General features: G+C 41.4%; 1 pseudogene and 6 gene segments (V, D, J or C); all 7 read right to left on the bottom strand.

Moving 5' to 3' along the window:
- Positions 1 to 11,962: 11,962 nt before the first annotated feature.
- On the bottom strand, positions 11,963 to 12,511 carry LOC130022857 (immunoglobulin lambda variable 2-18-like; annotated as a pseudogene).
- Positions 12,512 to 31,323: 18,812 nt separating this feature from the next.
- On the bottom strand, positions 31,324 to 33,880 carry LOC130022858 (immunoglobulin lambda variable 2-18-like). The segment is given in 3 exon segments: positions 31,324 to 31,385; positions 33,442 to 33,720; positions 33,835 to 33,880. Coding segments are annotated over 3 exon segments (387 nt in total).
- A 7,590-nt stretch (positions 33,881 to 41,470) lies between these two features.
- LOC130022859 (immunoglobulin lambda variable 2-8-like) lies at positions 41,471 to 51,170 on the bottom strand. The segment is given in 3 exon segments: positions 41,471 to 41,587; positions 50,678 to 51,009; positions 51,125 to 51,170. Coding segments are annotated over 3 exon segments (495 nt in total).
- A 7,958-nt stretch (positions 51,171 to 59,128) lies between these two features.
- LOC130022861 (immunoglobulin lambda variable 2-11-like) lies at positions 59,129 to 59,715 on the bottom strand. The segment is given in 2 exon segments: positions 59,129 to 59,544; positions 59,670 to 59,715. Coding segments are annotated over 2 exon segments (462 nt in total).
- A 17,421-nt stretch (positions 59,716 to 77,136) lies between these two features.
- On the bottom strand, positions 77,137 to 93,576 carry LOC130022862 (immunoglobulin lambda variable 2-11-like). The segment is given in 4 exon segments: positions 77,137 to 77,267; positions 80,813 to 80,867; positions 93,085 to 93,416; positions 93,531 to 93,576. Coding segments are annotated over 4 exon segments (564 nt in total).
- A 5,640-nt stretch (positions 93,577 to 99,216) lies between these two features.
- LOC130022863 (immunoglobulin lambda variable 2-14-like) lies at positions 99,217 to 99,716 on the bottom strand. The segment is given in 2 exon segments: positions 99,217 to 99,557; positions 99,671 to 99,716. Coding segments are annotated over 2 exon segments (387 nt in total).
- Positions 99,717 to 110,667: 10,951 nt separating this feature from the next.
- Positions 110,668 to 112,084, bottom strand: LOC130022864 (immunoglobulin lambda variable 2-18-like). The segment is given in 2 exon segments: positions 110,668 to 111,089; positions 112,039 to 112,084. Coding segments are annotated over 2 exon segments (468 nt in total).
- Positions 112,085 to 129,545: the final 17,461 nt, after the last annotated feature.

A 129,545-nucleotide genomic window follows, 5' to 3' on the forward strand; every position in this document is an offset into this window, starting at 1 on the left:
GTAGGGTGTTTGCCTTGCAAGCCTCTGGCCTAGCGAGTCGGGTTCAATTCCTCTGGCCCTCTCTGAGAGCCCAGCAAACTACCAAGAGTATCTGACATCTGTTGTAGGGCAGATGGGGTTGTTTCCAGATTTTGGCTATTGTGAACAGTACTGCAATGAACATATAAGTACAGAAGTCATTTCTACTGTGCTTTTGCATCCTCGGGATATATTCTGAAAAGTAGTATTGTGGGGTCATATGGAAGCTCAATTTTGAGTTTTTGAAGAACTATCTATATTGTTTTCCAGAAAGGCAAAGTCTAGAGGGCAATTCCACCAGTAGTGAAAGAGTGTCCCTTTTTCCCAAATCCATACCAGCACTGGTTGCTTTTGTTCTTTTGAATATGTGCCAGTCTCGGTGGTGTGAGATGATATCTCATTGTTGTTTTGATTTGCATCTCCCTGAAGGCTAGCGATGTGGAGCATTTTTTCATGTACCTTTTGACCATTTGTATTTCATTTTTGAGGAAACTTCTGTTCATTTCTTCCCCCTATTTTTTTATGGGGTTGGAGGTTTTTTTTCTTGTACAATTCTACTAGTGTCTTGTATATCCTGGATATTAATCCCTTATCAGATGGGTATTGGGTAAATATTCGTTCCCATTCTGTGGACTCTTTCTGTATTTTGGTCACTGTTTCCTTTGAAGTACAGAAGCTTCTTAGTTTGATGTAGTCCCATTTGTTTATGTTTGCTTCCACTTGCATGGTCAGTGCCATTTCATCCTTAAAGATGCTTTTAGCTTTAATGTTGTAGAGAGCTCAGCCTACAGCCAGACTCTGCCGTGTGGGCAGGTTACATTCGGTAGCCTGCTATTTTGTCCAAAGTAAGGATGAGATAATAAGATGTCTGGGAATTGGGTTTTATAGTCTCTGGGTCTTGGCCGTTGATGGGATTACGCGGCACCAGGGGGCCAGTTGTTGGGTGTGACCCTTGCCTACTGGAATATGGAGGATCTGGGTGAAGGATACTTAGCCCCGATCCAAGCAGGCTTGTGGATCTCAGCCCCGAGACACGCATGCATTTGTTCCTCTGCCAGTACCATCATGCCTGTGGAGAGTGGTCTCAGCATGGTGGTGGCTGGTTCTGGAGGTCTTCGGTTGCCGAAACCCTGGTCAGGGCGGGGAGGGAAACTCAATCGCCCCCCTGCAAGGGGCCCCAGTGAGGACAGCCAGGCGTGGGGGCAGGAGACTCTGTGCTGTTCTCTATCAGGAGCTGGGTTTTATAGTCTCTGGGTCTTGGCTGTTGATGGGATTACACAGTGCCAGGGGGCCAGTTGGTGGGCGTGACCCCTGCCTACTGGAATATGGAGGATCTGGAATATGGCCTACTGGAATATGGAGGGTTTATTTTTCCATATGAATTTCAGTAGTTTTTTCTCTATTTCTTTGAAAAATGTCATGGGTATCCTGGTAGGGACCGTATTGAATTTATATAGTGCTTTGGGCACTATTGCCATTTTTATCATGTTTATCCTCCCTATCCATGAGCAGGGGTGTGTCTCCATTTCCTAGTGTCCTCTTTTATTTCTTGAATTAGTGTTTTGTAATTTTTCTTGTATAGATCCTTCACCTCTTTATTTAAGCTGGTTCCAAGGTACTTGATTTTCTGAGGTACTATTGTGAACTGGATTGTTTTTTATTGTCTCTTTCTTCTCTTTTGTTGTTTGTATATAAGAAAGCCATGGACTTTTGGGTGTTGATTTTGTAGCCTCCATTTTATTAAACCGATCTATTGTTTCTAAGAGCTTTTCTGTAGAGTCTTTAGGGTTTTCTAAATATAGTAAATTTATAGTATCATATTTGTAGTATCATATCATCTGCAAATACTAATAGCTTGGCCTCCTCCTTTCCTCTCTGTATTCCCTAATACCTTTCTCTTGCCTAACGGTAATGGCCAGGACTTATAGTACTGTATTGACTAGGAGTGGCAAAAGTGGGCAACCTTGTCTTGTGCCAGATCTTAGAGGGAAGGCTCTCATTTTCCCCATTGATAATGATACTTGCCGTGGGCTTGTGGTATATGGCAATGACTATATTGAGGAAAGTTCCTTCGATTCCTATTTTGCTGAGGGTTTTCATCATAAACGGGTGCTGAATCTTGTCAAATGCTTTCTCTGTGTCTATTGTTATGATCATATGGTTTTTATCTTTTATTTTGTTGATTTTTGAGGATTGTGTTGATCAATTTCTGAATGTTAAATCATCCTTGCATTCCTGGGGTGAACCCTACTTGGTAATGGTTTATAATCTTATTGATGAGTCATTGGATTCTATTTGCTAATGGTTTGTTGAGGATCTTTGCATCTGTGTTCATTAGGGATATCAGCCTGTAATTCTCTTTCTTTGTGGTATCTTTGTCTGCTTTTGGTATCAGGGTGATACTTGCTTCATAGAAACTGTTCGGAAGTGTTTTTGATACTTCAAGTTTGTGGAAAAGCTTAAAGAAGATTTGGAGTAAGTCCTCTTTAAAGATTTGGAAGAATTCACTAGTGAATACATCTGGGCCAGGATTTTTGTGTTTGCAGAGACTTTTTATTACCTTTTCAATTTTCTTGATGGTAATAGGTCTGTTCAGGTATTCCAGGTCTTCTTGTTTCAGTCTTTGGAGGCTATAGGAATCTAGGAATTTATCCCTTTCCTCGAGGTTTTAGTATTTCATGGCATAAAGTTTCTGTAAGTAATTTCTGAGGATCGTTTGAATGTCTGTAATTTCTGTCATAATGTCCCCCCTCTCATTTCTGATTCAGTTTATTAGGGTTTTCTCTCTCCCTTTTTTGGTGAGTCTTGGTAGAAGTTTTTCAATCTTTTTTATTTTCTCAAAGAAGCAGCTCTTGCTTTCATTGATCTTTCATATTGTTCTTTTGGGTTTCCATCTTGTTTATTTCTGCTCTGAGTATTATTATTTCCTTCCGCCTGCCCTGGTTGGGTCCCTTTTGTTGGTCCTTCTCAAGTTCTTGAGCTGTGAATTTAGGTTATTTATGTGGGCTCACTCTTTCTTTCTGAAGAATGCTTTTAGAGCTATAAACTTTCCTCTTAACACAGGTTTTGCCATGTCCCATAAGTTTTGGTAACAAGTGACCTCATTTTCATTTGTTTCCAGGAATCTAAAGCCCTCCCTTCTAGGAAGTTTCTTCTAAGACAAAGATCTCATTCTGCTAGACAATCTGCTGAAAGACAAAATACCATCTAAGAGTGTATTTCTCAACTTTCCTTAGTTCATGTTCATTTAAAAGTCATCTTAATTCTTTTTCTTAATAATCTTTCAGTATACATAAACATTGGGTTATTGTTTATAAACTATATAAATCTATTGCGTGCTAAATAAGTGTCTTCCTCTTTTTATAAATAAATTTTAAAAATTTAAATAAAAAAATAAACTTTCGAGGGGGTATGGTGCTGCCAGCAGGTAAATCTGTACCTGTGAGACGAGTGCATCAGCAGCCTCATGGAGCCTTCAGACTTCCAGATACCCCAAAATTGCTGCTGTGACTTTGGCCAGACCCCAAAAACTTGGGGCAAAGTTTACCAAGAAATTAAATGGCCAAAAGTTAGGTATTTGGGAAACACACCCACAAACCACCTCCAGCTCAGCTATATAATTGGAGGCAGGGGCTCTTTAGATCCTGATTGAACTGCTTAATGGTCATGATCCCAGAGACTCAGAAACGAATCTCGGAACCCAGTGGCTTAAGGTAGAAATGCATCCGGTCACTGCAGTAGGATATTAGTGCAGGGCCAATCCAGGTGGGAATAGGTTTCGTGCCTTGACCTGTTCCCCCTGGCGGCCCAGTGGCCGCCATCCTTCAGAGGCCACTGGATAGTCACATTTGGGCCCCCAGTGACGAGACAAACAGGGCCTCATGGGATGGGGGTGGAGCCGGGCTTGTCCTTTCCACCCCAATGAGACCCCAAGTCATCGCCCACAAACGGTCTCTCTGGCTCTTGATCAACCTACTTAACGGCCATGATCCCAGAGACTCAGAAACAAATCTCAAAACCCAGTGGCTTTTGGCAGTAATGCATCCGGACCCCACAGTACGTTACTGTTGCCTAGCCACCCCAGGGAGGAAAGGGTGTTGTCCCTCCACCTGCTCCCTCTTGGCGGCTTGGTGGCTATCATCCTCCAGAGGCCATTGGCAGTCAGGCTTGGGCTCGCAATGACGAAACTTGTTGGGTCTCACGGGATGAGAGAACGGGGGGGAGCCAGGCCTGTCCTCCCCACCCGAACGAGACCCCAAGTCATCGCCCACGAACCGCCTCTCTGGCTCCTGATCAAGCTGCTTAACGGCCATGATCCCAGAGACTCAGAGACAAATCTTGAAATCCAGCGGCTTTTGGCAGAAATGTGTCCGTACCATGCTGTAGGTTACTGGTGCAGGGCCATCCCAGGGGAAAAGGGTGCTGTCCCTCCGCCTGTTTCCTTCTGGCGGCTCTGTGGCCATCATCATCCAGAGACCACTGGACAGGCAGACTTGGGACCGCAGTGACAAAACATGTCGGACCTCACGGGATGGAGCAGAGCCGGTCCTGTCCTCCCCACCCCAATGAGACCCCAAGTCATCGCCCACGAACAGACTCTCTGGCTCCTCATCAAGCTGCTCAACGGCCGTGATCCCAGAGACTCAGGAGCAGATCTTGAAACCCAGTGGCTTTTGGCAGAAATTCCTCCAAATTTAAGTGTTAAAGTTTCAGAATTTCAAAATCCCGAGGCCACTACTGCAGCCACGTGACATCATATGTTATTCATAACCAGCAATAGAAAACAAATTGTCTACTGTTGCCTTTTCAGCAGATCTGAGTGTTGGGGTAAAATTCATCTTGAAATGAAAGAATTTTTTAAATTAAATTACAAAATGAAATGGCCAAATGCAGTTTAACAAGGAAGTCATACAAAGAGACAATTAGTACAGAATTCTTTAAATGAGTTTCCCCTTCTTAAAGTCAACGCAGAGAAACTGACACCAATATGAATAAAACATTCAATTGTTTCCTCATCTTCTATGAAAATAATCACCGTGCATTCTTTGTCCCAATATCTTTAGTAGCCTAGTGCCTGTGAATATTCAATGACATTTTCACAAAGATGTACTGGGCAATGTAACAGATGTGGAACATCATTACCCTCCCCACATCTAATGTAGAAGCATAACCTGTATAGGACTCAGCAAACCCAATAAGACTTAACATACAAAAATCCACCAAATCATGCCCTTACTCGCCCCTGCTAGTATCAGTGGCCACAAAAAATTATCTGCAAAAGTTTTAACTGTTTTCTCCTTTCTCCTGTCCTCTAACTCAGTAGCAAGTGACTAGATTCTTTTCAAATTCATCCAAGGTTTACTAAGGATTCCATCTGAATTATTATTCATCTGCACATCAGGAGGCATATGGCATCACGTGAGGTCAGTTTGATTTTCCCATGATTGTCTTGTCACAGGGTAAGTGTTCCCAGGAAGCCCTCATTTTGGCACTGAGAAAATGTAAGATGTTGCAATACATTTAGGAATATTGGAACCATTAATAAAATGGGAAGAAGAGCCTTTGACTTTCTAAAATATCAAAAGAAAATATACCCATGAAAGATAGAAAATGGAAAGAAGAACGCAATATTATCTCAGGTACAGAGGGAATTTCTCTGTTAGGGTCTTTAAGAAAAGGTGAGGAGGCTTGGGGTAAGAAATAGGGCACGGTTTCTAGGGAATTCTTTTGAGACCATGACTTCACATCACAAGAGACACCTGGATTTCATCACTGTGCCTCCTACATAGCGCCCTAAAGCAATTTCTCCTTAAAGCTGTCAGAGGCAAAATTTTTATGACCCACAGAAGTACTGTAGACCAGGTGTGGACTTTTTTAGAAAGAGAAGAGTTAGGGAGACAGATGAGTCATGATCCTTGTCAATCTTCATTTCATGAAGATTCAATGAAGTTGATGCCAATCATTGACTAGCCTACTAATGAACCAGTAAAATGAAATTCAGTCATAAACAGCAATATTATTTATTCATAGCAAGGAAAGTATGTAGCTTTCAAGATGTATAGAACCAAAAATATTGTGATAACAAAGAAAAACTAGATGTGCTGAAATATAAGTTATATGGCACCATTCATGTGAAATGACAAAAACAGACCATACTATGGACACAATGTAAAATTTTTGTGGTAAGACACTTCCAAATAGAAAATGAAAAGGGACTGCTGAAATATAAAGGTCTTTCCTTAGTTGGATATATGTATACGATGGATTAATAGTGGTATTGCATGCACAAATGTGGTTTAAAAGATGAAAATTAAGGAAACTGGTTTTAATCAAAATTGTTCCCAAACATAAGTGTAAATTTTCCTAAATATATTGTTTTATAAATTTATGCATTCCTATAAGATATATTTACATTCAATATAACAAGGTAAAAAATTTCAAATTATACAGAAAATTAATGTTGTGCTTACCTACATTTCTAATTTTTTCTAAAATTCAGAGAAAATTAGAAACAAATATAATAAAGAGCTAATGGGACAAATTACTTAAACTTGGTGAGTGGGAAAGGATATGGGTGGTATTGTTTCCTTTAAAATCTATATGTCTGTAAAAATTTCAATTTAAATCAATTCTAAAAAAAAAAATCTGAGTTCTTTAGGGGAGAGGCATGAGGAAAAAGAGTGGTTTTTGTCAATGAGCATGAACCACTGTGGAAACCTTCCACAGAGTGAACTGAGCAAAAGCCTCGTTCTCATACGTAAGACCAGAGACAGTCAGGAACATTATGTTGCCAGACATGGTGTAAGAGAAGTGATCAGGGATCCATGATGACCGGTTTTAGGCACCGTAAATCAGCATTTTGGGGGCTGTGCCCTCCAGCTGCTAGAACCAGGGCACTTATATATACCTCAATATACCTCAATTATATACCTCAATATCTTTGCTGGTTCCTGTACAGGAGATGGTGACTGTCTGTCCCTGAGTCCCAGACACTGAGGGAAGCTGAGTCAGACAGACTGGGGCTGGGTACCTGAATAAAGAGAAAATAAAACACTGATGAGTTCAGTCTGGTTCTGGATGAACCTGAGGTAGGGAGACAAATGGTAAACCCAGGGTCTCCTCCTTGAGCCTCACCTGGGCCCTGACTGAGGAGGCTGAGGAGGAGAAGAGCCCAGGTCATGATGGAGATGCCCAGAGTGCTGCCTGCTGACACCTCAACCCTGGGCCAGCTCTTATCCCTGCCCTGCCCCAGAGAAGGGAGGTTCCTGCTGTTAGGGCACAACTCTAGATCTCTGACTGCAAGCAAGGACCATGCAGGAATGCAATCAGCAAGAAGGTAGTTTATTGAGCTGGCTAGCCAGAGTCAAGCCGTCAGGCAAGACCCTGAACTTTTTCTAAGGGGATCTTATATAGGCCTTCACTGGCCATTACAGCAAAGCCCGCACATTTCATAGCCAATAGATTTGTAACCACATATGCTTTCTTAACCATTTCTTTTAAAAGTACATCACTCCTTAGCCTATAGATTCAAAGATCAGCATTTAGGTACATAGGTATTGTGGCTGTGGGTATCTGGTAACTCAGACATTTGGTTATCTTCTATGTTTACCTCGCTCCCTTTGATTCTCAGCTCATGGCTCCTGCATTCAGATGGAGGCAGATAAGGGAAAAGTTCCTAACAGAGGTAATGGATAAGGAAGGGCCAATAAATGGTTTCAGAATTTATATCCCAATTAGGAAGAGTCAACAAATGGAGACAGAATTTACATCTCAAGGCTTTACTAGGGAGGGGACCTGTAAGGAAGAATTAAGGAAGAGTTACAAATTAGCAGAGTTTAGCTCTGGAATTTTTCTCAGAGTCCCTAGGAACCTTATACTGCATGCAAAACTTCTTCATGCACCTGCCTCTGCTCATCCCTCTCTGGCCTGGCCATGGAATCCTGATGTCCCAGGATTTCTTGACAGCAGAGTGATCAGAAAATAATTTCTACTGATAACATTTTCTCAGAGCAAAGAATTATTTTACCTGATTTGCAGAGCAGAACATATATCCAGAAATTCCAATGCTCAGGACCTCCTGTGTCCTCTGGGTTTCTGTTGTAATGGAAATCTGCCTCTGTGGTAAATCTACTGTTGAAAGTGTCCTGATAGTAGAGACAGGGCCAAGAATATTGCTCCATGGTTGGTAGCCTGCCTGCCTCATGAGCTGGAGGAGGGGCAGCTGGAATAGACAAGGGCTCACTAAATCAATGATGGTTGGAGAGATTGCTTGAGATGGGAGATGTGTGCTGAAATTATATAAAGGACCAAACATGATAGCCATAATCTCCAAAAGTAGAGAGACAGTATGGGGCTAATTGTCTGCTATAGACACAGAGGGAGGGGTGAAATTGGAGAAGGATACTGGGGACATTGGTGGTGGAAAATGCACTGGTGCAAGGATGGGTGTTCTATCATTGTATGACTGAAACTCAAACATGAAAGCTTTCTAACTCTATCACACGATAATTCAATAAAAATAAAATAAAGAAAAAAGTGTCCTCTGCTGGGAACCTGCTCATATTTCAGGTTCTCTTTCCTGTTAAGTAATATTATTTATTCATTCATTAAATATTCTGCTCAAGGTATTTTGGTTGATGGTGGGGAATCTTCCTCAGGTATGCTCCATTCATTGCTTCTCACCCTTACTTGTTTCTACTGAAGTATCTGCTGTACGAAATTTTTGAAGCAGGTTGGTCACTCTTAGCTTACTCACCCACCTACCAAAGAGATGTTCAGGCATCAAGCAAACCTATCAATAAAAATGGAATAACAATTCTAGGTCTCTGTTTGTGTCTCCTTTTCTCTCCCCTTTGAATTTTCAGCTTTTATTTTTCTTCTCCCCAATTCTGATTCAAGGCTATACATGATATATTCTGTAATAGGCATTATATAAAGAGTAAAATGTGTACAAGATAAAAAGGAGATAGTGGAAGTTAATTAAGCATACTGTCATGTATACAAAGTGATATTTTATATGAATTTATATTACTCAATATTTATTCTATCTACAACTATAGATATTCTATCTATATTTCTATACATTTATTCAACCTTATATGAGCCAACATGGCCGACACGAGTTCGATTCCTCCGCCCCTCTCGGAGAGCCCGGCAAGCTACCGAGAGTATTCGATATGCCAGACACAGTAACAACAAAGTCTCCAATGGAGATGTTACTGGGCCCGCTCGAGCAAATATGAGTTTCTTAATGTTCTTGGGCTACTTTTAGGTCAGTGAAATCAAAGTTATGTGATACATAAATTCCTCAGTAGAAATAATATGGACTATAAACCCTTCTCTTCCACCCTGTGTACTGATGATCAACATAAAATCACACCCCTCTTTATTTCTTTCAAAAGCTTATAAAACTATCTTCCAGTTCTTGGGGCCAAAGCGAGAGCACAGCAGATAGGGCATTTGCTTTGCATGTGGCCGATCCGGGTTCTATCTCTGGCATCCCATATGGTCCATTGAGCACTTCCAGGAGTAATTCCTGAGTGCAAAGCCAGGAGTAAGACCTGAGCATTGCTGGGTGTGATGCACTGTCACTATCACTGTCACTGTCCTCCCGTTGTTTGTCGATTTTGCTCGAGCAGGCCCAGTAACATCTCCATTTTGAGACTTGTTACTGTGTCTGGCATATTAAGTACGTCACGGGTAGCTTGCCAGGCTTTGCCATGGAGGCAAGATATTCTCAGTAGCTTGCCGGGCTCTCTGACAAGGGCAGAAGAGCCGAACCCAGCTCGGTTGGGCTGGCTGCAGGCAAGGCAGCGCCTTACCGCTGTGCTATAGCTTCAGCCCCGGGTGTGACCCAAAAAGAAAAAAAAAAAGTATCTTCCAGTTCTCACTTTTTTCCTAACATGTGTGTCTAAACCTAAGGTATAGGTCTGTGGCCCAACTCACTGATTAAATGCCTGCCTTGCTTGAGTAAAATTTCAAGCTCGTTTCCTGGTCCCACCACATGCCCTGAACATGATTCTGGAAGCTTTGTCCATGTAAGCATTTACTTGTAATGCTCACTTGTGCCCCAGTGAGCATTACAAGTAAATGTGAAAACATCATGGTCCATGTGTCTACAACCCTTAAATATCACACAACCACAACTACAGCAACAAACAAGGAAAGGAAGGGGAAATATATATGGAAAATATAAAAAGAACTATACTAAAATTTCAATTTAACTAATATACACAGGATCAAATTCCACCTACTCCTAAATGTATACAATCTAACAACAATGTCAAAAGTTTTTAAAACAAAATCAACAAGGTGATATAAGACACAAAGGAACCAATATTGAAATATTTGGAGAGGGCCTAAGTATGTTAGACTGTCTACTCCTGGTAGTTCTGTGAAATTGCACAAGGGCATACAAATGCACGAAATAACAGAAGGAATTTCCCACTTTCACGGACATGACAGTTGTAGGACTCTGAACCAAACCTGCGCTTGATGTTCCAGTGTTAACTCTAAACTGTGTATCTTCTAATATAAGGCATTAAACTGGAAAAAAAATCTTAAAGTCTTGGTATTAAAGTCCCAATGTGTGATTCTGGATACTGAGAAGGCTGAGAACTTGTCATCTCTAATCTAAGTGATTAGGGAAGGAAAAGATATTAATAAAACTGAGAAAAGATCCAAGTGTTCCTTTCATGAACTTTCATGTCCATCAACAGACTAGGTGGGGGCAAATGTAAAGGGGAAGAAACTGAGAGGATTAATCTCTTTGACATACTTTTATTTTCTCAGTTACTTCACACTGACACATTTAGAGTTCCTAAAATGGGGCATCCTAGATGTACTTGTTTTCCAGTTGTGAAAGAGTAGGTGGCTGTGGTCTTGCCAGGGGACCCTGGATGAGAGAATTTAGTCAGAGAACCAAATTCTCATGTCCTCAGTGAAGAGAGTCCACTTGAGCCCAGTAGAATCTCTCATTTGCCTTCACATTATTCCTGATCTTCAGTAAAAGATGGTTCTCTTGAATCCCTTCTCTCAGAATCTTTACTAGTCTGCAGCATGCGCCATGCATGAGCAGTTTTAGAGTGATTGACATAATTTAAAAACAGAGGAGGAAACATATTCTCACCTTCCGTATCCCATTTAGGACTGTCTCAGAAGTTCCTATTAAGACATCAACCAACTAGAATAAACTTCAAAAATTCCCTCCAAATCAGGCCAACTCTACTCCTTGTCATCGATGGTAATGTGAACTTATGATATTCTTACTCAAGATTTGAAAGTGTCAGTTTTCTTCTGCATTGTGGAAGAGAACACCTAATTTTATTAATAAATCTCTCAAGTGATAAATAAGTAGGTAAAATTAATTATAGTCATAACAAGAATTATTACTTATCCACTACAAAGAGATTGATTTGACTTAGGAATGAATGCCCCAAGAAAATGTTGTGTAATTAAGAAAAATGAATACCATCATTTATGAAACTATTGATCGGAAATGAAAGAACAGATAAGTCTATTGACAGAATAAAAAACATTTTGTGGTAAATTCCAGATGAGGAGAAACTGATGATATATAAAGAGATTCTTTAGGAAGATAACTATAATATGGAGTAAAGGTTAATGAATTCTTCAAAGTGAAAATCATAGGAAAACAGTGAATTACATGTCATAAAGAATAAATTTATGAAATGCACATTCTATCAAAAAATTTTAAAATTTTGGGTAAATACGCAGATTGTACCAAGTAGTTCATAAATTTATTGGTGTGCATGACACATAGCCATACATAGTCAATGAGAATAATTAAAAATTCAAGAAACAGGAAATATAAAAATTGTTAAAAAATAAATAAATACAAAGACTATGGAAAATATTATGATTTTCAAAACTCAATAGTTTATAATTACTTAATTTAAAAATAATTATTGATAAAGTACAAATATTATATTTCAGAAGTAAAGGACCTTGGGAAACACTGAGCAGGTTTTTGTCTCATTTCTCTATGAGCATGAACCACTGTGCCTGTGCCACCTTTCCTGTGGGAGCAACAGTAATAATCAGCCTCGTTCTCAGACTTGAGCCCAGAGTTGGTCACGGTCTCTGTGTTGCCAGACTTGGAGCCAGAGAAGCGATAAGGGATCCCTGATGGCCGATTGTAGACATTATAAGTTAGCATTTTGGGGGCTGTGCCCTCCTGCTGCTGATAACAGGAGACGTAGCCTTATCTCCCAATGTCATTGCTGGTCCCGGTACAGGAGATGGTGATCTTCTGTCCTGGCGTTCCAGACACTGCAGGAGGCTGAGTCAGGACAGACTGGGCCAGAGTCCCTAAATAGAGAAAAAAAAAAACCCACTCTGGTAAGTTCAAGCTGGGCCCGGTTGAGCCTGAGGTACCGCGAAATGGTGAGCCCAGATATTCCCCGGGGTCCCTTTCCTAAACCTCACCTGGGCCCTGACTCAGGAGGCTGAGGAGGAGAAGAGCCCAGGTCATGATGGAGATGCCCAGAGTGCTGCCTGCTGACACCTCAACCCTGGACCTGGCTCTCTCCCAGGCTTATCCCTGCCCTGCCCCAGAGAAGGGAGGGGCCTGCATGCAAATTTGCTTCCTGCACCTGCTCCTGCTCACCCCTCTCTGGCCTGGCCTTTGTCTTCAGATGTCTCAGGATTTCTTGACATCATAGCTATCAAAAATAATTTCTCCTAATAATATTTTTCTCAGAACAAAAATTAATTTTCCCTGATTTGCAGAGGAGAATGAATGTGTGGAAATCCTCATGTTGAGGACTCCTTGACTTCCAGGTCTTTGTTGTAACAAAAATATGTCTGTTGATAACTCAGGACTCAGCTCCTCTTGAAGTGTCCTCTGCTGGGATCCTGCCCTTATTTCAGATTTTTTTTTCTGTTAAGTAATTTTATTTATCTATTGTTAAGAATTCTACTCTACGTTTTTGGGTGTTGGTGGGGACTGTTCCCTCCAGATTCACTCTGCCCCATACCATATTTGTTTGTGCTGAAGTACCTGCTCTGGGAATTTCTGAGGCAACTTTTCTCTCTTAGCGTACTCAATGGTACAGAGATGCTCAGACACGGGGGAATCCTAGTATAAACATAGATGATAATCCTAGGTCTGAGTTTGCATCCTCTCATCTCTCCCCATTGCATCTTCAACTTGTAATTATCTTCTCTACAACTTTGATTCAACTAGAGTCAAGACTATGAATGATATATCCTATAGTATGCATTATATAGAGAGAATAATGTGAAACAGAGACAAAGCGAAATGTGTGGGCACAGTTATATATCCTTTTCAGTAAACAATGTGATATAGATTTTTTTTTATAAATTTACATTACCCAGGACCTCTTTTCATATTATTCTATACATACCTATTAGACAATATATATGAATGTCTTGATGTTCTTGGGCTTCCTTTAGATCAGTGAATTCATAGAAATATGACACACAATTCTCTATAAGTGGAAGTTATATGAATACAAATACTTTCCCTCCATTCTGTACACTGAAAAACTGATAAGAAATTGTACTCCCTTGTTATTCCATTTAAAAGTTTATAAAATTGTCTTGCAATTCTTACTTTTTTCTAAAATATGTGTCTAATATTGATTTTGGGGTCTGTGCTCTACCTCACTGATAAAAATTCCTTCCTTACAGGAGTAAAGATTCAAGTTTGACCCAAGGTGCCACCATATGCCCTGACCACAGTTCTCGAAGCTCTAATGGGTGAACACATAACTCTGATGTGTGGTCCCAGTGAGCATCATGAGTAAATGGTAAAGCAACACAGTCAGTATGTCTACAATACTTAGGCATCACACAATCACAACAGCAACAAAGAAGTGAAAAAGGGTGAAATATAATTCAAAAATCTAACAAAAACCCTCACAAAAATGTCAATATAACTAAGATATTCAGTATCAAATTCCACTAATGCTATAACGAGCTCACCCCTCCATACTCAGTAAACCCTAAGAACATACAAAGAACAGTTTCTTAGTAACTGGAAAAAAAATGTGGATCATAGAAGACTCATGAGGGGAAGCTCTTGTTTTTAAAAACAATATTTAAAACAGTGAACTTCCTTTTTTCCAGCCTGTACTGTAAAATTGAAGAAAAACCACCAAATTTATGACCCTAACCTTATTTCTTTCTGTCAGAGGTTAAGAAGAAACAGCTCTTGGTACTTAGTACAATTTCAGGTAAACCACAGTAGTGAGGGCTGGAGCGATAGCACAGCAGTAGGGTGTTTGCCTTGAAAGCGCCAGCCTTGCGAGTAGAGTTCAATTCCTCTGGCCCTATCCGAGAGCCTGGCAAGCTACCGAGAGTATCTGGCCTGCTCTACAAAGACTGGCAAGCTACCCGTGATGTATTCAATATGCCAAACACAGTAACAAGTCTCGCAATGGAGACATTATTGGGCCTGCTAGAGGAAATCAATGAACAACAGGAGTACAGTGCTACGGTACTACAGATCTCAGAATTCCGGTCTTGACTTTCCCCGACAGCCACATATTGCAATACCTAAACCAGGGGAAAAGTACATTGAGCTGAAAGCCTGTGTCCTTCAAGCTACCGAGAGTATTCGATATGCCAGACACAGTAACAACAAAGTCTCCAATGGAGACGTTACTGGGCCCGCTCGAGAAAATTGATGATCAACGGGAGGGCCATTTATTTATTTATTTATTTATTTATTTATTTATAATTTTATTGAATCACTGTGAGATAGTGACAAGCTTTCATGTTTGGGTTACAATCACACAATGATCAAACATCCATCCCTCCACCAGTGCACATTCCCCACCACCGATATCCCTGGTATAGCACCCCTTTCCAACCCTCCCCCTGCCTCCATGGCAGACAATTTCCCCCATACTCTCTCTCTCCTTTTGGGCATTATTTTGCTATATAGCTACTGAGAGGCCATCAGGTTTGGTTCCTTATCTACTTTCTGCACACTCCTCCAGCCATCATTTTCTTAGTGATCCCTTCTGTATTCCAGCTGTCTTCTCCCCTTTGCTCATGAGGCAGGCTTCCAGCTATGGAGCAATCTACCTGTCCCATGTATCTACTATCCTTAAGTGTCAACCTCATGTTATGTTATTTTATACAAATGAGTTCAGTCCTTCTATGTCTGTCCCTCTCTTTCTGACTCATTTCACTTAGCATGATAGTCTCCATGTCTATCCATTTATAAGCAAAGTTCATGGCTTCATCTCTCCTGACAACTGCGTAGTATTCCTTTATGTAGATATACCAAAGATTCTTTAACCAGTCATCTGTTGTAGGGCAGATGGGGTTGTTTCCAGATTTTGGCTATTGTGAACAGTACTGCAATGAACATATAAGTACAGAAGTCATTTCTACTGTGCTTTTGCATCCTCGGGATATATTCTGAAAATTAGTATTGTGGGGTCACGTGGAAGCTCAATTTTGAGTTTTTGAAGGACTATCTATATTGTTTTCCAGAAAGGCTAAACTAGTGGGCAATTCCACCAATAGCAAAAGAGTGTCTCTTTTTCCCCACATCCATACCAGCACTGGTTGCTTTTGTTCTTTTGAATATGTGCCAGTCTCGGTGGTGTGAGATGATATCTTATTGTTGTTTTGATTTGCATCTCCCTGAAGGCTAGCTATGTGGAGCATTTTTTCATGTGCCTTTTGACCATTTGTATTTCTTTTTTGAGGAAACTTCTGTACATTTCTTCTCCCCATTTTTTATGGGGTTGGAGGTTTTTTTCTTGTACAATTCTACTAGTGTCTTGTATATCCTGGATATTAATCCCTTATCAGATGGGTATTGGGTAAATATTCTTTCCCATTCTGTGGGCTCTTTCTGTATTTTGGTCACTGTTTCCGTTGAAGTACAGAAGCTTCTTAGTTTGATGTAGTCCATTTGTTTATGTTTGCTTCCACTTGCAAGGTCAGTGCCGTTTCATCCTTAAAGATACTTTTAGTTTTAATGTCGTGGAGAGTTCAGCCTACATTTTCCTCTATGTACTGTATGGATTCATGTCTGATATTGAAGTCTTTAATCCACTTTGCTCTGACTTTTGTGCCTGGTATTAGACAGAGGCCAATGTTCATTTTTTTGGGGGGTGGGGGGAGATAGCTATCCAGTTTTCCCAGCACCACTTGTTGAAGATGCTTTCCTTGTTCCACTTCACATTTCTTGCTCCTTTGTCAAAGATTAAGTGGTCATATATTTGGCGGTCTGCGACAGAAAATTCAACTCTGTTCCATTGGTCTGCAGGTCTGTTTCAGGCCCAGTACCATGTTGTCTTAATTACTATTGCTTTGTAGTACAGTTTGAAGTTGGGGAGGATGATGCCACCCATCTTTTTTCCCAATGACTGTATTAGCTATTTGTGGGAGTTTCCTGTTGTTCATCAATTGCCTTGAGCAGGTCCCAGTAACGTCGCCTTCGTCCTAGCCCTGAGAGTTTTTAAAAAGTGCCATATTAAAAGCTCTTTCAGGGTTAGGAGAATGAGATCCATCATTGTTCCTGGTATTTGGCATATTGGGTATGCCACGGGGAGTTTGCCAGACTCGGCTGTGTGTGCAGGTTACATTCGGTAGCCTGCCATTTTGTACAAAGTAAGAATGAGATAATAAGATGTCCGGGAGTTGGGTTTTATAGTCTCTGGGTCTTGGCCGTTGATGGGATTACGTGGCACCAGGGGGCCAGTTGTTGGGTGTGACCTTTGCCTACTGGAATATGGAGGATCTGGGTGGAGGATGCTCAGCCCCAATCCAATCAGACTTGAGGATCTCAGCCCCGGAACCCGCATGCCTTTGTTCCTCTGCCAGTACCATCATGCCTGTGGAGAGTGGTCTCAGCATGGTGGTGGCTGGTTCTGGAGGTCTTCGGCTGCTGGAACCCTGGTCAGGGCGGGGAGGGAAACTCAACCCGCTCCCCTGCAAGGGGTGCCAGCAAGGACAGCCAGGCGTGGGGGCAGGAGACTCTGCGCTGTTCTCTTCCAGGAGCTGGGTTTTACAGTCTCTGGGTCTTGGCTGTTGATGAGATTACACAGCGCCAGGGGGCCAGTTTGTGGGTGTGACCCCTGCCCACTGGAATATGGAGGATCTGGAATATGGCCTACTGGACTATGGAGGGTTTATTTTTCCATATGAATTTCAGTAGTTTTTTGTCTATTTCTTTGAAAAATGTCATGGGTATCCTGGTAGGGACCCCATTGATTTTGTGTAGTGCTTTGGGCAATATTGCCATTTTTATCATGTTCATCCTCCCTATCCATGAGCAGGGGTGTGTCTCCATTTCCTAGTGTCCTCTTTTATTTCTTGAAGTAGTGTTTTGTAATTTTCCTTGTATAGATCCTTCACCTCTTTAGTTAAGTTGGTTCTGAGGTACTTGATTTTCTGAGGTACTATTGTGAACGGGATTGTTTTTTAATGTCTCTTTCTTCTCTTTTGTTATTTGTATGTAAGAAAACCATGGACTTTTGAGAGTTGATTTTGTAGCCTCCACTTTATTTTTTCATTTTTCATTTCATCATCCTGTTAATCGTCGATTGCTTCGAGCAGGCCCCAGTAACGTCTCTTTCATCCTAGCCCTGAGATTATATTCAAGGCTCTTTAGGAGAATGAGACCCATCATTGTTACTGGTATTTGGCATATTTGGTGCGCCACGGGGAGTTTGCCAGACTCTGCCCTGTGGGCAGGCTACATTCGATAGCCTGCAAGTTTGTCCAGATGTTCTAATAAGATGTCGCGCGGCCGCGAATGCGGCCGCGCGGTTCCGGGAGCTGCATTTTGTAGTCTCTGAGTCTTGGCCGCTGATGGGATTACACGGCGCCAGGGGGCCAGGTGGTGGGTGTTATCCACTTTATTAAACCGATCTATTGTTTCTAAGAACTTTTCTGTAGAGTCTTTAGGGTTTTCTAAATATAATAAATTTATAGTGTCATATTTGTACTATCATATCATCTGCAAATACTAATAGCTTGCCCTCTTCCTTTCCTATCTGTATTCCCTTAATATCTTTCTCTTGTGTAATGGCAATGGCCAGGACTTATAGTACTATATTGACCAGGAGTGGCAAAAGTGGGCAACCTTGTCTAGTGCCAGATCTTAGAAGGAAGGCTCTCAGTTTTTCCCCATTGATAATGATACTTGCCGTGGGCTTGTGGTATATGGCAATGACTATATTGAGGAAAGTTCCTTCGATTCCTATTTTGCTGAGTGTTTTCATCATAAACGGGTGCTGCATCTTGTCAAATGCTTTCTCTGTGTCTATTGTTATGATCATATGCCTTTTATTTTTTATTTTGTTGATTTTTAAGGATTATGCATTCCTGGGGTGAATCCTACTTGGTAATGGTGTAAAATTGTATTGATGAGTCATTGGATTCTATTTGCTAAAGGTTTGTTGAGGATCTTTGCATCTGTGTTCATTAAAATATCAACCCGTAATCCTCTTTCTTTGTGGTATCTGTGTCTGCTTTTGGTATCAGGGTGATACTTGCTTCATAGAAACTGTTCAAAAGTGTTTTTGAAACTTCAAGTTTGTGGAAAAGCTTAAAGAAGATTTGGAGCAATTCCTCTTTATATAAATTTATGCATTTTTATAAATTTATGCATTCCTATAAAATAAGTTTACATTCAAATATAATAATGTAAAATAATTTTCAAATTATACAGGAAAATAATGTTGTGCATACCTACATTTCTAATTTTTTCTAAAATTCAGAGAAAATTAGAAACAAATTGTCAATAAAATTTCAATTTCAATTTAAATCAATTCTTATAAAACAGCAAAAGATCTGAGTTCTTTAGGGCAGAGGCATAAGGAAAAAGAGTGGTTTTTGTCAATGCGCATGAACCACTGTGGAAAATGCCTACACCTTCCACAGAGTGAACTGAGCAACAGCCTTGTTCTCATACTTAACGCCAGAGACAGTCTGGGATACTATGTTGCCAAACATGGAGTCAGAGAAGTGATCAGGGATCCATGATGGCCGGTTTTAGAGACCATAAATCAGCATTTTGGGGGCTGTGGCCTCCTGCTTCTAGAACCAGGACACTTCATGATATACCTCAATGTCTTTGCTGGTTCCTGTACATGAGATGATGACTGTCTGTCCCTGAGTCCCAGACACTGAGGGAAGCTGAGTCAGACAGACTGGGGCTGGGTACCTGAATAAAGAGAAAATAAAACACTGGTGAGTTCAGTCTGGTTCTTGATGAACCTGAGGTAGGGAGATAAATGGTAAACCCAGGGTGTCCTCCTTGAGCCTCACCTGGGCCCTGACTGAGGAGGCTGAGGAGGAGAAGAGCCCAGGTCATGATGGAGATGCCCAGAGTGCTGCCTGCTGACAACCCAACCCTGGGCCAGCTCTTATCCCTCCCCTGTCCCAGAGAAGGGAGGTTCCTGCTGTTAGGGCACAACTCTGGATCTCTGACTGCAAGCAAGGACCATGCAGGAATGCAATCAGCAAGCAGGTAGTTTATTGAACTGGCTAGCCAGTATCAAGCCATCAGGCAAGACCCCGATCTTTTTCAAAGGGGATCTTATATAGGCCTTCACTGGCCATTACAGCAAAGCCTGCGCATTTCGTAGCCAATAGATTTTGTAACCACATATACTTTCTTAACCATTCCATTTAAAAGTACATCAATCCTTAGCCTATAGATTCAAAGATCAGCATTTAGGTACATAGGCATTGTGGCTGTGGGTATCTGGTAACTCAGACATTTGGTTTTCTTCTATGTTTACCTGGCTCTCTTTGATTCTCAGCTCATGGCTCCTGCATTCAGATGGAGTCAGATAAGGGAAAAGTTCCTAACAGAGGTAATGGATAAGGAAGGGCTAACACATGGTTTCAGAAACTACATCCCAATAAGGAAGGGCCAACAAATGGTTTCAGAATTTACATACCAATAAGGAAGGGTCAACAAATGGATACAGAATTTACAACTCAATTAGGAAGAGTCAACAAATGGAGACAGAATTTATATCTCAAGGTTTTACCAGGGAGGGGACCTGTAAGGAAGAATTAAGGAAGAGTTACTAATTAGCAGAGTTTAGCTCTGGAATTTTTCTCAGGGTCCCTAGGAACCTTATACTGCATGCAAAGCTGCTTCATGCACCTGCCTCTGCTCACCCCTCTCTGGTCTGGCCACGAACTCCTGATGTCCCAGTATTTCTTGAGAGCAGAGCTATCAGAAAATAATTTCTCCTGAATACACTTTCTCAGCGTAAAGACGGGAGATGTGTGCTGAAATTACGTAAAGGACCAAGCATGATAGCCATAATGTCCAAAAGTAGAGAGACAGTATGGGGCTAATTGTCTGCTACAGAGACAGAGGGAGGGGTGGAATTGGAGAGGGATACTGGGGACATTGGTGGTGGAAAATGCACTGTTGCAAGAATGGGTGTTCTATCATTGTATGACTGAAACTCAAACATGAAAGCTTTCTAACTCTATCTTATGATACTTCAATAAAAATAAAAGAAAGAAAGAAAGAAAGAAAGAAAGAAAGAAAGAAAGAAAGAAAGTGTTCTCTGCTGGGAAACTGCTCATATTTCAGGTTCTCTTTCCTATTAGGTAATATTATTTATTCATTCATTAAATATTCTGCTCAAGGTCTTTTCGTTGCTGGTGGGGAATCTTCCTCAGGTATGCTCCATTCATTGCTTCTCACCCATACTTGTTTCTACTGAAGTATCTGCTGTACGAAATTTTTGAAGCTGGTTGGTCACTCTTAGCTTACTCACCTACCTACCAAAGAGATGTTCAGGCATCTGGCAAACCTATCAATAAAAATGGAGTAACAATTCTAGGTCTCTGTTTGTGTCTCCTTTTCTCTCCCCTTTGAATTTTCAGCTTGTATTTTTCTTTTCTCCAATTCTGATTCAACCATAATTTCAAGGCTATACATGATATATTCTGTAATAGGCATTATATAAAGAGTAAAATGTGTACAAGATAAAAAGGAGATAGTGGAAGTTAATTAAGCATCCTGTCATGTATACAAAGTGATATTTTATATGAATTTATATTACTCAATATTTATTCTATCTACAAGTATAGATATTCTATCTATATTTCTATACATTTATTCAACCTTATATGAGTTTCTTAATGTTCTTGCACTTCTTTTAGGTCAGTGAAATCAAAGTTATGTGATATATAAATTCCTCAGTAGAAATAATATGTGACTATAAACCCTTCTCTTCCACCCTGTGTACTGACAATCTCAAAAGCTTATAAAACTATCTTCCAGTTCTTGGGGCCAGAGCGATAGCACAGCGGATAGGGCATTTGCTTTGCATGCAGCCGGTCCGGGTTCGATCTCCGGCATCCCATATGGTTCACTAAGCACTGCCAGGAGTAATTCCTGAGTGCAAAGCCAGGAGTAAGCCCTGAGCATTGCTGGGTGTGACGCACTGTCATTGTCACTGTCACTGTCCTCCCATTCTTCATCGATTTCGCTGGAGTGGGCCCAGTAACATCTCCATTTTGAGACTTGTTGTTACTGTGTCTGGCATATTAAGTACGTCACGGGTAGCTTGCCAGGCTTTGAAATGGGGGCGAGATACTCTCGGTGACTTGCCAGGCTCTCTGACAGGGGCGGAGGAACCGAACCCAGATCGGTCGGGCTGGCTGTGCACAAGGCAAACGCCTTACCACTGTGCTATCGCTTCAGCCCCGGGTGTGACCCAAAAAGAAAAGAAATACTATCTTCCAGTTCTCACTTATTTCCTAACGTGTGTCTAAACCTAAGTTATTGGTCTGTCTAACTGATTAAATTCCGGCCTTTCTTGAGTAAAATTTCAAGTTTGAATCCTGGTCCCACCACATGCCCTGAACATGATTCTGGAAGCTCTGTACCTCTGAGCATTTAAATACCACTTGTGCCCCAGTGAGCATTACAAGTAAATGTGAAAACACCATAGTCCATGTGTCTACAACCCTTAAATATCACACAACCACAACTACAGCAACAAACAAGGAAAGGAAGGGGAAATATATATGGAAAATATAAAAAGAACTATACTAAAATTTCAATTTAATTAATATACACGGGATTAAATTCCACCTACTCCTAAATGTATACAATCTAACAAAGTAATGTCAAAAGCTATTAAAATAAAATCAACAAGCTGATATAAGACATAAAGGAACCAATATTGAAATATTTGGAGAGGGTCTAACTGTGTAAGACTGTCTACTCATGGTAGTTCTGTGCAATTGTACAAGGGCATACAAATGCACGAAGCAACAGGAGGAATTTCCCACTAAGGAAGAAGAACTTTTCTCTTCACAGACATGACAGTTGTAGGACTCTGAACCATACCCTCGCGTGAGGTTTCAGCGTTAATTCTATACTGTGTATCTTCTAATATAAGGCATTAAACTGAAAAAAACATCCTAAAGCCTTGGTATTAAAGTCCCAATGTGTGATTTTGGAAACTGAGAAGACTGAGAACTTGTCATCTGTAATCTAAGTGATTAGGGAAGAAAAAGATTTTAATAAAAATGGATAAATATCCAAGAGTTCCTTTCATGAACTTTCATGTCCATCAATAGACTAAGTGGGGACAAATGTTAAGTGGAAGAAAATGAGAGGATTAATCTTTTTGACATACTTTTGTTTCCTCAGTTACTTCACACTGACACATTTAGAGTTCCAAATATGGGGCATCCTAGATGTACTTGTTTTCCAGTTGTGAAAGAGTAGGTGGCTATTATCTTGCCAGGGCACCCTGGATGGGTTGTCAGACAACCAAATTCTCATGTGCCCAGTGAAGAGTCCATTTGAGCCCAGTAGAATCTCTCATTTGCCTTCACATTTTTCCTGATCTTCAGTAAAAGATGGATCCCTTGAATCCCTTGTCTCAGAATCTTCAGTACTCTGCATCATGTGCCGTGCATTAACAGTTTTAGAGAGATTGAAAAAACTTAAAAACAGAGGAGGAAACATACTCTCACCTTCTGTATCCCATTTAGGACTGTCTCAGCAGTTCCTATTAAGACATCAAGCGACCAGAATAAACTTCAAAAATTCCATCCAAATCAGGACAACTCTACTCCTCGTGGTCAATGGTAATGTGAACTTATGAGATTCTTGCTCAAGATTTGAAAGTGTCAGTTTTCTTCTGCATTGTGGAAGAGAACACCATAAATCGATTCCTAATTTTATTAATTAATTTCTCAAGTGATAAATAAAATGGTAAAATTAATTATGGTCATAACAAGAAATATTACTTTTCCACTACAAAGAGATTGATTTGACTTAGGAATGAATACCCCAAGAAAATATTGTGATAAGGTAAAAGGTAAAGGTAAAGGCCCTCCCGTTGATCGTCGATTTGCTCGAGCAGGCCCAGTAACGTCTCCATTGGAGACTTTGTTGTTACTGTGTCTGGCATATCCAATACTCTTGGTAGCTTGCCAGGCTCTCCGAGAGGGGCGGAGGAATCGAACTCGGGTGGGCCATGTTGGCCGCTTGTAAGGCGAACGCCCTACCCGCTGTGCTATCGCTCCAGCCCATTGTGATAATTAAGAAAAATGAATACCATCACTTATGAAACTATTGACATGAAATGAAAGAACAGATAAGTCCATTGACACAGAATAAAAAACATTTTGTGGGAAATTCCAGATGAGGAGGAATATTGGGAGAAACTAGTGATACATAAATAGTTTCTTTAGGAAGATAACTACATTATGGAGTAAATGTTAATGAATTCTTCAAAATGAAAATTGCAGGAAAACAGTGAATTACATGTCTTAAAGAATAAATTTATGAAATACATATTCTATCAAAAAATTTCAAAATTTTGGATAAATATACAGATTATACCTTGTAGTTCATAAATTTATTGTTGTGCATGACTCCATATCCATACATATTCAATGAGAATAATTAAAAATATAAGAAGCAGTAAATATGAAAAATTGTTAAAAAAATAAAATCAAGTATATGGAGAATATTATGATTTTCAAAACTCAATAGTTTATAATTGCTTAATTTAAAAATGTTTATTGATAAGTAATAACATGAGTAGACCAGTCTTACTTGCTCCAGCAGAAGCCCCAGGAAATACTGGAACAGTTCAGGGACCAAGTTCTGGTAATATTTTGTCATGGAGTCACAGCAGCAAGTTTGGACAAACTTGCAGGCTATCGAATGTAGCCTGCCCACAGGGCAGAGTCTGGCAAACTCCCCGTGGCGTACCAAATATGCCAAATACCAGTAACAATGGTGGGTCTCACTCTCCTAAATAGCCTTGAATATAATCTCAGGGCTAGGATGAAAGAGACGTTACTGGGGCCTGCTCGAGGCAATCGACGAATAACAGGATGATGAAAAGAAAAAATGAAATGAATGGAGTCACAGCAAAGCCTCGAATGCTGCTATAAAATTTGCAGAAAGCAAAGTAAGTGTTACAGTGGAAGCCAGCACAGATAGCTCTAAGACAGACAAGGCAAGTTCAAGGTTAAGAATAAGCTTCATAATTCCATATACAATTAAGGTGAAAAACATTTTCTATTGTATAAGTGGTAAAGGGAATTTATTGTTGATAGTTTTTAAATTCCAGTGTTTGAAGGATTTATAGATATGTAAATACTCCCTGGAATCACTGGAAATATTATTGTAATGTTTTATATGTTAGTAAATAAATTGTATTTATGACACTGACGTTTGAATGGTTTCTTATAATAATTTAAACGTTCTGTATTTTTATAATAGTTTTGTTGAAATGTAATTTGCATCACGATCATGATCAAGACCATCCTGTTATTCGTCGATTGTGACGAGCAGGTCCCAGTAACATCTCCTTCATCCTAGCCCTGAGAATTTTTAAAAAGAGCCATATTCAAGGCTCTTTCAGAGTAAGGAGAAAGAGAACCATCATTGTTACTGGTATTTGGTATATTGGGTACGCCACTGGGGAGTTTGCCAGACTCTGCCATGTGGGCAGGTTACATTCAGTGGTCTGCCAGTTTGTTCAAAGTAGGAATGAGATAATAAGATGTCATGCGGCCACGAATGAGACCATGCGCTTCCGGAAGCTGGGTTTTATAGTCTCTGAGTCTTGGCCGTTGATGGGATTACACGGTGCCAGGGGGCCAGTTGGTGGGTGTGACCCCCACCTACTGGAATTTGGAGCATCTGGGTGGAGGATGCTCAGCCCCGATCCAAGTAGGCTTGGAGATCTCAGCCCCAGGACTCGCATGCCTTTGTCCCTCTGCCTGTACCTTCAAGTGTGCGGAGAGTGGTCTCAGCATGGTGGTGGCTGGTTATGGAGGTCTTCGACTGCCAGAGCCCTGGTCAGGGCGGGGAGGGAAACTCAACCCGCTCCCCTCCAAGGGGCCCCGGCGAGGACAGCCAGGCATGGAGGCAGGAGACTCTGTGCTGTTCTCTTCCGGGAGCTGGGTTTTATAATAATTTACATATCATAATATATTTTAAGTTATGTAGTTTAATATTTTGGTTTTGGTTTTTGGCTTATTTTGTTGGTTTTTAGTTTGGTTTGGGGCCATACCAGTGATGCTTAGGCAGGCATCCTGACTCCTGACTCTTTTTTCCTAAAGAGGTTCAGGTAATTTTAGTGCATTTTGCAGGCCATACCTGTTGGTACTCAGGGTTTATTCCTGGCTCTGTGCTCAGGGATCACTCCTGGCAGTGCAAAGAGGTTTATATGGGGTGCCAGGGGTTGAACTTGGGTTGACTGAGTGCAAGGCAAGCATCCGGCCCACTGTACTATTGCTCCTGCCTCTTTTGTTTGTGTTTTGGGCCGCACCTGGCAATGCTCACAGCTTACTCCGGATTTTGTGATCTGGGATCACTCCTGGTGGGCTTGAGGCACTATACAGGGTGCCAAGGATCAAATCCAGGTCAACCATATATAAGGCAAGCACTCTACCTGATGTTCTAATGCTCTGGTCCCTGAATTGTAGGGCATTTTTATCATGCCCATATCCCTTGCTTCCATCCCAACCAAACCCACTAACTACCCTTTAACTTACAATTACTCCTGTTCCGAGCAACAGCTGATCTTTCCTGTGGTCTTGCTTGTTTTGGACATTTCATATAATTTGTCATTATATGAGGTGGTGGTGGGGGAGAGAGAGAAAGAGAGAGAGAGAGAGAGAGAGAGAGAGAGAGAGAGAGATTGTATTGACTTCTTTTACTTAACCTAATGTCTTCAGAGTTTAAGAAGTAACATTGGAATTTTTAACCTGCTTTTGAGAACCAGAGATAACCAGACTTACTTTACCTACCACCCTCCTTTTGAGCACAGCGGGTAGGGCATTTGCCTTGCATGCAGCTGACGCGGGTTCGATTCCTCAGTCCATCTTGGAAAGCCGGGAAAGCTACTGAGAGTATCCTGCCTACACAGCAGAGCCTGGCAAGCTCCCCATGGCATATTCGACATGCCAAAAACAGTAACAACAAGTCTCACAATTTGTTGTGAGACATTGCTGGTGCCCGCTCAAGCAAAGTAAAAGTGTTATATTTCAGAAGTAAAGGAGCTTAGGGAACACTGAGTAGGTTTTTGTCTCACTTCCCAGTGAGTGTGAACCACTGTGTGTGTGCCACCACTTCTGTAAGAACCACAGTAGTAATCAGCCTCATCCTCAGGCTTGAGCCCAGAGATGGTCAGGGTCGCTGTGTTGCCAGACTTGGAGCCAGAGAAGCGATCAGGGATCCCTGATGGCCGCGTATTGACATTATAAATCAGCATTTTGGGGGATGTGCCCTCCTGCTGCTGGTACCAGGAGACAAGATTATATCCCCCAATGTCATCACTGGTCCCTGTACAGGAGATGGTGACTGTCTGTCCCTGAGTCCCAGATGTGGAGGGAAGCTGTGTCAGGATATTCTGAGTCCAGGTCCCTGAAGAAAGAGAAAATAAAACACTGGTGAGTTCAGTATGGTTCTGGATAGACATGTAGAAGGAAGACAATGGGTGAGCGCAGGTGTTCCCAGGGTCCTTTCTCTGAGCCTCACCTGAGCCCTGACTGAGGAGGCTGAGGAGGAGAAGAGCCCAGGTCATGATGGAGATGCCCAGAGTACTGCCTGCTGACTCCCCAATCCTGGGCCTGGCTTTCCCCAGGCTCTTATCCCTCCCCTGCCCCAGAGATGGGAGGGGCCTGCATGCAAAGCTGCTTCCTGCATCTGCTTCTGCTAAACCCCTCCCTGGCCTGGCCTTGGACTGATGTCTTAGGATTTCTTTACAGCACAGATATAAAATAAACAAATTTTTCTGACATTACTTTTCTCAAAATAAATATTTCTTTTTTTTAAAATTTTTATAAGTGAGACACCATGAGATACAGTTGTAGACTTACAAATTTTGTGCTTGGGTTTCAATTATACAATGATCAAATATCCATCCTTCCACCAGTGCCCATTTCCCACCACCAAGGATCCCAGTATCCCTCCCACACGCCAACCCCCCCATCCCACCCTGCCTCTGTGGCAGGGCATTCCCTTTTGTTCCCTCTCTCCTTTTGGGTGTTGTGGTTTGCAAAAGAGGCATTGAGTGGCAATCATGTTTGGTCTATAGTCTGCTTTCAGCATGCTTCTCCCATCCTGGGAGGATCCTCCCAACACTCAAAATAAATATTTCTTTATACTTGATTTACAGAGAATAATAAATATGCAACAGCGCAGAGTCTCCTGCCCCCACACCGGGCTGTTCTCGCTGGGGCCCCTTGAAGGGGAGCGGGTTGAGATTTCCTCCCCGCCCCGACCAGGGCTCCGGCAGCCGAAGACCTCCAGAACCAGCCACCACCATGCTGAGACCACTCTCCGCACACATGAAGGTACCAGCAGAGGAACAAAGGCATGCGGGTCCCGGGGCTGAGATCTCCAAGCCTACCTGATCAGGGCTGAGCATCCTCCTCCCAGATCCTCCAAGTTCCAGTAGGCGGGGGTCACACCCACCAACTGGCCCCCTGGCATCGTGTAATCCCATCAACGGCCAAGACTCAGAGACTATAAAATCCAGCTCCCAGAAGTGACATCTTATTATCTTATTATCTTATGCCCACATTGCAGCGTCTGGCAAACTCCCCGTGGCATACCCAATATGCCAAATACCATTAACAATGATGGGTCTCATTCTCCTAACTCTGAAAGAGCCTTGAATTTGGCACTTTTTTAAAAATCTCAGGGCTAGGACGAAGGAGACGTCACTGGGGCCTGCTCGAGGCAATAAATATGCTGAAATCCCTCGTGTTCATGATCACTTGTGTCTATGGGACCCTGCTGGGACACAACAATGTCTCTGTGAACACACAAGCTTGGGTCACCCATAGAGATACTCTCTATTGGGAGTCCATATTCTGGGTTATTTTCTAGCATTAGGAAATTTGGTTATATCTCTAAAGACTTGCTCATGGTGATCTCTTACTGTGGGTCTCCAAACTACACACTTTTCACTGGACCCTGCCACACTTGTTTGTGCTGAAATATCTGCAGCATGGAATTCCTCAGGCACTTGATCACTGGAATACTCACCTTTGCACCACAGGGATGCTTCGAATCAAGGAAGCCCAAGAATAAACAGCAAAATAGAAAAACACCACAAGTGATACTCCCATTTGTGTCTCCCAATGTTGCCTTTGCATTCTTGAACTTGTCAATTTAAATTTCCTCCCTCTTACTCTCATTCAACAAGCATAAGACAGTAAATTATGTACTCTATTCTAGCATTGAAAAAATAGTAGTGAGAGAAAAAAGAGAGAAGTACAATCTCAGCAAGGTATTTCTTATAATTTTGTATAATCCAATATTTTGTTCCCTTTTACGTCCCATTCTTATAATACTATATAAAATATATAATATGCATAATATTATATATTATATAATTAGTATCTTGTATAATATATAATGATATATAGTATATATAATACCATATATTATATACTATACATTATAATACAAATACAGTTTCAACATTCTTGGACTTCCTTTAAGTCAGTGAAACAATGAATTTAAAGCTATGTGATACGTCAATCTCTCTATACAGTTATGAAATACATGAATATCATTCCATCTCTCAACGTGTATTGTGAAGACTAACATAAAATTACATCTCATTGTTATTCCTTCCAAAAGCATGGAAAATATCCCAGTAGTGTTAAGGCAGATTGGATTGGAATATAATGCAAAAGTCAAGCAATCTCAATAAATATTACTAACATTTTCAACAACCAAAAATTGCACAGAAGGCTTAACTGTAACAACACCTTAGTAAGCCCTCAGATAAGGACTTAATCTAACAGTGGTGGTATACAATTTTTACAAATATTCTTCTAAAGAAAAATTGTTTAATCTTTCCATTGCCCTTTTAGTAGTAAAAAACAACATAAAATAATAATTGTGAGCCTGCTACGAAGGCAGGGGTTAAAGCTGGTTAGCAAAATAGAGTCAATTATAGTGGGAAGGTGAGAGGAGTGGTGGGATTGGTATTGGAATATTGGCTGCCTGTAAAAATCATCATGATCAACTTTATTAGCCTCAATATTTAAATAAAGTGGGTGGGAGAGGGATAGGGAAAGGCTTGGAAAATGACTTCTCATTTCTCACATTTTTTCTTTTTCTTTTTTTTTTTCTATTTTGACATTTTCCAATACACATTGCCTGCTGTGCATGAGTCAGGTTTCAAGTTCCAATCCTGGTGCCACCACATGTCATGGACATAATTCTGGAAGCTCTTTCAAATTGGCAGATTTGCTGTCTGGATCCCAGCACCAGAGGAGATTTTCTGCAATCCTACACCCATGTCGTATGAATAGTAAAATTAACAGAACATCCAATGATGAGCAGTAGTATAAGACATTAATATTTTCACCTGGAAAATAGAGTCCTAAGGAGCACCAATGCTGAATGTGTAGCCTTAATGAGCAACACAACTGAATGTGAAAGCACCATAGTGAGTGTGATATCAACCTACAACCACTGAAAAAACTAAGAAAGAGAGGAAGCCTTTGATATCAACTACAACCACTGAAAAAAACTAAGAAATAGAGGAAGCCTTTGATATCAACTACAACCACTGAAAAAACTAAGAAAGAGAGGAAGCCTTTGATATCAACTACAACCACTGAAAAAACTAAGAAAGAGAGGAAGCCTTTGATATCAACTACAACCACTGAAAAAACTAGGAAGGTGAGGAAGTGAGACATAAATTCACCAATTCTTAAAAGATACTCACTTTACTGTCAAGTCAAATAAATACTCAACCACAGATTACTCTTCAGTTCTAGTAAACTCAGACACCATTTCTCTACCATATGCATCTGAAAGCCATGAGAATCCTCAGAAGACAGCAATTTGAGAAATTGAAAATGTGAATCACAAAATATTCATGAGGGGAACTAGGGGAACATTTCTCCATCCTATGCAATGGAGAGCCCTGAGAATGCACAGAGAGAGGACAGTATTTGAGTAACTCAGTATGTGGATCAGAAAATGTGAATCAGGAGGGAAACTTCTGCATTTAAAGCAACATCAAGAGTCATGAACTTCCTGTTTCCCATTTTTATCTGGATTCAAGAATAGCCACAAAATTAGTACACCCACCCATTTTTCTTCTAGGAAGAGTGAAGGATAGGCAGCTGTGGTACACCACTCTTTTCAGAATAAACCGCAGCAATAAATTTTCCCTACTCAACTCTTTACCTCCACCAGGCGGCCACATGCTGCATTACAAAGACTGATAAAAAGCACAATTGGTAAAAGCTCAATTAAGCTGAAGATCCTCTCCTCCAATCCCTCTCTTTTCCTCTATGTTGAGTGTGAGATAACATTGGTTTTTCCCTTTCGCCTTGCCACAGGGAGCTTAGGTTTACTGGGTTACTTCCATTACAGTGCTCTCATTCCTCTGTGTTTATTTGTAACCTCTTTCTTTGTGCTCCGTTAACTTGTAAATTTTGCTTTTCTCTTCTCCTTCAGTCCTTTGCATAGATGATTCAGAGCAATGTCCTTTTTGTATAGACACAGGAAGATAATTAATGTTTTTATAACTTGGGAGTTAATTGACTCCAGATAATATTACCTCCTGGACATCTGTTCTCACGATTTAAGCCTCAGTTGCCCTTACTTCTTAGATCCCCCAAAGCAGGATCCCTACGAGGGACTGGATGGATCCAGGTCAAGCTATCAGCTATGAGCTACCCTGGCATTGAAATGGTTCTGGCCAAAGCCAGGCAGTCAGGAAGGGCTCTTAACTTATAGTTATAACTATAAGTTAAGAGCATGGATATGGACAAGTTCTGTAATGATCCAAAATGTAATAACTAGATCAGGACCCTGCTAGGTCTAGGAATGATAAATCCAGTCTGAGCACTGTAGACTGAGCCTATGGCGAGATGTTCCCAGAAGAGTCACCCTAGAAGCTCAATGTATCTCTTACTGTGTCCATACAAAATAACTAATATTAAGAAGTAGAATTAAGATGCTAATTAAGATATCAATTAAGTTATTGGACTAAGGAGAAGAGAAACATCCCTAGGTGGGATTTCTTCCCTTGGGCCTGATGGGCAGTCAGGAAGGGCTTTTGATATGTTGATTTTATTGCAGGACAGGGTAGCCATAGCTACCTCCAAGGATGGGTGTTGGAGAGAGACCAGAAAGAGACCAGGGCAGCATGATGAAGCGGAAAGAATAGCAAAGGGGATCGATGTAGAAGAACGTAGGGGAGGAATGCAGGAGCAGGCGCTTGGAGAAACAAGAGACCAGACTGTGAGAGGGAGCACAGAGAGATGAGCGGGAGAGACAGGAGGAGACAGGAATGAGGGGCAGTGTGAGAAGAGAACGGAGAGCTTAGAGAGATTGGAACAGACAAGTGGCGAGAATGGAATAAATGGCAACTGATCATCAACCAGCCTGGCCCTCATCTCCTCCTTCATCCACCCATGGCATGGGGCACCCTGGGTAGAGGAATGGCATCTCATGAGGGTGGTGAGAGGGAGAGCTGAGCTGCGGGGAGCTCCCTTAGCTGCCCGGAGATTACACAGATGGGAAACATCGAGACTTTGAGGGAAATGTAAGAATTGAAAACCACCTTGATTCTTTCTAGTCCTTTTCAATCTCTTTCCCTGGTCCTCAGAATAAAAAAAAAAGAAAGAAAAAGAAAACGTACATTAATAGAAAAGAAATACAGACGATTCCTACAGAGTCCCCATTTTATGGTTTTCTTTTTTATTTTTGTTTATTTTTAAAAGTTTTATTACAGCAAATGCCCTTTTTAAATATAAGCACACAGTGACAACCTCTTCATGTTGACTCATCCACCAGTTTTGCTCTTCAGATTCACAACCTAAATCTCGGAGGAGATGCAAGTCAAGCAACTGAAATTCACAGACACACTGGAATCCCATGGTTAAAACTGGGGCACCCTGAGAATGGGGGTAGTCCATGTTCCCCACTACAGAAGCTTCTGACGTCACACTGCTTGACACTGCTGCAGCTATGCCAACTGCTTATGACCTAACTTCATGGCTTCACTAAGGTTCCTGCAGGCTCATCCCACTTCTAAGGATCCTGAAGTACCTGGACCTCCAAATTCCACAGCACTTTATCAGGTTCACATTTCAATTTGTTTCAGTTTGCTTCTGGATAGTCCTATTTAAAAGATTTCAAGTATCTATTTGCTTGTGTGTTCTGAATGAAAACACCAGAAATTGGTGCTTAATTTTATTCATTTTTTAATTTATCAAGGGAAAATCATTTATAGTCATAAAAGAAATTATTATTTATCTGTAACAATTAATTTATGTAGGTTTCAGGAAGAACTAACCGAGAAAAAATTGAGATCAATAAGAAAAATTAAACAACTAATATGCTATATGAATCCTTAACAGGGATATGTAAACTCCTAGCAATACAAAAGTGTTGACATGGATTGTGAATTTTTTTATGTAGAGAGTTGAGGAGCAGAAATATTGGAAAGAACTGATGCTATATAGGACGTTTCTTTTAGAGGAAAATATGTTATGGAATAAAAATGTTAATGCATGTATTAACGTGAGACTAAAGAAAACATGTCTTAAAGGACTGAAATTATGGGATGCCAATTCTATCCAAAAACTCTCCAACTTTATAGGTGGATGTACAGACTAGCTCAAACAGTTTATGACTGTATTTTTGTGCATGCCTGAATACCATACAAATTCAGAGAGAATTAGAAACAAATAAAAAGAGCAGAAAAGAGAGTAAATAAGAAAGAATTTTGAGAATGTTGGAACTTAAAAATACCAAAAGCTTGTACTCATTCAATTTCAAAATAAATTTAAAAATAATGAAAATCTTAGTTTAGAAGGGAAAGAGAATAAGATGACTCGGAGCAGGTTTTTGTCTCACTTCCCTATGAACATGAACTACTATGCATGTTCCACCACGCCTGGTTGAGCCACAGTAGTAATCAGCCTCATCCTCAGGCATGAGCCCAGAGATGGTCAGGGTTGCTGTGTTGCCAGACTTGGAGCCAGAGAAGCGATCAGGGATCCCTGATGGCCGATGGTTGACCTCATAAATCAGCATTTTGGGGACCTTGCCCTCCTGTTGCTGGTACCAGGAGACAAGATTATATCTTCCAATGTCATCGCTGGTTCCTGTACAGGAGATGGTGACTGTCTGTCCCCGAGTCCCAGACACTGAGGGAAGCTGAATCAGGGCATTCTGGGCCCAGGTCCCTGAAGAAAGAGAAAATAAAACACTGATGAGTTCAGACTGGTTCTGCATGGACCTGAGGAAGGGAGACAATGAGTGAGCCCAGATGTGTCTAGGGTCCCTTTCCTGAGCCTTACCTGAGTCCTGACTGAGCAGACTGAGGAAGAGGAGTGCCCAGGTCATGATGGAGATGCCCAGAGTGCTGCCTGCTAACACCCCAACCCTGGGCCTGCCTTTCTCTCAGCTCTTATCCCTCCCCTGCTCAGAGAAGGGAGGGGCCTGCATGCAAAGCTGCTTCCTGCACCTGTCTCTGCTCACCCCTCTCTGGCCTGGTCTTGGACTCCAGATGATTCTGCATTACTTTAAAAAATCATTCTTATTGCTTTTTTTAATTTACTTTTTATCTAATTTTGGCATTCACGGGGTGCATGAAGGCCACTCCCTGTGATACTCTGCTAATGGGTCTGCCAGTTCAATGCCTGAAATGAGTAGCGTGCTGTGGACCAAATGTACTGCATGGTACTGTGAACCACCAGGGTCACGGTGCTCTGTGAGTCCAAAGCCAAACCCAGGAGAGTAATCTGGCGCCAGAGATTGAACCAGCAATAGACTACCTCTGGCACTTCTGTATTTCTGTATAGCACAGCTATCAAGAAAACTAATTCTCCTTGATATAAATTTTACTCAAACATTTTGATTCCTGCTTTGAAGAGGAAAATAAATGTGATGACATCGCATGCAGTTATGACCTTCCTATTCTGGGTCTTTGTTTGTAATGTGACTGCTTCAATGATCACTCGGTACAGTGCTACTCCAGGAAATGCCCTCTTGTGGGTGCCCATGCTTCAGTGTCTCTCTAACACTGGCAAAGTTAACCTGCCTTTTTGTGTAAACATCTCCTCTTGATGGTTGGTTGCTGGTGGTGAGACATTCAGGTAAGATCTTGTCATTACCCCAGCCACACTTATTTGTGCTGAGGCATTTGTTGTCCTGGACTCAGAAGCAGATTGTGACTCCCAGTTCAACCCCCCCCCCCCCCATACACACCCCAGGGAGGAAGCCCTTTCAACAAACAAGGGCACCTGTCAGCTACAATAGGTTTTTGTGTCTGTTTCTTTTCAGATCTCCTTCACATTATTCATCTTGCAACTTTATTTTATCCTGCTTTGATATTTAGGGAGAGTTAAAAATAAATTGTGTATCCCACAGTAGGTGTTACATGGAGGTAGTACTCTGAGAGACATAGAAAATCAGGTTTGATTTTTCTTCATTCCTATCTGTACAATGCGGTATTTATGAACAGTCATATTATCCAAGGACCTTAGTTCCAGTTTGTCTTTAATTTGTGACAGACTACAGGCAGTTTTTTCACCCTTCTAAGGTGGTTTTCTTCTAGATCACTACATTCATAGATATGTGATCAAGTTTCTTTATGTAAATACTATATGCTTCTAAGTCCTCTTTCTGTAAATATGGATACTAAATATAAAAACCAACATAATACTACATCCTTCTCTTTATTTCACCTAAAAGCTTCTAAAAATAATGTTAGATTCTCATCTTTTTCTGCAACTTATGATTAAATCTTGGGTTCCTTCTTTTTGAATGAACTACAATTCTTAATTGTTCAACCCTACCAAGATGCCAAAATGTCTGCTCCATCTTTAAGTCTCTTAGTCACTGAGTTTGCTCATTTATATAGTATTTGCCTGCGCCACCTGTCAGTTAGAAATAGACTGTAGATAAAAGTTCCACAAAAATGGATGGCTCAATGCAATGCACTTACCTGCTTTCTAGAATCATTCTTCGCCTCTCCAAGTGACGGTTACTTTGGGAGTTCTACTCTACCTTCAATCAACATTTTTAAGGTTGGCAACCCATTTGGATTATTAACATGTAAGTAGAAACTTACGTGGTGGCGGCCCCGGGTGATGTCAAGGTGGCTCTGTAGCGAATTCTCTCCAGCCCAGAGGCCTTGGGGGAAGGGGGATGACCTGGTCTCGGGGAGCCCTTGATTCGGTCTTCTCGCCTCCCTCTGGGTCTCCGGGCAGGTGGCAGCAGACATTCTTCCCTTGAACATCAGCCACGTCCCTGAAGAAGCCCCTGCTGCAAGGCCTGCAGCGCTGGGCCCTTCTCCCGCTCGGGTGGCAGTGTACCCAATGACCTTGTGAGCTACGGGGCAGGGGATCTAGTATCCAACTGTGTCAGGTCATCCTTTGCCCACTGGTTCTCAACTCCCCTTTCACGTTTACAGCGTCCCAGTGACATTCCAAATTGTAGACAGGCCTCATGATGCTGGCTGGGGTCAACCGATGGTCCATTCCTATCTAAATTAGGAACCCCCCCCCCCCACACACACACTCATACATGCCTCCCCCTAGTCTGCATCTTCGTCTGATAACTCACATCAGCCCACTGTGCTTTCCACCACCTGCTCTATGATGGCTGGGTCTGGAGAGGAGTTTCGGCTGCCAAACTGGACATCTGGGAGTGGGCTCAGCCGCTCGAGAGAGAGAGTTCTGCCACCGGCTGTCTTAAAAACCTTTGCTGGTGTAAGCACAAAAGTGATTTTGTTGTTGTTATTCTTTGAAACTTAACCTGCAGTGTCTCAGCTTCCCAGTAATAGGTGTTTAGTTATGGGTACTTGATTGGAAGAGGAGCAGGTATGTGGTGAACATTTTAATATGTACATCCTTGGAGGGGCTGGAGCGATAGCACAGCGGGTAGGGCATTTGCCTTGCACACAGCCAACATGGCCAACCGAGTTCGATTCCTCCACCCCTCTTAGAGAGCCTGGCAAGCTACCCATGAGGTATTCGATATGCCAAACACAGTAACAAGTCTCACAATGTTACTGGGCCCGCTCGAGCAAATCAATGAACAACGGGAGGACCATGACCATGACATACTTGGAAAGAAGCCTCTGGGCAGTTGTGAAGCCATTTTGTGTTTAATTTTGTCTGTGGAAAAAGTCACCAGCATTCAGGGAGTGCACTTGGTGTAGGAGAGTGAAGCGAGAGGGTTATCAGAGTGCTGGTGATGAGTTTGAAGGGACCGGCAGCCTTCAGTTCGGCCAGTATGGAGGCCCTCAACAGGCTCTTCATCTTTTGACTGTAACCATGAGCTCTAGGGGTGAATGTTTGAAAAGCTGTAAGCCTTAGGTAAGATTTACATTCATTTTCACACAGTCCATTTTCCTCTCTCATTAGCCTGCTGTCACATTTCCAGCCTTGCCTTTTCTTAAGTGGTGCTGTGGAGAGAGAACTGTTAACAGGGTCAGCTGGCCTATTTCTCTGTGCATAATACTTAGGTTACTGAATCAACACCATTCACAGAGAACTGCTATTGCTGCTATGTTGACACTGAGGATGTGGAAGATCAAAGACTGGAGATGGCCCCTGAGGTTGCAAGTTCAGTGAAAGGTGACTGGAATCCTGATTCCACCACTACTTTGCTAAGTAACCTTGAGCAAATTATTTCTCTAAAATTCCTATTTTGGGAGCTCAGAGAGAGAGAGAGTACAGAGTGAGTAAGGCTCCTTTTTTGTGCCAGTGATTGACCCAGCTTTGATCTTAAGCACCCAGTATGGTCCCTGAACCCCTTGTCAGGAGTGATTCCTGAGAAAAGAGCCAGAAGTAAGGCCAGAGCACAGCCAGTTATCCACCCTCCCCCCAATCCTGTTTTCTTGGAATATCAACTGCTTTTCAGGATTTCTATGAGGATGAAGCAGTCCATGGTAGCACTCTAGTTCCTGACTATTGGTAAATTCAATCTATTTATTAGGAATTATTATGTGAAGGGCTGGAATGATTGCACAGCGGGTCGGACATTTGCCTTGCACACAACTGATCTAGGTTCGATTCCTCTGTCCCTGATGGAGAGCCCGGCAAGCTACAGAGAGTATCCCGCCCTCACTGCAGAGCCTGGCAAGCTCCCCTGGCATATTCGATATACCAAAATCTGTAACAAGAAGTCTCACAATGGAGATGTTACTTGTGCCGGCTCAAGCAAATTGATGAACAATGGGAGGACAGTACTAAGTACAAACTTAATGAACTATTAAATAAGCTATCTTCATCACCATTACTGCCACCTCACCATCCAAATCCTATGAGGCAATTCAAAGCTTGGAATGCCTGCCTTTCCAGTTCAATCCCTGGTAACTCCACATGTGCTGAGTACAATCTAGGAAGCTTTGTTATTTCATATTGGCAGCTGTGTGAATTCCCAATTTCACGAGCAACTCCCAGTGTGTGTGTGTGTGTGTGTGTGTGTGTGTGTGTGTGTGAACTCTAAACTTAATGGTGTACAATCCCAATAAACAGATAAGATGTGTGGCACCAGGTCAGGAAGGGCAGCCTTGAGGAACACTTGGTGTTGAGTGGGGAAGCTCTGCCAACTGATGTGCAGCTCTAGCAAGCACCAGAACTCAATGGAAAAGTATCACAGTCAGTCTATCTAGACCCCCTGCTCTCCATCATTGTACAACCACCTCTGCAACATTGAATAAGGGAGAGGAGAGGAAGATATACTTTACAGCTTTCAAGAAAAAGAATATAATGCAAAGGTAAAAGGGTCAGTGAGATCACAACACCATTTGCCTCCCCCCTCCCCCCAAACATACACACTCTTTAATTTAGTTATAAATTATGAGAGTTTAGAAACAACAACTATTTGAATCCCCGATATGTGGGTCACAGAATGTAAAAAGGAGAGGCAGCCACATTTGAACTAATAGAGAACAATAGTGAACTTCCGGTTTTCCCTTCTGTGTTGCTGCACTCAATGAAACAGCACATTTGGGATAGTGCACCCTTATTTTTCTTTTAGATAAACTTAGTGAGAGGCAGTTTTGAGACGTTTGAGTTTATTTCCGGTAAACTAAGTAAAGATAGTACCAGAATACAGGTCATCACTGCCCCCTGGAGTCATCTAGTGGCATAACCAAAATTTATAGAAGCAGCACAATGAAGTTGATTTCTACCACTCGTTTCAATTTCTAGCATCCTCCAAACTTCTTGTTCTTTTCCTCCTTGTTTTCTCCTAACGCCTTGATTTTGGGTTTTCTATTTGTTTTGTTTTGTCTTGGGATCACACCTAGTGGTGCTCAGTATTTTATTTTAACTTCATTTAGTTTATAAAAATTTAAAAAAATTAATTGAGAAACAATGAGATATACATATAAGTTGTTCATGATTGGGTTTCAGTGATATAATGTTGCAGCACCTGTACATTCATCAGTATATGTTTTCCACCACCAATATCTCCTCCTCTTCCTCTTCCTCCTCCTCCTCCTCCTCCTCCTCCTTTTTATTCTACTCCTCCTGTTCCGGTAATTGGTATCACATCTGTGTAGAATGGTGAGATCCTGGTAGGGAATCCGTAATACAGCTCAGGGAGGATCCTAATGTATTGAGTTTGAATGCCGTGATTTGCTAGGACTTTGATGACTGCTTCCATCTCAACAGAATCAAAGGCCTTCTTTAAATCAATGAACGTTAGACAGAGCAGCATCTTGAACTCATGAGAAACCTCAATGAACATGGTTATTATGCGGATAGGGTCGATCTTGCTGAATCCTTTGCAGAACTTGGCTTGCTCGCATGGTTGTCCTTCATCTAGTCTTCTGCTAATACTACTCAGGATGACTCGAGTGAACAGCTTGTAGATGACAGACAATAGGCAGATCCAGTGATAGTTGCCAATGTCGTGGATGTCTCTCTTCTTGTACAGTAGTATAATCCTGCTGGTTTTCCATTGGGATGGAATCTTGCATTCAGACAGGTAGCGTGAAAAGAAAAAGCCAAACCGGTGTATTGATGAGTAACAATGGCAGAGTCTTAAGTTGTTTGCGTCTGACCTTGTCTTGGCCAGGTGCTGTTCACTTCTTTACTGATAAAATGGTGTGTTGGATTTCGAAAGAGAGAACGTTGGGAACGATGTATCCATCCTGTAGAATTTGGTGTGTGGGAAGGTGGACGTAGCTATCAAAGAGACCCAAGTAGAAGACATGGATAATCTTCTCCATTGCCCTTCTAGGAGATGTGATAGATCCATAAGAATGTCAGTGGGCGAGGTGAATGATTTTCCCGCTTCTGCCCCATGTACCAGCACTGCTGCTCTTCTCTCTTTGAGGTCTTCATTTATCACTTCTCTGCACTGCTTTTTGAGCGCGGATGTTCACTTGCGGTTGCCTGAGGCTTGCACCAAGCCACATTGGCGAATAAGCTCAAGAGTTTTCTAAGATAGGCATTTATTTGTGGTTATCTCTCTCGGCATTCCTTGCACAATCATGGAGGTGCTGAACCAGTTGATCGTATTCCTCGTCAATGTTATCAATGATGGCATCTTCCCATGTTGCTGCAACAGAGCCAAAGAGCTCCCAGTTGGTGGTCGTCTGGGAGTTCTCTTCTTAAACTTTTCAGCCCTTTCTCCTGACTCTGTGAAGTAGAATTTTGCATGAAGGAGAAGGTAGTCTGATACTGCTTGAAATTTTGGGAAGACAGCGACATCAGTCAGGCAAAACCGTCGATTGAATATGATGTGGTCAATTTTGTTGTGGAACCGTCCACCAGGAGACTCCCATGTCCAACGTTTAGATTCAGCCTTCTGGAACTGTGAGTTACCATGGATTGTCTAGGTATACATGAGAAACTCAAGAGAGACTCTCACCCTGTTTGTTCCACTCTAGGCCATGGGTCCCGATGTGGAGTTCTTCAGCTTATGTTCTCGGTATTATCTTGGCATTAAAATCACCAACAATAATCTTGTAGAAGGTGTGGTCTTCTTTATAGAACTTCTCCAGCTCCATGTAGAACTTCTCAATTTCTCCTTCATCATAATTGGATGTTGCTGCATAGACAACCAAGATAGAAACTGCCAGAATGAGCCACATCTATTCAAGTGTAATCATCAATTCGGGTTGTTTGGCATTGGAATGAATCAATGATCATGGCCAAGTTCGTGTTGACAAGGACCACCGACACCTCCGACACCTGTTTTGTTGCATATTCCGAGGAAGAGTTCTTCTCCAGTGTCAAAAACAGCGTAATGTGATTGATGCCTTCTGGTCTCAGTCAGACCAATGATGTCGTACTTGATCTTTCGAGCTTGTACCATCAAGTCCTCGATGGATGCATCTGATGCCAGCGTACGTGCATTGAAAGTACAGTCATTTTTGTCTTCTTCATTTTGGCAGCCTAGTTTGGCCTTGAGATTTTCTCAGCATTTTAAGAACTCCAAGCTCTTAGAGAATGTTCCATGTTTATTGGAGAAGAATATTTACACCAAATTTGGGGTTTCGGAGAGGGGTGAAGATATCTAGGAAGGTCTGCTGGAACCAACTCCTCAATTTCTTACTTTAGGACCAGTGTTTTCTTTTTGAGTATCTTTCTGGTTTATCTATCAGGCAGTGAGAGAGAGTGGTGTTAAAATCTACTACTACTATTTTATTGCTCTCAGAAACTTTTTTCAGATCTATACAGGTTGTTCTATATATCTTGATGATTCAACATTAGGTAAGTGTATGTTTAGGAGTGTAAGTTCTTTTTGATGTACAGATCATTTGCTCGATAATTTGATTATTACATGATGACCATCTGTCACCTTTCCTCATAGAATTTTTGTTTTGAAATCTATTTTGATAAAAGTATGGTTACTCCAGCTATTTTTGGTTATTTAATTTGATCTTGGGGCCACATCTGGAAATGCTCAGGGATTATTTCTGGCCGAGAGGTTATAGAAACAGTTGGTACTGGTACAGACATTTAGACATCACCAACCTAGTTCATTAATCTTGCTGGACTTGTACACCGCATCCTCATTGTGTCTGTCTGCTCTACTCTGGTAGCTATGAATGCAGTTCTGAATTTGTAGTACAGAGTTCTTAAACTGTAGTGAGAAAAAGACTTAAGTATTTTTTTAACATAGGAGTACTGCTATTTATTCAGCCACTGATTAGCTGATTGAATGGGCATGAACTCCATCTTACTTTTTTCATAATTTTATTATTTTTTCTTCTTAGATTTACTTATTGAATCACTGTGGGAAAAGTTACCAAGTTTTCAGGTTTAAGTCTTGATCACACAATGATCAAACAGCTCTCCCTCACCAGTACTCAATTTTCACCACCAAGAACCCCAATATACCCCCCTCGCACCCCTCCCAATGCCTGTGAGACAGATGATTTCCACTTTACTATTCTCTTCATTGATTACGTTCATTATTTCGACAAAAGATGGCACCATTATTGTTTAGAATCCCCCCCCCCAACCATCAGAATTGCTGAAAAGGCATTGTGAAATGTTTTTTATAGCTGGTTATGAGAATCATATAACCTCACGTGGCCACAATAGTGGCCTCACGATTTTGGATTTCTGCAAAGAGCCAGATAATTACTAGATTGGTTTCTGTGCATCTGGTGTTATGGCTGTGCTCGAGGGGGGGGCAACTCATCACCTCGGTAAGGCGCAACGGATGAGCCGGTACGTCTCCTTTTCCCATGAGACTTCAGTTGCCCCGTCACCACCAGCTCATACCTGGCTTTCTTATAAGCTCTGAGGTGGTTGCCACCTTGCCGCTGAGGGGGGCAAAGGCAGAAGGGAGCAACAACCTTTCCCTCCTGGGGAGGCATGGCGCCATAGTTTAACTCATGGTCCATTCACTTTTCTGACGCAAGCTGCTGGGCTGTGGACTCAGTCCTTTTGCCTCTGGAGCCATGGCCGTGCCAGAGAACTGCTCTTGGGGGGCAACTCGTGACCTCGGTAGGGCGTGAAGGATGAGTCGGTACCGTCCCCCTTCCCATGAGACTGCAGTTGCCCTGTCAAAACTGGTTCATACCTGGCTATCCAAGAAGCTCTGAGGCTGCAGCCACCTTATATGCAGTCCAGATGCATTCCTGCTAAAAGCTGCTGGGTTTTGAGATTTGTTTCTGAGTCTCTGGGATCATGGACATTAATTAGCTTGCTCAGGAGCCAGAGAGGCCGTTTATAGGTAGCGACTTGGGGTTTCGCTGGGATAGGGAGGAAAGGGCTGGTTCCACCCCCATCTGATGAGGTCCCGCATGTCTTGTCACTGCAGACCCAAAACTGATTGTCCAGTGGTCTCTGGAGGATGGTGGTCACCAGGCCGCCCAGGGGAATAGGCCAAGGCACAAAACCAATTCCCAGCTGGAGTGGCCTGGCGCCAGTAACCTGCTGCAGGAACAGGATGCATTTCTGCCAAAAGCCTTTGGGTTCGGAGATTCCTTTCTGAGTCTCTGGGCTCATGGACGTTTAGCAGTTCGATAAGGAACCAGAGAAGCCATGCCTTCAATTATATAGCTGAGCTGGAGGTGGTTTGTGTGTGTCTCCCACATACCTAAATTTTGGCCATTTGTTTTCTTGGTAAACTTTGCCACAAGTTTTTGGGGTCTGGCCAAAGGCACAGCAGCAATTTGTGGATATCTGAATGCCTAACGGTGCCATCAGGCTGCTGATGCACTCACCTCACAGGTACAAATTGACCTACTGGCTGCACCATACCCCCGAGAAAAAGACTTTAGTGCAGGTGAATTTAGCAATTCATCGGGGATCAGGAGGAATGAAATAAGGAGTAGGAATTTCTGTGTAAGTTCTCAGCTAAATGTTATGTGCATGCTCCAGGAATTTCAATACGATGTAAAAACTCTGGGCTGGTTCATGATCCCTGTATGCATGTGCTCACCCATGGCTTCCAGGGGCCCTTCTACCCTGAGCTCCCTGGGCCCACCCAACACTGTTCCTCTTTATTTTGAAACTTGGTCTGGACACAGAACCTGTCACTAAGAAAGTCATACTTTTATTTTTTAATTTATTTTTATAAAGGTGTTCACAATAATTTATTACATTCAATATTTCAACATCAATCTCACCACCATTACACCTTTTCATCACCATATTTTGAATTATTATACCCAACCCCCCAAGTCTGCACAAAAACCACGATAGTACTTTGTATTTCTTCTTATGAAGAATTTGCCAGATATTATCCCCATAACTTTTCTTACAGGAAAGTGTGTAAAGATTGTTATATAACCCTGGAGTTATTAAGCCCTTTATAGACTTTTAGAAGTTGTGTTACAGTATTTGCAGACATGAACTCCAGTCATTCTAATATTTCAATAGGGTGATGCTGGTAGAATTGAATTTTTAATTGGATGGTGACATTGGGATCTGAAGACATCTCTGTGACTTGCTGCTCTCTTTCTCTTTCAAGGTTTATATTTGAGTCTCTGGATCATGGCTGTTAATGAGCTTATATGGCCCCTGAGGCAGTCCGTGGCTGTGACTGCCAGACTACCAGAAGCAAAGGGAGATGGGGGAGGTTACCCATTACCTACATCATGTGAATCTGGAGACTTTGGCCACAAAACCCTCATTTATGGGTTTTTCAGCAAATTCACTCAAGGATGAGGCTCATCTGAGCCTGTGACGATCATCTATGAGCATGGTGCAACTGAGTTCTGGAGGTTTTCAGCTGTTGGGACTGTTCGGACTGGTCGTGGAACTCACCCATCTCCTTCTGGAGGCATTTCTGCAACACATTCCTCTCATTCGCTCCCAAGGTTTATTTAAGTGATAATTTTCTTATCTAGAAAGTGAAAAGTGCAGGGGAGGAAGGCAGTTGGGATAGAGAAGGAACCACTATGACAAAGATAGTTGGAAATGAACACTCTGTATAAGAGCTATGTAATGAAAATAGGTAAAGGAGAGAGAGAGAGAGAGAGAGAGAGAGAGAGAGAGAGAGAGAGAGAGAGAGAGAGAGAGAGACCTACCCACCATAGGGATGCTCCAAATCGAGGAAGTCCAAGCAATAAAGAGCAATACAGAAAAACACAAGGAATGATAATCCCCTTTGTGTCTCCCAATGTTGCCTTTGCATTCTGGAACTTGTCAACATCAATTTCCTCTCTCCAATTCTCATTCAACAAGAATCAAGACAGTAAATTATGGACTGTATTTTAAAAGAGTAGTATGAGAAAAAGAGAAGTATAAGCTCAGTTTTGTACCTTTGTATATACACAGTGAGGTACTTCTTATGAATTTGAACATTTGCATTTGAATTCCAACATTTTATTCTATTTTACCTTATATAGTGATTATAATCCTATGTGAAATATAGTATATATGATATGCATAATAATGTATATTATATAATATATAATGCTATGTATAATACTAAATATTGTAATACTAATATAGTTTCAACATTCTTAGACTTCCTTTAAGTCAGTGAACCAATAAATATATAGGTGAATGATACAACAATCTCTATTTAAATGATATGTGAATAAAATTCCACCTCTCCAGACTGTATTGTAAAGACCAACTTAAAATTACATCTCATTGTTATTTCTTCCAAAAGCTTGGAAAACATACCAATAGTAGCACACCTGACTTTTCGGTAATGTAATGTCAAAGACAACCAATCTCAAACAAACATTACTAACAATCTCAACTAATAAAAATTATACAGCAGGATTAACTGCAACAACTGCTAAGTAAAACCTCAGACAAGGACTTAATATACCCATGTAGATATACAATTTTTGCAAATTTCCTTATACTGAAATAATTTTTGATCTTTCCATTATCCATTTAGTAGTGAAAAGCAACAAAAAACAAATTATTGTGTGCTTGCTATTGGGGTATGATTGAAGACTGGTTGGGAAAATGAAGTGAATTGTAGAGGAAAGGTGACAGTGGTGGTGAAATTGGTGTTGGAATTTTGGCTCCCTATAACAACAAATATTTGCTGCCTTGTTATCAACTTTGTTAACCACAATATTTAAATAAAATGGGTGGAATAGGGATGGGGAAAGACTTGAAAAACTTCCTTTCCATTTCTCACATTTTGTCAATTTTTTTTTAATTTCTTTTTCAGTTCTGACACTTTCTAATATACAATGCCTGCCTTACACGAGTAAGGTTTCAAGTTCAAGTCCTGCAGCCACCACATGTCATGAACATGATTCTTGAAGCTGTGTTGTTTCAGTTTGGCAGATTTGTTGTTTGGACTCTGGCACCAGAAGAGATTTTCTGCAATACAACATCTACTTGATGTGCACAGCAAAACTATCAGGAACATCCAATGATAAGTAGTACTATAAGACATTAATATTTTCACCAGGAAAACAGAGCCCCAGGGAGTTCCAATGCTCAATGTGTGACCCTAATGAGCAAAACGATGAAAGGTTTTGACAAAGGTGAAAGCACCATTGTCAGTGCGATAAAAAGCTTTTGATATCAACCACAACCACTAAAAAAACGAAAGAGGAAAGAAAATGACAACTATAAATTCATCAATTTTTAAAAGATGCTAACTTTGCTATTGAGTGAAATAAGCACTGCACTGTAGCACTGTCCTCCTGTTCATCAATTTGCTCGAACGGGAACCAGTAATGTCTCCATTGTGAGTCTTGTTGTTACTGTTTTTGGCATATTGAATATGCCATGGGGAGTTTGCCAGCCTCTGCTGTGCAGGCAGGATACTCTCATACTCTCAGTAGTTTGCCGGGCTCTCTGAGAAGGACGGAGGAATCAAACTCGGGTCAGCCGCATGCAAGGCAAATGCCCTACCTTTGTGTTATCACTCCAGCCCAAACATTTGAAGTACTCCGAGAAATTCGAATTCTAATGCATCTAGCCAACAAGCCATACTTTAGTAAAATTACATAGAAAGTATGAAAAAAACCCAGAAAAGAAGTGTACTCCACGGTTAAACTTTTTAATTTCTTGGGATGCCTTTTGAACTCTGCTCTTTGCAGGCTAATAACCTGATCACTGTAAAACAAATATGGTAAATAACTGTCTCCTCCCACAGTTTAATGCCACCCTAACTTGCAAGACTTAAACCAAACCACGCTAAGGTCCCTTAAAAGCCTAGACAATGGCATTCAAGAACATTTTTATTTCACACGAAATACAAAGCAGAGAAAATTCTCTTTTAAAAAGTAAAGAATCTTCCAAACTAGTACATCCACCCATATTTCTTCCTAGAAAAAGCGAGAGATAAGCAGGTATTGGTACTTCATAATAATTCAGGGTAAACCACACAATGATCTTGCCAGACCAAGGCCTTCACTTCCCCCTGGTGTCCAAATATTGCATTACCACATCTCATGAAGAAAGCACATTGAACTGTAAAATCTCTCCTCCAGTTCCTCTTCTTTTCCTCCATGTTTTTAACCAAATCACTTCTTTCTAGTACCTTCCCAATCTCTCTCTTGTCCTCAAGTCAAAATGACAAAAAAATTGAAGGAAAAGAGCAGAATAATCCAATAATATCTACAAAGTATCCACTCTAAGCATACAGAAATATTTTTGAAATAGATAATAAGCATACCATAAAATTTAATAAAAATTTAGAGTGATATAATGTAAATACGCAATCTGCCAAGTGGTAAATCCACCAGCATAGATGCAATGCAGATAAATTAACTCTATATTTCAAATTATCAGAAAACTCATACTCCTAAATGTGCATACACTGAACAGGATAGCCCCAAGAGTTATTAAGACACTAATAGAAGTGAAATAATAGATGAAGGAGCCCAAGTTGGGATCTTTGCAGAGGGTCTAATGATTTGAAGCTGTATTGCCTGCTACTTATTTGAAATCATTCAGGTGCCTCCAAGTAGAAGGAGCAAAAGCAATAGGGATTTCCCACAAAAGAAGAGTCTTTCTCCTTAAAAGACTTTTGTGGGTCCCTGAGAAGGTTGAGAACATTCTTTCTCTAATATAAATGATCAGGAAAGGAAACTAACTTGGAAAAATTTCAATATTTCCTTTCATGAGCTACTGTCAGTAAAGAGTTCCTGCAGTCACGGGACGAGATGAGGGCAAATGTATTGGGGAGCAAATTGAGAGGATTAAACCTCACAACATGCTTTTTTTCTTTGTTCTTTTACTTCATGTAAATCTATTAGGCCATAGATGATTTTAAATATTCTGGGCTTCCTTCAACTCAGTGAAGGAGTAAATGTTTAAGTGAGTGATACATAAATTTCTATATAAATGATGTATTAATATAAACCACCACTCCACCCAGTATAGTTAAGCTCAGTATAAAGTTATAAACCCTCTTTATTCCTTTCAAAGGTTTGGAAACCTACCTTCAATTTCTCATATTTTGTCTTTTGCTTTTTCTTCAATTTTCACATTCTCTACTTCCTATGTTCTAAAGCTGAGTTAGGGTCTGTAGACTAGCTTACTGGCTAAAGGGCCTGTCTAGCACCAGTAAGTGTTGAAGGTCGATTCCTGGTGCCACCACGTGTCCCGAACAGGATCCTGGAAGCTCTGCTGTTTCTAACTGGCAGCTCTGCTGCCTGCATCCCAGCATCATAAGGGATTTTCTAAAATGTAACATCCAGGTGGGTGTGAACAACTGCAACCCACAGTGAGCAGTACTAAGAAAAGTGAACCCCTGCATCAGAAAAAATACTTCCCCAGGGATCAGAGCGCTGAGTGTGTGAGTACTAAAATCTGATGTGTGACCCAGTAGGCAAAACAACTTAATGTGAAAGCGCCATAGTCAGTGTGTCTACAACCCTTAGGCCTCACACTAGTAAAGCAATAAAGCAGAAAAGGGGAACTGTAAGTTCAAGAAGAGTGTTTTTAAAAAATACCACTTTAATTTCAAGTTAAATAAGACATTCAGCAACAGATTCTATTCCAGCTGTAGGGAGCTCACACCAACATTTCTCTATCCTACGCAGCAGAGAGATCTGAGAACACACAGAGGGGACAGCTACTTGAGTAATTCAATATGTGATCAGAAAATGTGGATCAGGAGGGAAAGTTCCTGCCTGTAAAGCAACATCAAAAGTCGTGAACTTCCTGTTTCCCATATTGTGCCTCTGGATTCAAGAATAGCCACCAAACTAGCACAACGACCCATATTTCTTCTAAGAAGACTGTAAGATATGCAGCTGTTTGTATACCAAACTTTTCATAATAAACCACAGTAATGAATTTTCCAGACCCAGAACTTTTCCTCCATTTGGTGGCCACGTACAGCATTGGATATAAGACAGATAAAAAGCACAACTGGAAAATACACAACTAAGCTGAAAAATCCACTCCTCCAATCCCTCTCTTTTCCTCTATGTTGGGAAACATAGAACTTGGAGAGAAATGAAAGAATTGAAATCCACCTCGATTCTTTCTAGTTCTTTCTTTTCATCTTTCTCTGGTCCTCAAAATCCAAAAAAGACAAAGTAAATTAAAAGAAAAAAAAGATGATTTCTACAAAGTGCCCATTTTATGGTCTTCTTTTTCATTCTTATTTTGTTTATTTTAAAAAGTTTTATTACAGCAAAGTGCCCGTTTTAAATATAAGCATACAGCGACAACATCTGTCATGCTGACTGACACACCAGCCTTGTTCTTCAGATTCACAGCCTAAATCTCTGAGGAAATGCAAGTCAAGCAGCTGAAATTCATAGACATATTGTTTTCCCCTGATCAAAATCTGGGGCGCCTGAGAATGGGGGCAGGTCATATTATCCCCTACCGAAGCTTCTGAGGTCCTACCACTGGTCACTGCTGCTGCCATGCCGACTGCTGATGCTAACTTCATGGCTTCACTACGGTTCCTGCAGATTCATCCCAGGTCTACAGATCCTGAAATTTCTGCACCTCCAAATATCACAGCACTTAGTTGTGCTCACATTTCAATTTGGTTCAGTTTGCTTCTAGATAGACCCATTTCAAAGATTCCAAGTATTTATTTGCTTGTGTTCTGTGAATGAAAAAAGCCAGAAATTGGTACTTAATTTTATTCTTTGATAAATTTCTCAAGTTTCAAGTCATTTATAATCACTGCCACTGTTACTGTCCTCCCGTTGTTCATCAATTTGCTCGAGCTGCCCAGTAACGTCTCCATCATGACAATGGTTACTGTGTTTGGCATATCGAATATGACACAGGTAGCTTGCCAGGCTTTGCCGTGCTGGCAAGATACTTTCGGTAGCTTGCCGGGCTCTCTGAGGGGGGTGTAGAAATCGAACTCGGGTTGGCCATGTTGGCTGTGTGCAAGGCAAATGCTCTATGTGCTGGGCTATCGCTCATAAAGGAATTATTATTTATCTGTAACAATTGATTTATGTAGGTTTTTGGATGAATGAAGCTAGAAAATATTGAGATCATTAAGAAAAATTAAATAACTATTTTTCTATATGAATTCATAAAAGTAATGAACTCCTAGCAAGGCAAATGTATTGACTGTCCTGTCCTACCGTTGTTCATCAATTTTCTCGAGCGGGACCAGTAAAGTCTCCATCGTGAGACTTTGTTGTTACTGTGTTTTGCATATCTAATATGTCACGGGTAGCTTGCCAGGCTTTGCCATGTGGGTGAGATACTCTTGGTAGCTTGCCGGGCTCTCCGAGAGGGGCAGAGGAATCGAACTCAAGTCGGCCATGTTGGCTGCATGCAAGGCAAAGACTACCTGCTGTGCTATCGCTCCAGTCCAAATGTATTGACATGGACTGTAAATTATTTTTATGTATAGAGTTGAGGAGCAGAAATATTGGAAGGAACTGATGGTATATAGGAAGTTTATTTAGGAGGAGAAATATATTATGGAATAAAAAAGTTAATGGGTATATCAAGGTGAGACTATAACAACACAAGACTTAAAGGACTGAAATTATGGGAATCCTATTCTATCCAAAAACTTTCCAACTCTATAAATGGCTTTACAGATGACCTCAAACAGTTTAAGACTTCATTATTGTCCATGCATGCATATCATACAAATTTAGGGAGATTTAGACACAAATATAAAGTGCAGCACAAAGACTAAATATAAAAGAATTTGGAGAATGTTATCATTTAAAAAAATAAAAAATCATAAGTTTGTAGTCATTCAATTTTAAAATAAATATTTAAACAAATGAACATCTAAGTGGAGAAAGACAGGAAGGAGGATGAGATAACTCAGGGCAGGTTTTTGTCTCACTTCCCTATGAACGTGAACCACTGTGAGATTGTTAGCACTTCTGTAGGAACTACAGTAGTAATCAGCCTCGTCCTCAGGCTTGAGCCCAGAGATGGTCAGGGTCGCTGTGTTGCCAGACTTGGAGCCAGAGAAGCGATCAGAGATCCCTGATGGCCGCTTATTGACGTTATAAATCAACATTTTGGGGGCTGTGCTGTCCTGCTGCTGGTACCAGGAGACATAGTTATATCCCCCAATGTCATTGCTGGTTCCTGTACAGGAGATGGTGACTGTCTGTCCCTGACTCCCGGACACGGAGGAAAGCTGAATCAGGGCATTCTGGGCCCAGGTCCCTAAAGAAAGAGAAAATAAAACACTGGTGAGTTCAGGGTGGTTCTGGATGGACCTGAGGAGGGAAGAAAAAAGGGTGAGCCCAGATGTTCCCAGGGTCCCTTCCGTGAGCCTCACCTGGGCCCTGACTGAGGAGGCTGAGGAGGAGAAGAGCCCAGGTCATGATGGAGATGCCCAGAGTGCTGCCTGCTGACACCCCAACCCTGGGCCTGGCACTCTCCCAGCTCTTATTCCTCCCTCCCCTGCCCCTGAGAAGGGAGGGGCCTGCATGCAAAGTTGCTTCTTGCACCTGCCTCTGATCACCCCTCTCTGGCCTGGCCTTGGCCTCCAGATGATTCTGCATTACTTTAAAAAAATCATTATTATTTGTGCTTATTTCTCTTGGCTTTTTATCATATTTTGACATTCATGAAGGCCACTCCCAGTGATCCTCTGATAATAGGACCGGCACTTGAAAGCCTCGACTGTGTTCCAAGTACAGTATATGGTGCTGTGGTGGTTCCCATACAGGGCCACCATGGTGGTGCATTCTTGTCCCAGGGCCAAACCCAGGAGACTGATCTGGTGCCAGAGATTGAACCAGCAATAGACTACCTCTGCCACCTCTGTAGTTCTGCATAGCATAACTAGCAAACAAATTAATTCTCCTTTATATAAACTTTTTTCTTACAAACATTTTGAGACCTACTTTGAAGAGGAAAATAAATGTGCTGACATCGCATACATTCATGACCTTCCTGATCTTCTGGGTCTTTCCTCAGTGACCACTCAGTATGATGTTACTCCAGAAATGCCCTCTCGTGGGCTCCCATGTTTCAGGTTCTCTCTAACATTAGCAAAGTTAAGTTGCCCTTTTGTGTAAACACCTACCCTTGATGGTTGGCTGTCGGTGGTGAGTCCTTTGGGTACATACTTGTCACTACCCCAAGGTAGTGACACGCTTATTTGTGCTGAAGCATTTTTTTTCCTGACTCTCAGAAGCAGATGGTTACTCCCAAGTTACCTTCTGCTGTGTGGATTCCCAACTCTGCAAGAAACTCCCAGCTATAACATAGCCAAGAGTGTGTGTGTCAACTCCAAACTTAATGCAGTACAACCCCAACAAATAGTACAAGATGTGTGGTACCAGGCCAGGAAAAGCAGCCGGGAGGAACACTTGGTACTGAGTTGGGGAAGTTTTGCCTCCTGATGTGCAGCTCCATTGAGCACCAGATCTCAATGGAAATGTATCAAAATCAGTGTCTCTATACCTCCTGCCTCCCATCATTGTAGAACCACCTCTGTAACATCAAAGGAGGTAGAGGAGGGGGAAATAAACTTGACAGCATTTATGAGAAAGAAGACTATAATGTCAAGTTAAAAGTATCAGTAAGGTCAGAACATCATTTGCCCACTACCCCACTCTCCCCACACACACACACACCTTAATTCAGGTATAAATTCTAAGAACTTATAAACAACAACTGTTCGAATCCGTAAAAATGTGACTCACAGAAGGCAACGAGGGGAGGCAGCCACATTGAACTAACAGAAGACAACAGTGAATTTCTGGTTTTCCCTTCTGTATTGCTGCACTCATGGAAACACAGCAGATTTGGGACAGTGCACCCTTACTTCCCTCTTAGACAAACTTAGTGAGAGGCGTTCTTGAGACTTTTAAGTATATTTCCTTTAAACCACAGTAATGATGGTAACAGAATACAGATCCTCAGTGCCCCCTGGAGTCATCTAATGGCATAATCACAATTCATAGAAGCAGCACAATTAAGCTGATTTCTACCACTCTTTTTTACTTTCTAGAATCCTCAGAACTTCTCTTTCTTCTCCTTATTTTCTCCTAACTGCTTGTCATTAGTTTTCTATTTTTATTTATTTTTTGTTTGTTTGGGATCACAGATGGCGATGCTCAGTATTTTTTACGTCATTCACTTTTTAAAAATTAAAAATCATTTAATGAATCACAATAAGATACACAGTTATAAAGGGTTTCATGATTGGGTTTCAGTCATATAATGTTGCTACACCTGTCCATTCATCAGTGTACATTTCCCACCCCCAATGTCTCCTTCTCCTCCTCCTCCTCCTCCTCCTCCTCCACTCCTTTCTCTTCTCCTTCCTACTCCTCCTCTTCTCATTCTGGTGTTCAGGAGTTATTTCTGGCTTTATACTGAAGAGTCACTCCTGGTGCAGTTAGATTACTTATTTGGGCCCTTTCTTGATTCTTGATCAATGCTTTTGTTGCTACATACTTATCTTTGAACACAGTTTTTGGTATCCCTTATGTTCTGGTAATTGTTATCTTCACTGATGCTTCCAGGAATCGTATTCCCTCCAGCCTCCCTCCCAGGTCCTTGTTTTGAAGATATTCATTTTCTTTTTTCTTCAGGAATGTTTATTGAGACATTGTTTTTGCAAAGTTACTCATAATAGAGTTGTTTCAGATATACAATGTTTCAACAACAATTCCACCACTAATGTCCCCTCTCTCCACCAATATCCCCAGGTTCCTTCCCACCCACTTGGCTGCATATAATAGATGTATTTCATATCACTTGGTCCAATAAAACCAAGAAAGGGTGGGGTAGAAGTATCAGACATAAAACTAATAAAAGTCAATTTATGATGCTGAGTTGCTATATATTTTTAATATTTCTCAATCTAGTAGAGATTAACCAGATGGTCAGGTAGTGAATGCCATACTCAAGACCACATCATGGGAAGTTTCTCCTGCCCCTTAAAGGAGCTCTCTAAACACTTGCTACAAAACTTGTTTCAAGGCTACAAATTCCCTAAGATGTTTTCTGTTCATGAAGTTCTGTATAATTCCTTCAAATCTGAAAGTTAATCCATCTAGATAGAGTTTATTTCATTGAGTTTTTGCACTATATCCTTTAATATTCATTTGACTCATAAAGCCTCATTTGTTATCACCTGTAGAGTTAATGGTCTTTACTTTGAATAAAAGTGTCTTTTTTGATCTGGCTGCATGCAGTATTCTTTCTCTCTATTTGCATTTTGTCAATGCCTACAATATGTCTTGGAGTTTTCCTAATTGGGTCTATTTTCACGGGGACCCCAGAGGCCATTTGGATTTCAGTGCGTGTAAGCATCAACTCTAAAAAATTCTTATCAATTTCTTTAACTAAGTGTTTTTTTACTACATTTATATTTCTGTTTTATAGAGAGATCAAGGATTTTTATTTTGTTCTTTTTGAACTGCTGTCATAGTCCTCCAGTATGCTGTTCATTTTTTTCCAGGGTATTTTCCACCTTCTACTGCTTTCTAGAGGTTTCCTGCTTCTCTTCTTGGACCCCTTCAATATTCTGTTAAGCTTCTGATGTTAAGAGCTTCTATCAACTTTTCTTTTATATGATCTACCATGTTCTTCATTTCTATGATTTCCAACTGTATTCATTTTCTCATTTTGACTTTCATACCTTTTTGTGCTCTGCTATTTGTGCTATTATTCTTTAAATTCATTGAACACCCTCATCATAATGTCACTAAAGACATTGAGGATTAACTGGTGTCATTTATGTCTTAAGTGATACTGTGTTTTGTTTATTGAGCGTGATGAGTTCCTACTTGTTTTCCCATTGGTTTTCTAGTGTTATGTGGTCAGGATGGGTCTTTGTAGTTATGCCCTGCTGCTAGAGCCCTCCCTCACTGGAAGATACTAAAAGATAAAGTTGGCGACTGCTCTCTGTCTTTTCTGCCCATCCTCACAGAATGACAGGAAGAATAACTGTGAGTAGATATATTTTGTTAAGCAGAGCTATTGTGCAACCACACAAGTTGCCAATAATTCAGGAGCTGAGATGTGTGCCTTTAAAGTGATGAAGGTCCAGTGTGGAGGCTGCTGGGGCCAACCGTGAGGGAGAGGCTCTTCCTCCTCTTGGAGCTCTGCCTCTTGTTCCAGAACAGCTCCAGTGATATAAGTGGGGTACAGGCCTCACCTGGGATTGTGGAGCGGCAAGCAGAAGTCAGTGGGATCATTTGGCCTCTTTCATATCAGTTTAAAACCACTTAACTCTGATTGTTCAGTAGTAAGATTTAAATCTAAGTATTTGATTCCCCCACTTCCTGCCCTTTTCTGTTTGTGATTGCTTTCACTTTCTAAACAACCTGATCTGAAAACATGACTGATACAACTTTAATTTTCTTGAGTTATTGGAGACCGATATTGTGTTACAACATCTTGGAGAATGTTCCATGTTTATTGGCGAAGAATGTGTACTTTGGGGTTTCAAAGAGGGGTGAAGAACTCTAGAAAATCTGCTAGACCCATTCCCTCAATTTCTTCCTTAAGACCATTGTTTTCTTTTTGAGTATTTTTCTGGTTGATCTATCAGGCAGTGAGAGAGTGGTGTTGAAATATACTACTACCACTTTATTGCTGTCAGAATCTTTTTTCAGGTCTATATATGTTGTTATATATATCTTGATAATTCATCATTAGGTGAAAGTATATTTAGGAGTCTAAGTTCTTTTTGATGTACTAATCACTTGATCATTATATGATGGCCATCTGTAGCACTTCTTCACAGAATTTCTTTTTTTGAAATCTATTTTGATATAAGTATGCTCACTTTACCTGTTTTATATTATTTAATTTGATCCTGAAGCAACATCCTGAAATGCTCAGGTCTTGTTTCTGTCCGAGAGGTTATAGAAACAGTTGGTGCTGGTATAGACTTTTAGGCATCACCGCCCGTAGCTCATTTAGCTTGGTGCACTTGTACACTGCATCGTCTTTGTGTCTGTCTGTTGTGCTCTGGTGGCTTTGAATGCAGTTCTGATTTTGTAGTATCAAGTTTTTAAAACTGTAGTGAGAAAAACGGCTTTAGTGGGGATGAATTTAGCAATTCACCAAGGATGGGAGGGGAGGGGGGGAGGCAGAGGGAAGGATTGGATGGAATGGAATAAGAAGCAGGAGGTTCTGTGCAAGTTACCATATAGGAGCTTCTTTGCATGCTCCAGGAATTCCAACAGATTAAAAATCTTTGGGCTATTTCATGAACCCTGTCTGCTTATGCTCACCTGTAGTTTCTAGGTGCCCTTCTACCCAAAGTTCTCTGGATCCACCCAACAGTATTACTCTTTATCCTGAATGTCGGGTTAGAGTGATAGCCCAGCGGGTAGGTAATTTGCCTTCCATAAGGCTGACCGGGGTTCGATTCCTCCATCCCTCTCGGAGAGCCCAGCAAGTATCCCACCCATGTGGCAAGATACGGCTAGTTACCCATGGCATATTCAATATGCCAAAAACGTAACAACAAGTCTCACTTCATATTCTTGGAGTGAGCAGATGCTATTGGGCTACACTAGCACAAGAAAGGGACGAATGGAGATGTTACTGGTGCCCCCTCAAGTAAATCAATAAACAACGGGAGGACAGTGCTGCAGTGTTATCCTGAATCTCGGTCTGAGCATACAACTTGTCACAGGAAGAGGAGAAATGCAGGCAAAGAAATTCATAATTTTCTTTTTTAATATTTATTTTTTATGAATTTATTGAGGGACCCATATGGTCCCTCAAGCAATGCTAGGGAGTATTCCTGAGTTTGGAGCTAAGAATAACTCCTATGCATGATTGGGTGTGGGCCCAAAACAAAATCAAACAATTAGTAAATCACAGTTCTTTCTTTACAGAACTTGGATATCTCTAGACTATTTTCCAAGACTGCTCAGTTTCTGAAAACCAGAAAAATTCAGTTACAGTGCAAACTAAATTAACATAGGAATCCTAAAGTATTGGATACAATATCATACAAATATACATATATTGGCCTTTGATTCTGTTGAGACAGAAGCGGTCATTGAAGCCTTAGCCAATAAAGGCATTCAAACTTAATACATCAGGATCCTCCGTGAGCTGTATTACGGATTCACTACCAGGATCTCACCATTCTACAAAGAAGTAATTATTGATGTCAAGAGAGGGGTTCGGCAGGGTGATACCATTCCACCGAAACTCTTCAGTGCCACCCTCGAGAACATAATGCAACGACTGGAATGGGAAGGAATGGGAGTGAAGATAGATGGTCGGCTAATATACCACTTCCGATTTGCTGATATTGTTTTAATAACACCAAACATTAGACAAGTGGCACAAATGCTGGCCGACTTTGACCGTGAGTGTGGAAAGGTCGGACTACAGCTAAATCTTATGAAGACAATGTTTATGAGAAACAGCCTCGTTCCTGATGCCCCATTTGCTCTCAACAGAACGACCATCTCCAAATGCAACAGCTATGTGTACTTAGGTCGATAAGTCAACATGACAAATGACCTGGCACCTGAGCTGTGCAGGAGGAAGAGAGAGGCCTGCAACGCCTTCAGAGGGTCCAAGAAATAGATAAGAGGAGGAAGAACCTTCAGCTCTGGGCACATCTCTTTGATTCCACTGTTCTTCCTGCATTAACATAAGCCTCAGAGACCTGGGCCCTAAGCAAAAGGGATGAGAACGCTATTTGGGTCTCCCATAGAGGAATTGAAAGAGCTATGCTTGGAGTATCACATTTCACTCAAAGAGAGAAAGAATCTGGAGTTCCGACCTCAGTCAATGATCAAGAATCAGGGATGCTGTCTCCTTTGCCAAGGCATCAAAAATCAGATGGGCTGGTCACATAATGAGATTTAGAGACGAATACTGGACTAGAGCTGTTACTGACTGGATTCCACAGGATGTCAAAAGACTGCGTGGCCGCCCACCTACGAGATTGTCAGACTTCTTCATCAAGATCATGAACAATCGGTTTGAGGCTCTTCGTGTTCCTAGAATGAACAGATGCCATTGGGCTACACTAGCACGCAACAGGGACAAATGAGGATGTTACTGGCGCCTGCTCTAGCAAATCGATGATTAAGGGAAAGTCAAGTGATCAAGTGATACATATGTTGAAATATTTCATGGAAATATTGAACCATCTCTAGAGATACAATAGAGATACAATGATCACTAAAGAAAAAACTTGATAAAGAAACAGGCTAAAAATGCAGATCCCGGACGAGAACGCTGTAGTCTTTTTGCCCCCGCGCCTGGGTGTCCTTCGCCGGGACCCCTTGGAGGGGAGCGGGTTGAGCTTTCCTCCCCACCCCGACCGGGTCTCCGGCAGCCGAAGACCTTCAGGACCAGCCACCACCATGCTGAGACCACTCTCCGCACACATGAAGGTACTGGCAGAGGGACAAAGCCACGCGGGTTCCGGGGCCGAGACCTCCAAGCCTACTCGGATTGGAGTCGAGAATCTTCCATCCAGATCCTCCAAATTCCAGCAGGCGGGGGTCACACCCACCACCTGGCCCCCTGGCGCCGTGTAATCCCATCAGCGGCCAAGACTCAGAGACTATAAAATGCAGATCCTGGAACCGCGCTTATCAAAACTTTTTTTTTTTAATGACATCTTATTATCTCATTCCTACTTTGGACAAACTTGCAGGCTATCGAATGTAGCCTGCCCACAGGGCAGAGTCTGGCAAACTCCCCGTGGCGTACCAAATATGCCAAATACCAGTAACAATGATGGGTCTCATTCTCCTAAAGAGCCGTGAATATAATCTCAGGGTTAGGATGAAAGAGACGTTACTGGGGCCTGCTCGAGGCAATCGACGATTAACAGGATGATGAAATGAAATGAAATGAAAAGAAACAGGAGAAATCAAACAGAATGATCTATGTGTTAATGATTTTGTTAATGTGAAATGACTGAAATAAGCAAATATAAGCACCAATAATGCAGTTTTGTGTATGTGAGTTTGAGCTAGGAGGGACTTGAGAGATACTGGTAATGAAATAAGAATTTCTTTTAGGAACACAAAAAAGTTAATAAACAATAGTGCTAACAGATGCACAAATGTGAATATAGTAAAACTACAGAAGGAATATAAAATATGAAATATAAGATATAAAATAAATGTTTGAAAGATATAAAATAATTAATAAAAATATTCTAAATAATTATTTTATAAATAATTAAAATAACTTACAAAATTAATCTATTCTTTAATATATATGCTGAGAGAATTCAAAATGATTATAGTAAATAGTAAATATGGAAAAATGCATATATGGTGAATAAAAATCTTTGAAAATCTTTTTTATTTAAACTTTGCATTAACTAAAAGTTTTTAAGTAAGATAAAGCAGCAAAAGTTGGATTCAGGAGTGTGGCAGTCTTGAGAACAGGTTTTTGTCTCACTTCCTTGTGAACAACAGTCACTGTGGAAAGTGCTACTTTTTGTATATGAGCAACAGTAATAATCACTCTCATCTTCAGGCTTGAGCCCAGAGATGGTCAGGGTCGCTCTGTTGCCAGACTTGGAGCCAGAGAAGCGATCAGGGATGTCTGAGGGCCGAGATGTTGTATCATAAATCAAGAGTTTGGGGGCTGTTCCTGAGTGCTGTCGGTACGAGGAGACACTATACGAGTAAGCACCAATGTCATTGTGGCTTCCGTCACAGGAGATGGGGACCGTCTGCCCCAGAGCCTCAGACAAGGAGGAAGGCTGAGTCAGGATCTGTTGGGTCCAGGAACCTGAAAAAAAGGAGGGGGAAATGAGAACCACACTCTGCTGAGTTTGAGATTTTTCACAGGTGAATCTGGGAGAGGACATAGAATCAAACAAGAATCCCCCTCATGCCCACCCCCGGATAACTCACCTGTGGCCTGGGTGAGGAAAGTGAGGAGAAAGAGAGCCCAGGTCATAGTGGAAATGCCTCAAGAATGCTGTCCCCTGATTCCCAACACTGGAACTTGCTCACCCACCTACTCTTATCCCTTGCCCTGTTTTTGTGGGGAGTGGGTGGGGGGGGTGGAAGGGCCTCCATGCAAATATATTTCCTCACTTAACATCTGTTCACACCCACCTGCTCAAACGTGACCCTGTGATGCTGCATCTCAGAACTGTAGCTCTAAGTTGAAAGATGAAAACACATCTGCAGGGGTTATCACAGATTGTACCATGATGTAATTCCCATCCTTCCTATTAAAGGAGACATGGCCCAGGAATTCCTGGCTCAAGAGTCTAGGGCCTCCATTCTGTGTTCTGTGTGAAATTGTGACCATGACAAAGGAGGCAGGTGGACAGGATCTGACTGTTCTATGTCCATAGCCTTCAGGCAATTCTGAGGTTTTCCCATTTATCTTCAGACCTCTACAGTCTGGGTTTTCTGTCTTATGTCTGTATGTTCTCTATGAAATAGGGATTGAGGGGGAAATTATTTAATGATTATGCATAATAGAATGTATTGGGGTATAACTCATGGGGGACTCAAACTCAGTCACTTGAGGAAAGCTCATCAAGAGCCCAACAAGCCTTGAGTGCCCTCTGGTGGACACATGTCATAGCCGATTTACAGCACAGGCATAACACTGTCTTGCAATGGAGACATTGCAGAGCCTGCTCAAGCAAATAGATGAACAATGGGACGACTGTGCTACAATGCTACAGTGCAACTGTAGCACAGTCCTCCTGCTGTTCATTGATTTGTTCTAGTGGGCACCAGTAGTCTTCATTGTGAGACTTGTTGTTACTGTTTTTGACATATAGAATACGCCACGGGAATCTTGCCAGGCTCTGGTGTGCTGGCGGGATACTCTCGGTAGCTTTCCGGGCTCTCAGAGAGGGAAGGAGGAATCGAACCTGAGTCCACCGTGTGCAAGGCATAGCCCTAGTCGCTGTGCTATCACTCCAGCCCTGTATATGTCGAACAATCCCAGTTCTCTCAGCTCCTCATTTAGGGCTCTGCTCTCTTTACTGATATTCTGTCTAGTTGGTCTGTCCAGTGGGAAAGTGGTATGCTGAAGCTTTCTACGACTATTGTGTTTCCATTAATGTCTTTCTTTAGATTTGTGAGCAGAAGCATTATGAACTTTGTTGAGCCTTTATTTGGTGCATAAATGCTGATGACAGTATTTCTTAATCTATTGTTCCACTGACCAAAGAGTAATGTTCATCATTCTCTCTAATTACTTTATAGGCCTGAGCTGATATTAGGGCATTTGCCTTGCACACAACCAGCCTGGCTAAGCCGGGTTCGATTCCTATGCCCCTCTCGGAGAGCCGGGCAAGCTATCAAGAGTATCTGGACCGTGCAGCAAAGGCTGGCAAGCTACATGTGATGTATTCAATATGCCACACAGTAACAACAAGTCTCAAAATGGAGACGTTACTGGCCCACTCGAGCAAATCAATGAACAACGGGAAGACAGTGTTTGACAGTGTTTGAATGTAATTTGGTCTGATATAAGTATGAATGTCCAGCTTTTTTGGTGCTGTTTTTGTCCACTGGCTTGTATGATTGTTTTCCTTTAAGTCTGTATTTATCATGTGAGTTTAGGTGTGTTTCCTGTAGGCAACAAATGAATGGATTTTCTTTCCTGATCCAGCCAGCTACTCTATGCCTTTTTATAGGGGAGTTCAGTTTACTGACATTCAGAGAGTACTGACATAAATGACTATGTTGCCTTGTGCGTATGTGTGTGTGTCTGTGTGTGTGTGTGTGTGTGTGTATGTGATCCAGGTGTTTTTGACAGCAGAGGCAACTGAGTGGGAAATGGAATATTCCATCCAATTTCTTCTGCTACCTTCCTCCAGTCCAAGTTCAATACAGACCCTTGGGTCCACTAATCCATCTAGCCTCAGCTGGTGAACATCCTTCTACTTGTCCCCAATACATTACTTTGCTGTTAGTATCTTGGTGTAGTGCTGGGGTGAGGAGTAAGGAAATATAGGAAAAAATAAAATCAACAAAGGAAGAAGTTCAGTTAAGAAATGTAGGATAGCATTGGTTTGTTCTTTCTGCCTGGCTGCAGGGAACTTAGGTTTATTGGTGTAAAAAACTAAGCACGCAGAAGGTTGTGTGTTCGCGGGCTCTCCAGAGGGCTCTATCTCACTGCCCGCGTTTGGTGCCCTAGAGCTGCTGTGTGTGGCCTGGATCCAGACAGATGTTGGCCAAAGGCAGATGAACAAAGAGAAGAGAGGCAGGCTGGTTGGTCTTAGTTGCAGTTTATTCCAATCCTCTCTTCATTCACTCATGTTTCTCTCTGCCTCTCTCTCCCCCTCTCTTGCCTCCTACTCTCCTGCAGTCTGGGCTGACACTGCACCCAATCAGGTAACCAAATCAACTTAAGAAAGCCCTTCCTGAGGGCCCACCTAAAAAGTATTCTAAAGCCCTTCCTGACTGCCCAAGGGCAAAATACCTCCTTGGGCAGTTTTTCTCTTTTTCTCAGTCCAATAAACTATCAATAAACTATCAACAATCAACTATTCCTGAGGCTATGGAGGAAGGAGAGAACACTGTTAACCTACATATTGGGTTACACACATCACAGTGCTCAGGAGGCACTCCCTTCCTCTGTGCTTATCTGTAAATTCTTTCTTTGTGCTCTGCTCCCCCAGTGGGTCAATAACCTTTATCTTCTAATGAGATTCTGGTAACTTGTAAATACTGCTTTTCTCTTCTCCTTATGTCCTCTGCATAGTTACTTCATTACTTTTTGTATAGACACAGTAAAACAGTTAATGCCACTTTTGTAACTTGGGAGTTAATTGACTCAGAATAATATTCACTCCAGACCATCTGTTTTCTCAACTTAAACATTATTTGCCCTTACTTCCTAGTACCCCAAAAGTAGGGCCAGGTGGGTTGGTGATTCCGGCCAGGAACTGGATGAACCCAGGGGAAACTGTGAACTACCCTGGTATTGATATGGGCCAGGCCAAAGCACCATTAATACTTAACTATGTTAAGCGCATGGTTATGGACAAATTCGGTCATAATCCAAAAAGCAACAGCTAGATTAGGACCCTTCTAGGGTTAGGAATATTAATCTGGCCTGAGCACTATAGTCTGGGATCTAGACCGAGATGTCTCCATGCCTTACAAGATTGATGTATCTCTTATTGTGTCCATACAAAATGACTAATATGAATGTTTAAATGGCTATTGGACTAAGGAGAAGAGAAACACAACTTAAGTGGCTTTTTGCCCTCAGGGATTGCAGGCAATCAGGAAGGGCTTTGCTGTGTTGATGGTGCTATCTGAACAAGGTATGGTTGCTACCCCAAGGTTGGGAGGTTGGGAGTGTAAGGGACAGGCCCAAAATGGACTACCACCAGAATTAATTTAGCTTAGCTTAATAGGAACCTGCATTGCAAAATAACTTGTTTTTCAAGGAACAGGTCTAGATAAGCTTTTTCAGATCCGCTTTATAGGAGCCTGCACTGCAAAATAACTGGTTTTTCTACCCCTGAGCAAGGAATTCAGATACAGGTACTCAAAGGGTGGGAGTCAGACCAGATAACCGGATGTCTCTCATAAGACCCATGTTGCAAGACCCAGGACTGCCTTAAAAACCTGTCAGTTCCTAAGCACCGACGCAAAATGCTGATCTTTAAACTATAGGCTAAGAAGTGATGTACCCTTAATTGGATTGGTTAGGAAAGCATATGTTGTTACAAATCTATTGGCTATGAAATGCGCGGGCTTTGCTGTAACGGCCAGTGAAGGCCTATATAAGATCCCCTTTGAAGAGGTTCGGGGTCTTGCCTCACCTAACTGACCTGCGTGTCTGTGTAGGCGGCTTGACCCTGGCTAGCCAGTCTTACAATAAACCTTGCTTGCTGTTTGCAGTCTCTGGAGTCTCTTTGTCGTTAAAGGGAGATCACTATCTGCGCCCTAACAGGGAGAGATTAGGGAGAAACCAAGGCAGCCAGTCAGAGCATGAAAAGAGAGCAAAGGAGACAGGAGGAGACAGGAATGAGGGGCAGTGTGAGACTGGAATGGGGAGCTTAGTAAAACTGGAATGGCACCTGGGGAGTATGGAATAAAAGGCAACTGATCACCAACCAACCTGGCCCTTGTTTCCTCCTTCACCAGTACATGGCATTGGCTGTCCCAGATGGGTAAGCTGCCCGAGACCACTGAACGCAGGAGGCAAGAGAGAGCAGAGGGATTTGTAGTCATTTTGTGAATATACAAAGAAATATGAAAAAAAATATAGTCCATTTGGCTTTTCAAATCGTAAGTGGAAAATATATTTCTTGAAAAGTGGATGGCAACAGGATAAAGAATAATATACTGGGAACCAGGAAGTTAACTCGGGTTGGAAGAACTGGGGAAAGAAACTGGTATCAGGATTGAACCAGGAGCATAAGTTCCAGTGATTCCTTACCAGGTGTAACTTGTGGTTTTCTTTTTCTTCTTAGTCTGACCATGCTGTGAAAACTTAGTCCTCTGAGATGTACCCTTTCCTCAAAAAGCTCTCCAACCCCAGGAATGAGAATGACTCAGTGAATTTTTTTACAGAGGAAACAGGTTTGAAGAATAGTCTCTTTATGCTGTCTGGGACACTATGGAAATATTCTGTTAGGAGGTACAGCAGGCAATCTAGGTGTGGATACTTTGATGAAACAATTTTGTTTCCATGGTTTACTCATCTTGACAGTTCCAATAGCATCAAAGAGGTGATGAATTGATGACTTTGGGCAGAGTTAATGGGGCTCTCTAGATGAAGTGACAAATAACAAATAGTGGAGTGATAGATTTCGTTAATGATTGTTTCTGTATTGTAAACATTGATATGAAAGTTTTTTAGCATAAGTTTATTAATAATATTTATCGATCACTATCATGACCATCCTGTTGTTCGTCGATTGCCTCGAACAGGCCCCAGTAACGTAGCCTTCATCCTAGTCCAGAGGTTCAAGGCTCTTCCAGGGTTAGGAGAATGAGACCCATCATTGTTACTGGTATTTGGCATATTGGGTACGCCACGGGGAGTTTGCCAGACTCTGCCGTGTGCGCAGGTTACGTTTGGTAGCTTGCCAGTTTGTCCAAAGTAAGAATGAAATAATAAGATGTCCAGGAGCTGGGTTTTATAGTCTCTGGGTCTTGGCCGTTGATGGGATTACACTGCACCAGGGGGCCAGTTGGTGGGTGTGACCCCTGCCTACGGGAATATGGAGGATCTGGGTGGAGAATGCTCAGCCCTGATCCGAGCAGACTTGGAGATCTCAGCCCCGGAACCCGCATGCCTTTATTCCTCTGCTGGTACCTTCATGTGTGTGGCAGAGTCTCCTGCCCCCACGCCTGGCTGTCCTCGTCGGAGCCCATTGGAGGAGAGCGAGTTGAGTTTCCATCCCTGCCCCGACCAGGGCTCCAGCAGCCGAAGTCCTTCAGAACCAGCCACCACCATGCTGAGACTACTCTCCACACACATGAAGTTACTGGCAGAGGAACAAAGGCATGTGGGTTCCGGGACTGAGATCTCCAAGCCTGCTCGGATTGGGGCTGAGCATCCTCCACCCAGATCCTCCATCTTCCAGTAGGCAGGGGTCACACCCACCAACTAGCCCCCTGGCACCGTGGAATCCCATCAATGGCCAAGACCCAGAGACTATGAAACCCAGATCCCGGAAGAGAACAACAGAGAGTCTCCTGCCCCCGCACCTGGCTGACCTCACCTGGGCCCCTTGGAGGGGAGCAGGTTGAGTTTACCTCCCCCCCCCCCCCCCGACCAGGGCTCCGGCAGCCGAAGACCTTCAGAACCAGCCACCATCGATAATATTTATAATTTAAAAATTCTTTGAAAAGCACTAAGACAATAAACTGGAAAGAAATTTTCAGACAGGGTATATGAACTTAGATTAGAGACCACAAATATGAATAAATCTCTCTTGGAATCACCATGGTATAGCTCTCTAGAGGAAAAATGCTAGTGTCCAACATTCCTAGCAAACATAAAATGGCTAATTTTAATGAGGATCCACCTTGGCTTCTCATGCACTTTATATATTAGGGGCATACTCAGGGCCTTCATTATATGTTCTAGTCACACCCGATTTCATTTATAGTAGCCTACATACTTGTGCTAATATTCTCAAACATAAAACATCTAAAGATTCATGAATGAGAAGACAAATAGAACAAATACAAAAAAGTTAACTTATAATGAATCAAACCAAAGCAACTTAATTAAAAATATACAAGAGTAAAACCTTAGCACAAACAAAATCTTTGAGGAAGTCAACATATCTACAATAAATGTTTTGAAAAATGTGGGTCACATCACCCTTGAATTTGAAAACAATTAAAAATAGTATTGTAGCACTGTATCACTCTCCTCCCATTGTTCATCGATTTGTTCAAGCAGGCAGCATTACCATCTCCATTGTAAGACTTGTTGTTACTATTTTTCGACATATCGAATATGCCACAGGGAGTGTGCCAGATTCTGCTGTGGGCAGGATACTCTTGGTAGCTTGCCAGGCTCTCCAAGAGGAATGGAGGAATCGAACCCGGTTGGCCATGTGCAAAGCAAAGCCCTACCCGCTGAGCTATAGCTCCAGCCCTAAATAATATTAGCAACTTACTTATTTTTCTGTGTACATTGAGAATAAAATGTTGTGTGATTACATGAAATTATAAACATTCCATGAATATTAGCTTGTTTCATTTACCTCCCTGGATTTTGTTTATTTTAGTACCAGAGTATCAACCCAAGACCTCACACAGCAAGCAAGGGCTGTACTGCTCAGCTACACCCCCAGCCTTTACCTGTGATTTTGAAGGATCATCATTCAAGGAAGAAGTAGGTAGTGTTCAATTAAAGCTCTCAGACTTGAGATCCATAGTCTTTATATTTTCTAGCCTTCAAGAACATTAAATACTCGTAGTGTCTGCATGTAAACTTCAGGATATAAATGGACAACAATTATATGATATTTCAAACTTATATATATATATATTTAAACTGGCTGGAATGATAGTATAGCAGGTTTGCCTTGCACGTGACTGACCTGGGTTCGATTCCTCTGTTACTCTCAGTGAACCCGGCAAGCTACCAAGAGTATCCTGCCCACACAGCAGAGCCTGGCAAGCTCCCTGTGGCATATTCGATATGCCAAAAACAGTAACAACAAGTCTCACAATGGAGACGTTACTGGTGCTCACCTGAGCAAATCAATGAATGACAGTGCTACATACAGTACAGTGCTACAATGTTTCATAATGAGAACACCTAAGACTTAAATCACATCTCTTTTTGGTGCTGATGCTCAGAGATTACTTATGGCTCTACACTTTACTTCTGGTAGTGCTCAAAGGACCAATGTGATGCCAGAGATCAAACCCAGGTCAATTGTGTGCAAGACAAACCCCTACATGCTATACTATCACTTCAGCCCTTTAAATTACCTAAGAAAATAATGTATCTGTAATCATTTTGTAGTATTTAAAAATAAATTTTGGAAAAACAAAAATAGAGGCCAGAGAGATAGTGTAGTACAGGGCACTTGTTTTGTATGAGACTCCCACATTTTATACGGTCGGACCTCAGGGTCCTTCCAGGTGTGGTCCCTGAACACAGATTAGTAGTAAGTCCTGAGCAGGTATGACCCAACTCCTAACCTCCAAAATTAAATAAATGGGTCGACATCAAATTAAACATCAAAATAAAATTTCTGCTTCTGCATTGCCAAGAATCTGTAGCTAAATTAAAAGACACACTCTGAATGAGAGTGAAAGTTCTTACAATATACATTTGACAAAGATCTAAAACTCACAAAACTCAACAAGAGGAAAAACACAACAAGAGGAAAAAACAGCTCCATAAATAATGAGAAGGGGAACAGAATAGACATTTCTTAAAAGACATAGACTAGATGGTTAACAGCATGTGAAAAAGTGTTCACTGGATCACATTATTGTTAAAATGAAAGCATCAGTGTCAGCCTGGTGTGCAAGCAACATATTCTAAAGGAAAACCTACAGTGAGCCTCAGCTAACAACAAAAAAAATAGTGCTTGAGAAGCAAAAGCAATCATTAGTAATCCCTGTTAAAACAACACCAATAAAAAAAAGTCACATGCTTTTATGTTACTAAAGGGACATGCTTTCTTACCTTCAGTGTCATTTCTTTTTTTTTTTAATTTTTTTTTTATTTTATTGGCGAAACACCATGAGGTACAGTTGTAGATCCACAAATTTTTGTGCTTGGGTCTCGACTATACAATGATCAAACACCCATCCCTCCACCAGTGCCCAGTTTCTCCACCACCATGGATAATATCCCACCCCCCCCATCCCCCCCATCCCACCCTGCCTCTGTGGCAGGGCATTCCCTTTTGTCCTCTCTATTCTTTTGGGTGTTGTGATCTGCAAAAGAGGCATTGAATGGCAAACCTGTTCAGTCCATAGTCTACTTTCAAAATGCCTCTCCCCTCTTGGGAGGATCCTCCAGACACCCTTTATTTGGTGCTCCCCTCTCTATCCGAGCTGTCCTTTCCCATAGAACACCCGGCTGGCCTCTAAGCTAAGGAGTAATTCTCCTGGTGCTGATCTCAGCTATTCTTGGGTATTAATCTCATATTTTGTTATTTTATATCCCCCAGATGAATGCAATCTTTCTATGTCTACCCCCCTCTTTTGACTCATTTCGCTTAGCATGATACTTTCCACGTTGTACCACTTGTATGTAAATTTCATGACTTCAACTTTTCTTACAGCTACATAGTACTCCGTTGTGTAGATGTACCAAAGATTCATTAACCGTCATCTGTTCTTGGGCACTCAGATTTCTTCCAGTTTCTGGCTATTGTAAAGAGTGCTGCAATGAACAAACAAGTGCAGATGTCACTTCGACTATACATTTTGCCTCTCTGGGATATATTCCCAGGAGTGGTATTGCTGGGTCAAATGGGAGCTCAATTTCAAATTATTTGAGAATCGTCCATACTGTTTTCCAAAAGGGCTGAACCAGTCGGCATTCCCACCAACAGTGAAGAAGTCTCCCTTTCTCGCCACATCCATGCCAGCATCGGTTGCTTTTGTTCTTGTGGATGTGGGCCAGTCTCTGAGGTGTGAGATGGTATCTCATTGTGGTTTTGATCTGCATCTCCCTGATGATTAATGATGTAGAGCATTTTCTCATATGCTTTTTTGCCATTTGGATTTCTTCTTTGAGAAAGTCTCTGTTCATTTCATTGCCCCATTTTTTGATGGGGTTGGATGTTTTCTTCTTGTGGAGTTTAACTAGTACTTTGTATATCCTTGATATCAACCTCTTGTCAGATGTGTGTTCTGGGAATATACTTTCCCATTGTGTAGACTATCTTTGTATTTTGGTCACTGTTTCTTTTGAGGTGCAGAAGCTTCTTAGTTTAAGATAGTCCCATTTATCTATCTCTGTTTTCACTTGTTCAGCCAGTGGCGTGACATCTTTGAAGATACCATTAGCTTCAATGTCATGGAGGGTTTTGCCATCTTTGTCTTCAATGTACCTAATGGTTTCCGGTCTGATGTTGAGGTCTTTAATCCATTTTGATCTTACTTTTGTACATGGTGTTTGTCAGAGTTCTGAGCCCATTTTTTTGCATGTAGCCATCCAGTTTTGCCAGCACCATTTGATAAAGAGGCTTTCCTTACTCCACTTCACATTTCTTGCACCTTTATCAAAGATTAGATGATCATATGATTGAGGGGAGATGTCAGTGTATTCAACCCTGTTCCATTGGTCTGCAGTTCTGCATTTGTTCCAGTATCATGTTGTTTTAATTATTACTGCTTTGTAGTACAGTTTGAAGTTAGGGAGGTTGATTCCTCCCATTTTCTTTTTTCCAAGAATTGCCTTAGCTATTTGCGGGGACTTATTGTTTCATATAAATTTCAGGAGTGTTTGCTCCATTTCTTTGAAGGATGACACGGGTATCCTTATAGGGATTGCATTGAATTTATACAATGCTTTTGGTAGCGTTGCCATTTTGACAATGTTAAGTCTCCCGACCCATGAGCAGGGGATATATTTCCATTTCTTCATGTCCTCTTTTATTTCCTGAAGTAACGTTTTGTCGTTTTCTTTGTACAGGTCCTTTACTTCCTTAGTTAAGCTGATTCCTAGGTACTTGATTTTCTGGAGCACAATTGTGAATGGGATTGTTTTTTTCATGTAGCTTTCTTCTCTCTCACTGTTTGCGTATCGGAAAGCCATGAACTTTTGGGTATTGATTTTATAGCCTGCAACTTTACTGTACAAGTCTATTGTTTCTAGGAGTTTTTTGGTGGAGGTTATTGGGTTCTCTAAGTAGAGTATCATATCATCTGCGAATAGTGAGAGCTTGATTTCTTCCTTTCCTACCCGAATGCCCTTAATATCTTTTTCTTGCCTAATCGCTATTGCAAGTACTTCCAGTACTATATTGAACAGCAGTGGAAAGAATGGGCATCCTTGTCTCGTCCCTGATCTTAGAGGGAAGGCTCTCATTTTTTTCCCATTGAGGATGATGCTTGCTGTAGCTTGTGATAGATGGCTTTAATTGTGTTAAGGAAAATCCCCTCTATACTCATTTTGGCTAGGGTTTTCATCATAAAGGGGTGCTGGATCTTGTCAAATGCTTTCTCTACATCTATTGATATGATCATATGCTTTTTATCTTTTCTTTTGTTGATATGATGGATTATGTTGATTGATTTCCGAATGTTACACCATCCTTGCATCCCTGGGATGAATCCTACTTGGTCATGGTGTATGATCTTTTTGATGAGTAGTTGGATTCTATTTGCTAGTAGTTTGTTGAGGATCTTTGCATCTGTGTTCATCAGGGATATCAACCTGTAATTCTTTTTCTTTGTTGTATCTCCATCTGCCTATGGTATCAGTGTGATATTTGCTTCGTAGAAACTATTTGGAAGTGTTTTTGATATTTCAATTTCATGGAAAAGCTTAAAGAGGATTGGGAGTAAGTCCTCTTTAAAGATTTGGAAGAATTCACTAGTGAATCCATCCGGGCCAGGCCTTTTGTGCTTGGGAGACATTTTATTAGCTCCTTGATGGTGATAGGTCTGTTCAGGTATTCCAGGTCTTCTTGGTTCAGCCTTGGGAGTCTATATGAGTATAGGAATTTATCCATTTCCTCGAGGTTTTATGTTCCGTGGAATAAAGCTTCTCAAAGTACTCCCTGAGGTTCCTTTGAATTTCTGTAGTTTCTGTTGTAATGACCCCCTTTTCATTTCTGATTCGGTTTATTAGGGTTTTCTATCTCCCTTTCTTTGTGAGTTTTGCTAGAGGCTAATGAATCTTGTTAATTTTCTCGAAGAACCAGCTCTTGGTTTCACTAATCTTTCGGATTGTTTTTTGGGTTTCCATCTCGTTAATCTCTGCTCTGAGTTTTATTATTTCCTTTCTCCTGTTCAGGTTGTGCTCCTTTTGTTGGTCTTCTCCAAGCTCTTAAGCTGTGAGGTTAAGTTATTTATGTGTGCTCGCTCCTCCTTCCTGAGGAATGCTTGTAGATCTCTAAACTTTTCTCTTAGCACAGCTTTTGCTGTGTCCCATAAGTTTGGGTAACTTGTGTCCTCATTTTCATTCGTTTCTAGGAATCATTTGCTTTCCTCTTTGATTTCCTTTCTAAGCCACTCGTTGTTCAATAGCGTACTGTTTAATTTCCAGGTGTTTGATTTAGTTTTCTGTTTTTGTGTGTGATTTACTTCTAATTTCAGCGCATTATGGTCTGAGAAGATCATTGATACAATCTCTATTTTCTTAATTTTATGGAGGTATTTTTTGTGGCTCGGCATGTGGTCTATCTTGAAGAATGTTCCATGTACGCTTGAGAAGAATGTGTATTCAGCTTTTTGAGGATGAAGTATCCTGTATATATCTACTAAGTCCCTTTCATCCATTGTTTCCCTCAGGTGAAGTATGTCCTTGTTAAGCTTGAGTCTGGTTGATCTATCAAGAGGTGATAAAGCAGTGTTGAAGTCTCCCACTAGTATTGTGTTGCTATTGATGTCTTTCTCCAAATCTATGAGTAGTTTTTTTAAGTACTTTGCTGGTCCTTCATTAGGTGCTTATACATTTATTATTGTAAGTTCTTCCTGGTGTACAGAACCTTTGATCGGTAAGAAATGGCCTTCACTGTCTCTTATGACCTTCTTCACTCTGAAATCAATGTGGTCTGATATTAGGATGGCTACCCCAGCTTTTTTATGGGAGCTGTTTGCGTGTAGGATTGTTTTCCAGCCTTTGACTCTGTGTCTGTGTTTGCTTTGATTATTGAAATGTGTTTCTTGCAGGCAGCAGAATGTTGGGTTCAATTTTCTAATCCATCCTGCCCCTCTGTGTCTTTTAATTGGAGCGTTTAGCCCATTGATATTGAGAGAGATTATTGGTATGGGGTTTTGTTCCATTTCTTTGTTGAAATTTGATATATTTGAGGGGCCTGTCTTGCCTTAAAGTAGCCCATTTAGTTGTTGTTGTAACCATGGTTTTGAGTCTATGAAGTTCCTGAGCTGTTGTTTGTCTGTGAAACTGTGTGTTGTTCCATCTATTATGAATGAGAGTATCTCTGGGTAAAGTATTTTTGGTGAGGCATTTATTTCATTGAGTTTTTTCACTATATCCCACCACTGTTTTCGGGCCATGAGGGTTTCATCAGACAAATAAGCTGTGAATTTTAAGGATGCTCCTTCCTAGGAGATTTCTTTCTTCGATCTTGCTGCTTTCAGAATTTTGTCTCTATCTAAGGTTTTGGTCATTTTGATCAGGATGTGTCTTGGGGTATTTTTATTCGGATTTCTTCTAGCTGGTACCCGTCGGGCCTCCTGAATGTGGTCACAAGTTTTCTTCAGCTCGGAAACGTTGTAGCAATGATGTCTTTGACAGTTTCTTCTTCATCAAGTTTTCTTCCGTCCCTCTGGGACTCCAATAATTCTTATGTTACCCCTCTTGGCGTCATCACGATCTTCTCTTGCCATCTGTTCCCGAATTGTGAGTCTCTTTTCCATTTTCTGCTCTTTTCTGGAGAGTCTCTGAACTTCATCTTCGAGCTCACTGATTCTGTTCTCAGCAGCTGTTATTCTGCTGCTGAGGCCTTCCACTGAGTTTTTCAATTCGCCTACCAGGTTTTTCAGGTCTGACATTTTCGATTGCATTTTCCTCATTTCTGCCTTCAGATCCTCTTGTTTTTTATTGGCATTGCTTTCCACTGTTTTTTTTTTAGTTCCCTAAGCATTGTAAGTAGCTCCCTTCTGAATTCCTTGTCAGAGAGGTTGTATAACAGTACAGTACTGTTGGTGTCTTCTGGGCTAGCCTCTTCAATAAGAAAGTTCGGTGGGCTTTTGCATTGCTTTACCATTGTGATCAGTGTGGTTTAGTCCTTCACGTTCACTGTTACTATTCTGGATGAATGAGGAGAAAGTGCCCGGAGCCGTTCAGCTTTGTTGCCGCGAGATGGGCCTCAGTTCCCGTTCCGTGCAAATCGTACTGTTACCTCTGAAGGTGGGAAAGGATTTTGGATAAGGTTGGTCAATGGTGGCCACCCTTCTACCTTTCTGAGTCTGACCTTCTTCTCAATCAGGCATTATTCTTTGTTTTATAACCGACATTGAGTGAAACTTTGGAGGAAGAGCTATTTAGTATTGAGCTTGTACAGCTCATTTTAAAAAGGTTTTTTGTTAGAAATGGAGTAGCCGAGTGGGATGTTGTTGAGTTGTAGTAGAAGTGGTGAGAAATGTTTAGTTGGTATTAGGCGACAAGTTGTGGGACAAAATTCCTGAGTGCTCCGAGTGGGTAATATAACTGGGGCCGCGTGGGCGGCCGCCCACTCAGGAGATGGCCACGCCCACTTTGGGAGGCCACGCCCCCTTCTTAGTGGTCATGCCCCTAGCTTGTCCCAGGCCACTCCCACCCAGGATCCTGGAATGGAGGAAGGGTAGTGGACAGTCCCACGGAGCTGGACCTGCCGCCGGGGTCTCCAAGCTCGGGTTTGGCGGGAAGAGGCACATGGCTGTGAGGGAGGAGCGGCTCCAGGCCTCGGCTCCCCCTACCCACATGGAGAGGAGGGGCCGATGAGCCGATGGGCGGTCCCACGGAGCTAGACAGGTCGCGGGGGTCTCCGTGCTGGGATTCGGCCCAGTGTCATTTCTGATGTAGGTAGTTAGACCCCTATGGCAAATGTTGTGTTTTTTATAATGAGAACACCTAAGACTTAAATCACCTGATTTCATTTAAAGTAGCCTACATATTTGTGCTTACAGATTCAAACATAAAACATCTAAAGATTCATGAATAGAAGACTAATCGAACTATAATAGAAGTAATAAAAGAACTAATAGAAATAATAAAACCAACAGGGTCAAGGCTGCAAACACAGAAACCAAGGTCTTATTAGACCTTCCAGGCACCAGTAACAGACACAGAGAGGACTGGATCCTGATCAGAGAGAAGCTCCAATAGAAATGACGGGCAAGGAATTTCAATGAGGACCACCAGTCACTCCCAAATCTAGCCCCTTAGCAACTACCCTAGCAATGGACTTTTAGCTAGGCAGAAATCCTACATGGGGACAGACTGGAGAAACTTCACAAAAGCCACTTTGAAAAAAGGAAGACCACACATATGCTGTCCAAGCCCATGGACTGCTTGTGCCCACGTGGCTAAGCACATGTGGTGCCAGAATACATGAGTCTCCCACATCTCCCTTCTAGAGATGAGTACTGGGGCTCTCTCTGCCTTTGGAGAAGATGCCTTCTCTCTTCTCCATGTTCCTATCTCTCCCAATTTCTCTCCCTCCTTCCCCTTCTAAACTCTCCAAATAAAAACTGTTTTTACTTCACTACCTTTCTACTCCTGAAATTCTTTTCCGCTAAACAGGACAAAGTACCAGGAAATCCTGGGTAAGGCCTAGAACTGAGCTTACTTTCCTGGAAAGAGCAACTCCCTGCTCCAGCCTGAGTCCATAGTTCCCACAAAAGTCAGCTGGCAGGGATCAACTCTCCTGTCAAGAAAACCAAGCAGTATATAGGTGTGGCTTGATAGACACCTAGTGGGGCTGGCAGGGCTCTGGCCCATGCCACGCAGAGTATTATCTAGGATTTTATCAGTCATGGCCTTCCCTGGTAGTTCCAAGGTGGCAGAGTTGGATTGGGAGAAAGTGACCATCTCTCTCCCCTTTGCCTCACATAATCCACCCCAGCAGGCCCACCAACTTCATTTCCCCATTTAATTGACTCTGACTTTATAGAACTTGTAGAATTTTTACTCTCTAAATATTCATTTTAATACTGTAAGAAATTGAAACAGGGTTGAAGCCAGAGATCAGCATCAGGGGAGGACATAGAGTTAAGGAAGGACCTAGGTAAGTGTCTGCTTGGTGAAGGCAATTATTCTGCCAGGGTACTGAAATGGTTGTTAGACCATGCCTCGTTTCCTATTAACTGCAAGTCATGAAATAAATTCTTGACACCCTGAATTACAGAGAAGCTACAGAAACAAGGAATGAATATAATGTAATTCTTTCAGATTCAGAAACAGCTATAAGAGTGCCTTAATCTAATCGGAGTTTACCAACAGAAATCCAAGAGTCAGGAGTGGGGGAGGAGTAGGACAATTAGAAACTTCACCTGAGCTCCTTCATGGTCAGTTATATATCCCTGCAAGTCCAAACCAGACAGTAGTCAGACTATTCTGAGTTCCAATACATCTGCATGATTTGCCCAATTCCCTGCCCACCACTGTTCAGGGAACTGTGGATTGAAGCAAGGGAACATCTTGGCTTTTTGCAGAGGTAACCCCGCAAAGAAATTACTTTGCTCTCCTCTAGGATCCAGACTTTTGTCTTGGTGGTAAGAGAGGATTATCAGTGAAAAAGTTGTTATGTACAAGGTCCAGGGGGAAATATTTTGAAGAATTGAATAATAAATGGGAAGCATATAGATAAGGGGTAGGATATGAAAAGCATGATTTTGTGGTGTTCAAGTAGTTCATTTGAGAAATACACATTTTCACATTGTTCTATGTATCATTCACATCTCATTAGTCAGCTATAGAGCTGAGTTAACATGACTTGGAACTTCAAGAAGAGATAAGTGGAGTTAGCAACAGGCTTCTATGCTCTGCACATGCTCCAATTAATTAGGGGCAACAGGTTTTCATAGCCCTCTGTCAGGAAGTTCGTAGTTCAAGGCTATTGGGTTTTGGGTCAAAAGGTCTTTGTTCAGCTCAATTAAGCATCCTTTCCTAAAACATCAGAACTAAAGAATTGACCAACAGTTCTTATCTGACCATGGAGAATGGGGGTGGAGCTGTAGGTTGAGGAGAATAATACTCTGGTGGAGGGTGTGGTGTTGGAACATTGTATATATGGAACACTGTCATTAACTGTGTAGTAAACCACAGTGCCAAAAGTCCCTGCTCTATGGAAAGAGCTCCCTTATCTCTTACAAGAGTTGTAGTAAAATTATCCACTGTTTTAACAACAATTAGTATGTTTTCCGCTGTTATAGCAGCATTGCATCATCATCTTTGAAGTAGAAGACTTTTTATATAAAAAGTACATTTTTACACTTTCCTGAACTATAAACATTTTGTTTTCTCATAAATATAATTAAGAAAAATGAATACCATCATTTATGAAACTATTGATCTGAAATGAAAGAACAGATAAGACTATTGACAGAATAAAAAATATTTTGTGGTAATTTCCAGATGAGGAGAAACTGATGATATATAAAGAGATTCTTTAGGAAGATTGCTATAATATGCAGTAAAGGTTAATGAATTCTTCAAAGTGAAAATTATAGGAAAACAATGAATTACATGTCATAAAGAATAAATTTATGAAATGCACATTCTATGAAAAAATTTTAAAATTTTGGGTAAATACGCAGATTAAACCAAGCAGTTCATAAATTTATTGTTGTGCACGACACATATCCATACATAGTCAATGAGAATAATTAAAAATCCAAGAAACAGGAAATATAAAAATTGTTAAAAAATAAATAATTACAAAGAATATGAAGAATATTATGATTTTCAAAACTCAATAGTTTATCATTAATTAATTTAAAAATAATTACTGATAAAGTACAAATATTATATTTCAGAAGTAAAGAACCTTGGGGAACACTGAGCAGGTTTTTGTCTCACTTCTCTATGAGCATGAACCACTGTGCCCGTGCCACCTTTCCTGTGGGAGCAACAGTAATAATCAGCCTGGTCCTCAGGCGTGAGCCTGGAGATAGTCAGGGTCGCTGTGTTACCTGACTTGGAGCCAGAGAAGCGATAAGGGATCCCTGATGGCCGGTTGTAGACATTATAAGTCAGCATTTTGGGGGCTGTGCCCTCCTGCTACTGGTACCAGGAGACATAGCCATATCCCCCAAAGTCACTGCTGGTCCCGGTACAGGAGATGGTGATCATCTGTCCTGGCGTTCCAGACATTGCTGGAGGCTGAGTCAGGGCTGACTGGGCCAGACTCCCTAAGTAGAGAAAAAAAAAACCCACTCTGGTGAGTTCAAGCTGGGCCCAGGTGAGCCTGAAGTAGTGAGAAAGGGTGAGTGCAGATGTTCCCTGGGGTCCCTTTCCTAAACCTCACCCGGGCCCTGACTGAGGAGGATGAAGAGGAAAAGAGCCCAGGTCATGATGGAGATGCCCAGAGTGCTGCCTGCTGACACCCCAACCCTGGGCCTGGCTCTCTCCCAGTTCTTATCCCTCCTCTGCTCCAGAGAAGGGAGGGGCCTGCATGCAAATTTGCTTCCTGCAACTGCTTCTGCTCACCCCTTTCTGGCCTGGTCTTTGTCTTCAGATGTCTCAGGATTTCTTGACATCAGAGCTATCAAAAATAATTTCTCCTGATAATATTTTTCTCAGAACAAAAAATTAATTTTACCTGATTTGCAGAGGAGAATGAATGTGTGGAAATCCTCATGTTGAGGACTCCTCGACTTCCAGGTCTTTGTTGTAACAAAAATATGTCTGTTGATAACTCAGGACTCACCTCCTCTTGAAGTGTCCTCTGCTGGGATCCTGCCCATAATTCAGGTTCTTTTTCCTGTTAGGTAATTTTATTTATCTATCGTTTTGAATTCTGCTCTACGTCGTTTTTGGTTGTTGGTGGGAACTGTTCCCTCCATATTTGCTCTGCTCACTGCCCCATATCATATTTGTTTGTGCTGAACTATCTGCTCTGGGAATTTCTGAGGCAGCTTGTCGCTCTTAGCTTACTCAATGGTAAAGAGATGCTCAGACATGGGGAATCCTAGTAATAAACATAGATGATAATCCTAGGTCTGAGTTTGCATCCTCTCATCTCTGCCCCTTGCATCTTCAACTTGTAATTTTCTTCTCTAGAACTCTGATTCAACTAGAGTCAAGACTATGAATGATACATCCTATAGTATGCAATATATGGAGAGAATAATGTGAAACAGACAGAGACAAAGTGAAAAGTGTGAGCACAATTATGTATCCTTTTCAGTAAACATTGTGATATAGTTTTTTTTTTATAAATTCACATTACCCAGGACCTCTTTTCATATTATTCTATACATACCTATTAGACCATATATGAGTGACTTGATGTTCTTGGACTTCCTTTAGATAAGTGAATTCATAGAAATATGACACAATTCTCTATAAGTGGATGTTATATGAATACAAATCCTTTCCCTCCATTCTGTACACTGAAAAACTGATATGAAATTGTACTCCCTTGTTATTCCATTCAAAAGTTTATAAAATTGCCTTCCAATTCTTACTTTTTTCTAAAATATGTGTCTAATATTGATTTTGGGATCTGTGCTCTACCTCACTGATAAAAATTCCTTCCTCACAGGAGTAAAGATTCAGGTTTGATTCTTGATGCCCTGACCACAGTTCTAGAAGCTCTGAATGGATGAACACATAAATCTGATGTGTGGTCCCAGTGAGCATCATGAGTAAATGGTAAAGCAACAGTCAGTATGCCAACAACCCTTAGGCATCACACAATCACAACAGCAACAAAGAAAGGAAAAAGTGTGAAATATAATTCAAAAATCTAACAAAAACCCTCACAAAAATATCAATATAACTAAAATATTCAGTATCAAATTCCACTAATGCTATAACGAGCTCAGAATACCACCCCCCCCCATACTCAGTAAACCCTAAGAACATACAAAGAACAGCTTCTGGTAACTGAAAAAGAATGTGGATCATAGAAGACTCATGAAGGGAAGCTCTTGTTTTTAAAAAACAATATTTAAAACCGTGAACTTCCTTTTTTCCCAGCCTGTATTGTCGAATTGAAGAAAAACCACCAAATTTATGAGCCTAACCTTATTTCTTTCTGTCAGAGGTTAAAAAGAAACAGCTCTTGGTACTTGTTGGAGTACACGGAGCTTAGGTTTATCGGAATCGCACTCATCACAGTGCTCCCGAGTCACTCCCATTATTTTGTCTGCTTGTAACCACTTCTATGCTCTCTTCGCCAACCAATTTGTAAGGTCTCATCCTTCTTAGACACTGAAGTTGTACTGTAAGCTAATATTGCCGTTCTCCTCTCCTTATGTCTTTTGAGCAGTTTACCTTAATGCATTGTCCTTTTGTATAGATACAGGAAGACAATTAGTTAATATTATGCTTTATAACTTAGGATTTAATTGGCTTGAATATTATTCACTCCTGGGCATCTGTCTTCTCAGCTTAAGCCTCAGTTGCCCTCACTTCCTAGCACTCTAAGGGCAGGGTCCCGACGTGGGACTGGATGGAACCAGGGCAAGCCGGTAAGTTATGTGCTACCCTGGCATCGCGATGGGCCAGGCCAAGGTGCCACGATTCTTAACTATAAGTTAAGAGGTTGATCATGGGCAAATGATGTCATGATCCAAAAGTAACGACGAGACTAGGGCCCTGCTGCTAGGAATAGGAAAGATATCTGGCCTGAGCACTGCAGTCTGAGATCGAGATGGCCCTAGAAGAGCAATTCTATAAGCTCAAAGTATTTCTTACTGTGTCCATACAAAATGATTAATATTATGTATGCTTATATGTTGGTTGGACAAGGAGAGGAGAAACACGTCCTAGAAGCAGTTTTCCTGTATGTCCTGTCTAGCTTGGATGAGACTGAACTTTCTCCCCTTCAAACTGCCTTCAGTAAATGATTTCAGTATATTGAGGTAGTTTCTCCTATCTCACAGGAACCTAGCCGGCCTTAGGTATACAGTTCCCAGGTGCTAAGCCAGGCCTGGTCTTTGGGATGTAGATGCCTGGAGGCTGGCTGATTTTGGGGATGTAGATTCCAAGCTCTAGCAGACTGGTCTTTGTTGTGCTAATCTAAATGCTTGTAGCTTGTAAAAAGGTGAGGCCAGGATTACTGGCCTGCGGATATAAAGAAACAATGTATGTTTGCCTCCTCAATGTTCTTTCTGTAACTCCTTTTGATGACATCACTATATTGCGCCCTTTAGAGGTACTATGATCTATATAAGGGAGATTTCAGGGCTCTCTGGGGGGACACGTACATCAGAGAACCTGGGAAGATGGGGCTGAGGACAGAAGCTGAGAGAACAATGGTGCACATGCTTGAGAGATCCTGGGGCCTCCATGACATACATCTCTTCCATGTAATAAACTGCTGCTAAGACCAACCAGCTTGGCCTCGTTTCCTTCCTTCCCCTGACCATCGCCATGGACCTCTGTGGAGTGGGGAAACGGCCTGACTGCCGGCCTTTTATTTTTTGTGTGTTTACACAGGTACTTAGTACAATTCCAGGTAAACCACAGTAGTGAGGGCTGGAGCTATAGCACAGCGGTAGGGTGTTTGCCTTGCAAGTGCTGGCGTAGTGAGCTGGGTTCAATTCCTCTGCCCCTTTCTGAGAGCTCGGCAAGCTACCGAGAGTATCTGGCCTGCTCGACAAAGACTGGCAAGCTACCCGTGACGTATTCGATATGCCAAACACAGTAACAAGTCTCGCAATGGAGACGTTATTGGGCCCGCTTGAGCAAATCAATGAACAAAAGGAGTACAGTGCTACAGTGCTACCGATCTTCTCAGAATTCCGGTCTTCACTTTCCCCGATGGCCACATATTGCAATACCTAAACCAGTGGAAAAGTGCATTGAGCTGAAAGCCTATGTCCTTCTCAGTGTTTCCTTTAGGTTTTTATTTATTTATTCATTTATTTATAATTTTATTGAATCACTGTGAGATAGTGACAAGCTTTCATGTTTGGGTTGCAATCACACAATGATCAAATATCCATCCCTCCACCAGTGCACATTCCCCATCACCAATATCCCTGGTATACAACCCCTTTCTAACCCTCCCCCTGCCTTCATGGCAGACAATTTCCCCCTTACTCTCTCTCTCCTTTTGGGCATTATTTTGCTATATAGCTACTGAGAGACCATCAGGTTTGGTCCTTTATCTACTTTCTGCACACATTTCCCATCTTGGCCGATTCCTCCAGCCATCATTTTCTTAGTGATTCCTTCTCTATTCCAGCTGTCTTCTCCCCTTTGGACATGAGGCAGGCTTCCAGCTATGGAGCAATCTACCTGTCCCATGTATCTGCTATCCTTAAGTCCTTAAGTGTCAGCCTCATGTTATGTTATTTTATACTCCACAAATGAGTGCAGTCCTTCTATGTCTGTGCCTCTCTTTCTGACTCGTTTCACTTAGCATGTTACTCTCCATGTCTATCCATTTATAAGCAAAGTTCATGACTTCATCTCTCTTGACAGATGTATAGTATTCCATTGTGTAGATGTACCAAAGTTTCTTTAACCAGTCATCTGTTGTAGGGCACTGGGGTTGTTTCCAGATTTTGGCTATTGTGAACAGTACTGCAATGAACATATAAGTACAGATGTCATTTCTACTGTGCTTTTGCATCCTCGGGATATTTTCTGAAAAGTGGTATTGCGGGGTCATATGGAAGCTCAATTTCGAGTCTTTGAAGGACTGTCTATATTGTTTTCCAGAAAGGCTGGACTAGTGGTCAAATCCACCAACAGCGAAAGAGTGTCTCTTTTCACCCACATCCATACCAGCACAGGTTACTTTTGTTCTTTTGAATGTGTGCCAGTCTCTGTGGTGTGAGATGATATCTCATTGTTTTGATTTGCATCTCCCTAATGACTAGTAATGTGGAGCATTTTTTCATGTGCCTTTTGACCATTTGTATTTCTTTTTTGAGGAAACATCTGTTCATTTCTTCTCCCCATTTTTATGGGGTTGGAGGTTTTTTTCTTGTACAATTCTACTAGTGTCTTGTATACCCTGGATAATAATCCCTTATCAGATAGATATTGGGTAAATATTCTTTCCCATTCTGTGGGCTCTTTCTGTATTTTGGTCACGTTTCCTTTGAAGTACAGAAGCTTCTTAGTTTGATGTAGTCCCATTTGTTTACGTTTGCTTCCACTTGCATGGTCAGTGCTGTTTCATCTTTAAAGATGCTTTTAGCTTTAATGTCATGGAGAGTTCAGTCTACATTTTCCTCTATGTACTGTGTGGATTCATGTCTGATATTAAGGTTTTTAACCCACTTTTCTCTGACTTTTGTGCCTTGCATTAGACAGAGGTCAGAGTTCATTTTTTTTGCAGGTAGCTATCCAGTTTTCCCAGCACCACTTGTTGAAGAGGCAGTTCCTCTTTGTTCCACTTCACATTTCTTGTTCCTTTGTCAAAGATTAAGTAGTTATATATTTGGGGGTCTGCGACAGAAAATTCAATTCTGTTCCATTGGTCGCAGATCTGTTTCTAGCCCAGTACCATGCTGTTTTAATTACTACTACTTTGTAGTACAGCTTGAAGTTGGGGAGGGTGATGCCACCCATCTTCTTTTTCTCAAGGATTGTTTTAGCTATTCTTGAGGGTTTATTGTTCCATATGAATTTCAGTAGTGTTTTGTCTATTTCTTTGGAAAATGTCAAGGGTATCCTGGTAGGGACTGTATTGAATTTGTATAGTGCTTTGGGCAGTATTGCCATTTTGATCAAGTTCATCCTCCCTATCCATGAGCAGGGGATGTGTTTCCATTTCCTAGTGTCCTCTTTTATTTCTTGAAGTATTGTTTTGTAATTTTCCTTGTATAGATCCTTCACCTCTTTGGTTAAGCTGGTTCCGAGGTACTTGATTTTCTGAGGTACTATTGTGAACGGGATTGTTTTTTAATGTCTCTTTCTTCTCTTTTGTTATTTGTATATAAGAAAGCCATGGACTTTTGGGTGTTGATTTTGTAGCCTGCCACTTTATTAAACCGACCTATTGTTTCTAAGAACTTTTCTGTAGTCTTTAGGGTTTTCTAAATATAGTAAATTTATAGTATCATATTTGCAGTATCATATCGTCTGCAAATACTGATAGCCTGACTTCTTCCTTTCTTATCTGTATTCCCTTATTACCTCTCTCTTGCCTGACTACAATGACCAGGACTTACAGTACTATATTAAATAGGAGTGGCAAAAGTGGGCAACATTGTCTTGTGCCAGATCTTAGAGGGAAGGCTCTCAGTTTTTCCCCATTGATAATGATACTTGCCATGGGCTTGTGGTATATGGCGATGACTATGTTGAGGAAAGTTTCTTTGATTTCTGTTTTGCTGAGGATTTTCATCATAAACGGGTGCTGAATCTTGTAAAATGTTTTTTCTGTGTCTATTGATATGATCATATGGTTTTTATCTTTTATTTTGTTGATTTTTGAGGATTATGTTGATCAATTTCTGAATGTTAAATTATTCTTACATCCCTGGGATGAATTCGACTTGGTCATGGTGTATAATCTTATTGATGAGTCGTTGGATTCTATGTGCTAATGGTTTGTTGAGGATCTTTGCATCTGTGTTCATTAGGAATATTGGCCTGCAATAGTCTTTCTTTGTGGTATCTTTGTCTGCTTTTGGTATCAGGGTGATACTTGCTTCATAGAAACTGTTCGAAAGTGTTTTTGATACTTCAATTTTGTGGAAAAATCTTAAAGAAGATTGGGAGTAAGTCCTATTTTCAGATTTGGAAGAATTCACTAGTGAACCCATCAGGACTTTTGTGCGTGGGGAGACTTTTTATTACCTTTTCAATTCCTTGATGGCGATAGGTGTGTTCGGTATTCCAGGTCTTCTTGGTTCAGTCTTGGGAAGCTATAGGAATCTAGGAATTTATTCATTTCCTTGAGGTTTTACTGTTTCATGGCATAAAGTTTCCAAAAGTAATTTCTGAGGAACCTTTGAATGTCTGTAGTTTCTCTCGTAATGTCCCCCCTCTCATTTCTGATTCGGTTTATTAGGGTTTTCTCTCTCCCTTTCTTTGTGAGTCTTGCTAGAAGTTTATCGATCTTTTTTATTTTCTCAAAGAACCAGCTCTTGCTTTCATTGATCATTCTGATTGGTTTTTGGGTTTCCATCTTGTTTATTTCTGCTCTGAGTTTTATTATTTCCTTCCTCCTGCTCGGGTTGGGCTCTGTTTGTTGGTCCTTCTCCAAGCTCTTGAGCTGTGAGTTTAGGTTATTTATGTGGGCTTACTCTTCCTTCCTGAAGAATGCTTGTAGAGCTATAAACTTTCCTCTTAACACAGGTTTTGCCATGTCCCGTAAGTTTTGGTAACCGTGACCGCATTTTCATTTGTTTCCAGGAATCTTTTGATTTCCTCTTTGATTTCCATTCTAAGCCACACATTGTTCAATAGTGAACTGTTTAATTTCCAGGTATTTGATTTGATTTTCTGTTTGTGTGTGTGATTTACTTCTATTTTCACTGCATCATGGTCTGAGGAGATCGTTGATACAGTCTCTTTCTTCTGAATTTTATGGAGGTATGTTTTGTGGCTAACATGTGGTCTATCTTGGAGAATGCCCCATGCACATTTGAGAAAAATGTGTACTCAGCATTTTGAGGATGAACTGTCCTGTATATATCTACTAAGTCCCTTTCTTCCATTTTTTCCCTCAAATGAAGTATATCCTTGCTAAGCTTGAGTATGGTTGATCTATTAAGAGATGATAAAGCAGTGTTGAAATCTCCCATTAGTATTGTGTCACTATTGATGTCTTTCTTCAAGTCTGTGAGTAGTTGTTTTAAGTACTTTGCTGGTTCCTCATTAGGTGCGTATACATTTAGTAATGTATGTTCTTCCTGTTGCACAGATCCTTTTCCTTTAGGTTTTTAACCACTTCATTGTTTTCCACTCCCTCTTAACCTCTTTCCCTTGTTCTCAAATTTCTATAAAGCAAAACAAACTAAAAGGAAAAGAAGAGACCAGTCCAATGATTTCTACAAAACTTGAAGTATAAGCATACGGAAAATATTTTGAAATGGACCAAAAGTACAGCATAAATTATTAACCAAAAGAAGCTACAGTGATCTAATATCAAAATGCAATATACAAAGTAAAAAAATCACCAGCATAGAAGAGATATATACATATCTATATGTATATATAAATTATCAGGAAACACATACTCCTAAAGAAATGCACACTGAACATCATGGCCTCAAGAGTAATTAAGAAAAAATAACATAACTGAGGGGTTGGAGTGATAGCACAGCGGGTAGGGCATTTGCCTTGTGTGCAGCCGGCCGGGCCGACCTGAGTTCAATTCCTCCACCCCTCTCGGAGAGCCTGGCAAGCTACCAAGAGTATCTCATCCACACGGCAAAGCCTGGCTAGCTACCCGTGACGTATTCGATTTGCCAAGTCTCACAATGGAGATGTTACTAGGCCCGCTCGAACAAATCCATGAACAATGGGAGGACAGTGCTACAGTGCTAACATAACTGAAATTCTAGATAAAAGAGCCCAATCTGGGATTGCTACAGATGGCTTAACTTGAAGGCTGTCTGCCCCTGGTAGTTATGTGCAATTGCCAGCACCTTCAAATACAAGGAGCAGAGCAGGAGTGATATCTCACAAAAGAAGACTCTTTCTTATTTAGAAACAGCAGTTGTAGTTCCTAGAGAAGGCTGAAATATTTGCTTCTCTGATATAAATGATTAGGAGATGAAAAGGTTTAACAAGCTGGGAACATATTCAATATTTCCTTTCATGAACTATTGTCAGTCAACAGTTCCTCTAGTCGAGGGATTAGATGAGCTCAAATGTAAAGGGGAGTGAATTAAGAGGATTGAACCCTTTGACATGCTCTTTTCTCAGTTATTTCACAGTGAAGATTTCAAGTCCCCCAAATGGGTCATCATTAAATATACTTATTCTTCCTGCTTTATAAGAAAATGTTATTATGGTTCTTAACATAAAAACTGGAGACTAACACATCCAGATGTGTAAGAATTACAAAGACTGGGTTCCCAAGATGAATATCTATGACCAACCCTAATCTTTTCAGTAAGGCGAGGCTGCTTGAAGCCAATAGAATCTCTCATCATCCTTTATATTTTTCCTGACCACCTGCAGTAAAAACTACTTTCCTTGAGTCTCTTGTCTCAGTATATAAGATGTTTTTGTGTCCTTTACTATGAGTTTTAGAGACAGAGATTGGAAACACTTAAAAACAGAGATGGGACATGCCTTTCTTTCCAGTGTCCCAGGGTGTGTCTTAAAAGTTCCCATTAGGGCATCAACAGACCAGGATAAATCTCATAAATTCCCCTCAGACCTGGCCCCTTGTATCTATTGCTGGCCCAAGATTGCTAACATCAAGTTGTCAAAGAAAGCAAATAACTATTGCTCCCTTCTTTTCCCTTTGATACCCCAATTAAGTAGCTGTCCTGAGATACTTTTATCTACCCTTCTTAATTTATTTACTCCATCTTCAATTAGACTGAAAATATCACATTATTATATCATATATAATTAAGATCAGTTGCCTTATATTTCGCACCCTAATGTGGTGTGCTACTCCTGGTATATCAGTGGTGTAGAGTATGAGATTTCATGGCTTTGCACTCCAGGATTCCTAAAATTTCAAATAAATTGATACAGATAGATGGTAGATTAAATTTTTAACTGGATGGTGACTTTGGAGAAGGAGGCATCTCTGCAGCTTGTTGCTCTCTTATGAGATTTATTTGTTTGTCTCTGGATCATGGCCATCAATCAGCTCATCTAACACCAGAGGTAGTTCCTTAGGTGTGACTGCCAGGGTTCAGGAAGAATAGGGAGAAGGTGGAGGTCATGCATCCTGGGTTCCATTAGAGCCGGGAGATTTTGGTCACAAAACCCACATACCTGATTTTTCCAGCAGATTAACTCATGAAGTGGTTTGGTCAAGCCTGTGGATATTAGCTGGTAACAAGTTTTGAACGTTTTTGACTCCCAGGGTTCTGTTGGGGTGAGTGAGTCCCTCTGAGTTACATTCTTAAGTGACTGAAATTGTGGGATGCAAATTCCATCAAAAGATTGTCAAAACATATGGGTACATAGACTATCTCAGATCACTATTAAATTTATTTTTCTGGATGCTTATATATGCATACAAACTCAGAGAGAATTTGGAAAAATTGGAAGGAAGTGGGAATATGAAAATTTGTTAAAACTTGGTAAATTCAAAAGGATATGGAGATGATAAGATTCTTAAAAATTGGATCTGCGCGGGATGGGGAACTGAGGCACATCTCGCAGAAACAAAGCTGAACGGCTCCAGGCACTCTCTCCTCATTCGAACAGGTACTGTCTGGAGTCTAGGACCAGGTACTCTTTCTGGGCATGCGCAGCTAGCTTGATCCCTAGAACAGCTGGTTTTCTCCCTGGATCTGCTCAGGACGGGGAACTGTGGTACATCTCGCGGAAACAAAGCTGAACGGCTCTGGGCACTCTCTCCTCATCCAAACAGGTACTGTCCGGTGCCCAGCGCCAGGGTCCCTTTCCAGAGCCGCGGCCTCATTAGCGGCCGCAAATTATTCTCCCACTTCATATCCCATAGGAAGCATAAGTTACCCTCTTAGATGGAACCTTCTCTAAGTTAGCTCAACCACTAGAAACACATTAGCCAATAACTCATTAAACCTATTTGAATTCATTCTGCATTTTAAGCAGAATAGTAACAGTGAACGTGAAGGACTAAACCACACTGGTCACAATGGTAAAGCAAAGCAAAAGCCCACAAAACTTTCTTATTGAAGAGGCTAGCCCAGAAGACACCAATAGTACTGTAATGTTAAACAACCTCTGACAAGGAATTCAGAAGGGAGCTACTTAGGATGCTTAGGGAACTAAAAGAAACAATGGAGAGCAATGCCAATAAAAGACAAGAGGATTTGAAGGCAGAAATGAGGAAAATGCAAACGGAAATGTCAGACCTCAAAAATCTGGTAGGTGAATTGAAAAACTCAGTGGAAGGCCTCAGCAGCAGAGTAACAGCTTCTGAGAACAGAATCAGTGAGCTCAAGAATGAAGTTCAGAGACTCCAGAAAAGAGCAGAAAATGGAAAAGAGACTCACAATTCGCAAACAGATGACAAGAGAAGATCGTGATGAAGCCAAGAGGGGTATTATAAGAATTGTTGGAGTCGTAGAGGGACAGGAAGTAAACCTTGATGAAGAAGAAACTGTGAAAGACATCATTGCTACAAAGTTTCCAAAGCTGAAGAAAACTTGTGACCACATTCAGGAGGTCCGAAGGGTACCAGCAAGGAGAAATCCGAATAAAAATACCCCAAGACACATCCTGATCAAAATGACCGAAACCTTAGATAGAGACAAAATTCTGAAAGCAGCAAGATCGAAGAAAGAAATCTCCTAGGAAGGAGCATCCTTAAAATTCACAGCTTATTTGTCTGATGAAACCCTCATGGCCCGAAAACAGTGGTGGGATATAGTGAAAAAACTCAATGAAATAAATGCCTCACCAAAAATACTTTACCCAGAGATACTCTCATTCATAATAGATGGAACAACACACAGTTTCACAGACAAACAACAGCTCAGGAACTTCATAGACTCAAAACCATGGTTACAACAACAACTAAATGGGCTACTTTAAGGCAAGACAGGCCCCTCAAATATATCAAATTTCAACAAAGAAATGGAACAAAACCCCATACCAATAATCTCTCTCAATATCAATGGGCTAAACGCTCCAATTAAAAGACACAGAGGGGCAGGATGGATTAGAAAATTGAACCCAACATTCTGCTGCCTGCAAGAAACACATCTCAATAGTCAAAGCAAACACAGATGCAGAGTCAAAGGCTGGAAAACAATCCTACACGCAAACAGCTGCCATAAAAAAGCTGGGGTAGCCATCCTAATATCAGACCACATTGATTTCAGAGTGAAAAAGGTCACAAGAGACAGTGAAGGCCATTTCTTACTGATCAAAGGTTCTGTACACCAGGAAGAACTTACAATAATAAATGTATATGCACCTAATGAGGGACCAGCAAAGTACTTAAAACAACCTCTCATAGATTTGGAGAAAGACATCAATAGCAACACAATACAAGTGGGAGACTCGAACACCGCTTTATCACCTCTTGATAGATCAACCAGACTCAAGCTTAGCAAGGACATACTTCATCTGAGGGAAGCAATGGAAGAAAGGGACTTAGTAGATATATACAGGACACTTCATCCTCAAAAAGCTGAATACACATTCTACTCAAGCGTACACGGAACATTCTCCAAGATAGACCACATGTGGAGCCACAAAAAATACCTCCATAAAATTAAGAAGATAGAGATTGTATCAATGATCTTCTCAGACCATAATGCGCTGAAATTAGAAGTAAATCACACACAAAAACAGAAAACTAAATCAAACACCTGAAATTAAACAGTGCACTATTGAACAACGAGTGGCTTAGAAAGGAAATCAAAGACTAAATCAAAAGACACCTAGAAACGAATGAAAATGAGGACACGAGTTACCAAAACGTATGGGACCCAGAAAAGCTGTGTTAAAAGGAAAGCATTCCTCAGGAAGGAGGAACGAGCCCACATAAATAACCTAACCTCACAGTTTAAGAGTTTGGAGAAGGACCAACAAAAGGAGCACAACCTGAACAGGAGAAAGGAAATAATAAAACTCAGAGCAGAGATTAACGAGATGGAAACCCAAAAAACAATCCGAAAGATCAATAAAACCAAGACCTGATTCTTCGAGAAAATTAACAAGATCGATAAGCCTCTAGCAAAACTCACAAAGAAAGGGAGAGAGAAAACCCTAATAAACCAAATCAGAAATGAAAAGGGGGTCATTACAACAGAATCTACAGAAATTCAAAGAATCCTCAGGGAGTACTTTGAGAAGCTTTATTCCACGGAACATAAAACCTAGAGGAAATGGATAAATTCCTATACTCATATAGACTCCCAAGGCTGAACCAAGAAGACCTGGAATACCTGAACAGACCTATCACCATCAAGGAAATTGAAATGGTAATAAAAAGTCTCCCCAAGCACAAAAGTCCTGGCCTGGATGGATTCATTAGTAAATTCTTCCAAATCTTTAAAGAGGACTTACTCCCAATCCTCTTTAATCTTTTCCATGAAATTGAAATATCAAAAACACTTCCAAATAGTTTCTACTAAGCAAATATCACACTGATACCTAAAGCAGACAGATACCACAAAGAAAGAGAATTACAGGCCTATATCCCTGATGAGCACATATGCAAAGATCCTCAACAAATTACTAGCAAATAGAATCCAGCTACTCATCAAAAAGATCATACACCATGACCAAGTAGGATTCATCCCAAGGATAGAAGGATGGTTTAACTTCGGAAATCAATCAACATAATCCATCATATCAACAAAAGAAGAGATAAAAAGCATATAATCATATAAATAGATGCAGAGAAAGCATTTGACAAGATCCAGCACCCCTTTGTGATAAAAAAAACTCTAGCCAAAATGGGTATAGAGGGGACTTTCCTCCACATAAAGTCATCTACCACAAGCCTACAGCAAGCATCATCCTCAATGGGGAAATACTGAGAGCCTTCCCTCTAAGATCAGAGACGGGACAAGGATGCCCACTCTCTCCACTACTGTTCAACATCGTACTGGAAGTACTTGAAATAGCAGTTAGGCAAGAAAAAGATATTAAGGGCATTCGGGTAGGAAAGGAAGAAATCAAGCTCTCACTATTCGCAGATGATATGATACTCTACTTAGAGACCCCTATAACCTCCACCAAGAAACTCCTAGAAACAATAGACTTGTACAGTAAAGTCGCAGGCTATAATATCAATACTCAAAAGTCAATGGCTTTCCTATACACAAACAGTGAGAGAGAATAAAGTGACATGAAAAAAACAATCCCGTTCACAATTGTGCCCCAGAAAATCAAGTACATAGGAATCAGCTTAACTAAAGAAGCAAACAACCTGTAAAAAGAAAACTACAAAACACTACTTCAGGAAATAATAGAGGACATTAGAAAATGGAAAGATATCCACTGCTCATGGGTCGGGAGACTTAACATTGTCAAAATGGCAATACTTCCCAAAGCATTGTACAAATTCAATACAATCCCTATAAGGATACTCATGACATTCTTCAAAGAAATAGAGCAAACATTCCTGAAATTCATATGGAACAATAAGCCCCCACCAAGAGCTAAAGCAATTATTGGGAAAAAGAAAACGGGAGGAATCAACCTCCCTAACTTCAAACTGTACTACAAAGCAGTAATAATTAAAACAACATGGTACTGGAACTATGGCAGAGCTGCAGACCAATGGAACAGGGTTGAATACACTGACATCTCCCCTCAATCATATGATCATCTAATCTTTGATAAAGGTGCAAGAAATGTGAAGTGGAGTAAGGAAAGCCTCTTTATCAAATGGTGCTGGCAAAACTGGATGGCTACATGCAAAAAAATGGGCTCAGAACTCTGACAAACACCATGTACAAAAGTAAGATCAAAATGGATTAAAGACCTCAACATCAGACCGGAAACCATTAGGTACATTGAAGACAAAGATGGCAAAACCCTCCATGACATTGAAGCTAATGGTATCTTCAAAGATGTCACGCCACTGGCTGAACAAGTGAAAACAGAGATAGATAAATGGGACTATCTTAAACTAAGAAGCTTCTGCACTTCAAAAGAAACAGTGACCAAAATACAAAGACAGTCTACAGAATGGGAAAGGATATTTGCCGAATACACAGCTGACAAGGGGTTGATATCAAGGATATATAAATTACTGGTTGAACTCCACAAGAAGAAAACATCCAACCCCATCAAAAATGGGGCAATGAAATGAATAGAAACTTTCTCAAAGAAGAAATCTGAATGGCAAAAAAGAACCTGAGATAATGCTCTACATCATTAATCATCAGGGAGATGCAGATCAAAACCACAATGAGATACCATCTCACACCTCAGAGACTGGCCCACATCTAAAAGAACAAAAGTAAACAATGCTGACGCAGATATGGCAAGAGAGGGACACTCCTTCACTTTTGGTGGGAATGCTGACTGGTTCAGCCCTTTTGGAAAACAGTATGGACGATTCTCAAAAAATTAGAAATTGAGCTCCCATTTGACTCAGCAATAGCACTCCTGGGAATATATCCCAGAGAGGCAAAAATGTATAGTTGAAATGACATCTGCACTTGTTTGTTCATTGCAGCACTGTTTACAATAGCCAGAATCTGGAAAAAACCTGAGTGCCCAAGAACAGATGACTGGTTAATGAAACTTTGGTACATCTACACAATGGAGTACTATGTAGCTGTTAGAAAAGATGAAGTCATGAAATTTACATACAAGTGATACAACATGGAAAGTATCATGCTAAGCGAAATGAGTCAGAAAGAGATGGATAGACATGAAAAGATTGCATTTATCTGGGGGACATAAAGTAAGAAAATAGGAGATTAATACACAAGAATAGCTGTGATCAGTACCAGGAGGATTACTCCATGGCGGCATTCTAGGGGAAAGGACAGCTAAGATAGAGAAGGGAGCACCAAATAAATGGTGTTTGGAGGATCCTCCCAGGAGGGGAGATGCATGTTGAAAGTGGACTATGGACTTAACATGACTGCCACTCAATGTCTCTTTTGCAGACCATAACACTCAAATGGAGAGAGAGAACAAAAGGGAATGCCCTGCCACAGAGACAGGGTTGGTTGGGGGGGGATGGGTGTGGGAGGGATACTGGGATCCATGGTGGTGGAGAATGGGCACTGGTGGAAGGATTGGTACTTGATCATTGTATAATTAAAACCCAAGCACAAAAATTTGTAAATCTACAACTGTACCTCATGGTGTTTCACTAAAAAATTAAAAAAATTATCATGTGCTTATTACTAAGTTCAAACTAATCATAAAAAAAACAAATAAAATTCTAAATGCAGAGGGAAGGAGCATGAGGAAACACAGAGCAGGTTTTTGTCTCACTTCCCTATGAGCGTGAACCACCGTGCGTGTGCCACCACGCCTGCCTGAGCAACAGTAGTAATCAGCCTCGTCCTCAGGCTTGAGCCCAGAGATGGTCAGGGTTGCTGTGTTGCCAGACTTGGAGCCAGAGAAGCGATCAGGTATCCCTGATGGCCGCTTATTGACATTATAAATCAGCATTTTTGGGACCTTGTTCTCATGCTGCTGGTACCAGGAGACCTCATTATATCCCCCAATGTCATCACTGGTTCCTATGCAGGAGATGGTGACTCTCTGTCCCTGAGTCCCAGACACTGAGAGAGGCTGAGTCAGGACATTCTGGGCCCAGGTTCCTGAATAAAGAGAAAATAAAACATTGGTGAGTTCAGGCTCGTTCTGGATGTTTCTGAGGCGGGAAGACAGAGGGTGAGCCCAGATGTTCATAGGGTCCCTTCCTTGAGCCTCACCTGGGCCCTGACTGAGGAGGATGAGAAGGAGAAGAACCCAGATCATGATGGAGATGCCCAGAGTGCTGCCTGCTGACACCCCAACCCTAGGCCTGGCTCTCTCCCAGCTCTTATGCCTCCCCTGCCACAGAGAAGGGAGGTGCCTGCATGCAAAGCTGTTTCCTGCACATGCCCCTGCTCGCTCCTCTCTGGCCTGGCCTTGGCATGATCTCTCAGGATTTCTTGACAGCAGAGATATCAAGTACACTAATTTTTCTGACATTACTTTTTCTCAAAATAAATATTTATTTATACATCATTTACAGATAATAATAAATATGCTGAAATCCCTCATGTTCATAATCACTTGTGTTTATGGGACACTGGTGGGACGCGACAATGTCTCTGTGAACACACAAGCTCGGGGCACCCATAGAGATACTCTCTATTGGGAGTCCATATTCTGGGTTATTTTCTAACATTAGGAAATTTGGCTATATCTCTAATGACTTGCTCATGGTGATCTTTTACTTTGGGTCTCCAAACTACACACTTTTCACTGGCCCCTGCCACACTTGTTTGTGCTGAAATATCTGCAGCATGGAATTCCTCAGGCACTTGATCATTGGAACACTCACCTTCGCACCACAGGGATGCTTTGAATCGAGGAAACCCAAGAATAAACAGCAAAATAGAAAAACGCAAGGAGCGATACTCCCATTTGTGTCTCCCAATGTTGCCTTTGCATTCTTGAACTTGTCAATGTCTATTTCCTCGCTCCTACTCTCATTCAACAAGCATCAAGACAGTAAATTATGTACTCTGTTATAGCATTGAAAAAATAGTAGCAAGAGAAAAAAGAGAGAAGTACAATTTCAGCAAGGTATTTCTTATGAATTTGTGTAATCCAATATTTTATTCCCTTTTATGTCCCATTCTTATTATAATACTATATACAATATATAATATACATAATACTATATATTATATAATGAGCATTTTATAATATTATGTTATATGTTGTATATATAATACCATATATTATATGCTATACATTATAATACAAATACAGTTTCAACATTCTTGGACTTCCTTTAAGTCAGTGAAACAATGAATTTAAAGCTATGTGATACATCAATCTCTCTATGTAGTTACATGATATGTGAATATCATTCCATCTCTCAACGTGCATTGTGAAGACTAACATAAAATTACATCTCATTGTTATTCCTTCCAAAAGCATGAAAAATATCCCAGTAGTGTTAGGGCAGATTGAATTGTAATATAACGTAAAAGTCAAGCAATCTCAATAAATATTACTAGCATTCTCAACTAACAAAAATTGCACAGAAGGCTTAACTGTAACAACATCTTAGTAAATCCTCAGACAAGGACTTAATTTACCAGTGGTGATATACAGTTTTCACAAATATTCTTCTAAAAAAATTGTTTAATCTTTCCATTACCCTTTTAGTAGTAAAAAGCAACATAAAATAATAATTGTTCACCTGCTATGAGGGCAGGGTGTAAAGCTGGTTAGTAAAATAAAGTCAATTATAGCGGGGAGGTGAGAGGAGTGGTGGGATTGGTATTGGAATATTGGCTGCCTGTAAAAATCATCATGATCAACTTTATTAACCACAATATTTAAATAAAGTGGGTGGGAGAGGGATAGGGAAAGGCTTGGAAAATGACTTCCCATTTCTCACATTTTTTCTTTTTCTTTTTCTTTTTTTTTCTATTCTGACATTTTCTAAAACACATTGCCAGCTCTGCATGAGTCAGGTTTTAAGTTCTAATCCTGGTGCCACTACATGTCATGGACATGATTCTGGAAGCTCTTTCAAATTGGCAGTTTTGCTGTCTGGATCCCAGCACTAGAGGAGATTTTCTGCAATCCTACATCCATGTCGCGTGAATAGTAAAATTATCAGAACATCCAATGATGAGTGGTAGTATAAGACATTAATATTTTCACCTGGAAAATAGAGTCCCAGGGAGCACCAATGCTGAATGTAGCCTTAATGAGCAACAATACTAAATGTGAAAGCACCATAGTGAGTGTGATATCAACCACATCCACTGAAAAAGCTAGGAAGGTGAGGAAGTGAGAAATACAAATTCACCAATTCTTAAAAGATACTCACTTTACTGTCAAGTCAAATAAATACTCAACCACAGATTACTCTTCAGTTCTAGTAAACTCAGAGACCATTGCATGTGAAAGCCATGAGAACACTCAGAAGACAACAGTTTGAGTAACGAAAATGTGGATGACAAAATATTCATGAGGAGAACTAGGGGAACATTTCTCCATCCTATGCAACGGAGAGCCCTGAGAACGCACAGAGAGAGGATAGTATTTGAGTAACTCAATACGTGAATCAGAAAATGTGAATCAGGAGGGAAACTTCTGCATTTAAAGCACATCAAGAGTCGTGAACTTCCTTTTTTCCATTTTTATCTTGGGCTTCAAGAATAGCCACCAAATTAGTACAGCCACCGATTTTTCTTCTAGAAGAGTGAAGGATAGGCAGCTGTGGTACACCATACTTTTCAGAATAAATCACAGCAATGAAATTTCCCTACTCAACTCTTTACCACCACCAGGCGGCCACATGCTGCATTACAAAGACTGATAAAAAGCACAATTAGAAAAAGCTCAATTAAGCTGAAGATCCTCTCCTCCAATCCCTCTCTTTTTCTCTATGTTGAGCGTGGGATAACATTTCCGCCTTGTCACAGGGAGCTTAGGTTTTCTGGGTTACTCCCATCACAGTACTCCCTTTCTTCTGTGTTTATTTGTAACCTCTTTCTTTGTGCTCTCTTAACTTGTAAATTTTGCTTTTCTCTTCTCAAGTACTTTGCATATATGATTCAGAGCAAAGTACTTTTTGTATAGATACAGGAAGATAATTAAAGTAATGTTTTTGTAACTTGGGAGTTAATTGACTCCAGATAATATTACCTCCTGGACATCTGTTCTCTCGACTTAAGCCTCAGTTGCCCTTACTTCCAAAAGCAGGATCCCGAGGAGGGACTGGATGGACCCAGGTCAAGCTGTGAACTATGAGCTACTCTTACGTTGAAATGGGACTGGCCAAAGTGCCATTATACTTAACTATAAGTTAACAGCATGGATATGGACAAATTCTGTGATGATCCAAAATGTAATAACTAGATAAGGACCCTGCTAGGTCTAGGAGTGATTAATCCGGTCTGAGCACTGTAGTCTGAGCCTATGGCAGATGTCCCCAGGAGATTCACCCTAGAAGCTCAATATATCTCTTACTGTGTCCATACAAAATAACTAATATTAAGAAGTAGAATTTAAGATGTTAATTAAGATGTCAATTAAGTTATTGGACTAAAGATAGGAGAAACACCCCTAGGTGGGATTTCTTCCCTTGAGTCTGATGGGCAGTCAGGAAGGGTTTTTGATATGTTGATTTTATTGCAGGACAGGGTAGCCATAGCTACCTCTAAGACTGGGTGTTGGAGAGAGACCAGAGAGAGAGACCAGGGCATCAAGATGAAGCAGAAAGACTAGCAAGGGGGATAGATGGAGAAGAATGTAGGGGAGGAATGCAGGAGCAGGCGCTTGGAGAGACAAGAGACCAGACTGTGAGAGGGAGCGCAGAGAGATGAATGGGAGAGACAGGAGGAGATGGGAATGAGGGGCAGTGTGAGACGAGAATGGAGAGCTCAGAGAGATTGGAACAGACACGTGGGGAGAATGGAATGAATGGCAACTGATCATCAACCAGCCTGGCCCTGATCTCCTCCTTCATCCACCCATGGCATGGGACACCCCGGGTAGGGGAACGGCACCTCACGAGGGTAGCGAGAGGGAGAATTGCCGGGAGCTCCCCTAGCTGCTCGGAGATTACACAGTTGGGAAATATCGAGACCTGGAGGTAAATGGAAGAAGTGAAAACCACCTTGATTCTTTCTAGTTGTTTTCAATCTCTTTCCCTGGTCCTCAGAATCCAAGAAAAAAGAAAATATACATTAAAAGAAAAGAAAAGGCCCTCCCGTTGATCGTCGATTTGCTCGAGCGGGCCCAGTAACGTCTCCATTGGAGACTTTGTTGTTACTGTGTCTGGCATATCGAATACTCTCGGTAGCTTGCCAGGCTCTCCGAGAGGGGCGGAGGAATCGAACTCGGGTCGGCCATGTTGGCCGCTTGTAAGGCGAACGCCCTACCCGCTGTGCTATCACTCCAGCCCTACAAAGTGCCCATTTTATGGTCTTCTTTGTTATTTTTACTTTGTTTATTTTTAAAAGTTTTATTACAGTAAATGCCCATTTTAAATACAAGGCTACAGTGACAACCTCTTCATGTTGACTCATCCACCAGCCTTGCTCTTTAGATTCACAACCTAAACATCGGAGGAGATGCAAGTCAAGCAACTGAAATTCACAGACACACTGGAATCCCATGGTTAAAACCCGGGGCACCCTGAGAATGGGGATAGTCCATGTTCCCCACTACTGAAGCTTCTGAGGTTACACTGCTCGACACTGCTGCAGCCATTCCGACTACTTATGACCTAACTTCACGGCTTCCCTATGGTTCCTGCAGTCTCATCCCAGTTCTACAAATCCTGAAGTTTCTGAACCTCCAAATTCCACAGCACTTAGTCATGTTCACATTTCAATTTGCTTCAGTTGGCTTCTAGATAGTCCTATTTAAAAGATTTCAAGTGTCTATTTGCTTGTGTGTTCTGAATGAACTACTTCTACTGTCCTCCATTTTAATTTTTTTATTATAACTGTAATTCCATTACAATCCAAATTCATCAATTTGCTCGAGCGGGCCCAGTAACGTCTCCATTTTGAGACTAGTTGTTACTGTATTTGTCATATTGAATACATCACAGGTAGCTTACCAGTCTTTGCCCTGCGGGCAAGATACTCTTGGTAGCTTGCCTGGGTGTCTGAGAGGGGCAGATGAATAGAACCCAGCTAGGCCAGGCTCACTGCATGCAAGGCAAATGTCCTACCGCTATGCTAACGCTCCGCCCTGAAAACACCAGAAATTGGTGCTTAATTGTATTCATTGATAAATTTATCAAGTGAAAAATCATTTATAGTCATAAAAGAAACTATAATTTACCGTAACAATTTATGTAGGTTTCAAGAAGAACTAACTTAGAAAAAAATTGAGATCACTGAAAAACATTAAATAACTAATATTCTATATGAATCCCTAACAGGAATATGTAAACTCCTAACAACACAAATGTGTTGACATGTACTGTAAATTTTTTTATGTAGAAAGTGGAGGAGCAGAAATATTGGAAACAACTGATGGCATATAGGAAGTTTCTTTAAGAGTAAAAATATATTATGGAAAGAAATGTTAATGGATGTATCAAGGTGAAACTATAAGAATACATGTTTTTAAGGACTGAAATTATGGGATGCCAATTCTACCCCCAAAAATCTCCAACTCTATAGGTGGATATACAGATTATCTCAAATAGTTTATGATTTTATTTTTGTGCATGCCTGCACAACATAGAAATTTAGAGAGAATTAGAACCAAATACAAAGAGCAGCAAATAGGCAATGAAAGAATTTTGAGAATGTTATAACTTAAAAAAAAATCAAACTTTAATCATTCAATTTCAAAATAAATATAAAAACTAATGAAAATCTTAGCTTAGAAGGGAAGGAAGAAAAGATGACTCAGAGCAGGTCTTTATCTCACTTCCCTATGAGCGTGAACCACTGTGAGAGTGCTAACACTGCTTAAGGAGCAACAGTAGTAATCAGCCTCATCCTCAGGCTTGAGCCCAGAGATGGTCAGGGTCGCTATGTTGCCAGACATGGAGCCAGAGAAACGATCAGGGATCCCTGATGGCCGATTTTTGACATCATAAATCAGCAATTTGTGGGACTTGCCCTCCTGCTGCTGGTACCAGGAGACAAGATCATATCCCCCAACGTCATTGCTGGTTCCTGTACAGGAGATGGTGACTGTCTGTTCCTGAGTCCCAGACACTGAGAGAGGCTGAGTCAGGACATTCTGGGCCCAGGTTTCTGAATAAAGAGAAAATAAAACACTGGTGAGTTCAGGCTGGTTCTGGATGAACCAGACGAGTGGAGACAATGGGTGAGCCAAGCTGTGCCCAAGTCCTTTTCCTGAGCCTCACCTGGGCCCTGACTGAGGAGGATGAAGAGGAAAAGAGCCCAGGTCATGATGGAGATGCCCAGAGTGCTGCCTGCTGACACCCCAACCCTGGGCCTGGCTCTCTCCCAGCTTTTATCCTTCCCCTGCCCCAGAGAAGGGAGGGGCCTGCATGCAAATTTGCTTCCTGCACCTGCCTCTGCTCACCCATCTATGGCCTAGACTTGGACTCCAGATGCTTCTGCATTACTTTAAAAACTCTTTATTACTGGTTTCTCTTTTCCTTTACTTTTTATCTTATTATGGCATTTAAGGGGGCATGGAGGCCATTACCAATGATACTCTGCTAATGGGTCTTCCAGTACAGTGTCTGGACTAAGTTGTGCTGTGGACCAAATCTACTGCATGGTGCTGTGGACCACCAGGGGCACCATGGTGGTGCTTTGTGAGTCCAATGCCAAACCCAGGAGAGTGATCTGGTGCCAGTGATTGAACCAGCAATAGACTAACTCTGGCACTTCCGTATTTCTGCATAACACAACTATCAAGAAAATTAATTCTTCTTGATATAAATTTTACTCATACAAACATTTTGATTCCTGCTTCGAAGAGGAAAATAAATGTGATGAGATCACATGCATTCATGACCTTCCTATTCTGGGTCTTTGCATGCAATGTGACTGCCTCAATGATCACTCAGTATGGTGTTACTCTAGGAAATGCCCTCTTGCATGTGCCTATGTTTCAGTTTCTCTCTAACATTGGCCAAGTTATCTACCCTTTTGTGTAAACAACTGCTCTTGATGGTTGATTGTTGATGGTGAGACTCTCAGATACATTCTTGTCACTACCCCAACCACACTTGTTTGTGCTGAAGCATTTGTTGTCCTGAGTCTCAGAAGCGGATTGTGACTCCCCAGCTCACCCACACACACACACCAGGGAGAGAAACCTTTCAACAAACAAGGGCAGCTTCCAGCAACAATAGGTTTTTTTCTTCAATTCTCTTAAGATCTCCTCTGCGTTATTCAACTTGCAACTTTATTTTATCCTGCTTTGATATTTAAGAATGAATTGTGTAACCCAGAGTAGGTGTTACATGGAGGTAGTAATCAGAGAGACATAGAAAATCAGGCTTAATTTTTCTGCATTTCAATCTGTACAGTGCAGTATTTGTAAGCAGTCATATTATCTAAAAACCTTAGTTACAGTTTGTCTTTAATTTGTGACTAGACCACAGGCAATTTTTTTCACCCTTCTAGGGTGGTTTTCTTCTAGATGTCTACATTTGTAGATATGTGTTTAAATTTCTATATGTAAATGCTATATGCTTCTAAGTCCTCTTTCTGTAACTATGGATACTAAAGATAAAAAAGCAACATAATACTACATCCTTGTCTTTATTTCATCTAAAAGCTTCTAAAACTAATGTAAGATTCTCATCTTTTTCTTCAACTTATGATAAAACCTTCTTTTTGAATGAACAGCAATTCTTATTTTTCAACTCTACTAAGATGCCAAATTGTCTGCTCCAACTTTAAGTCTCTTAGTCACTGAGTGTGCTCATTTATACAGGATTTGCCTGAGTCAACTGTCAGTTAGAAATGACCTGTAGATAAAAGTGCCACAAAAATGCATGGCTCAATTCAATGTACTTACCTGCTTTCTAGAATCATTCTTAGTCTCTCCAAATGATGGCTACTTTGAGAGTTCTACTTTACCTTCAAGCAACATTTTTAAGTTTGGTGAGCCATTTTGGTAATTAACATTTAAGTAGAAACTAAATGAACTGTTTAATAAGCTATCTTCACCACCACCACCCCCACCTCACCATTCAAGACCTATGAGGGCCAATTAGAGCTTGGAATGCCAGCCTTGCCAGTTCAAGCCCTGGTACCTCCACATGTGCTGAGTATAATACAGGAAGCTTTGTTATTTCAGATTGGCAGCTCTGCTGTGTGAATTCACAATTTCTCAAGCAACTCCCAGCCATAACACAACGTGTGTGTGTGTGTGTATGTGTGTGTGTGTAAGAGAGAGAGAGAGAGAGAGAGAGAGAGAGAGGGAGAGAGAGCACTCCAAACTTAATGGTGTACAACCCCAATGAACAGATAAGATACATGGTACCAGGCTAGGAAGGGCAGCCCTAAGGAGCACTTGGTGCTCAGTGGGGGAAGCTCTTCCACCTGATGTGCAGCCCCAGCAAGCACAAGAACTCAATGGAAAAGCATCACAGTCAGTGTATCTATACCCCCTGCCTCCCATCATTGTACAAACAACTCTGCATATTGAATACAGGAGAGGAGAGGAAGCTACACTTGACAGCATTTAAGAAAAAGAATATAATGCAAAGGTAAAAGTATCAGTGAGATCACAACACCATTTGCCGCCCTCCCCTCCTCCCCAACATACACACCCTTTATTTCAGGTATAAACCTTTCTTAATCTTAATCAACTAGAGGACAATAAGTTTGACCGATAGTGAGTGGCATACTGAATGCCACATGACGGGAAGTTTCTTCTGCCCTTTAAAGGAGTTTTTTAAACACCTCCTATAAAACTTGTTTCAAGGCTACGAATTCCCTAAGTTGTTGAATGTCCATGAAGTTCTGTATAATTCCTTCAAATCTGAATGATAATCTAGCTAGATGGAGTATTCTTAATGAGGTATTTATTTCATTGAGGTTTTGCAGTATATCCTTCGATATTCATTTGTCTCATAAAGACTCATTGGTTATCTGCTGTACATTTAATGGACTTTACTTTGAATAAAAGTTTCTTTTTTGATCTTGCTACATTCAGTATTCTTTCTCTATATTTTGATTTTGTTTTTGAGTACAATATGCCTTTTAGTTTTAATAACTGTGTCTATTTTCACTGGGTACCCAGAGGCCTTTTGGATTTCAGTGCCTGTAATCATCAACTCTGATAAATTCTTATCAATTTCTTTAACTAGAGCTTCTTTACCACATTTGTCTTCCTGTTCTTTAGAGACATCAATTATTTTGATATTGTTCATTTTGAACTTATCCCATAGTTCTCTGATATGCTGTTCATTTCTTCCCAGGGTATCTTCCATCTTCTGCTGCTTTCTAGTGGTTTCCCAATTCTCGCCGTGGAGCGCCTCAATCTTCTGTTCAGCTTCTGCTATTCTGACGTTCAGAGATTCTATCGACTTTCTTTTTAATATCATCTACCATGTTCTTCATTTCTGTGATTTCTGATTATAGTCATTTTCTCATTTGGACTCTCATACCTTCTTGTGCTTTGCTGACTATTTGTGCTATTGTTCTTTGAACTCATTGAACACCCTCATCATAATGTCACTAAAGACACTGTCTGAGGATTTACTGGTGTTGTTTATGTCTTCAATGACGCTGTGTTTTATTCAATGAGCTTGATTGGTTCCTATGTGTTTTCCCATTGGTTTTTCTAGTATTCTTCTGGTGAGAATGAGTCTTTGTAGTTATATCAGCTCCTAGAGGCCCCAGTCACTGGAAGATACTAAAGCTGGCAACTGCTCTCTGTCTTTTCTTTCCACCTTCACAGAATGAAAGGAAGAATAACTGTGAGCAGATAATTTGTTTAGCAGAGCTATTGCACAGCCACACAAGTGGCCAACAATTCAGGAGCTGTGATGTGGGCCTTTTAAATGACGGAGATCCAGTGTGGAGGCTGTTGGTACACACCGTGAGGAAGAGGCTCTTCCTCCTGTTGGAGCTCTGCCTCCTGTTCCAGAGAGGCTCCAGTGATATCAGCGAGAGGCAGGTCTCTCCTGCAATTGTGAAGCAACAAGCAGAAGGTTAGAGGAATCTTTTGTCCTCTTTTATATCAGTTTAAAACCACTTACCTCTGATTGTTCAGGTATTTGAGTTTCCACACACCCCCACTTTGGGGGAGAATCTTCCATATTTAAAGGCCCTCCCGTTGATCGTCGATTTGCTCGAGCGGGCCCAGTAACGTCTCCATTGGAGACTTTGTTGTTACTGTGTTTGGCATATCAAATACTCTCGGTAGCTTGCCGGGCTCTCCGAGAGGGGTGGAGGAATTGAACTCGGGTCGGCCATGTTGGCCGCTTGTAAGGCGAACGCCCTACCGCTGTGCTATCGCTCCAGCCCTTCCATATTTATTGGAGAAGAATATTTACTCCAACTTTGAGGTTTCAGAGAGAGGTGAAACTCTAGGAAATTCTGCTAGACTCATCCCCTCAGTTTCTTCCTTTGAGACCAGTGTTTTCTTTTTGAGTATCTTCCTGGTTGATCTATCAGGCATGAGAGAGTGGTACTGAAATCTACTACTACTATTTTATTGCTGTCAGAATCTTTTTTTTTCAGGTCTATACAGGTTGTTCTATATTTCTTGATGATTCATCATCAGGTAAAAGTATGTTTAGGAGTGTAAGTTCTTTTTGATGTACAGATCACTTGATCATTACATGATGACCATCTGTATCCCTTCCTCATAGAATTTCCTTTTTTGAAATCTATTTTGATCTAAGTGTGGTCATTCCAGCTTCCAGCTGTTTTTAGTTATTTAATTTGATCTTGGGGCCACATCCGGAAATGCTCAGGGCTTACTTCTTGCCGAGAGGTTATAGAAATAGTTGGTGCTGGTACAGACATTTAGGCATCACCGACCTTGTTCATAAATCTTGCTGGACTTGTACACTGCATCCATATCTGTGAGTGTCTCCTGTGCTCTGGTAGCTATGAATGCAATTCTGATTTTGTAGTACAAAGTTCTTAAGCTGTAGTGAGAAAAAGACTTTATTGTGGGAGAACTTAGCAATTCACTGGGGATCAGGAGGAATAAAATGAGGAGTAAAAATTTCTGTGCAAATTCTTAAATAAGAGTTTATGTGCATGCTCCATGAATTTTAACAGGATGTAAAATCTCTGTGCTGGTTCATAATCCTTGTCTGCATGTGCTCACCCATGGTTTCTAGGTGCCCTTCTACACTGAGTTTCCTAAGCCCACCCAACAGTGTTCCTCTTTATCCTTATACTTGGTCTGGACACAAAACTTGTCACTAAGAATGCCATAATTTTATTTTTTAATTTATTTTTATGAAGGTGTTCACAATAATTTATTACATTCAATATTTCAACATCAATCCCACCACCATTACACTTTCTCACCACCATATTTTGAATTATTCTGCCCCATATTTTGAATTATTCTACCCCACCTTTCTAACACAGGTCTGTGTTAAGAAACAAAGATCTTGTTTTCATGTAAAGGAGTCTGATCATCCACTAATTATTAAACTTGCTGTCAGGAAACCTGTGATTAAGCTTACATATAGAAGTCTGCGAATTTTCATTTTTGTAGTTAGGAGTATAGACAATAGGGCATGTGGTTAAATGAAAGAACCATTGCTGGACTAGGTGAGGGAGAATCAGACAGACTGAGGCTGCACACTTTTTATCAAATGTTTCTGGATAATCCAAGAAGATGGACATCCAGTCTAGGCTGAGGACTACCTGAGAGCCTCAGAATTAAGGGGCAGGTGAAATCCAGTACCATAAGTAACTTCAGTGTTGTTTTCATGTGTGGAGAGCCCTGCCTCTGTGTACATGCGTGGAGACCAGATGGTGTTTCAAAGACAATTAAAGAACTCTCACATATGTCACTAGTAAATTTGCTTTGTGTAACAGCTTTTATTTGATTAAAAAAAGCCCAGGAAAAAAATCCTTGTAAATGGACCTCTTTAGCCAGAGTATGTTAGATTGAATGCTTAATCAGACTAGTCTATAAATTAAGGGCTTTTTTAAATATAATTTATTTATTTATTGAATCACTGTAGGAAAAGTTACAAAGCTTTCAGGTTTAGGTCTCGGTCATGCAAATATCAAACACATTTCCCTTTACCAATACTTATTTTTCACCATGAAGAACCCCAATAAACCCCCATCCCCCACCTCTCCCAATGCCTGTGAGGCAGATGAATTCTAGTTAACACTCTATCTATTTTGACTAGATTCATTGTTTCGATAAAAGATGCACCATTATTATTTAGAGTTTACCCCCCCCCCCAATCAGACATGCTGAAAAAGCATTGTGAAATGATTTGCTTTCTACAGCTGGGTTCAAGAATTAAATGATGTCGGTTTTGGATTTCTGCTATTTTACTTATTAACCCTGGAAGTATTTCTACTGAGAGTCAGATAATTAAGAGATTGATTTCTGTGCTCTGGAGCCATGGCCTTGCCGGAGAGCCACTCATGGGGGGCAACTGGTGACCTTGGTAGGGCGTGAAGGACAAGCCGGGAATGCCCCCCTTCCCATTAGGTTTTAGTTGCCCCGTCACCACTGGCTCATACCTGGCTTTCCATAAGGCTCCCAAGAGGCTACCATCTTTCTTTCCAGAGGGGAGAAGGCGGAAGGGAGCAACACCCTTTCCCCTCTGGGCAGACATGGTGGCGTAGATTAACGCATAGTCCGTTCACTTTTCTGCTCCAAGCTGCTGGCCTCTGCATTAAGTCCTTGTGCTTCTGGAGCCATGGCCATGCCGGAGAGCCGCTCATGGGGGGCAACTGGTGACCTCGGTAGGGCGTGAAGGACAAGCCGGGAACGCCCCCCTTCCCATGAGGTTTTAGTCGAAGGGCTTTTTTTTTACATATATATATAAATAAATAAATAACAGAACCTGCTAGAGAGAGAGCTCAAAGAACTGAGTTCATTTTTCCAATGCCAGAGACTCGGCTTCAGTCACCATGTTCTACCTGATTCCCTGAACCTTGCCAAGAGCAACCCCTGAGTCCCAGCTGTCAACCCCACCCTGAATAAGAATAAAAAACCCAAACCAACAAATTACAAAAAAGAGGATGCTCCAGTTAAATTTCTTCTGAGCAGTCTGTCTCCGCACCAGTGCTTTGTTTGTTATGAAGAATTTGCCAAAAACTATCCCCAAATCTTTCCTTACAGGAAAGTGTGTAAAAATTGTTATACAACCCTGGAGTTATTAAGCTCTTTATAGACTATTAGAAGTCGTGTTACAGTATTTGCAGACATGAACTCCAGTCATTCTAATATTTCAATAGGGTGATGCTGCTAGAATTGAATTTTTAAGTGGATGGTGACTTTGGGGTCTGAAGACAACTCTGTGACTTGCTGCTCTCTTTATCTTCCAGGGTTTATATTTGAGTCTCTGGATCATGGCTGTTAATGAGCTTATATGGCCCCTGAGGCAGTTCCTGTGTGTGACTGCCAGGCGACAAGAAGCACAGGGAGATGAGGGAGGTTGCTCATTCCCTGCTCCACATGAGCCTGGAGACTTTGGCCACAAAATCTTCATTTCTGGTTTTTTTAGCAGGTTCACTCAAGGATGAGGCTTCTCTGAACCTGTGGCAATCAGTCATGAGCATAGTGGCAACTGAGTTCTGGACGTTTTCAGCTGTTGGGGCTGTTCAGACTGGTGGTGGAACTCATCCACCCCCCCCCCTGCATTGCCACAGATGAAACTCAGTCTGGCATGGGGTCTGGAGGCATCTCTGCAACGCATTCATTCTCTTCCAAGGTTTATTTAAGTGATAATTTTCTTATCTAGAAAGTGAAAAGTGCTGGGGAAGAAGGCAGTTGGGATAGAGAAGAAACCACTATGACAAAGATGGTTGGAAATGATCACACTGGATAAGAGCTATGTGCTTAAAATAGGTAAAGGAAATAGAGAGAGGGAGAGAGAGAGACATAGAGTGAGAGAGAGAGAAAGAGAGACAGAAGTAACCTGTCTGCTTAGTAACAGGCTGGGGAAGGGAAACTGGCAACATCTGCACTGGGAAATGTACTCTAGTGGAGGGGTGTGTGTTTGAACATTGTAGGACTCAAAGCTGAGCATGAACAGCTTTGTAAATTTGTGTCTCATGGTGATTCAATTTAAGTAAGCAAATAAACAAGTAAATAAATAAATAGACCGAAGCAAAAAAAATAAGAAGTTTTTGAAGAGGAATAGGCTTTGTTTATGAATCCTAAAAGACCCCCCCAAATTTATACTTTCTTGAGTGACTTTTTTGCTTCACTTTTATGGATTCTAACATTAAATAAGGTAGGGTTATTAGTCAGAAAATGTTTAAATAATAGAAACCATTTCAGTTGGCTTTCTTGAAGCTCACACTTAGAATATATCTCAAGATTAGAGAAAAGGTTTTGTAATTTTTCAGGCATAGAGAAGAAATTACAGATGATAATGTGTGCAGCCGACTGGACACAGATTACCTGATAGTCTGCGACAAGATCCCTGTTATGTTTTACAAAATAACTGTTTTGGGGTCGAAGAGATAAAATAGTGGGTAGAGTATTTGCCTTGTACATGGCCAACCTGTGTTGGTTCCTTACCATCCCATATGGTCCCCCAAGGACTGTTAGGGAAAATTCCTGAGTGCAGAGTCAAGAATAATTCGTGGCATCACTGGCTGTGGCCCTAAAACAAAAACAAACAGAAAACAATTAAAAAATGGCAGTTTTTTCATTACAGAACTTGGGTATATCTAGGTTAGATTTCAAGACTGCTCAGTTTCTGAACAATCAGAAAAATACAGTTTTAATAGAAACACAATTAAATAGGAATACTCCAATATTGGATATAATATTATACACATATACAGAGATTAGAATTTTTCATGGAAATATTGAATCATCTCAGGAGCTAAAATAAGAAGTAGAGAAAAAACTTCATAAAGAATCAGGAGAAACCAAACACAATGGTCTATGTGTTAGTGATTTCATTAATGTGAAATGACTGAAATAAGCACATATTATCACCAATAATGTGTATTTTTGTTTATGCGAGTTTAAGCTAGGAAGGATTTGAGAGGTACTGGTAATTAAATAGGAATTTCTTTTAGGGACATGAAAGAGTTAATGAGTAATAGTGCTAATAATAGATGCACAAATGTGAATATAGTAAAACTATAGAAGGAATATAAAATATCTTAAATACAAAATATAAAACATTAAATATAAAATAAATGTTGAAAGATATAAAACAAGAAATAAAAATATTCTAAATAAGTATTTTATGGGCTGGAGTGATAGTACACCATGTAAGGCACTGACTTGCACAAGGCCAACATGACCGACCTGGGTTCGATTCCTCCACCCCTCTTGGAGAGCCAGGCAAACTACCGAGAGTATCTTGCCCGCATGGCAGAGCCTGGCACGCTATCTGTGACGTATTTAATATGCCACAAACAGTAATAAGAGTCTCACAATTTGTTGTGAGATTTTACTGGTGCCTGCTTGAGGAAATCTATGAACAATGGGAGGACAGTGCTACAGTGCTAAGTTTTTAATAAGTGACTAAAATAACTTATACAATCGATTGTTTAATACATATATGGTGAGAGAATTACAAATGAATATAGACATTAGTCTGAAGGACCATTTGTCCAGAATGTAAATACCTGGAGTTTTGTTCTGGAACATGAGGAAACTTTCTATTATCTGAGAGTAGGAAACAGGTTCTCCAAGGGGTCCGAGCAATACTACAGTGAATACTGCACCTGCCTCGCACATGCTGACTTGATTCAAGCCCTAGTACTCTATGATTGCCTGGCCCACCAGGAGTGATTTGTGAGCGCATAGCCAGGAGTAAGCCCTGAGCACCTTGGGTTGTGACCCCCAAAACCGGCAACAACAAATAAGGTTATCAAAAATTTCCCAGCAGAAGCTAATGAACCCTAATGGGCCAAATAAAGTTTCTGGCTTTTAGTAACCAATACTGCTATTTTTATTTGATGTTATTGTTCATTTGTGCTCCCCTCCAGGCTCAGCGCCGGGGAGCAAGCCCAGGTTCCCTGTCCAAAGCACTGCAGACCTGTGGACTCTCTCCCCAGCTGCACAAATATTTTTAGGGCTTAAGATTTGGGACCAGAGCAATAATAGAGCAGGCCGGGCGCTTGCCTTGCACACGACCAAGTCGGGTTTGATCCATCATAGCACCCCATGTGGCCCCCCGCCCAAGCACTACTAGGAATAAGCCCTGCTTAAAACAAAACAAAAAACATTTTTTCTGGGGCATGGTTCTCTGATTGCCACACAGAGCTTTGCCAGCATCTCTATCCAAACTCTCTTAGTTCTCCTGCACCTGAGAGTCTAGCCCCGACCCGGAGGTTTCACCAGGTGCAGGAGCGTGGGAGTGTGGAGTCCTCTGTGCCCTGGCCCCCATGCTGTCTCCCCCTCCCTGTCACTGTCACTGTCCTCCCATTGTTCATCGATTTTCATCTCCATAGTGAGACTTCTTGTTACTGTGTTTGACATATCGAATACATGGATAACTTGCCAGAGTTTGCCGGGCTCTCCAAGAGGGGCGGAAGAATCAACCCAGCACATTGGGTTCACTGCATGCAAGGCAAACGCCCTAACTCTGTGCTATCATTCCAGTGCCCCCCTCCCGCTCCCTAGTCCTTTTTTTTTAATTAAGGGCTGGAGCGATAGCATGGCAGGTAAGGCCATTTTCCTTGCACACCTCCAACATGGCCAACCCGAGTTCCATTCCTCTGCCCATCGCGGAGACCATGGCAAGCTACCGAGAGTATCTCACCTGCACAGCAAAGCCTGACAAGCAACCTCTGATGTATTCGATATTCCAAACACAGTAACAAGAAGTCTCACAATGGAGACGTTACTGGGTGCACTAGAGAAAATCAATGATCAGTGGGAGGACAGTGACAGTGACAGTGACTGTGAACCCTGTCAAGATGCCAATCAGGAGCAATAGCACAGCTGGTAGGGCACTTGCCTTGCACACAGCCAATGCAGGATGAATTCCTCTGTCCACCTCAGAAAGCCTGGCAAGCTACCTAGAATATCCTGCCTGGCCAGTAGAGTCTGACAAGCTCCCCGGGGACATATTCAACATGGCAAAAACAGTAACAATTCTCACCATGGAGACGTTATTGGTGCCTGCTCGAGCAAATCAATGAACAACAGAAGACAGTGCTATAGTAAATGGTAAATATGGAAAAATGTATAAAATGTATAAAATAAAATTGTTTAATATTTGTTATTTAAACTTTGCATTAACTAAATTTTTAAAAGTAAAATAGAAGCGACAAAACTTGGATTCAGAAGTGTGGCAGTCAGAGGAGGTTGAGAACAGGTTTTTGTCTCACTTCCCTGCATAAAGCAGTTACTGTGGAAAGTGTTAGTACTTGTAAATGAGATACAGTAATAATCAGCCTCATCCTCAGGCTTGAGCCCAAAGATGGTCAGGGTGGCTGTGTTGCCAGACTTGGAGTCAGAAAAGCGATCAGGAATCCCTGATAGCCGCTTATTGAGACCATAAAACAGAGTTTGGGGGACTGTGCCCTCCTGCTGCTGATACCAGGAGATATGATTATATCTCCCAATGTCATTGCTGGTCCCGGTACAGGAGACGGTGACTGTCTGTCCCAGAGTCCCAGACACTGTGATAGGCTGAGTCAGGACATTCTGAGCACAGGTCTCTGAATAAAGAGAAAATAAAACACTGGTGAGTTCAGGCTGGTTCTGGATGAAGCTGAAGAAGGAAGACAAAAGGAGGAAAACAGTATGGACGACTCTCAAAAAATTAGAATTTGATCTGCCATTTGACCCAGCTATAGCACTCCTGGGAATATATCCCAGAGAGGCAAAAAGGTATAGTCGAAGTGACATCTGCAATTGTTTGTTCATTGCAGCACTCTTTACAATAGCCAGAATCTGGAAAAAACCTGAGTGCCCAAGAACAGATGACTGGTTAAAGAAACTTTGGTACATTTACACAATGGAGTACTATGTAGCTGTTAGAAAAGATGAAGTTATGAAATTTACATACAAGTGGTACTACATGGAAAGTATCATGTTAAGCGAAATGAGTCAGAAAGAGCGGGATAGACACAGAAAGATTGCATTCATCTGGGGAACATAAAGCAACAAAAAGGGAGAGTAACACCCAGGAATGGCTGAGATTAGTACCAGGAATTTTGCTCCATGAATGGAAGGCCAGCCACAGGCTCTAGGTGAAAAGGAAGCTCAGATAGAGAAGAGAGCACCAAATAAAGGGTGTTGTGAGGACCCTCCCAGGGTGGGAGAATCACGCTGAAAGTAGTCTATAGACCAAACATGATTGCCACTCAATGCCTCTCTTGCAAAACACAGTACCCAAAAGAAGAGAGAGAGAACAAGGGGGAATACCCTGCCACAGAGGCAGGATGGGACAGGGGGGGGATGAGGGGGGGTGCTGGGACCCGTGGGGATGGATGACTGGCACTGGTGGAGGGATGGGCACTTGATCATTGTATAACTGAAACCCAAGCACAAAATTTGTGGGCCTATAACTGTGCCTCATGGTTTTTCACTAATAAAAAAATTAAAATTAAAATTAAAAAAAAAAGAGAAGCCACATGTGACCAGGGTCCATTTTCTGAGCCTCACCTGGGCCCTGGCTGAGGAAGCTGAGGAGGAGAAGAGCCCAGGTCATGATGGAGCTGCCCAAATTGCTGCCTGCTGACACCCCAACCCTGGGCCTGGCTCTCTCCCAGCTCTTATCTCTCTCTGCCCAGATAAGGGAGGGGCCTGCATGCAAAGCTGCTTCCTGCACTTGCCTCTGCTCACCCCTCTCTGGCCTTGCCTTGGGCTCCAGATGATTCTGCATTGCTTTAAAATATCATTATTATTTGTTTTTATTACTCTTTAGTTTTTATCTTAGTTTGGCATTCATGGGGCCATGGAGGACATTCCCAGTGATACTCTGATAATATTGCTGGCAATTCAATGCCTGGGCTTAGTCCTACTATGGACCAAGTACACTGTATGGTGCTATGGACTATCAGGGCCACCACGGTGGTGCTCTGGGACCAAACCCAGGAGAGTGATCTGGTGCCAGAGATTGAACCAGCAACAGACTACCTCTCACACCTCTGTAGTTCTGCATAGCATAACTACCAAACAAATCAATTCTCTTTGATATACATTTTTCTCATACAAACCTTTTGATACCTGATTTGAAGAGGAAAATAAATGTGATGACATCGCATGCATTCATGACCTTCCTACTCTTCTAGGTCTTTGCTTGTAAAGTGAATGCCTTAATAATCACTCAATACAGTGTTACTCCAGGAAACACCCTCTCGTGTGTGCCCATGTTTGAGGTTCTCTCTAACATTGGCAAAGTTAAATTACCCTTTTGAGTAAACTCCTGCTCTTGATGGTTGGCTGTCGGTGGCGAGTCTCTCAGGTACATGCTTGTCACTACCACAACCACACTTCTTTTTGCTGAATCATCTATTGTCCTCAGTCTCAGAAGCAGATTGTCACTCCCAGATTACCTACCCACACACACCAGGGAAGGAGCCCTTTTAACAAACAAGGGCACCTGCCAGTAACAATAAGTTTTTGTCTCTTTTCCACTTCAGATCTCCTTTGCATTATTCAACTTGTAGCTTTATTTTATCCTGCTTTGATATTCAGCCAGAGTCAAAACTGGATTTTGTATTCCACAGTAGGTGTTACATGGAGATAGTAATCAGAGAGACAGAGAAATACAGGCTTGATTTTTCTGCATTTCTATCTGTACAGTGTGGTATTTATGAATAGGCATGCTATCCAAGAATCTTATTCTAATTTGTCTTTTATTTTGTGACTAGGCCACAGGCAATTTTTTCAACCTTCTTGGATGGTTTTCTTCTAGATCACTATATTCATAGACATGTGATCAAATTTCTAAATGTAAACACTATTTGCTTCTAAGTCATCTTTCTGTAACTATAGATACTAAAGATAAAAAACCAAAATAATACTACATCCTTCTCTTTATTTCATCTAAAAACTTCTAAAAATAATGTAAGATTCTCATTTTTTTCTGCAACTTATGACGAAAGTTTGGGTTCCTTCTTTGTTAACAGACCAAGAACTACAATTCTTATTTTCTCAACTCTACCAAGATGCCAAAATTTCTGCTTAGTGTTTAAATTTCTTAGTTACTGAATTTGTTCATTTATCTAGGATTTGCCTGTTCTAGCTGTCAGTTAGAAATGACCTAGATAATAGTGCCACAAATATGGATGACTCAATTTAATGCATTTACCTGATTTCTAGAATCATTCTTAGCCTCTCCAAATGATGTCTACTTTGGGAGTTCTACTCTACCTTCAAGCAGCTTTTTAAATTTTTCAAGCTCTTTGTGTTATTAACATTTAAGTAGAAGCTTAATGACCTATTTAATAAGCTTTCTTCTTCTCCCCCCCCCCAAGATATCATGAGGACCATTCAGAGCCTCAAATGCATGCCTTGCCAGTTTAATCCCTGGTACCTCCACAGGTGCTGAGTGTGATCCAGGAAGCTTTGTTATTTCAGATTGGCAGCTCTGCTGTGTGGATTCCCAACTCCGCAAGCAGCTCCCAGTCATAGCATAGCTAAGCTATGTTATGTGTGTCAACTCCAAACTTAATGGAGGACAACCCCAATGAACAGTATAAATGTGTGATACCAGGCCAGGAAGGGCAGCCTTGATGAGCACTTGGTGCTGAGTGGGGAAAGCTCTGCACTTGATGTGCAGCTCTAGCGAGCAACAGTGGAAAAGCATCACAGTCAGTGTTTCTATGCCCCCTGCCTGCCATCATTGTCCAACCACCTCTGCACACATCGAATAAGGGAGAGGAGGGGGAAATACACTTGACAGCATTTAGGAAAAAGAAGACTATAAAGTCAAGTTAAAAGTATCAGTGAGGAGGTTAGAAAACCATTGCAGCGTCCCCCTACGCACACACACACACACACACACACACACACACACACACACACACACACACACCTTATTTCAGGTATAAACTCTGAGAACATACAAACAACAACTATTCAAATCCCTAAAAATATGGGTCACAGGGAGGAAACAGGGGAGGCAGGCACATTTGAAATAACAGTGAGCTCCTTTTTTCCTTCTGTGTTGTTGCACTCAAGGAAACACAGCCGATTTGGGTCAGTCCGCCCTTACATCCCTTTAATACAAACTTGGTGAGAAGCAGTTTTTGAGACTTTTGAGTTCATTTCATATAAACCACAATAATGTTAGTACTATAATAAAGGCCTTGGCTGCCTGCCCCCTGGTGTCATGAAATGGCATTACCAAAATTCACAGAAGCCTCAGAACTGAGCTGATTTCTATCATTACTATCTTGCCCACACCCCAAAGCCTGGCAAGCTACCCATGACGTATTCGATATGCCAAACACAGTAACAATAAGACTCACAACGGAGATATTACTGGGGCCCCTTCATGCAAATCGCTGAACAACAGGAGGACAGTGCCACAGTGCTACTTTTACTTTCTAGCATCCTCCAAACTTCTTGTCTTTCTTCTTTTTGTTTTCTTCTAATTCCTTGTCTCTGGAATTTTTGTTTTGTTTTGTTTTGTTTAGGGATAACACCTGGAAGTGCTCAGGGTGTTTTTTAGGCCTTTATTTACTTTTTTAAAATTTTAAAAAATACGAGGCTGGAGCAATAGCACAGAGGGTAGGGCGTTTGCCTTGCACATGACCGACCCAGGTTCGATTCCCAGAATCCCATATGGTTCCCTAAGCACCGCCAGGAGTAATTCCTGAGTGCATGAACCAGGAGTAACTCCTGTGCATCGTTGGGTGTGACCCCCCAAAAATAAAAAAAATATATATTTTAATTGAATCACATGGAAATACAAAGCTACAACAATGTTCATGATTAGGTTTCAGCCAAATAATGTTCCAAGACCTGTCCCTTCAACAGTGTACATTTCCTAACACCAAGGTCCCCTTCTTCTTGTTCTCCACTGCCCCTTCCTTCTCCTCCTCGTCCTCGTACTCCTTTTCTTCCCTCTACTCCTTCTTCTCCTCATCTTCCTCCTCTAACCCTTCCTCACATTCTGGTGCTCTGGGGTTGATTCTGGCTCTATAATCAAGAATTACTCCTGGTGCAGTTAGGTTACTTATTTGAGGCCCTTTTTGTTTCCTGATGAATGCTTGCATGACTGTGAACTTACCTTTTAACACAGTTTTTGTGGTATCTCATATGTTCTTGTAATTGGTATCTTCATTATTATTTCTTGGTATCTTACCCCCTCTATCCCCTCTCCCCCGAGCTCCTTGTTTTGAAAACATTCTCTTTCTTTTACCCCCCAGGAATTTTATTGAGACACTGTGATTTACAAACTTGTTCATGATAGAGTTGTTTCAGGAATAAATATTCCAACACCAATACCATCATTAATGTGCCCTTAACTCCACCAATCTACTCAGGTTCCATCCCACCCAATAGGCAAGCATATAATAAATGTATTTCATATCAATTTGTCCAATAAAACCAAGAAATGGTGTGTAGGAATATCAGGAAAAAATAAAAGTCGATTTATGATTATGAGTTGCTATATGTTTTAAACCTTTCTTAATCTACTGAACAACCAGATGAACTGATAGTGAGTGCCATACTAAAGGCCATATGATGGGAAGTTTCTCCTGCCCTTTAAGGAGCTTTCTAAACACTTCTTACAAAACTAGTTTCAAGGCTACTAATTCCCTAAGCTGTTGCCTGTCCATGAATTTCTGTAAGGTTCCTTCAAATCTGAATTAAATCTAGCTGGATAGAGTATTCTTGGTGTGGTGTTTTATTTCATTGAGCTTTTGTACTATATCCTTACATATTTGTCTGACTCATAAAGTCTAATTTTATCAATCTGTTGTACATTTAATGGACTTTATTTGAGTGAAAGTTCTTTCTAAATCTTGCTGCCTTCAGTTTTTTTTCTCTATATTTGGATTTTGTGATTTGGGGTATGATTATCGTGGGTATTTCCTTATCGGATCTATTTTCACTGGGACCCTTTTGGATCTCGATGCCTGTAATCTTCAATTCCGAAAAATTCTTATCAATTTCTTTGGTCAATGTTTCTTTATCACATTTGCCTTCCTATTCTTCAGAGACATCAGAGATTTTTATTTTGTTCCTCTTGAATTTATCCCATAGTTCTCTGGTGTGCTGTTCATTTCTTTTCAGGGTATTTTCCATATTCTGCTGTTTTCTAGTGGTTTCCCCCGTCTCCTCTTGGAGAACCTCAATCTTCTGTTCAGCTTCTGTTATTCTGATGTTCATAGCTCCTATCAACTTTCTTTTTATATCCTCTACTATGTTTTTCATTTCTGTCATTTCTGATTGTAGCCATTTTTCTCATCTCGACTCTCATAACTTCTTTTGCTTGCTGACTATCTGTACTATCATTTCTTTGAACTCAATGAATATCCTCATCATATGTCTGAGGATTCATCATCAAAGAGTCTGCTTGAGGATATACTGGTGTTTTTTCTGTCTTCAATGATACTGTTTTGTTGTACATTGAGCTTGATTAGTTTCTACGTGTTTTCCCATTGGCTTTCTAGTGTTCTTGTGCTGAGGATGAGGCTTTGTAGTTACACACCCCTGCTACAGCACACCCCCTGCCCCGCCCCACTGGAAGATACTACAAGATAAAGCTGGTGACTGTTCTCTGTCTTTTCTGCCCATGTTTCAGAATGACAGGAAGAATAACTGTGAGCAGATATAATTTGTTGAGCAGACCTATTGCACAACCACATAAGTGACCAACAATTCAGCTGTGAGGTGGACCTTTAAAATGACGAAGGTCCAGTGTGGAGGCTTGTAGGACCCACATTGAGGGAGGGGCTCTTCCTCGTGTTAAGGCTCTTCCTCCTGGTCCACAACAGCTCCAGAGATATCAATGAGAGGACGGCGTCACCTGGGGTTTTGGAGTAGCAAGCAGGTCAAAGGAATCTTTTGAATTCTTTCATATCCTGTTTGAAACCACTTAACCCCTGATTTTTCAGTAGTAAGTTTTCAATCTTATTATTTGTGATCCCAGCACCCCCCATTTTATTTCGTGATTGCTCTCACTTTCAAAACAATGTGGTCTGAGGATATAGTTGATCTAACTTTTATTTTCTTGAGTTTATGGAGACAGATGTTGTGTTCCAACATCTTGAAGAATGACCCATGTTTATTGAGGAAGAATATGTACTCCAACTTTGGGCTGTGGGAGAGGGGCGAAGATCTCCAGAAAGGTTTGCTAGACCCATCCCCTCACTTTCCTCCTTCATGAACAGTGCTTTCTTAATGAGTGTTTGTCTGGTTTATCTACAGGCAGTGGGAGAGTGTTGTTGAAATCTACTACTACTATTTTATTGCTGTCAGTATCTTTTTTTCAGGTCTATACAGGTTGCTCTAAATATCTTGATGATCAATCATTAAGTAAATGTATGTTGAGGAGTTTAAGTTATTTTTGATATACAGATCACTTGATCAATACATGATGACCATCTATATTCCTTCCTCATAGTCTTTCGTATTTTGAAATCTATTTTTATATAAGTATGGCCACTTCAGCTGTTTCGGGTTATTTAATTTGGTGTTGGGGCCACATCTGGCAATGCCCAGGGCTTACTTCTAGCCTAGAGGTTTTTTTTTCTTTTTGTGTCATACCCGGTCATGCACAGGGCAGTGCTCCAGGGGACCATATAGAATGCTGGGACTCGAACCCGGGTTGGCGGCATGCAAGGCAAATGCCCTACCTACTGTGATTTCACTCCAGTCCCTTTGCCTGAGAGGTTTTAGAACAGTTGGTGCTGGTATAGACTTCCAGGCATCTCCAACCTAGCTCATTAAACTTGGTGGACTTTTACAGTGCATTCTCATTGTGTCTTTCTGCTGTGCTCTGGAGGCTGTGAATGCAGTTCTGATTTTGTAGTACCAAGTTCTTAAAACTGTAGTGAGAGAAAAATCTTAGTGGGGAGAATGTCGTCTTTTTAGTTACTTAGTGCCTCTTTACTATCACTAGCCCCTGTGAATTCATTCCAAGTATGACTTTCTCTACTAAAGATCACATAAACTTCTGAGAACCTCCTTTCTTTCTGGGGCTCTACTAGTCTCTAAACGGACTAATCTGCCTTGGTTTTTCTATTGTTGGAGAGTTGAAAGTGTTTGAGAATTTACAGACTACATGAACTTCCTGCTTTCTCTTTTCCCCTGCTGGCTTTCCGCTTGTTAGTGAGGACACAGTGCCTTTCTGCATCTCTCTCTCTCTCTCTCTCTCTCTCTCTCTCTTTCTCTTATCACACACCACACATACAAAATCACAAACATTCACACACATTATTACTGAACTAAAATTTTGTATAACCCATATTTTGATGACTCTGAAGCCCACTGTGAGTCACACGGCTCTAATCTCTGCCATACTAACCCCACATACTCTGTGTTCGATTTTAGTTTTCTAGTGCAATTGCCTTTTGTTTTTTGTTTTCTTATTTTATGGTCACACACAAAACAGGATGCATGGTCTTACTGAATTTTTTTTACCCTTTTACTTATTACAAAAATATCAAATTCTTCAAAGTATTGTTTCTTTCAAGTAAAACGATGGAAAATATTCAAATAATTTTCTAAGCAAGATATATATATGTATATATAGTTTCCTTATGCTGTATTTTCAGTTATTATTACATAATCTGTCTACTATCTGGCCTGAAAGGTTATAGAACCTGTTGGTGCTGGTATAGACTTCCAGGCATCTCCAACCAATTGAGCTTGGTGGACTTCTACACTGCATCCTTATTTGGACTGTCTGCTGGGCTCTGGGGGTTATAAATGCAGTTCTGATTTTGGAATACCAAGTTCTTAAAACTCTATTGAGAAAAAGGTTTTACTGAGGGAAAATTTAGAAATTTTCTGGGGATTTGGAGCAGGGATGGAGAGGAATCAAATGAGGAGTAGGAGCTACTCTGCAAGTTGCCCAGATAGGAGCTTCTGTGCATGATCCAGGAATTCCAATGGGATGAAAAATCTCTGTGATGTTTTATGATCCCTGTCTGCAAGTGCTCACCCATGATTTCTAGGTGTCCTTCTACCCTGAGCTCTCTTGGTCAAACCAACAGTGTTCCTCTTTATCCTGAAACTCAGTCTGGAAACAACCTGTCACAGGAAGAGGAGCAATGCGGGCAAAAGAAAGTCAGAATCCCATCATCATTACACCTTCCCACCACCATATTTCGAATTATTCCACACTGCCCTCCAAAGCCTGCCCTGTGCGCCAGACCTAAATAACTTATTTTTTACTGCTTGTTATGAAGAATCTGCTGAAAACGTACTCGAAATGTTTCCTTCCAGAAAATTATGTAAAGATTGTTGCATCAAACTGGAGTTATTAAGACCTTTATAGAGTATGATGTCCCGTGGCCACATTTGCAGACATGGTTTCCAAGTATTCTAAGATTTTAAATAGGGTGATATAGCTAGAATTGAATTTGTAACTTGATGGTGGCTTTGGCGTCAGGAGGCATCTCTGTGGTGTGCTGCTCTCCTTCTCTTTCAAGATTTATTTGTGAGTCTCTGGATCACGGATATTAATGAACTTATATAGTCCCAGAGGCATCCGTGAGTGTGACTGCCAGGCTACCAGAAGCACAGGGAGATGGGGAGTTCGTTCATTTCCTATTCCATGTGAGCCTGGAGATTTTGGTCACAAAACCCTTATTTCTGTGTTTCTTCAGCAGGTCACTCAGGAATGAGGCTCATCTGAGCCTGTGGAGATAGGCCATGAGCATGGTGGCAATTGAGTTCTGGAGGGTTTTGGCTGTTGGGGCTGTTCTGGCAGGTGGTTGGGCTCACCTATCTCCCTCTGTGTTGCCCTGGATAAGACTCAGTCTAGTGTGGGGTCCAGAGGCATCTCTGTGGCTTGTTTCTCTCTTTCTCTTTTTAGATTTATTTACATCTAAATTTCCTTATTTAGAAAATGAGAAATGCTGGGGAAGAAGGCAGTTGGGATAGAGAAGTTACTACTTTGACAAAGATAGTTGGAAATGATCACTCTCGATAAGAGATGTGTGCTGAAAAAAGCTAAAGAAACAAACATGATAACCTCTGAGTATTTGTATTACAGACTCCAGAAGGACACACACACACACACACACACACACACACACACACGGTGGTGGAGTGAGAGAGAGAGAGAGAGAGAGAGGGAGTATTAATGTGCCCGCTGTAGCAACAGCAGTCTTGGGACTTGGGGAAAGGAAACTGGGGACATCATGGTGGGAAATTTTCACTGGTGAATGGGATATGGTGCCACCAGCAGGTCAATCTGTACCTGTGAGGTGAGTGCATCAGCAGCCTGATGGCGCCTTCAGACTTCCAGATACTCCAAAATTTCTGCTGTGCCTTTGGCCAGACCCCCCAAAATTGGGGCAAAGTTTACCAACAAAGTAAATGGCCAAAAGTTAGGTATGTGGGAGACACACTTACAAACCACCTCTGGCTCAGCTATATAATTGGAAGCAAGGCCTCTCTAGTTCCTGATCGAACTGCTTAATGGCCATGTTCCCAGAGACTCAGAGACAACTCTTGGAACCCAGAGGATTTTGGCAGAGATGTGTCCAGTCATCACAATGGGTTACCAGTGCTGGACCACCACAAGGGTGAAAGGGTGCTGTCCCTCCACCTGCTCCCCACTTGGCAGCTTCCTGGCTACCATTCTCCAGAGGCCATTTGACAGTCAGGTTTGGGCTCGTAGTGACGAGACATGTGGGGCCTCATGGGATGGGTGTGGAGCTGCCTTTCCTCCCTGCCTCAACGATACCCTGAGTCACCATCCATGAACGGCCTGTCTGGCTCCTGTTCAAGCTGCTTAACTGCCATGATCCAAGAGACGCAGGAACATATCTCGGAACCCTGCAGATTTTAGCATAAATCCCTCCAGATTTAGGGCTGGAGCGATAGAACAGTGGGTAGGGCATTTGCCTTGTACGCGGCCGACCCAGCTGACTCAGGTTTGATTCCTCTACCCCTCTCGGAGAGACGAGCAAGCTACCAAGAGTATCTTGCCCGCATGGCAAAGCCTGGCAAGCTACCTGTGACATATTCAATATGCCAAACATAATAACAAGTGTCAAAGAAACCTCCAAATTGTTATTGTGTGACTAACTTTTGAGCTCCACTTACATGGATTCTAACATTAAGTAAGGTAGGGTTATTAGTCAGAAAATGTTTAAATTGAAACCATTTCAGCAGACTTCCTTGAAGCTCAAACTTAGGACATATCTCAAGATTAGAGAAAAGGTTTTGTAATTTTCAGGCATAGAGAAGAAATTACAGATTATGTTGGGTCCAGAGACTAGACACAATTTAGCTGGTAGTCTGCTACAAAATACCTATTATGATTTTTTAAATGGCTATTTTGGGGTCAAAGACATAACAAAGTGTTTAGAGTATTTCCCTTGCATATGGTCACCTGGGTTGGTTCCCTGGTATCCCATATGGTCCCCTAACCACTGCTAGGGATAGTTCTTGAGTGCAGAGCCAAGAATAATTCCTGAACATCCCTGGGTTTGCCCCACAACAAAAACAAGCAATAAACAAATGACAGTTCTTTCTTTACAGAAGATAGATATATCTACACTAAGTTCCAAGACTGCTCAGTTTCTGAACAACCAGAAAAATTCAGTTATAATGAAAACTAAATTAATATAGGAATACTCCTATATTGGATATAATATTATACACATATGCATAGATTGGAATTTTTCATAGAAATATTGAAGTGTCTCAAGAGTTATAAAGAAAACCTTGATAAAGAAGCAGGAGAAACCAAATACAAAGGTCTTGTGTTAATGATTTTATTTTAATGTTAAATGACTGAAATAAGCAAATATAAGGTCCAATAAAGTAAAGCATATTTTTATGTATATGAGTTTAAGCTAGAAGGGAATTGAGAGGTACAGATAATGAAAAAGGAATTTCTTTTAGGGACATAATAGTTCATGAATAATAGTGCCAACAGATGCACAAATGTGCATATAACAAAACTATAGAAGGAACACAAAATATCTTAAATATAAAATTAATATAAATGTTTTGAAAGGTATAAAACAAGAAATATAAATATTCTCAATAAGTATTTTATAGGGCTTGAGCGATAGCGCAGCAGGTAGGGTATTTGCCTTGAACACAGCCGACCCTGCCGACCCGAGTTTGATTCCTCCGCCTTCGATTCCTCCATCCCTCTCAGAGAGCTCGGCAAGCTACCAAGAGTATCTCGCCCACATGGCAAAGCCTGTCAAGCACCCGTGATGTATTTGATATGCCAAATACAGTAACAACAAGTCTCACGATTTGTTGTGAAACATTACTGGTGCTCACTCGAGCAAATTGATGAACAATGTGTAGTGCAGTGCAGTGCAGTGCAGCCATCCCAGGTGGTCCCATAGTGGCAAAGCTGGATTGAGAGAAAGTGACCATCTCTCTCCTCTCTACCTCACATAAGCCACTCCTGCGAGCACACCAACTTCTTTTCCTCATTTAATTGACTCTGACTTTATAGAACATATAGAATTTTTACCCTCTAAACATTCATTTTAATATTGTAAGAAACCAAAACAGTATTGGGGACAGCGATCAGGCTCAGGGGAGGATATAGAGGTAACGTACAACCTGGGTAAGTGTCTGTTTGGGGAAGGCAATTACTCTGCCAGGGTACTGAAATGGTTGTTAGGCCATGCCTACATTCCTATGATCTGCAAGTACTGAAAATGATTCTTGACACCCTGATTCATAGAGGGTGTGAGAACCAAGGAATAAATATCATGTTGTTCTTTTAGATTCAGAAAAAGCTATGAGAGTAACTTAATCTAAACTGAGTTTACCAATGTTAATCCAAGAGTCAGATGTGGGATAGGAAGAGGAGATTTAGAAACCTCACCTGAGCTCCCTCATGGTCTGTGATATATCCATGCAAGTCCAACCCAGACAGTAGTCAGACTATCTGAGTTCCAATACTTCTGCATGATTTACCCAATACCCTGCACCCCCCTCCCCCCATTGTTCAGAGAACTGTGGATCAGAGGCAAGGAAACATCTTGGCTTTTGCAGAAGTAAGCCAGCAAAGAAGTCACTTTTATATCCTCCAGGATCCAGGCTTATGGCTTGGTGGCAAGAAAGGATTATCAGTGGAAAAGTTATGTATGAGGTCCTCAGAGAACTATTTTGAAGGATTGAGTAATAAATGGAAGGCATATGCTGGGGTTGAATCTGAAAAGCACGATTTTGTAGTGTTCAAGCTGTTCTTATGAGAAATACTCACTTTTACGTTGTTCTATGTATCATTAACATCTCATGCAGTATAGAGTTGAGTGAGCATGTACTTGGGACTTCAAGAAGAGATCAACGGAGTTAGGAACAGACTTGTGTACTCTGCACATGCTCCAATTAACCAGGGGCAACTGGTTTTCATAGCCCTCTGTCAGGAAGTTTGTACTTTAAGTCTATTGGTTTGGGGTCAAACTTTCTTCAGCTCAATTAATAGCTCTTTCCAAAGACATCAAAACTAAAGATTTGAGGGGAGAACGGAGAATCAGAGAATCGAGGTGGAGGTGTAGATTGAGGGGAAACAACACTCTGGTGGAGATTGTGGTGTTGGAACGTTGTATATATGGAACACTGTCATTAACTGTATTGTAAACCACAGTGCCAAAAGTCCCTGCTCTATGGAAAGAGGTCCTTTATCTCTTACAAGAGTTTGTAGTAAAGTTTTCCACTGTTTTATCTCTTAATGTGCTGGAGCGATAGCACAGCAGTAGGGCGTTTTCCTTGCTGGCAGCCAGACCAGCTGAGCCGAGTTCAATTCCTCTGCCCCTCTCAGAGAGCCCTGCAAGCTACTGAGAGAATCTTGCCCATACGGGAAAGCCTGGCAAGCTACCCGTGACATATTTAATATGTCAAACTCAGTAAAAACAACTCTCAAAAATGGAGACATTACTGGGCCCAATCGAGCAAATCAATGAACAAGAGGACAGTGTTTGACAGTGTTTTATCTCTTAACAACAATTTGTATGTTTTCCACTGTTTTATCAGCATTGCATCATCAGCTTTGAAGCAGAAGACATTTTATATAAAAAGGTAGATTTTATAGTTTTCTGAAAGATAAACATTATGTTTTTTCATAAAGATTTTTCTAGGTGGCACAACATTTCACCCATAGGTGTAAATTTCTGGTAACAAATAGAAATCCAAATGTAGCAAATAACTTTTTTGAATATTTATCCAGACAGCCATGATCATACTAAGTTAAATCAAAGATGGGCATTTCTATTGTTAGACAGTGATTTAATTTATTGTGTGTGTTCACAAAATGTGCGGTCGCTCACCACATGTGTCCAGTGGCCATACCCTTTCCACACCTCCCTGCAGCCCTGGTCAACAGATGCCTGAAGGAAAGATCAAAGCTGCCAGGCTGCTTGGCGATCAGTCCCCATTTATTTCAGTCTGCGTCCCACCATTCATTCTATTCGCCCTGAGCTACTATTTCAATCTCTCTGAGTGCCCTATTCCAGTCTCACACTGCTCCTCATTTCCCTATCCTACTTTCCTCCATGTTAGTTTCACTTTATTCTAGTCTCTCTCACTCTATTTTAGCATTCCTGTCTCTCTCCCACCCACTTCACCGCCTTAGTTAAGAACCCAACCTCCAAGATTGGGGGTTTCAACCACAATGTGTCAGATAGCACAATTAACATATGTAACGTCCTTCCTTCATTTAAGCTTCTTCTAAAACAAAGATCTCATCCAGCTAGGAGATCTGCCCAAGGACAATATACCATCTAGGGTTGTATTTCTCCTTTCTTCGGTTCATTCGCTGTTACTGTCCTTCCTTTGTTCATCAATTTGCTTGGGTGGTCCCAGTAACATTGTGAGACTTGTTACTGTGTTTGGCATATAGAATAAGTCACAGGTAGCTTGCCAGGCTTTTCTGTGCGGGGGAGATATTCTCTGTAGCTTGCCACACTCTCAGAGGGGCCAAAGGATCAAACTCCAGTCTGCCATGTCTACCATGTCGGCCGCGTCCAAGGCAAACAAATGCCCTACCTGCTGTGCTATCACTCCAGCCTTAGTTCATATCCATTTAAAAAGTCCTCTTAATTCTACTTCTTAATAATCTTTCTAGCCATTTTGTATGGACTCAGGAAGAGATATTGTTAGAGTCTGGAGTAGACCACCCTTTAAGGACAGAGAACAGAGCTGATAATGCAAATTACATAGCGAAGTTTGTTGCTTCCAGCTAGCTGAGGTCCAAGTATCTGCCTGATGCAGAGGGCTTCAACAAGGACCCCAAGTACTAGGTTCAGTAAGTTCTTCTACTTTCATTTTGGCAAGTCAGCATTACTCAGCAAATTTCTATTACCTACAGAGTACACACATATTTTGTTCTTGTTGTTTTGGCCCTCAACATACAGCCCACCTCCCTGACAGTTATATTCCAGAGACTTAATCTGATCTGGGGATGTAATCTCTGGCAGAAGCATCTGTTTTTTCTGCTTTTCTTGTTCCTGGAAGGAGCCTAGTCACACAGAATACCACAAAGCCTGTCATGGCAGTTCTCCGGCTAAATGGGTCCTAACAATATATAGGGTAATCAGTACACAGAGGAGAGGTGAAAGATAAACACAGAAGAATGGGAGTCCCTCTCCCATTATTTATTGTGTGTAACTCAATAAATAATCTTAAACTCCCTGCACCAAAGGAGAAAGGACAGAGGAGAAAGGATGAACCAACGTTAACCTGCAATTGAAGACCAATAAGGTAAGGTAAGGGAAAGGCCCTCCCGTTGATCGTCGATTTGCTCGAGCGGGCCCAGTAACGTCTCCATTGGAGACTTTGTTGTTACTGTGTCTGGCATATCGAATACATCACGGGGAGCTTGCCAGGCTCTGCCTTGCGGGCAAGATACTCTCGGTAGCTTGCTGGGCTCTCCGAGAGGGGCAGAGGAATTGAACTCGGGTCGGCCATCTTGGCCGCTTGTAAGGCCAACGCCCTACCACTGTGCTATCGCTCCAATAAAGACAAGTAAAATAAAACACTGGACTTACTATTACAATTGCAAAGGCGTCATTGTTTCAAAATAAGGTGCTTACATCGAAAATGTTCCTGTTTAACCAAAACACCCTATTTTGGGATATAAGATATAGGGTCACTGGTATGAATTATAGCATCCTGTGGCAAAACAATACAAGAGGAAAACAGTCAGACACAAAGATTCCTTCAAAGATTTTAGCCACCATTATTTTCTGACAGCTTTTTAAAATTCCTGTAGCACTGTCTGTCACTGTAGCACTGCCCTCCCTTTGTTCATTGATTTGCTAGATCCAGCACCAGTAACGTCCCCCTTGTGAGACTTGTTGTTACTATTGTTTTTTTTAGCATATTGAATACACCATGGGGAGCTTGCCAGACTCTGTCGTGCGGGCGGGATACTCTCAGTAGCTTGCCGAGCCCTCCAAGAAGGGCAAAGGAATCAAACCGGGGCTGGCCACATGCCAGGCAAACACTCTACCTGCTGTGCTAAAATGTGCATTTATTAAAGGATTTTTTAAATTAAATTACAAGCTGAACGGCCAAGTTCAATTCAACAAGGAAGACACACAGACAAGCACAAAATTAAGACTGAATTCTTCAAATGAGAGTTGGTCCTTCTTAAAGTCAAACAGAGAAACCGACACCAGGATGAACAAAAAATTCAATCATTTCCTCACCTTCTATGAAAATAATCACCGTGCGTTTCTTGTTCCAATACCTGTGAACATTTAATGACATTTCCAGAAAGATATATTGGGCAACGTAACAGATGTGGAACATCATTGCTCTCCCCACATCTAATGTAGAAGCATAACCTGTGTAGGACTCAATGGGCCATGTAGGACTTAACACACAACCATCCACCAAATCAGGCCCTCATTGCCCCCTGCTGGCATCAAAAAGTGACAACAAATTATCTCAAAAAGCTAGGAATTGTTTCCTTCTTTCTTCTCCCTCTAACTCAGTACCAAGCGCCTAGAATTTTTTTAAATTCATCCACGCTCACTTGCTTTTCCCCAGATTCTATCAGAATTATCATCTGCACTTCAGGAGGCACATAGCATCACTGAGATCAGTTTTATTTTCCATTGATTTTTGCATCACAGGTTAAGTGTTCCCAGGAAGCCATCATTTCAGCCCTGAGGAAATGTAAGATGTAGCAATATTTACAGGAATATTGAACCCAATAATAGGACGAAAAGGAGATCCGTTGACTTCCAAAAATATCAAAAGAAAATATAGCCTTGAAGATATGGAAAATGGAAGGAAGAAAACAATGTAATCTCAAGTACAGAGGGGTTTTCAATGTTAGGGTTTTTAAGAGAAGGGGAAGGGGCTCTAGACTAGAAGTAGGGGGTGATTTCTAGGGAACTGTTCTGAGACAATGTCTTAGGTGACAAGGGACACCTGGTTTTTATCACTGTGCCTCCTACTTAGCATGCTAAAGCAATTTCTCCTTAAAGCTGTCAGAGGCAAAATTTTTATGATCTCCAGAATTGCTGTAGGCCAGGAGTGGAAATTTTTAGAAGAATAGTTTGGGAGAGAGACTAGTCATGATTCTTGTCAGTATGAAATGAAGATTCAATGAGGTTGATGCCAATCATTAACTAATAAACTAATTGACCATTAAGAAGAAAGTCAGTCGGAGGTATGGTGCTGCCAGCATGTCAATCTGTACTTGTGAGGTGAGTGCATCAACAGCCTGATGGCAACGTCAGACTTTTAGATACCCCAAAATTACTGCTGTGCCTTTGGCCAGACCCCAAAAACTTGGGGCAAAGTTTACCAAGAAAGTAAAGGGCCAAAAGTTAGGTATGTGGGAGACACACCAACAAACCACCTCCGGCTCAGCTATGTAATTGGAGGCATGGCCTCTCTGGTTCCTGATTAAACTGCTTAATGGACATAATCCTAGAGACTCAGAACCGAATCTTGGAACCCAAAGGCTTTTGGCAGAAATGTGTCCTGTTCCTGCAGTAGGTCACTGGCGCTGGGCCACTCCAGGTGGGAATAGGTTTGGTGCCTTGGCCTGTTCCCCCTGGTGGCCTGGTGAACACCATCCTCCAGAGGCCACTGGACAGTCAGGTTTGGGACTGCAGTGATGAGACACACGGGGCCTCACCACATGGGGGTGGAGCCGACTCTTTCTCCCCATCCCAACGAGACCCCAAGTCGCCGCCTACAAACAGCCTCTCTGGCTCCTGATCAAGCTGATTAATAGCCATGATACGGGAGACTCAGAAACAAATCTTGAAACCCAGAGGCTTTTGGCAGAAATTCATTTGGACTGCATACAAGGTGGCTGCCGGCTCAGAGCCAGGTATGAGCCGGCGGTGACGGGGCAACTGCAGTCTCATGGGAAGGAGGGTGGTACCGGCTCGTCTTTCACGCCCTGCCAAGGTCACGAGTTGCCCCCCACAAGCGGCTCTCTGGCATGGCCATGGCTCCAGAGGCAAAAGGACTTAATCCACAATCCGGCAGCTTGTGTCAGAAAAGTGAATGGTTCATGCATTAAACTACGGCGCCATGCCTCCCCAGAAGGGAAAGGGTGTTGATCCCTTCCGCTTCGTCCCCCACCCAAGCAAGGTGGCCACCACCTCAGAGCTTATTGGAAAGCCAGGTATGAGCCGGCGGTGATGGGGCAACTGCAGTCTCATGGGAAGGAGAGCGGTACCAGCTCCTCCTTCACACCCTACCAAGGTCATGAGTTGCCCCCCACAAGCTGCTCTCTGGCATGGCCATGGTTCCAGAGGCAAAAGGACTTAGTCCAGAGCCCGGCAGCTTGCAGAAGAAAAGTGAATGGACCATGCATTAAACTATGGTGCCATGCCTCCCCTGGAGGGAAAGGGTGTTGCTTCCTTCCGCCTTTATCCCCCCTGGCAGCAAGGTGGTCACCACCTCAGAGCTTATAGGAAAGCCAGGTAGGAGCCGGAGGTGAAGGGGCAAGTGCAGTCTCATGGGAAGGGGGCGGTACTGGCACGTCCTTCACGCCCTACCGAGGTCATGAGTTACCTCCCCACAAGCGG

Source organism: Sorex fumeus, unplaced genomic scaffold (genome assembly GCF_029834395.1).
Source record: "Sorex fumeus unplaced genomic scaffold, SorFum_2.1 ptg000021l, whole genome shotgun sequence".
In the NCBI taxonomy this organism is placed as follows: domain Eukaryota; kingdom Metazoa; phylum Chordata; class Mammalia; order Eulipotyphla; family Soricidae; genus Sorex; species Sorex fumeus.